General features: G+C 39.7%; 1 long non-coding RNA gene across 1 annotated transcript; it reads left to right on the top strand.

Annotated features, from left to right (window-relative positions):
- The first annotated feature begins 12,774 nt into the window (after window positions 1-12,774).
- Window positions 12,775-77,846, top strand: LOC129643551 (uncharacterized). The gene is made up of 3 exons (XR_008710365.1): window positions 12,775-12,884; window positions 75,198-75,369; window positions 77,618-77,846. It is a non-coding gene; the product is annotated as an uncharacterized LOC129643551 (long non-coding RNA).
- The last annotated feature ends 66,333 nt before the right edge of the window (window positions 77,847-144,179 follow it).

Raw genomic sequence — 144,179 nt, forward strand, 5'->3', positions numbered from 1 at the left:
AGTGCTATACTCAATTTTTTAAAATGACAAGATTTAAAAACATCTCTCCAAATTACTCTTAACATCATAAAAATTTATTCAGCAGTATCTTTTCTGCTCGTCATAGTGTCCAAAGACGGTCTCAAAGGAGGCCGAGAGCACAGGCTCAGGGCCCAGGAGACCTAAGGAGCAGCCCCCACGCGTGGCCCCAGTTCTGAACCCATATTCCCCAGACTAATCAGGTTAAAATATTTACAATTTTCCTACATCAGAGCACCTGACATTAGCATACCCTCTCACAAAGCCCTTCCTTAGTCTTCCTTATTTCATGCCCACAATGGCTCTGAAAGGAGGCATTTTCCCTACCTCACAGATGGTCAAACTAAAGAGATATGCATGATTTACATGGCCGAGGACCTGGCACCAGACCTTTTGACTCCCACCTTAACTCATTGTGCAGCACCTTCCTTCCACCAGATGCTGGGGAAACCGCGTCCATGCATATTTTTCTCCCTTACTTCCTTACCAAGTCCCCCTGGAAACACTTCCTGAATAAATTACTTATGCAGTAATCCTCCTCTGGGGTCAACTTCTGGAGGACCTGCCCTGAATAAGGTTTCAGCTCCTATCGGGTGCTCCAGCTCTTACTATTTTCTTCCTTCCACCCCTCATGCCTGGGGTTGGTAACCCTTCCCACTGTTGCTAGTCCCAGAGTACTTTAACAGTCTTGGGGGTTCCCTTAACCCTCCTCATACTCTTTTTAGTTCTTTAATTGAAGCCTCATGAAATAACCTTAGTTCGTTCTTGTTTAATGCAGATAACATAGTTGAAAAAGCCAACTCACTGATCTCCTCTCATCCTTCCCTCCCATCAATCCATTCTTCATAGAATGGACGAAGTGACATTTTTAAAATCTTAATTAGATCACATCACTCCCTACTTAAAACCATTGATGGATCCCCACCATGCACAGATTATGTCTAAGCTTCCTGCCAACATGCAGGAGGTCTTTCATGCTTCAGCTAGTGTCTTCAGCTTAAACTCTGACTACTTCCTTCCTAATAAGATGCAGCATAGCAAGCTATGTGTAATTCCGAACACAGACCAGGCTGGATCTCACCTCTGTGCTCTGGTTCAGTCATGCTGCTCCCAAACTGTGGCATGCTCTCTTCTCCAACATCACTAATTCATGCTTCCCATTCAAGCAAGTGTCATTTCTCCTTGGAGACTAAGAGTTCCTAGAAGATGTGGATTACTCATTTATTAATTTTATCCCCTCAGTTTCAGCCTGACATAGAATAGAAAGTGTGTTAAATGAATGGCCTTTCAAGGAGTGAAAAGAGTTACTACTATGTCTAGTCAAGGCAATGGTTTTTCCAGTGGTTTTTCATGTATGGATATGAGAATTGGACTGTGAAGAAGGCTGAGCACAGAAGAATTGATGCTTTTGAACTGTGGTGTTGGAGAAGACTCTTGAGAGTCCCTTGGACTGCAAGGAGATCCAACCAGTCCATTCTGAAGGAGATCAGCCCTGGGATTTCTTTGGAGGGAATGATGCTGAAGCTGAAACTCCAGTACTTTGGCCACCTCATGCGAAGAGTTGACTCTTTGGAAAAGACTCTGATGCTGGGAGGGATTGGGGGCGGGAGGAGAAGGGGATGACAGAGGATGAGACGGCTGGATGACATCACTGACTCGATGGATGTGAGTTTGAGTGAACTCCAGGAGTTGGTGATGGACAGGGAGGCCTGGCATGCTGCGATTCATGGGGTCACAAAGAGTCGGACATGACTGAGCGACTGAACTGAACTAATGCTAAACAACCTTGACAAACCCGCAATTATTACCGGAGATGTCTTTGAAAAGTGAACCAATAATGTTAATAATCACTATTTATTTTTAACAACTCTGCACCAGACACTTCATACTTACTTAATGTATGTTATTATTAACTTTCACAACAAATATATCCTGGTGGCTCAGCAGTAAGGAATCCACCTGCCAATGCAGGAGATGCAGATTCAGCCCGTGAGTTGGGAAGATCCCTTGGAGAAGGAAATGACAACCCACTCCAGTATTCTTGCCTGGAGAATCCCCATGGACAGAGGAGCCTGGCAGGTTACAGTCCATGGGGTTGCAAAGAGTTGGACATGACTTAGTGACTAAACAACAACAAAAACAACAGTATTAACTTTCACACAAATATAAGGTATTATTATTTTTTAAATATGAGAAAACTTAAGATCAGAAAGATGAGGAATGTCCCTTAGCTCACACAGTGAATAAGGGAAAGATTTGGCATTTGAGTCCTTCCATGTCAATCTTCATTACAAGGACTATGCTCTCTCCTTAAAGAAAAGGGTCAGTGTCATGATGTAGAGTAGGATAGCACCTATGACCTCCAGGGGCAAAACCTTCACCCACTTCCACCCCCAGTCTCCTGGTTAACATGAAGAGGAACGCTTGGTGGTTTCATCTACCCATGTTTATATTAAATTCACAACGCTTCAGCAGCATGAACACTACTTTATATGTGCATTTATTTCCAGACACTTTAGAAGCCATTTTCTTTGGAGGTGTTTCACCTGAAGAGACGGTAGAACTAGAGACAGTCAGATATTTACAGGGAATAGACAAATCCTTACCATATGCTCTATGCAATGAAATACTCATGGAGAATTACTTCCCTGCAAGAACCACCACCACAGCCCGCACTGCTGCTAATATGTTTTCCCAGTTCTCTTCAGGGCTCAGCAAGGCCCCGATCACATGCTGATCACACACACAGAGCCAGACTCAGACAATTAAAGTCATGATTTGTTTTTGTTTCCCTCAAAACTTGATAACTAAATGGTAGCAGTAGTTAATGTAGCATTTTATAAGCAACAGTGAATTACCCATGGTTAGTGACTAACAATAAATTAGTGTGGTTATACTCAACACACACACACAAAAATCCACAAATGGGAGATCATGTCACAAGCATGAAAAAGAGGAAGTTTGATCAGGTTACACAAAATCACAGAATAGGCAATTCAGGAGAACAGACCTGCCTCCTTTTGACTTTTGTCTGACTTCAGAGCTTGCTTTTAGAGTCTTTTTCACCGCAGCATGATGTGGCCACTCCCACAGCAATAAAGCTCTTCTCTGCCCTCTACCACCCAATTAAGGGACCGACTTGTCCTGGTTCTGCCTAGGACTTGACTGGTTTCAATACTGAAAATTCCCACATTCCAGACTTCCAGTCATGGTAACTGTGGTAGCGGAATATTGGCTCCCAAACAATATTCTAATCCAGGAATTCCAAGTCCTGGAACCTATAAATATGCTACCTTTCATGGCAAGAGGGACTGTACAAATGTGAGAAAATTAAGGATCTTAAGAAGGAAAGATTATCTTGGATTACCCTATCTAATCACATGGGTCCTTCCTCAAAATCAAAGAACCTTTCATAGCTATGGTCAGAAGAAGACATGACTACAGGATGCTAGTTACAGAAAAATAGCATTGCTGGCTTTGAAGTCAGAGCAAGGGGGCCTCTAGAAACTAAAAAAAAAAAAGTATTGTTTCTACACCTTCAGAAAGAAACACAGCCTCATTAACACTGGTTGTAGCCCATGTTGGAATTCTGATCTACAGAATTGTAAAAATAACAAATGTTTTTGTTTCAAGCTATAAGTTTTTAGTAATTTGTTATGATAGTAATAAAAACTAATATAATAACCAAGTCATTCTTCTTTGTCCAGGACTGTCCTGGTTTTAAAACACAAAACCCCACATCCTGGAAAACTCTTCAGTCCTGAACAAATGGGACAACTGGTCACTCTACCCCCATTTCTCCATTGATACCTAAGTATCCTTCAGTTGAAATTGTCTTCTGAAAAGATGCCCTAAAGCAGTGATTCTCAAACACTGCTATGAATCAGGATCATCTGGAGGACTTAAAACAAAGTTTTGCCCTCCCCCGCCATCCCCAGGTTTCTGATTCAGTAAGTCAAAAATACAGCCTGAGAATCTGCATTTTAATATGTCCTTAGGATAAGCCATCATGTTGGTCTGAGAATCATACTTTTAAACCACTGTCCTAAGACACAAAAACTGGGAAAACCATGAACAGAGTTTCATTTATTCATCCAGATGCCAGGCACAGATAAAAATGAGATGGATTTGTGGGCATATACCAGTTATTAAATCTCATCAAACACACAACTCTGAAATCTCCTCCTTGATCTGCTATAGCAGAGGTTCCAAACCTCCAGGCCAAGGACTGGTGGTTCCTTTCAGATCAGCAGCAGCATCAGATTACAGATAAAGTGAACAATAAATGTAATGCACTTGAATCATCCCCAAACCATCCTCTCCACTCCTGGTCCCTGGAAAAATGGTCTTCCATGAAATTCATTTCTGGTGCTAAAAAGGTTGGAGACTGCTGTGCTAGAATACTTGTGAAAACACTTACACTGTGATGGAGTGGAAGGGGTTCTTATCCCATTCCTGCCTTTAATAAACAGTGGGGCAAATTACCTACTGGGGCTTCCCTGGTGGCTCAGTGGTAGAGAATCTGCCTGCCAATGCAGAAGATGCAGGTTTGGTCTCTGGGTAGGGAAGATTCCCTGGAGAAGGAAATGGTAACCCACTCCAGCATTCTTGCCTGAAGAATCCCCATGGACAGAGGAGGGCTACAGTCTATGGGGGCAGCAAAGAGTCAGACACAACTTAGTGACTAAACAACAAATTACTTACAGTTTTGGTTCTCAGAGTTGGAGCTAATGCATGTAAAGTACCTGATATGATGTCTGGCATATGAGGTACGCTCAGTAAAGTGATAGCTGTACAAGAAGCCAGGCCTTTCCAAAATATCACTCTCACATAGCTCATATAATCTGATAAGAATGTAGAAACGAAAGGTGGATGTTTGCTGTTCAACCTTGGTGTGAGGATTTGAACTCTTGATTATATCATTCTAATTCAGCAATATTTCAAACATATTCCAATAATATAGGTTTTCTGGATTCTTCTGTTTTTAATTAATTCAAAAACACAGTTGAAGCACCTCTTATATATAAATCTTCATGTTAAATGCTTTAGTCCCTTCTAAGGCTAGGATTCATCCATTCTACTATTTATTTAACAAAAATGTGTTAAGGGCCTACACAGTATGCCAGACTACTGTAGGTGCGGGCATTATGAAGGGACAGAAGACAGAAAAGATCTCTGCTCCCGTAGAACTTTTTTTTTTTTTTTTTTTTTTTTTTAGGGAATTGAGACAGATAAAAGGAATGAGGACAGGAGAAAAGAGAATAAGAATATCAGTGATGTTAAGCTCTATGATGTGATAAAAAAGGCAAAGGATTGCTTTGTCATAAAAAGGTAGTCAGGGGACTTACCTGGTGGTCTGGTGGTTAAGACTCCACTCATCCACTGCAAAGGCTGCAGTTTTGATTCCTGGTTGGGGAACTAACATTCTGCATGCTGTGTGGTGCAGCCAAAAACTAATAAATAAAGGTAAATGTGCTTAAGGTAGTCAGGGGTGTCCTCTCTAAGGAGGTGATACTTGAGTTGAGATCTAAATAATTAGGGGAAAATCACATCAGAGAAACAGCTAGCATAATCTAAGAAAGAATGAGTTTGTGTATAACAAATAGCCAAAGGAATAACAATATGTATGAATCATGGAAAGGAATGCTTTGAGACGCAAGGATTCTCTGACCCTCTGATGTTGTAGATCTTAGATTGGTGTAGATTAGCATGTGGCAGCAGGAAGGCTTATAAGGTAGGAAAAAAAAAATCTTATTTTAAGGTGTATTTTCCATACATAATTAGCTTCTGATAGCTAATCTGGTTTCAACTTATAGTAAACATTTGTTATTAATTTGCTATTATTTTCAACATTTCTTTTTTAAAAAATTGAAGTATATAGTTGATTTACAATATTATTTCAGATGTATAGCAATGTGATTTAATATTTTTATAGTTTGTACTCCATAAAGATAATGGCTATAATTCTCTGTGCTCTACAACTTACCCTTGCTGCTTATGTATTTATACACACTAGGCTGTGAATCCCATAGCCCTAATTTGGTCCACTTCTTTTACCATCCCCTCACTTTCAGTTTGTGTGTGCCTCTAGCCCTGAAGTGAATTTCTTGTAGGTAGCATATCGAAGAGTCTTGTTTCTTTTATCCAATAAGCCATCCTATGTCATTTTTTCCCAAAGCATTTAGTCCACTGACATTTAAAGTAATTATTAAGAAGTATGTACTTATTTGCATTTTAAATCTGGTTTTCAGGTTGTTTTCTTAGTTCATCTCTGTTCATTTCTTCTTTTTGTTTCTTTCTTCATAATTTGATGTTTTTCTTTAGTAGCATGCTTGGGTTCATTTCTTTTTTGTCTTTGTTATCTATCCTAGTTTTTTGATTTGTGGTTACTATAGGGTTCATATACATTGCCCTATAATTGTATATACTTTTTAAAACTGGTATTCAAGCACATTTCATTTCTCTCTCCCACATTTTATTTTACATCTTCTTGCTTTTCCCTCAAATGTTTACTGTAATCATAGCTGCTTTTACATTTTTCTTTTTGTATTTTAGTCAAAGTACTGGCTTATTTACATTGTTGATCTTCAGTTCTTACTGTTTGCCTTTCCAAGTAAAAACTTTCCCTTTCCTATATATTCTTACTTCTATTCCATTTAGAGAAGATCCTTCAACATGTTTTGAAGGGTAGGGTTAGCCAGTGTGACTCACGAGTGGAGTCCAGGCTTTCATAGCCCTTCTATTTGTGCCAACTGTCTTCCAACCAGTCAATAGGCTTATCTCCTCTGAGTAGGACCCCAGGACTGGGACCTCCCAGGCTGTGCTTGACCCACTCACTCCCCAAGATGGGTGTCCACCTGTGTAATCTCCTTTTCCCTGAGTCCACTCCCAGGGGCACATGTCCTTGCTAGATGGCTTTTCTTCCCTTCCCACCTAATATGATAATGTATTTTTTTTTTAATTCAGGCTTCTTTCTGTCAGTTTCCAGTTAGTTTTCAGTGAGAATTGTTCCACATGTTGATGTATTTCTGATGGGCTCATGGCGGGAGGTGAGCTCCACATCCTCTTATTCTTGATCTCCTCGATCATCTTGACCTGCTCCCCCCATATTTTTTTTTCTTCTTTTTCTACAAGAGGAAACAGTTTTACTCCTTTCTTATTGTTGATGGGAATGTTCCAATCAATCAATCGTGTCCAGCTCTTTGTGATCCCATGGACTATAGCTCACCAGACTCCTCTGTCCATGGGATTCTCCAGGCAAGAATGCTGGAGTGGGTTGCCATACCCTCCTTGAGGGGAGCTTCTCGACCCAGAGATTGAACCCACATCTCTTATGTCTCCTGTATTGGCAGGCTGGTTCTTTACCACTACTGTCACCTGGGCAGTCCAATTACCGCCCCACTGACTGGTTTATCAGGTCCTAATATTTGAAAGAAAAAAGGGACTATGTGCCCATACAGACCTAAATAAACTGAGATGTGTGACCCTTAGTGCTGGTGCTGAGATTACTGATGCTAATTTGCAAGACACTGTGTCACTGCTCTGAATGACGTGAGAAAGTGAGATCAGCTGCACACGGTTTTACAAGGTGATAGGTTTTTGGAACTGAACTATGAAGCTGTTGTACCTTTGAAAGGGTTGACAAAATAATATATGCAAAACATTTGGTTTCCTTGGAAGACAAATATGAGCAAAATCCAAAGTAGGATTAATTATTGATTATCTGTGGGAAGGAGAAATGGGGAAGCAGAGAGACATGCTTCTCTTTTGACATCTTTTACATTCTGCCTTGTATTGCAATTATTTCTTCTATCAGGTTGCAAGCTCTGGGAGGTGAAGGGCTTTGTCTTATGAATTGTTCATCCTCTATCAGTCAGTTCATTTCAGTCACTCAGCTGTGTCCAACTTTGCAACCCCACGGACTGCAGCACGCCAGGCTTCCCTGTCTATCACCAATTCCTGGAGCTTGCTCAAACTCATGTCCATCAAGTCAGTGATGGCATCAAACCATCTCATCCTCTGTCGTCCCCTTCTCCTCCTGCCTTCAATCTTTCCCAGCGTCTGGGTCTTTTCCAATGAGTCAGTTCTTTGCATCAGGTGGCCAAAGTATTGGAGTTCCAGCTTTAGCATCTGTCCTTCCAATGAATATTCAGGATTGATTTCCTTTAGTATTAACTGGTTTGATCTCCTTGCAGTCCAAGGGACTCTCAAGAGTCTTCTGTAACACCACAGTTCAAAAGCATCAATTATTTAACACTCAGCTTTCTTTATGGTCCAATTCTTACATCCATACATGACTACTGGAAAAACTGTAGTTTTGACTATATGGACCTTTGTCAGTACAGTAATGTCTCTGCTTTTTAATATGCTGTCTAGGTTGGTCATAACTTTCCTTTCAAGGAGCAAGTGTCTTTTAATTTCATGGCTGCAGTCACCATCTGCAGTGATTTTGGAGTCCAAGAAAATAAAGTCTCTCATGGTTTCCATTGTTTCCCAATCTATTTGCCATGAAATGATGGGACTGGATGCCATGATCTTTGTTTTTTGAATGTTGAATTTTAAGCCAGCTTTTTCACTCTCCTCTTTCACTTTCATCAAGAGGCTCTTTAGTTCCTCTTCTCTTTCTGCCATAAGGGTGGTGTCATCTGTATATCTGAAGTTGCTGATATTTCTCCTGGCAATCTTGATTTAGCTTGTGCTTCATCCAGTCTGGCATTTCACATGATGTACTCTGTATATAAGTTAAATAAGCAGGGTGACAATATACAGCCTTGACATACTCCTCTATAGTCCCTGGCAAATAAGAGGTTTCCAACAAATACTGGTTAAATGAATATTGAATGAATTCCTGGAATATGTGTTTAATAGCAAAACAACATTTACCTTGTGTTGTTAAAGAATAAACTGGTGAATTTCTAAACTGTGTGCTAACTGCAGTAAATTATACAAACTGAGAAAAAAAAAAAGAATAAGTAATGAGGCAGTTTGATACAAGAGGGGAGAATGGGCTTTGGATTCAGGTCCAAGCTCTTTCTTTCTTCAGTTTTATAAACTTTGGTTGATACCTGATACACAATATTTGTGGAATTTCGATGCCCACCTAGTACTGTTGTGATGAAGGAGGCTTCTCAGAGCTAGAAGTTCTGTGGTCTGATCCACCGCAGTCCCCACCATCAGCATCATGTGTACAACTAGCACACTTTGATGATAGGCATCTGTTTCCAGTCTAGTCTGTGGGAGCCGCTCACTGTCCCCTACACCCTTCTCTCTTTGTCTTATACCTTGAAACCTCACTAATTCTTTCTAAGGTGAAAGCCAATCAAACCAATAAACTGGGTGCATTTTTTTTCCCAGTGATATATTCATATTTTAGCATGCGGTTTATGGAAGAATAGCCTATAAATATTTTAACATTTATATTAAATATTAGTTGATAAACATTTCAATATTTTAATAATAAATATGTTCCATTTATTGTGCATCTAAAACATATTTGTCATCAAGAGTCACTTTATACCCATTATTTCCATTCCATGCCACAATTACAAAGGGGATAGATTATATTTGCAGTTTTATATAATGAGATAACTAAAGTAATTTGCCCGAGGCCACAGATCCAACAATGATCAAAGCTAGAAAAGGATTTTGGATATACCTGGTTCGATCTGATTGTAATCTCTAATACAGGACTTTGGGTGTTAAAAATAATAAACAATAATCACTAAGCCCTATCAATACTATAATAGTAAAGTGATCTGGGATAAATAGGACTCTCAATGACATTTATATCATTGTAGCTTCCATTCTCTATCTCAGCATGTAGACAGCTCTTATGTATCAGTGGTAAAGAATCTGCCTCCCGTTGCTAGAGACACAGAAGATATGGGTTAGATCTCTGGGTCAGGAAGATCCCTTGGAGAAAGAAATGGCAACCCACTCCAGTATTCTTGCCTGGAGAATCTCTTGGACAGAGGAGCCTGGCGGTCTACAGTCTATGGGGTCACAAAGAGTCAAACACGACTGAAGCGACTTAGCACTCAACATTCTGGGACCAGGTACCCTCCTTACCATTTTACATGCATTCTTTACTCTAACCCTCACAGAGCTCCTCTAACAGATGTATTATTATTATTCCTCCTTCACATATAAGAAAATTAAGGCCTAGAAATGTTAATCAGTGGCAGGGCTGAACAATTCAGGGAAATCTGACTCCAAAGCTCATGCTAATATCTATTTTACTCTACTGCCTCCAACTTGCTTTATACCAAAATGTAATGAAAGCTGGTGTGTGAGATCATTTTAAAACCAGGGTGCATAACTGATACCCAGGGCTCCCCCTGAAATCACAGTGGGTAGGACAGGCTTGGCAACATCCCCTTATATCACTATGGGAAATTTTGATCTTTAAAAAAAAATAAACCTCATGAGAATAAAAACCAAGGATATGGCTCAGAATTACAAAGTGGGTGGGGATGATCTATTTTCTACAGGCAATAGTCAAATGGGTCCTAAGGCAGATAGGGCTGCCATGAGAAGGTGATACAGCGTATAGTGTGTGCGCGTGCTCAGTCGCGTCTGACTCTTTGCGACCCCTGGACTGTAAGCCATCAGGCTCCTCTGTTCATGGGGTTTCCCAGGCAAGAATACTAGAGCAGATTGCCATCTCCTCCTCCAAGGGATCTTCCTGACCCAGGGATGGAACCCATCTCCTAAGTCTCCTACCCTGTAGGCGGATTCTTTATTGCCAAGCCATGGAACAGCTCATTTCTGGACAGCTGTCATAATATAGTCATAATACAGAAGGCACATTTAATTGAGTCCCAGACCTGCCACTTACTAATTGCGTGACCTTGGACAAATCACAGCCTCTCAGATTCTCAGTCTCCTCATTCACATAGAAACAGCAATCACAGTGCCCACCTTGGTCCTCTTTCAGAACCCAGTAGAATAACAATACGCAAATCAATTATAAAACTGCAACCATTCTCTTAAAACAGACTTTTAAGTTTTCAGTTATTTTCAGTTCCATGGAAATTTCTTTTAAGCAAAATGACACATCCCTGTTCTATCTCCCTGCCTCTCTCTGTGCCATTTTTCCTCAGAAAGTCACAGCAGTTTTCAGTGTTCAGGGATAGAATGTGATTTCTTGGTGATAAATCATTCAAACAAGTGGGTAAAAAAGAGTTCTCTGAGAAAGAGACCAGGATGCTCAAACCAACAGTGAGTGGCGCTGGTGACAGATGCTCAGGGACGCGCCACCTCTCACCAGCGGCCTCAGGAACCCTGGGGGGGTGGTGGCAGGGAATCCTGCTGTTTGCTCCTGGTTTTCATCTCTGCAGGCTGGTGTTTAAGAAAAGCAAACTCCTTCCCCATTTGCCTGAGGGGGGAGATGCCTAATTACCATGCTTCTGATTTCCCTCTGGAAGGCTGGCGCCAGGGCCTGAACTCGGCTCCACCCCAAAGTCTCCAGAGACACCTGCTCCTGGAAAGCCTTGCTGTCACCCTTCCCCCACCACACACACACCCTTCCCTCCCCCCAACACCCCCCCACACACGCACCCTTCCCTCCCCCCAACACCCCCCACACACACGCCCTTCCCTCCCCCCAACACCCCCCCCCCCACACACACACCCTTGAAGACACAGACAGACAAAGCCTGTCGTGTCAGCACCAACCCTGGCCTGTTCAACACCCCGACCCTGAGACTGGGATGGAGAGTCTGGAAGACACTGCTCTGCACAGAACTGGAGCTTTGACCAAGCCTGTTTTAAATATTCCGTTCACATGTACCACCACGTTGACAGTTTTTGCCTGGTGAGCAGGCCCGATTTTCAAATTTCTTCTCCTTGCTTTTAGAGAGCTTGCCTCATAGAAAAAAATCTCCCCTCCCCCCAACTCTGCCGGGTAATACCCCAGAGAACATTCCTGACTAAGGCTGTTTCCAGCCTCTATTCCCTGCCCCCTCCTTCTATTGCTTGGAGAAACTATACAGCAAAAACTCAGAAAATATTTCATCCCCCTTAGGAAAATGCAATTTGAATGTTTTAGGGGAAAAAAAAAATCACTTCAAAAGCATTTGCTTCTACCCGCCCCCTCCTCCATCAGCCCTCCAGAAGCCCGGAAATGAAGCCCTGTTCTCCAGTACAGAAGCCATCAAGGAGCAAACCAACACCCCAGGGACTGCAGCGAAGGGCACTCTGCTACACAAACACCCAGCCACAGCCCATTAACTGGAGCTGGTTTAACAGGATCATGGGGCTTTCCACTGGGCTTCTAACCCCAAGGACTCCCCTTACTTACCAGAGGGAAAGATGCTGCAGACAAGCATCTTTCCTTCTGGCGTCTGCAGGTTTTATCCATATGGTTGCCTCTTCTCTTTCACAAAATGGATAATGTTGATCCTGATGAATAAGAAGAGGCTCCAGGGGCACCTGTTGCTAGCAACACAGAAATCTATTGCTCAGTTGGTTCTGACCACATGCTACGTTCCCAATTCAGTTTTCTTTTTTCTTTCCTTCTCTCTTATTTTCTTCCCTTTCTCCCTTCTCTGCTACCATCTTTTCCTCCTTTTTCCCTTAGAAAGCACAGGAGGTTAGGAAGAAGTGGTAAGAAATAAGAAACTACAACTACAATAAAAGTATGACTTGTTTCTTTAGGATTATTGGCTTCAATTAGCCTTTAAAGCTACTACCAGTCTTGGGCTTCTTTTGTGAAAAATCGCAGGTTTCTGTGATTGGAAGAGAAGGAAACCATGGCCCCTGAGCCAGCAGTATCAGCATCACCTGGGCATGTGCTTAAAATGAAGGCTCTCAGTTCCTACCCCAGATCTACTGAACCAGAATCTGCACTTTAACAAGATTTCCAGGTAACTCAAATGCAGGTTAAAGTCTGAGAAGCATTGTCTATGGGATGATGACACATTTTATCTTCCTGCCTGCACTTTTCCTCATCATAAATTCACACTAAGTCACAGGAAACAGTTTCTACTGTACAGGCTTAATGGGTCCACTGACAATATACACATAGGTTTCTGCACAGGCTCAGAGCTGCAGGAGGCTGAAATGTAGGGAACTGAAACACTACGAAGGGGCCGATGGGCTCCTGCCTACCTGCAAGTTAGTGCTGCCTAGTAACTCAGCTTCTGCTGAGAAAAGACTCCCCAGGGGGACAGGCTACCCCAGGCCTGGGTCTTATCAGCTGCTTCATAGCCTGTGAGGCTCTGCTGATTCCGGCATCACAGAAACAATCCTGGACCAGGAATCAGCAGGCCTGGATTCAACAGTTCAACATTTCATCCTAGTTTGGGACGAGTTACTAGACTTGTGCTCAGCTTCTTCATTTCTACAGTGAGACTATTAATACTAGCTTATCCTGGCACATTAGTTAGTTGTGAGGATCAAATAAAATAGTACCTTTCAAAAACTGCAAATCTTAGCAGTGGTCAATTTTTATTATTAATTAGCATAGAATCATAGAATACTGGAGTGGGTAACCTTTCTCTTCTCCAGTGGATCTTCCTGACCCAGGAATGGAACCAGATTCTTTACCAACTGAACTATGAGGGAAGCCCAAGTCAATAGTTATTATTAATTAGTATAGAATCATAGAATGAAGGTAGCTTCAAAATAGAAGTGAATCAATAGGGCTAATCTCCTTCCTTAAACAGAAATCCCTTCTTGCTAGTAAGAGAAATTACCAACTGATTCTCTCCTTTCAATCCTATAAACTCTGAAGAAGAAAAAAAAGTAACAAGAATGGATTGGTAGGTGGGTAGACTAGATGGGCAAATGAACATCTATTGAGTATGGACACTGTGTTATGTATTTTCAAATATATTCTATCAATGTGCACCAGAGTGAGAGCATGCAGACATTCTGAGGAAGATGCTGTGATGTACCATCCTCTTCAGGAATGAAGGGCTTTTTCTTCCAGCTACTGAGAGTGCTGCTGGCAGAAAGCCCTTGATTGTCAGTGCTCTTTGAGAATTATTTTGACTAAAGAGAGTTGTTTCATCCCAGGCTGTATCCAACGACTGTTCAACACAAGGTATCGAGGCATAGCCCTCTGTCCAACTCAGGATATCTCTGAAGTTTCACCCCATCTGTGTTTTCCTCTGAGACTGCATCAAAGCTCTACTTGTCCCTCTGCTCATTCCTGCTTCCTTCCTTTTCCTTCCATTGGAATCCATCCCAAAAGCCTTCCCAATAAACCATCTGCTTAATAATCTGAAGAGCCTGCTCCCCAGGGAACCCAAACTGGGACACATCCTCATACTAATTTCAGATGTTTTGAGCCTATTTTGTCAACACATTCATAGATACCCTTGAGATCAGAAACTATAAGGGAGTCACAGGGAAACAGAAACTATCCTATCAAAACTGGAAGGAAACCTGGGTATCATTTCATCCAACCATTTCATTTAATAGAAAAGATTGAGTTTAAGTAATTTAGCCAAGGTGCCTTTGCTAATTAGTGACAGAGCCGAAACCAAAACCCAGGTATCCTGATTTGTGATCCAGTATGTTTTCTATTGCTGTGACATTGTCTAAGAAAGAGAAAAGGCCTATGTCCGTACCTGAGGAAGCACACTCTACAACAACCTACAAAGTCAAAGAGTAGCGAAACATTCAATAACAAACCCTCCAGCCCTAATTTTTGGCATGTTTTGAGGAACAGATACATTAATATTTAAAAATATTGCTGGTTACCTATTTTTCCTTAGGATACATAACCAAATATATAAAGTTGTCTTGGCCAGCCTCTACTTTTGATGACATACTTGGGTTGGAAGACAACCAGACAAATTCAACAGGCTCTTTTCTGAGCTCTCATAGGGCCAACTGTAGCAGAGCTCTCTTTTGTATACTCATAATATCATCTATGGAGAAGGCAGTGGTACCCCACTCTAGTACTCTTGATTCTATACTGCCCACATTGGATTATGAATATGCTTTATGGTTCTGTCTCTCCAGTAAAATGAAAGTTCTTTGCAGTTAAGTGCTGTGGTTATTTACCTGAGTGCTTTCATGTGATCAGCACTGAATTAATGTTTGCCAAATACAGGAATTGAATAAACACCAACATTGAAGTCTCCTCATACTTTCCTCAAAATATCTTTTCCATAAAAGCATTATAGGGTCCATTGACAGATGAATGGATAAAGAAGTTGTGGTACTTATATACAATGGAACATTACTCAGCCATAAAAAGGATCAAATTTGAGTCAGTTCTAATGAGGTGGATGAACCTAGAGCCTGTTATACAGAGAAAAGTAAGTCAGAAAAACAAATATCATATACTAATGTAAATGGAATCTAAAAAAAAAAAAATGATACTGATGAACCTATTTGCAGGCCAGGAATAGAGATGCAGACATAGAAAATCGACTTGTGAACATAGCAGGGGAAGCCTAGGATGGGACAAATTGAGAGAGTAACATTGAAACGTATATATTACCATATGGAAAATAGATAGCCAGTGGGAAGTTGCTGAATGACACAGGGAGCTCAACCTGGTGCTCTGTGACAACCTAGAGGGGTGAGATGGGGTGGGTGGTGGGAGGGAGGTTCAAGAGGCAGGGGGCATATGCATACTTACGGCTGATTCACATTGTTCTTTGGGAGAAGCCAACACAACATTGTAAAACAATTGTGCTCTAATTAAAAATGTTTATAAAACAATTTATTCTGTTAAAAAAAAAAAAAAAAAAAAAACCTTGATAGGGCCTGAGGATCTCACGAGAGTTCAAAGCAGAAAGGGGCTTTAAGAATCACCTTGTGTTAATCGTTCAATACATTTTACATATTAGGAAAAGAAGCCAGAGGGCTTAAGAGTGAAAGGACTGTGACCTTATGCTATCAAAATAATTGTTTTGGGGATAAATGCTTAGAAGAAGTAAACAGGATCCAAAGTTTTATTAGTCCATACTTTTATTGCCTCCCCTTGGTAAGGTTTTTCAGCTCTTTTTTCTATGGTTTAAATCTCCCTGTTAAAACATGCAAATATGCCTTCTGCCCTGATCTTCATGATAAAACTGGAGTATCTGGGCCCAAAGTTATCTTCACAGGTTCCACTCGACAGAATCAGGGTCTTCAGCCATCGATTCTTCAATTCTTCTGCTTATGTGAAATGGGATGGAGCTCAGCTGGGGTGCCTACCTCAAAGTCTTATTAAACAGGGAGCTAATCTGATCAGAGTCTTGCCTTATCTGGGGCTGACTACATTTCCTCAGGGTTTTGGTGTCCCTGAGGAGGAGGGGAGTTAGGATGCAGGTCAGAAATAAAAGAGCTTTCACTGAGGCATGGTTGGATTTGCAATTCAATGCAACAAGGATTAAAAAAAAAAAAAAGATTAAAAAAAAAAAACAAAAACCAACAAGCTACTGGGCTGAGGCTGAATGCCTGGGGTCTCTGGGTTCTTTTGCAGTAGTGCCTATTCAAGCGGTAGGAGGTTGTGGATCTGAGCAGAGAAAGAAGCATTCAAATGTATTCTCTGTCATTCTGGAGAGAGAGTTGACTCTGAGAGGATTTCATCACCAATTTGATTAGCAGGAGGAGCATGGCTAGGAATTGCAGGTGTGATCCTATGCACTGTGTGATTTTCTCAAACACCTCTATCTTCTCTTACTGTTATCTCTGCTGCGCTTTATCAAACAGGCTATCAAACCCAAACCAGGTGGAACTGGATAATCATAGAAATGTCATCAGCCTTATTTTTGTTAGTTTGTTTTTGTAATGTTACCAGGTTCTAGAAATCTGCTTGCATAAAAGTTTCCTTATTGTTAGCATTAATAATACAGGCCTGAGAGGCACACAGAATTGGAAGTGGGTCCCTGACAGTAAAGCTGAGAACACAGGGGACTTGAAATAAAGCAGAGGTTAGATACCCAAAGGAGTGTGAGCCTCAGCAATAGAAAAGGAGAAACTCTAAAACTGAGAGAGGAGAGGGAAGTGGTACAGGAGCATCAAGAAACCTACTTTTGGATTAATTTAATGTGAGAAACAATTTAAGGATTTTTTTCAAATTGTCAACTGATAAAGAAGTAAATACATAACTTGATTGTCTGATTATTAAACCCAAGGGATGAAACATTTTCTACACCATACCAATATCTGATCATACGTATGCTGCTACTGCTAAGCCGCTTCAGTTGTGTCCGACTCTGTGCAACCCCATAGACGGCAGCCCACCAGGCTCCCCTGTCCCTGGGATTCTCCAGGCAAGAATACTGGAGTGGGTTACCATTTCCTTCTCCAATGCATGAAGGTGAAAAGTGAAAGTGAAGTAGCTCAGTCCTGTCTGACTCTGAGCAACCCCATGGACTGCAACCTACTGGGCTCCTCCATCCACGGGATTTTCCAGGCAAGAGTACTGGAGTGGGGTGCCATCGCCTTCTCGTATATCTGATCATAAAACTGGAGGGACTAGTATTAAAATCCCTCAGTGTGGAATATCCTCGAGCAGTAATAAACACCATAACTATACTCACACAATGAATGTGGCCAAAATAACATCAGTTCAGTTCAGTTCAGTTCAGTCGCTCAACCGTGTCCAATTCTTTGCAACCCCATGAACCGCAGCATGCCAGGCCTCCCTGAGGAGGCCAACTCCCGGAGTCCACCCAAACCCACGTCCACTGAGTCGCTGATGCCATCCAACCATCTCATCCTCTGTTGTCCCCTTCTCCTCCTGCCCTCAATCTTTCCCAGCATCAGGGTTTTTTCAAATGAGTCAGCTCTTCGCATCAGGTGGCCAAAGTACTGGAGTTTCAGCTTCAACATCAGTCCTTCCAATGAACATCCATTTAGGATGGACTTGTTGGATCTCCTTGCTGTCCAAGGGTCTCTCAAGAGTCTTCTCCAACACCACAGTTCAAAAGCATCAATTTGTCTGCGCTCAGGTTTCTTTATAGTCCAACTCTCACATCCATACATGACCATTGGAAAAACCATAGCCTTGACTAGATGGACCTTTGTTGGCAAAGTAATGTTTCTGCTTTATAATATGCTGTCTAGGTTGGTTACAACTTTCCTTTCAAGGAGTAAGCATCTTTTAATTTCATGGCTGCAATCACCATCTGCAGTGATTTTGGAGCCCAAGAAAATAACTCAGCCACTGTTTCCACTGTTTCCCCATTCTATTTGCCATGAGGTGATGGGACCAGATGCCATGATCTTCGTTTTCTGAATGTGGAGCTTTAAGCCAACTTTTTCACTCTCCTCTTTCACTTTTATCAAGACTCTTTAGTTCTTCTTCACTTTCTGCCATGAGGGTGGTGTCATCTGCATATCTGAGGTTAATGATATTTCTCCTGGCAATCTTGATTCCAGCTTGTGTTTCTTCCAGTCCAGCGTTTCTCATGATGTACTCTGCATATAAGTTAAATAAGCAGAGTGACAATATACATCCTTGATGTATTCCTTTTCCTATTTGGAACCAGTCTGTTGTTCCATGTCCAGTTCTAACTGTTGCTTCCTGACCTGCATACAGATTTCTCAGAAGGCAGGTCAGGTGGTCTGGTATTCCCATCTCTTTAAGAATTTTCCACAGTTTGTGGTGATCCACACAGTCAAAGGCTTTGGCATAGTCAATAAAGCAGAAATAGATGTTTTTGTGGAACTCTCTTTGTCTTTCAATGATCCAGTGGATGTTGGCAATTTGATCTCTGGTTCCTCTGACTTTTCTAAAACCAGCTTGAACATCTGGAAGTTCATGGTTCACATATTGCTGAAGCCTGGCTTGGAGAATTTTAAGCATTACTTTACTAGAGTGTTAGATGAGCGCAATTGTGTGGCAGTTTGAGTATTCTTTGGCTTTGCCTTTCTTTGGGATTGGAATGAAAACTGACCTTTTCCAGTCATGTGGCCACTGCTGAGTTTTCCAAATTTGCTGGCACATTGAGTGCAGCACTTTCACAGCATCATCTTCAGGATCTGAAATAGCTCAACTGGAATTCTATCACCTCCACTAGCTTTGTTCGTAGTGATGCTTCCTAAGGCCCACTTGACTTTATATTCCAGGATGTCTGGCTCTAGGTGAGTGAACACACCATCATGACATCAGCTATGATAATTTCACTTAGGCAGAATTTAATGACAGAAGTATCCAGAATACCTACCTAAATACTGCAAGAAACCATACTGCAATATAAACAATTATTTTAAGCTTGACATTTGAATAAAACTTTGTGTCCCTCCTGGGTTCTTGTAGCAACTGAGACAGGTATGATAGAATTTTTTATCTATTTTGCCATTTTATCTCTTTTCTCTTAATTTTACATTAGTTAGTGACAACAACTACATAGGCAGGTTAGGATTCATATTTGCTAATTAGTCCTATGGCATTGGCTTCATTATAACATAAAGTCCAGAAATTCATTCCAGACATGTGCTTTTGGTAGCCAAGCCACAGTCTATATACAATGGAGTGTCTGTCCACCATGACACTTCATCCTGGGAAATTCAGGGCATCTGCCTCCTGTCACCATGGATCAGTTCAGGTATATCACTGCAACTAAATACAGCCATAGGAGCCAAAGAGGCCCATTAGCGTTCCAGTCTAGGAGTCACAATAAAACCAGCAGGTATTTCAGACCATATTGAATCAGCCAAATAGGGTATGTTACCCCTTATTTGCAGACTTTTGTAGAATCAGATGACACATTCTAATGCAAAGACAGGGAGGCATAAAGAAGAGAAGAAAAAGCTGCCCTTACCCCACTTTTAGTTCACATACATTTGGAGAGAACTGATCTCTAGAAAAATCAGTTTAAAGAATGATAGGAATCACTCAGTATAACTAATTTTTCAGAAAGATCTTTAAAACTGTTCTGTAAGACATCTTTACTTCTAGCACAAGAAAAGAAAAAAAAAGAGAACCCTAAATATGTGTCAAATATATTTAACATAGACTCTATCCAGAGAACAGAGATGTGGGGCATTTTTTCTTTCTAATTATTACATGGTTTATAATGTTTCAATTTTTAAATGTGTGCTGGGTGTGTTTAGTCACTCAGTCATATCTGACTCTTTGTGACCCCATGGACTGTAGCCCACCAGGCTTCTCTGTCCACTGGGATTCTCCACGCAAGAATACTGGAGTGGGTTGCCATGCCCTCCTCCAGGGTACCTCCCCAATCCAGGGATCGAACCCAGGTCTCCTGCATTGCAAGCTGATGCTTTACCATCTGAGCCACCAGGGAAGCCCAGTTTTTAAATACTATATATTAATTTTGTAATCAGAAAATATCAATAAAGACTAAAGAGAGAAAGATAAATGATATAGCTTCTAGGCCAGTGGTAGCATTTTAGAACTAAAACTCAAGTCAGAGAAAAAAAATGGGTTCATCAAGTTATATGGCTAGTTTCCAGCAAAACTAAGTTATTTAGTGAAAGTCACTCAATCACGTCCGACTCTTTGTGACCCCATGGCCTGTATAGTCCATGGAATTCTCCAGTCCAGAATACTGGAGTGGATAGCCTTTCCTGTCTCCAGGGGATCTTCCTAACACAGGGATCAAACCCAGGTCTCCTGCATTGCAGGCGAATTCTTTACCAGCTGAGTCACAAGGGAAGTGCAATCTAGTTAACTAGAGTTATTGATGCTTTTCTCAGTGTCACCATAATTACAGAATGGCAGATGACCCTAAAAAACCCTTCTTGCTCTAATAATTCATGATTCTAAAAGTTGGAAGTTGCTTCCTTTTTGGCCAGCTGATACAGAAGAAAAAGGACACGCTTGGTTCTTTGACAGGTTGGCTCTGTACGTGAGTTTAGGTGGGATGAATTCACCATGTGATTCCAAGTGTAACAAGGGCTTACCTATGCTGTTACACCACCTAGATCCCTTTTCAGAATTATTGATAATATATACACCCCACAGCTGTGAGTGTGTGGGCTGCTGATAGTCTGTAGTTGATATGCTTTCTTGAAACTGTCCTTGGTTGAAGGCACCTGCCTTGTCCAAAGCCACATGCCTTACCCTGGAGCAGTCCAAACCAATCAACTGATGATACAGGAGTACAAAAGTTCAGCCTTTGTATTGCATGCAAATATCTTCCTATTTTGCCGACAGTTGGGCCTGAGGTAAATTCTCTTCCCGCTTTCAGGCTTTTGAATATGCTAATAACTGTTTGAAGCATTCTTGTCTATCCTCCTCAGCTTCACCTAAGCCAGTGACTTACATCTCTTCCTTCCCATTAGAATTATTTAACTCATTAAAAAAGTTAATGCTGAGGGTCTGCTCCCAGAACAATGAAAATCACAGTCTCTGGGTTGGAGTCCTAATATCTGTATTTTTCAATCCCACTCCCACTGCCTTGATGTCTCTGATATATAATGATAGTTAAAAACTACTGCTCGTACAAATGCCTGCTTACCAATGTTTCTTTGAGTATCTACTATCTATCATTTTTTTTTCAGAGAAGTTCTCCACAGTCTAGTTCCTTACAGTCCAGACACTCAGCCCTCTGTGCTTACCTCTGTTTGGAGATTAATGCCTTCTAGATGGCTCTCTCAAACATGACCAGAAATTGTTGACTTATTGCTAACTTTAAAAAATTTACTCTTGTCCCATGACGGCTCTGCTATTGCATAACCATATTATCAGTCATCTTATTTGTATGAATATGGCTGTATTTTCTTCCCAACCATATTTTTTATGCTTGTTTAAACTAGTAGAGTGGAGAAGGCAATGGCATCCCACTCCAGCACTCTTGCCTGGAAAATCCCATGGACGGAGGAGCCTGGTGGGCTGCAGTCCATGGGGTTGCTAAGAGTCGGACAAGACTCAGCGACTTCACTTTCACTTTTCACTTTCATGCATTGGAGAAGGAAATGGCAACCCACTCCAGTGTACTTGCCTGGAGAATCCCAGGGACGGTGGAGCCTGGTGGGCTGCCGTCTACAGGGTCGCACAGAGTTGGACACGACTGAAGTGACTTAACAGCAGCAGCAGCAGCAGCAGCAGCAGCAGCAGCAAACTAGTAGAGCAGACTGCAAGAGTTAGTGTTACCTCTGCTCTGCTGTTGCTGCTGCTAAGTCGCTTCAGTCGTGTCCGACTCTGTGCGACCCCGTAGATGGCAGCCCACCAGGCTTCCCCGTCCCTGGGATTCTCCAGGCAAGAACACTGGAGTGGGTTGCCATTTCCTTCTCCGATGCATCAAAGTAAATAGTGAAAGTGAAGTCGCTCAGTCATGTCCGACTCTTAGCGACCCCATGGACTGCAACCTACCAGGCTCCTCCGTCCATGGGATTTTCCAGGCAAGAGTACTGGAGTGGGGTGCCATACAGTTGGCTAATAATTTATTTCCCTTTGGAAATTTACACTGAAAGAATTTAACTCAGCACTATCAGTCAGGGTTCAACCAGAGAAGCAGACCAGTAGGAGATTACATTAAGAGAATTATTGTAAGAAATTGGTTTATGTGATTGTGGAGGCTAGCTAGGCAAGTCTGAAGCCTAAAAGGCAGGCCATGAAATCTTTGGCACAAGCTAAAACTAATGTCCACAGGCAGAATTTCTTCTTCATTCTTCATCAGGGAAGTATGGGCTCTGCTCTTGAGGCCTTTCAACTGGTAAGAATCAGGCCTACCCAGATTATCTAGGATAATTTCCTGCATAAAAAGCCAATGAATTATGGGCTTTAATCACATCTACAAGATATGTTTATAGCTAATTAATAACTGAGGACTGTAGTCTAGATCAGAGAAGGCAGTAGCACACCACTCCAGTACTCTTGCCTGGAAAATCCCATGGACGGAGAAGCCTGGTGGGCTGCAGTCCATGGGGTCGCAAAGAGTTGGACACAACTGAATGACTTCCCTTTCACTTTTCACTTTCCTGAATTGGAGAAGGAAATGACAACCCATTCCAGTGTTCTTGCCTGGAGAATCCCAGGGACCGTGGAGCCTGGTGGGCTGCTGTCTATGTGGTCGCACAGAGTCGGACACGACTGAAGTGACTTAGCAGTGGCAGCAGCAGTAGTCTAGATGAACTGACACTTCAAAAGAACATCATAAGTGCCATGGGAGAGGGCTAACTATTAAAACATGAAATGTTATCATTGTTAGGAAAAAAGTAGTAATTTTACTTCTTGAAACTTCAATTTTCTCTGGAAAAAAAAATCGAAGCAGATTGGATTTGACTGATTTTATTTGATTAATATTTATTTATTTGTTTATCTGCCAGAAGTGCACTGTTTTAGCCACTTTTATTCATTTCATCAGAAAATCCTATCAGTTCTGCCTTCAAAATATATTGAGAATTCGACTACTGCTCTGTTTACTTTTACTATCCTGCCCAAGGTCACTATTTTCTCATTTTTGGACTGTTGTAATAATGCCCTTAATCCATGCTTCTCACCTCATCCCCACTATAATCTCCATATTGTACCTAGTATAAGTCTTTTAAGACTCCAGACAGATCCTATTAATTACTCCTGTGGTTAAATGCCCCAATCAATTCCTTTAGCAAAGTCAAAACGCAGGTCTTTTCTATGGCCTGTGTGTACCTGCTTGATATGAGCCTGATCCCTCACTCCTGTCACCCACCTCTTTTACCATCCTGTACACTGTTGCAGCATCATTGTTCTCCTCCCTTTTGCTCCATCACCCACCAGTATTCCCATAGCAGGGCCTTCACACATACTGTTCTCCCTGGCAAGAATGGGAAACCTGCTTGGTTTCCTCACGTGCTTCAGGTATCACCTAAGTTGTTGCCTTTTCACAGTGATCTTTCTTGGCCACACCTTAATAAACAGCATCCTTTGCAATGTCATAATGCTTTATCCCCTTTCCAAGTGTTTTTCTTCTTTGGATGTATTACTTAGTCTGCTTTGTTTGCTCTAGTGTCTAGAATAGTACCTGGAATGTAGTAGACATTCCAAAAATATTTGTTGAGTGAATGACAGATAGAAAGGTGTCTACTTGTGAGAGTCAGGAAAAAAAAAAAACAACTAAATTCTCTTATCTGAGTACTTTACAGTGCTTTTGTGTTGAGAAAAACCTTTCTCCTTATCAAATTTGGCAGGGAATTTTCTCTGCTTTTTTTCTGTTTTTGAATGTTATTGTGATGTTGTGTCTCTCATGACCATTCATTGAAGATGTGTTTCTATGGTTACTGTGTTATTTCCAGTCAGAATCCTGTAGAGGAGAAACCTGAATTTTGTATCCCAATAAGTTAAGATTCCCTTGACATGCTATTAAGATATAAATGGACTCTCACAAATCAGCTTCCTGTGTCACTCACCATAATTAGTTGGGAAGACAGCGTGAAAGACATATTTAGGATTCAACTCCAAAGTTCTGAAAAATGGCATTGTAAGGAAACAGACAAAATGAGTTACTCTCATGTATGCTCATCGGGGAGGGTCCCTGTGAAATCAATCCAGTTTTATTTTGCTACTCACCACTGGGGCCCTGGCATGCTAGCTGTCATTATGCCCCTATCTTTATACCCAATTAAGCTGTGGATTCCTTAGGCTGCTTATTTTGTCTGTTCTATTCTGGGAATAGGAATAAGAGTATAAATGAGTATACCTCTAGAGCCTAAACTACAAGTTTACCCCAGAAAACAAATGAAGTATGGCTAATGTTGACATTTGATGAGTACATGGGGATCTGTGTCCATACTTTACAGAAGAGCTAACCATACAATTTAGACACATGCCTTAGTATCTTAGCTCAATTTTTACATGTTTAGCTAGCATAGAGAACCTCCGAGAAGACAGAAAATTTTATTTTTATCCTTGTCTCATTTTGCCTTTTGGTGTCCCCTCTCTGTCTTGGCTATACTTATTCCCATCCATCTTCAATCTGGCTCCTATTGCTCATAATATGCCTAAAGGGTGAACCATATACAGTCCTTTTTACTGAATTATGAAAATGTGAAAACATTTATGTATTAATAGCTATGCAGATATCTTCATATAACCTTTAAAATAAGGAACTTTGCAAATGCAAATTAATTTTCATATGCATGGCTCAGATAAGATGACTGTTTCATGTCCAACCTCAGTTTTATAAAGATCTCAAAGTTAGTGTCATTATAATCACTGAAAAGAAATTTAGATGTTTATTGAAATATCAGCAAAATATGGCAAAATAAATTACATTTTAAAACATAGAACAACATCCCTATATGCTTTGCCTTACTGGGACTCTGTTTGATAGCTTTTTGTCCATAGGCTAACACTGCTTGCTCAAGCCTGTCCTCTTAACACATTTAAAAACAAAAATGTTCAGGACTTATTATGTCCCCAGAGTACATGATATCCTTGAAAGACTAAACTTTATTTATTCATTCAACCAGCATTCACTGAGATATATACCATGTACTCTAATAAGAAGAACTGGCCTCTGAGTTGAAGAAAATCAACATATATTGTGTGTACTCTGGAACAGGGTAGGGAGATATGATGCAATCAGCGTGTTATTGAGCAAGATGTGACAAATTCTAGGAATGAAATAAGTGCATAACGTCATGAAAGAGTCTCCAATCTTTCTGGATAACTCAACTCCTCATTTTCTTGGTGAAGAGCCTCATTGACTCTCCATCATTAAAATTTCTTCTCCACTACCCCTTCCAAATTGAAAAAAATCCAAGGCACAACTTCAACCTGAGTTTTAAGATCCACCTTTTTGCAGATGTATTTTAAGATTAAATTGCTCTATCTGTCTGACATAGGTCATTAGTTTCTTGACTAAGATCTATGCCTTTTTCTAAGTCTATCCCTGCCTAAGTAGCTGCTATTTCACAAATAATAAATTTAAAATGGTGATGACTATCTGGGCCTTCAAGATCTACTCACTGGCTTCTAAAACACAGCTTTCATTTCTTTTGCTGGTGAATATGGCAGATGCCTCTTAGAGTAATTGAAAGTTAGTTTGGCTGTTCTAACCAACATTTTAAAAAGACTGAATGAGACTAAACAGACAAATGATTAGGTGAAGTGATTTCCTGGAACTGTAGAGATTGAGTACAAAGAGTTATGGCACTTTATCTGGGTCTAAGAAGGGTAGAGCTGTTTGGATTATTATTTAATCAATTACGGATGAAAGGGAAATTCTGCTTAATGAAATGGACTGAGTCACACACAGTTGGCTCTGGAGCATGTCCCTTTCAGAAAGCGATTTGGGAGCTACATTTGCAATTCTCTCAGCCAAAATGGCCTCAGACTCCTAAGGCCTCCTTAGGAGCTCACCTAATGTCATTTCCTGAGGTTGAAATATTAATACTGAAAACACTACAGGTCACATGTGGTTTGAAAGCTCTGGTGGGCAGAACTGCACAAAAAGTCACTTGAAGTAGGCAGAACAAGCCTTAAGCATACTCCCACCCAGCTTGTCAATCTCCTCTGACTTCATGTTCGCCTCAAAGTTATGGTTATTTTGAAATCATCACTCTTGTTTACTTCCATACAAGGCTGGCCATGTGTGTATGTAGTAGCCATAGCTATTATAATGTTAATATGTAGTCAGAAAGCCAAATGTTTGGGTTAATAGATGAAGAATTTAGACAAATACCCAGTTGCTTCTAAGTTGCTGTTGGGTATCAAATAACCAAGAATTTGACTTTCTCACTAAATTTATCAGTTTTAGTCAGTCAGTGAATTGCATTCCAATTAAATATTGTTCATATTGGGACTCATTCTTTATTTTCCCTCTTTTTATATTGCCAGATATTTGACTATACTTATTGCCTAAGCTCTGTAGACTTAAACATGGTTGTATCCATATATTTACTCATATCCTTTGACCAAATAGATATTTTAAAGAGTAGATGACTAAAATTATGTTTCTAAATTAAATCATCAAGTAACATTTAGATTTAATGTAATACAATATTGATTATGAAGGTCATAAAGGCATAACTCTATTATGTACACTTCTAATTTGTGTAATTCGTGTAAATAAAATTTATATGTGCAGACCTTCGGCAATGGTAACCCAGAACTTTGTGCATATGGATATGATGAGAAGGCGTTTAGACTGCTGCCAACTCCAGGTTTGTTATATAACATTTGAAACTGACACAGCTGCAGCATGCTACAGACCTACATATTCCTGAGGGTTCCTTTTCCACTGCGATGGCATCAGCTGTATGGAGCCTGCATGAGTCACAGGTTATGCTAGAAAAAACAAATGTCTGGAGGAGCAATTCTCCTTAAATGGAGAAGGTGCTTCATGCTTGTGATTGTTAATGCTTCAATACAGCGTTTCAGTGGCACTCTACTAGATTACTATGAACTAGTATATTTCAAGTCACAGTGGTTGTTTTCGGGGTGCCTTAATATTCTTCATATGTGGTTTATGGATGATTGAAGATTCTCGTTGGAATAGCACATCTGCTCTCAGGTGAAAATAAAAACATGACAACCTCTCAGGTAAGAATAGCCACCAGGTAACATTAAGAAGCATTCAGATAATAGCTGCCATTTTGATAGAAGCGGCCCATCAGCTAGATGACATGGCTAAGGGTTTTATGATAATGGTTATGTTAGAAAAATCAGTCCCAAACAACAGACAATTGTCTCTGTCCAGTTACATATCTCAGAGAAGGCAATGGCACCCCACTCCAGTACTCTTGCCTGGAAAATCCCATGGACTGAGGAGCCTGGTGGGCTGCAGTCCGTGGAGTTGCTGAAGGTCGGACACAACTGAGCGACTTCACTTTCACTTTTCACTTTCATGCATTGGAGAAGGAAATGGCAACCCACTCCAGTGTTCTTGCCTGGAGAATCCCAGGGACGGGGGGGCCTGGTGGGCTGCCGTCTATGGGGTCGCACAGAGTCGGACACAACTGAAGAGACTTAGCAGCAGGAGCAGCAGTTACATATCTGTACAGTCTGTTATTGTGACATTTGGTTGAATTAATTTTGGTTGAACTTGACCTAACCTGGTGTAATTTTAGTAAAAGTTGTATCTACTAATGATCAAAAAAATATCTTCACAGGGAAGTTTGGTCAAACAGTCAAAAAGATAATTCATTAAAACCATCTCTATTGTTTAGGTCTTCAAATACTTGCCAAATTAAGAACAAAAGAGAAGTGATTTTCATATGTGCCTTGCTTTTTCTTATTACCTACTAAATGTTACCCTTTTTGTTCTCTTGTGTGTGTTAGTCCTTTCCGACTCTTTGTGACCTCATGGACTGAAGCCCGCCAGGCTCCTCTGTCCATGGAATTCTCCGGGCAAGAATACTGGAGTGGGTAGCCATTCCCTTCTCCTGGAGATCTCCCCAACTCAGGGATCAAACCCAGGTCTCTCACATTGCAGGTAGATTCTTTACCTGTAGATTCATCTGAGCCATCACGGAAGCCCCTTTTGCTTTCCAGTCTAGCAATAAAAGAGTAAAAATATAATATGAACCAAAACTTAATAATGTATTAAATGTATGTATTCTAAGAAGCTGTACTATGTTGGCTGTATTCTTAATAATGCCTGCTTGTGACCCCATCAAATAGTGCTGTACTTGCCAACATTTCCTTCCCAAACCAGCCATCCTTGTGGCCTGCAGGCCCTCTCACAATTCCCAGGAAACCTGAGATATAATTAAATTTTCTTATTAACTCCCAGAAAGTTCATGGGGTTTATTCATTCATTCAACAAGTATTTATTGAGCACAAGATACTGGCCATACAGCATACTGAAAAAAATTCATACAATTCCCCTGCCCTCCTGGAAGATTTTTCTAATGGGAATTTGGATGAAACCAGACCTGCCAGCTTCCTAGGATTGATTGGAACCTGCAGAGCCCTGAACAGGATTCCCCACTAACTTCACAAATCTCCCCTCAAATAGCTGATCCAAATTCCAGCAGAGATCCTAATTTTTTGGAGCTTAGAGACTCTGGAATGGACCTGAGATTGAGAACTTTGTCTTAAAAGAACCAGAAGTGTGGAGGATATAATACAGTCTTCCACTCTCTTTCACTGTTACTCTGATGGTTTTGGTGAAGTGGACTCTCAGGGATGTGTGCAGTTGTCCATCCAAAATAAAATAAAAAACAACAAAAAAGAAGCAAAAACAAGATCAAAAAACTTCCTTAAATATATTTCTTCTTGGGATTCTCTGGTGGCTCAGTGGTAAAGAACCCCCCTGCTAATGCAGGAGACACAGGTTCAGTCCCTGGTCTGGGAAGATCCCACATGCCATGGAGCAACTAAGCCTGTGCACTGTATCCATTGAGCCCGTGCTTTAGAAACCAGGAGCTGCAACTACTGAGCCCATGCAGCCTAGATCCCTGTGCTCTGCAGTAAGAGGAGCCACTGCAATGAAAAGCCTGCACAGCACAACTAGAAAGGAGCCCCCGTGCATCACGACTGCCCCCGCGCAGCAACAAAGACCCAGCACAGCCAAATATGTGTGTGTGTGTGCTTTTTTTTTCTCCTCGTAGTTCTCAGGTGCAGTATCAGAGTAGTATGGAAACTTTGTTCTTGCTCTCTAGAATCTCAGGAGTTATTAGTTTGACTGACAGCACAGCCCAATTCTACTCCAGTATGTGAGACTTGAAATACAGTGTCTTATACAATTCCCAAGGGCAATATTTGTTTCTGCACAGATCAACTGACCTGAAGTTGGCCATTGGCTATGGGTTTCTGGTACATGATACCCTTTCCAGATGTTTCCATAACACCAAGTAAGGCTTCTGTCTAGACCTCCCTCTGAAATTGCCTCCAGATTGGGTTCATAGAACATATTCACTACTTATTCTAATAAAATTTCTATTTTTATGTTTAATTTTAATGCTCTGCAAAGCAGACTGTCAAAGAATTTGAGGTTTTAAAGTCCTGTTTTTGAATTGTTTTTAAAATTCCCAGTGGTAATATAAAATATTAAGGCAAAATTTTTTGTTTGTTTTGAATCTCCTAAACTTATTAGAACACTGATCATTATTAAAATATGAGCAATACATATATTTAAGAGAGATTTAGAAACAGTTTGAAATAAAATTGTGAGGAATGTTGCTATGTAGACAACAGCAAAACAGTGCCAATGGTATGAAAAGATGAAAACAGCTGACCAATGTGTACAAACTTCTATAAAGAATCAGGGGTAGACGCAGCCATTACCCATGTTGTTCAGCTGTTAAGCTGTGTCCAACTTTTTGTGATCGCATGGACTGCAGCACGCCAGGCTCCTCTGTCCTCACTATCTCCTGGAGTTTGGCTCCTCTGTCCTCACTATCTCCTGGAGTTTGCTCACATTCATGTCCGTTGAGCTGGTGATGCTATCTAACCATCTCATCTTCTGCTACCGTCTTCTCCTTTTGCCTTGGATCTTTCCCAGCATCAGGATCTTTTCCAATGAGTCAGTCTTTGCATCAGGGGGCCAAAGTATTGTCGTTTAAGCTTCAGCGTCAGTCCTTCCAATGAATATTCAGGGTTGATTTCCTTTAGGATTGATTGGTTTGATCTTCATACAGTTCAAGGGACTCTTAAGAGTCTTCTTACTATGCATATAGCCCCTGAAAAGTTTGGGGAATCCATGAAGACTACATAAATTCATAGTGCTTGACAAGAAGGTTTTGACACCCCAGAAATGACTAGGAGGCATTTTGTAAAGGTTATTTGAGAATGCCTAGGTCTTAAATATACAGCCCTTGATCCACAACTTGAAATTTGCTTTTATAAAGAGATTCAAGTCCCTAATGAACTGTCCTTATCACTTCTAAGTGTTCTAAAGTCTAAACCTAAGGTCCAGAGTGCACATCAACTGTTACCATTGACAAGTGGTTGAAGAGTCCTGCGAGAGAGTTGCTTTGCAAAGACCATGTATTGATCTGGCCACATGACACAAAGCCATCTCAAGTCTCCTTTCTGCTCAGTCTCTCCTCTATTAATGTCTCCTCACTGGAAGCCTCAAGAACAGCTGCTATTGTGTCGGTGCAAGGAGTCTATCTGTAATGACCTTCTGTAGAGCCAGGAAGCTGTGTGCCTGTGAACCACCCAATTATATCACAGGCTAGACAGCATCTTCTATTGGCTCTGGTAAATGGGCTGGGAAGCAAAAGGATAAATCTCTATGATTAATCTCGATTGTTGTACAGGAGCAAAAATGACCCCTAACCCCACCCTAATTTTCTTTTTCATTAGCCTCTTGGTACTATCTCCTGAATAACATTGAAAGTAAGCAGCCTATAAATATTGCACAAGTTTCCAATACTAAAAGCTAATAAAGTTTATTATACTTATAAAATAAATAGAAGAAATGTTTTCAGTTTCCTATTTACAGATCTCTGAGGAGATTCCAGGTATAATTTATTGCTTCAATTTTAAGAATGTAGTATTCCTTCACACACACGCTCTCTTCTTTTGCTCATTTTTCTCTTTGGTATTTTATGTCTCAAACACAACACATAAGTGACTGGGTACAGACAATGTCAAGCCTTCTGCTACATACTCTATTTTTGTTACATCTCCTTAATTACCTCTTTAAAGATAATCTTTTCATAAGTTTACCCTTTCTCTCTGTTTATGTTTCCATTTTCCTCCTCTTTAGTTAACAAATAGACTTTCTTTCAATATACCTGGGCTTCTTCCTACCCCATGTGTGTGTTCTGGAATCACCACCTGTGTAGCCATGTCCTCATAAATTTGTGAGATTAACATATGGCTGCTAGTCTGCAACTGAAAATTTAAAAAATGTCCGCTTATAGTAATGCCCAGACTTTGTAATTGCTTCATATGGAAGAAAAGCTTCTGGGTATTCAATGAATAGACACTGGATTTCAAATGCTTAAAAAAGGTGGGTGGGGAGGTGTTTAGATAAACCTCTGGTTCCATAGATGCTCTGCTTATTGATTATCCAATACTGTTCACAGGTTCTGGAAACCTGGTCTTTCCCTGATTATAAAAATGGCACTGACTGTGTAGAATATCTGGTGTATCCGATATTTCATTCACACCACTCACAATTTCATTATTTCTGAGGTGCTGCATTTTGAAAACAAGTTTGGACTTGAATTATCACCCTATATTTTTGGAATCAAAGTGCATTTAACATTTCCTTAATTAATTGCATTTTACTCCACACCATATCCTGCAAGGCAGCGGTAGCAGCAGCATCTTAGCTACAGGGCGAGATGGGAGAGAATAATGTTGTGTTCTTTTATTTATCATAAAGACCAAAGGAAAAGGAGGCCATCTGAGAATGATGGCTAAGGTCGTTAGAAGTTCAGGGTTCTGCTGAGTGAGGCTTATAAAATGTAGATGTGTCTTCACCCATGCCTTTTATAAGACAGTTCTTTATATTCACATATGGAAAGGCATGGTGCAAAATAAAGAATACTATTTTAGAGCATTTATGAGTTCAGTTCAGTTCAGTCATTCAGTCAGGTCCAACTCTTTGCGATCCCATGGACTGCAGCACGCCAGGCTTCCCTGTCCATCCTCAACTCCCAGAGCTTGCTCAAACTCATGTCCATTGAGTCAATGATGCCATCCAACCATCTCATCCTCTGTCGTCCCCTTCTCCTAAGTGCCTTGTTAATTATTATTTTAAAATACCTGACATTGGGTATTTTGTATTGGAGCTTACTACGTGGCAGAAGTTGAGATACATACATACTTTTTCATTTAAATTTTGTAAGAAAACTAAGGAAAAACGATTGTGCCATTTACAGAAGGGGAAAAATGGGATTCAAATAGGTGAAGTAGCTCACCGAAGGTCACGTAAGTTGTGGATGGTGAAGCCAGGTTTAAAACTCAGTTCTATTTGACTCCAAATCTGTGCTTTAACCAGAAGTAATTTTAAAAGACCTGTATTGAGTCACTATATAGTTTTCAAGGTAACTGTTTTTTAAGATACTATGTAAGCATTTGAAACTTATTTGATTTTTTTTTTTTTTAACTTGGGGGTTTTGTTTGAGTGAAAGAAACCTGGATGAAACCTTGATATTCTTGATCTTGTATTAAAATGACATTATACTTTAGTAGCACAGGTTATATAAACAAGAGAAATATTAATAATCAAACATACATTGGCTTTATATTAGCCTGTACAATTTTTTATTTCTGAAATTTAAGACATTTTTCCCTATAACTTTAGAGATAGAATTCTTTGAGATCTATTCCAAAATGCTTCATTCATCTTGTCTAACCAAGGTATTAACTCTGCTCAGTAATGTTCTTCTAGATGTCCTGAATTTGAGTAAAAATATAATATGCTTTATTTAAACTATTTGTCTTAAAGAGCATTGATAGGCAGTATAAATACTGTAATTCTTAAAAAGTTATCAACCTTTTAAATTAGACACTCAAAGTGTTCAGTTGAGTGTAAATACATTTCTGGTTTTGTGTTTTTTTGTTTTCTTTTTTTACCACACAGAACTATTCTTCAGCTAAACTGGTAGTTTTCTTCCATCTGGAATGTCTTTTCTTTTGTTAATGCCCTTCCCTTATTCACGTCTTTTTTGTTCTGCTTTGACTTTTCATAATTTGTTTTTGTTGTTCAGTCACTAAGTTGTATCCAACTCTTTATATATAGAACTATTTTGTTCTATAGTTATTTGTCCAAACCTCAAAATGAGGCTTGCTCCTTTTTCTCTCCCCCCAAATTTTTAATTAATTAAATTAATTAATTAATTAAATTTTTGGACTATATCACTTAGTTTTCAGACCAGACTTTACTTTAAAGAACAATTTTAGATTTACAGGCAATTTAAGGAGATAATACAGAGTTCTCATACACATCACACTCAATTCCCCTGGTTAACATCTTACCTTAATGTGGACATTTGCCACAATTAATGGGCCAGTATTGATATGTTAGTATTAATAAAGTCCTTTAGTTTATTCATATTTCCCTAGTTTTTACCAAATGTCTTTTTTTTTTTTCTTTCTGTTCTAGGATCCCACAATACCATACTACAATTTTCATATATCCTTCAGTTCAGTTCAGTCGCTCAGTCGTGTTCAACTCTTTGCGACCCCATGAATTGAAGCACGCCAGGCCTCCCTGTCCATCACCAACTCCTGGAGTTCACTCAAACTCATGCCCATTGAGTCAGTGATGCCATCCAGCCATCTCATCCTCTGTCATCCCCTTCTCCTCCTGCCCCCAATCCATCCCAGAATCAGAGTCTTTTCCAATGAGTCAACTCTTCACATGAGGTGGCCAAAGTATTGGAGTTTCAGCTTTAGCATCATTCCTTCCGAAGAAATCCCAGGGCTGATCTGCTTTAGAGTGGGCTAGTTGGATCTCCTTGCAGTCCAAGGCACTCTCAAGAGTCTTCTCCAACACCACAGTTCAAAAGCATCAATTCTTCAGCGCTCAGCTTTCTTCACAGTCCAACTCTCACATCCATAATGACCACTGGAAAAACTATAGCCTTGACTAGATGGACCTTTGTTGCCAAAGTAATGTCTCTGCTTTTGAATGTGCTATCTAGGTTGGTCATAACTTTCCTTCCAAGGAGTAAGCGTCTTTTAATTTCATGGCTGCAGTCACCATCTGCAGTGATTTTGGAGCCCCAAAAAACTAAAGTCTGACACTGTTTCCACTGTTTCCCCATCTATTTCCCATGAAGTGATGGGACCAGATGCCATGATCTTAGTTTTCTGAATGTTGAGCTTTAAGCCAACTTTTTCACTCTCCTCTTTCACTTTCATCAAGAGGCTTTTGAGTTCGTCTTCACTTTCTGCCATAAGGGTGGTGTCATCTGCATATCTGAGGTTATTGATATTTCTCCTAACAAGCTTGATTCCAGCTTGTGCTTAGGCTATGGTAAAGAATCAGACTGCAACATGGGAGACTCAGGTTCAATCCCTGGATCAGGAAGATCCTTAGGAGAAGCAAATGGCTACCCACTCCATTATTCTTGACTGGAGAATTCCATGGCGGAGGAGCCTGGCTGGTTATGGTCCATTGGGTGGCAAAGGGTCAGACACAACTGAGCAAATAGTGCTTTCAACACTTTAGGCTACTATTGGCTAAGCTAATTTCTCAGACTTTCCTTGGTTTTGATAACCTTGGCAGTTTTGAGGAGCACTAGTCAAGTGTTTTATTGAATTCCCCTGTAGTAAAATTTGTCTGTTTTTCTGATGGTTAGACTGGGGTTATGCATTTTGGAGGAAGGAAAACCTGAGATAGAGTGCCAGTTTCTTCACATCATATCAAAGTATTAGTCACTCAGTCGTGCCCAACTCTTTGTGATGCCATGGACTGTAGTTCACCAGGCTCCTCTGTCCATGGAATTCTCCAGCAAGAATACTGGAGTGGGTTGCCATTTCCTTCTCCAGGGGATCTTTCCAACCCAAGGACTGAACCTGAGTCTCCTGCATTACAGGTGGATTCTTTACAGTCTGACCTACTAGGGAAGCCACATCGTATCAAAGATACATACTATTAGCATGGTTCATCACTATTGGTATGATCTCGTTCATTTAGCTAAAGTATTGTTGTTTTTCAGGTTTTTCCACTGTAAAGGTACTGCCTTTCTTCCCCTTTCCAACTTGTGTTATTCAGAAGGAAGTCACCATGTGCTGCCCACACATAGGGAATAGGAATTTATGGACCCTCCTTGAGGGCAGATTATCTACATACACTTTTTGGAATTCTTTTGAAAGAGATATTTGTCTTTTCTCTTTATTAATTTACTCATTTATTTACATCAGTACAGACTTATGGATATTTCTTTTCTATTTTGTGTTATAGTCCAAAAGCACTTTTATTTCCTCAAATTGGGGCTTCTTTCAGTTGGCCTCTGTGTCTCTTCAATATGTTTCCATCAATGTAGGGGTGTTGTTTGTGTTTTGAGCACTCCTTTACTTCCTGGTACTATAAGAATCTCCAGGCATATCGTTATGTCCTGCCTCAGTACTAAAATCAGCCACTTTTCCAAGGATCCCTGGTTCTTCTTACTGGAAAATGGTGTAGGAGGACAAGATCTGGATGCTAAGTATGATCATGTCACTGGTATGTCACTGTTGCTAGACACTGTCATCTGACATAGCAAAGAAATATGTCTGTATCTTAACCCATGTATTGATATATACATGTATCTATAATTATTTCTATATGTAATCATCTATATCTGTATTAAGCTAAATGTAGGTTCATACTGATGTCTCCAACTTTAATACATTACCACATGGATTATTCTAGCCTCCTCCTCCTGTTTATCTAGATCTTCCCACTCCAATGTTGAGAAACCTGGTTCCCACCAACCACCATCCACTTACCTATTTGATTCCAGTCATTTCAGACTTGTTAACCCATACTGTTATGGGACATAACTTTATCAACCAAAGTACAGAGCTTATGTGAAGTTCTTTTTGCTTCTAGTCTTAAAGACTCCCTTCATTTACAAAGTTGCTTAAGTCAGCAGTTTTTCACCCACTCTTTTCAGGCTTCTTTCATACATTAATAAAACAGGCCTACTTGTCACAATCTGCAGTCCATTATGAGGTTTACTAAAAATGGCACCCCATTCCAGGAATCTTGCCTGGAAAATCCATGGACTGAGGAGCCTGGTAGGCTGCAGTCCATGGGGTCACTAAGGGTCAGACACGACTGAGTGACTTCACTTTCACTTTTCACTTTCATGCATTGGAGAAGGAAATGGCGACCCACTCCAGTGTTCTTGCCTGGAGAATCCCAGGGACAGGGGAGCCTGGTGGGCTGCCATCTCTGGAGTCGCACAGAGTTGGACACAACTGAAGTGACTTAGCAGCAGCGGCAGCAAACTCCTAAGCTGTTTTTTTTTTTTTAATTTGCATACATTAATGTTCATTCTTTGTGCTGTAAAGTTTTATACATTTTTTTAGAAAAGACATAATATCTAGTGTTATATACAGTAGTTTCACTGCCATAAAAATCTCCCACATTCCACCTTTCAACCCTTCCACCCTTCCCCCAATTGCCTGGCAACCACCGATGGCTCTATTGTCTCTATAGTTTTATCTTTTCTAGAATGTTGTATAATTGGGATCACATGTAATTTTTTCAGAGTGGCTGTCTTCACTTATCCATTTGCATTTAAGTTTCCCCCATGTCTTTTTTTTTTACTCAATAGGTTTTATTTTTATATCTAATATAACCAGATATTTTTGCATCTTTTTTTTTAAAATAATACCTCTAATTACATCTCATTAAATTTTGATCTGAGAGTACTTGAGATAAATTACAATATGAATATAATTAAAATCTTAAACTAAGAAATAATGACCTTACAAGAGGGCTAAAATCAATCCTCCATGTCTTTTTATGGTTTGGTGGCTCGTTTCTTTTTTCCTAAATAATGTTCTATTTTATGAATATACCACAGTTTGTTTTTCTACTCACCTATTGAATGACATCTTGGTTACTTCTTTTTTTGGCTATTATGAATAAAGTTGCTATAAACATTTGCATGCTGGTTTTTGTGTGAATGTAGATTTTCAAATGAGGGTAAATATCTTGGAGTGTGATTGCTGAATCCTATGGTAAGACTGTATTGAGATTCATAAAAAAACTGCCAACCTGTCTTCCAAAGTAGCTGTACCATTTTGCATTCCCAGCAGCAAGAAATGAGAGTTCCTGTTGCTCCAAATCCTCATGGACATTTGGCGTTGTCAGTGTTTTGGATTTTAGCCATTTTAGCAGCTGTGTAATGGTATTTCATTGTTGTTTTAATTTGCAGTTCCCTGATGCCTTATAATGTATCTTTTTATATGCTTATTTGCCATCTGTATACCTTATTTGGTAAGGTGCCTATTCAGATCTTTTGCTCATTTTTTAATTGGATTGTTTGTTTTCTTATTGCTGAATGTTAAGAATTCTTTTCATATTTTGGTTACAAGATCCTTACTAGATATGTTTTTTATGAACATTTTCTGCCAATCTGTTGCATGTCTTTTCATTCTCTTAACAGTGTCTTTTACAGAGCAGAGATTTTTAATTTCAATAAAATCCAGCTTATTATTTTTTTTCTTTAATGGATGATCTTACTTTTGTTGTTGTTTCTAAAAACTCATCACCAAACCAAGTGTCAACTAGATTTTCTCTTATGTGTCCTTCTACAAATTTTATAGTTCTGAATATTATACTTAAGTGTATGTTCCATTTTTAGTTAATTTTTTTTGAAAGTGTAAGAGCTGGGCTTCCCCAATGACTCACTGGAAAAGAATTTGCCTGCAATGCCAGAGATACAGGTTAGATCACTGAGATGGGAAGATCCCCTGGAAGAGGAAATGGCAACACACTCCAGTACTCTTGTGGATAAAATCCCACAGACAGAAGAGCCTGGCAGGCTACAGTCTATGAGGTAGCAAGAAGTCAGACATGACTGAACATGCAAGGTCTATGTCTAGGTTAATTTCTTCTGCAAATGAACATTCAATTGTTCAACATCATTTGTTGAATAGACTTCATCTCATCTCTATTAAATTGCCTTTCTGCCTTTTCAATGATCAATTGACAATATTTCTGGGCTCCCTATTCTGATCTATTTGTCAATGTACCTATTATTTCATAAAAGCAGTGTCTTGGTAACTATAATTTTATAATAAGTCTATAAAACAGAAAGTTGGATAGTGTCAGTCTTCCAGTTTTGTTCTTCTTTAACCAGAGATAAAATTGCCAACATCCCTTGGATCATCAAAAAAGCAAGAGAGTTCCAGAAAAACATATACTTTTGCTTTATTGGCTATGCCAAAACCTATGACTGTGTGGATCAAAACAAACTGTGCAAAATTCTTGAAGAGATGGGAATACCAGACCACCTTACCTGCTTCCTGAGAAATCGTATGCAGGTCAAGAAGTAGCAATTAGAACTGGACATAGAACAACAGAAAGTTTCCAAATTGGGAAAGGAGTACATCAAGGCTGGGTATTGTCACCCTGCTTATTTAACTTATATGCAGAGTACATCATGTGAAATGTTGAGCTGGAGGAAGCACAAGCTGGAATCAAGATTGCCAGGAGAAATATCAATAACCATAGATATGCAGATGACACCACCCTTATGGCAGAGAGCAAAGAAGAACTAAAGAGCCTCTTGATGAAAGTGAAACAGAAGAGTGAAAAAGTTGGCTTGAAACTCAATATTCAAAAAACTAAGACATCTGTTCCCATCACTTCATAGCAAATAGATGGGGAAACAATGGAAACAGTGACAGACTTCATTTTCTTGGGCTCCAAAATCACTGCAGATGGTGACTGCAACCACAAAATTAAAAGACGCTTGCTCCTTGGAAGAAAAGCTATGACCAACCTAGAGAGCATATTAAAAAGCAGACATTACTTTGCTGACAAAGATCCATCTAGTCAAAGCTATGGTTTTTCTAGTAGTCATGTATGGATGTGAGAGTTGGACCATAAGGAAAGCTGCTGCTGCTGCTGCTAAGTCACTTCAGTCATGTCCGACTCTGTGCGACCCCATAGACGGCAGCCCACTAGGCTCCCCCGTCCCTGGGATTCTCCAGGCAAGAATACTGAAATGGGTTGCCATTTCCTTCTCCAATGCATGAAAGTGAAAAGTGAAAGTGAAGTCGCTCAGTCGTGACCAACTCTTAGCAACCCCATGGACTGCAGCCTACAAGGAAAGCTGAGTACCAAAGAATTGATGCATTTGAACTGTGGTGTTGGAGAAGACTCTTGAGAGTCCCTTGGACTGCAAGGAGATCCAACCAGTCCATCCTAAAGGAAATCAGTCCTGAATATTAATTGGAAGGACTGATGCTAAAGCTGGAACTCTAGTACTTTAGCCACCTGATGTGAGGAACTGACTCATTGTAAAATAGCCTGATGCTGGGAAAGATTGAAGGCAGGAGAAGGGGTGACTGAGAATGAGATAGTTGGATGGCATCACCAACTCAATGGACATGAGTTTGAGCAAGCTCCTCGAGTTGGTGATAGACAGGGAAGCCTGGTGTGCTGCAGTCCATGGGGTCACAAAAAATCAGACATGACTGTGCTACTGAACTAAGTATGATATTGGCTATTTGGGGTCTTTTGCTTTTCCATATAAGTTTTAGAATCACTTTACAGATACTTACAAAGCCATTTATTGGGATTTTGATTAGAATTGTATTGGATGTATAGAGGAGTTGAAAATATATGACTTCCTAACAACATTTAGTTTTTTAATTCTTAAACATGGTATTTTTATTTAGATCTTTGATCAGAATTCTGTTGTTTCTCACATACAGATCCTATATATATTTCTTTAGATTTATTACTAAGAATTTCAATCTTTGTTTCTGTTTTATTTATAAAAATTTTAAATATTTATTTGTTTGCTGTTTCGGGTCTTAGTTGCACCACGCAGTATTCTCCTTGCGGCGTGCAGGATCTTTCATCCTTGTTGATATTTTAAATGGCATTGTGTTCTTAATTTCAAATTACAATTGTTCGTTGCCTGTAGAAAGGAAAACAATTGACTTCTGTATATTTGATGTTGGAGAAGGAAATGGCAACCCACTCCAGGGTTCTTGCCTAGAGAATCCCGTGGACAGAGGAGCCTGGTGGGCTGCTGTTCATTGGGTCACACAGAGTCAGACATGACTGAAGCAACTTAGCATGCCTGCATGCATTGGAGAAGGAAATGGCAACCAACTCCAGTATTCTTACCTGGAGAATCCCAGGGACAGAGGAGCCTGGTGGGCTGCCATCTATGGGGTTGCACAGAGTCAGACACGACTGAAGCAACTTAGCAGCAAATATTTGATGTATCCTGGCACCTTGCTATAATCACCTATTAGTTCCATTTTTTTTTTTCCATTTTTCAACTCTTAGGGATTTTCTGCATAGACAGTTGTGTTGTCTGGGAACAATGGCATTTTTATTTCTTTTTGATCTGTTTACATTTCCCCCTTTTTGTTGTTTAAATGGACTGGTTAGAACATCTAGTAAAATGCTGAGTAGGAGTAGTGAGAGGACACATCCTTGCCTTTTCTCAGTTAGAGGGAAGTTCCTCAGCTTCTCACAATCAAGTATGATGTAACTGCATGGTTTTTGTAGATATTCTTTATAGACTTGAAGAAGTTCCTCTCTATTCATAGTTTATACTGAGAATTTTTGTAATGAATAAGCTTTAGATTTTGTCAAAGACTTTTCCTTTACCAATTGATATAATCCTATGGTTTAAAATGCTGAACCAGTGTTGTATAAGTAGAGTAAATTCCTCTTGGCTGTGGTTTTAAATTCTTTTTATATATTGTTGGATTGTATTTGCTAATATTTTGTTGAGGATTTTTGCATCTATATTGGTCTATAGTTTTCCAATCTTATTATGTCTTTATCTGGTATGGGTATTAGGGTAATGCTGGCCTCACAGAACAAAATAGGAAGTGCTGTCTGCTTCTAATTTCTGGAAGAGATTGTTGAGAATTGCTATCATTTTTTTCTTCAACATTCGGTAGAATTTGTATCATTCCTTCCTTCAGTGATCTCGGCTGTCTGATACTCTGTTTTGGAAGGCTATTAATTGCTATTAATTATTGATTTAATATCTTTAATTCATAAATATAGGCTGGTGTGATTGTCTATTTTTTCTCTTATTTTATGTATAAAGTTTTATAAAAAATTATAAAATAAAACATTTATTTATAAAATAAAATTTTATTAAGTTTTCAGTTTGTATCTTTAAAGGAATTGGTCCATTTACTCTATCAAATGATTGGTTATAAAGCTGTTCACAGTACTCCTTTATTATTCTTTTCATGTCTGTGAGTCAGAAATAATGAAAACTTCTTTTATTTTTGATATCAATAATTTGTCTTCCATCTTTTCTTCCTGGTAAACTTGACTAGAAGTTTATCAATTTAATGATATTTTCAAAGAACCAGCATTTGTTTTATTGATTTTGAGGTGTCAGTCAGTTCAGTTGCTCAGTAGTGTCCAACTCTGTGACCCCATGGACTGCAGCATGCCAGGCCTCTCTGTCCATCACCAACTCCGGGAGCTTGCTCAAACTCATGTCCATTGAGTCAGGGTTGCCATCCTACCATCTCATTTTCTGTCATCCTCTTTCTCCTCCCACTTTCAATGTTTCCCAGCATCAGGCTATTTTACAATGAGTCAGTTCTTCACATCAGGTGGCTGAAGTACTGGAGATCCAGCTTCAGCATCAGTCCTTCCAATGAATATTTAGGACTGATTTCCTTTAGGTTGGACTGGTTGGACCTTCTTGCAGTCCAAAAGACTCTTAAGAGTCTTCTCTAACACCACAGTTCAAAAGCATCAATTCTTTGGTACTCAGTTTTCCTTATGGTCCAACTCTCACATCCATACATGACTACTAGAAAAACCATAGCTTTGACTAGATGGATCTTTGTCAGCAAAGTAATGTCTGCTTTTTAATATGCTCTCTAGGCTGGTCATAGCTTTTCTTCCAAGGAGCAAGCGTCTTTTAATTTCGTGGTTGCAGTCACCATCTGCAGTGATTTTGGAGACCGAGAAAATGAAGTCTGTCACTGTTTCCACTGTTTCCCCATCTATTTGCCATGAAATGATGGGACAGGATGCCATGATCTTAGTTTTTTGAATATTGAGTTTCAAGCCAACTTTTTCACTCTTCTGTTTCACTTTCATCAAGAGGCTCTTTAGTTTTTCTTTGCTCTCTGCCATAAGGGTGGTGTCATCTGCATATCTATGGTTATTGATATTTCTCCTGGCAATCTTGATTCCAGCTTGTGCTTCCTCCAGCTCAACATTTCACATGATGTACTCTGCATATAAGTTAAATAAGCAGGGTGACAATATACAGCCTTGATGTGTTCCTTTCCCAATTTGGAACCTCTCTGTTGTTCTATGTCCAGTTCTGATTGCTGTTTCTTGACCTGCATACAGATTGCTCAAGACGCAGGTAAGGTGATCTGGTATTCCCATCTCTTGAAGAATTTTCTAGTTTGTTGTGATCCACACAGTCAAAGGCTTTGGCATTGTCAATAAAGCAGAAATAGATGTTTTCTGAAAGTCTCTTGCTTTTTCTATGATCCAATGGATGTTGGCAATTTGATCTCTGGTTCCTCTGCCTTTTCCAAATCCAGCCTGAACATCTGGAAGTTCACGGTTCACCTACTGTTGAAGCCTGTCTTGGAGAATATTGAGCATTACTTTACAAGTGTGTAATATGAGTGCAATTGTGCGGTAGTTTGAACATTCTTTGGCATTGCCTTTCTTTGGGATTGGAATGAAAACTGACCTTTTCCATCCTGTAGTCACTCCTGAGTTTTCTAAATTTGCTGGCATATTGACTGCAGCACTTTCACAGTATCATCTTTTAAGATTTGAAATAGCTCAACTGGAATTCCATCACCTCCACTAGCTTTGTTCGTAGTGATGCCTCCTAAGACCCACTTGACTGCACACACCAGAATGTCTGGCTCTAGGTGAGTGATTCACACCATTGTGGTTATCTGGGTCATTAAAACCATTTTTGTATAGTTCTTCTGTGTATTCTTGCCACCTTTTCTTAATATCTTCTGCTTCTGTTAGGTCCATACCATTTCCATCCTTAATTTTCCCATCCTTGCATGAAATGTTCCCTTGGTATCTCTAATTTTCTTGAAAAGATCTCTAGTCTTTCCCATTCTATTGTTCTCCTTTAATTCTTTGCGTTGATCACTTAGGAAGGCTTTCTTATCTCTCCTTGCTATTCTTTGGAACTCTGCATTCAAATGGGTATATCTTTCCTTTTCTCCTTTGCCTTAAGCTTCTTTTCTTTCTCAGCTATTTGTAAGGCCTCCTCAGATAACCATTTTGTTTTTTTGCATCTTTTTGGGTGCAGTTCTTGGGCAGTCTGAAAAATGACAGAATGATCTTTGTTCATTTCCAAGGCAAACCATTTTCAGGTTCAAACCCACAAAATGTATCCTACTACTGCTAAGACTATAGCTCCAGGAGTTTCTCACTCATGATAGTCCACACTCAGCCTCCGGGAGTTCATCAGAATTACCCTTTGACTATTGTGAAAATTTACTGACTCCAGAGGCTCCTACTCCAGGTAAGAGATCTGTTATTCTCAGTGTTTGCTTGTCCCTCTAGACTTCAAGATGACCATTTGCCTCTTGACTTTGATAGACCCGCCCAAGACAAGTTGTTAATTTTAATGTTTTTCAGGTTTTTGTTTTTTTTTTTTTTTTTTTTTTTTTATGTTGTAAGGATAGAAATGACAGTTTCCAAGTTCTTTCCAAGCTTATATGTGAGCTCAATTCCATTTTTGTATCTCTGAAAGATTTCAGCAGTGTCTTATGTTAGTGTTTATTGAATGACTAAATTTATAGATAAAATAAACCAGGTTTAAGTACAGCTAAACAAGTTTTCTCATTTCTCAAAAATTGTTGATTAGTATAAAGTTAAAAAACATGGGAGAAAAGGTGGAATAACTATGGTTCTTTTAGGTCTATATAATAGAATATAATGCTATTATATTCAAAATTTATTTTGTGTGAGTTCGATTAGAAAATAGATATGCAAGGTAAAAACTGGATAATTTTTAGACTTAGTTTTCTAAATTGCTAAACAAATATTCGCTTACATTCCTGTTTCCAAAACTTTAAGCAATGCATTGACCTATAGATTAAAATGTGAAACTATCTATTTGACTACAGCTTTCTTCCCACCCACATATTAAGAAAAGTTTCATGTTGCTTTAATATGTTTCAAAACTTTCTGTGTAATTAAATACAAATCTCCCTCAACTACTCTTTCATTTGACAAATATTTATTGCACACCTATCATAATGCCAGTATCATTCTAGGTGCTAGAAACGTAGCAGTGAGCAAGACAAAGTTTCTACCTTTATAGGTCTTCTCAAATACTGAGAGATATGGATAATAAACATAAATGAATATATAATGTTTTGTCAGAAAGTGATAAATTTAGTGAAGAAATTAAAAGAGTTTTCAAGAAAGGCCTTATTGTTCTTTATATTTTTATGCCCTTTTAATTACTCAGATAATATATACCAGTATACCCTTATATGAGGCTTACCAGATGGCTCTAGTGGTAAAGAACCCACCTGCCAATGGAGTAGACATAAGAGACGCAAGTTAGATCCCTGAGTCAGGAAGATCCCCTAGAGGAGGGCATGGCAACCCACTCCAGCATTCTTGCCTGGAAAATCCCATGGACAGAGGAGACTGATGGGCTACAGTCCATAAGGTCGCAAAGGAGGTTGCTTCAGATAGGACTGAAGCAACTTAGCACACACACACACATATCCTTATATAATACAACAGTATACTTATTATCAACTATAGCTTAATAGAATTAGAATATCATTTCTATATTTTATTAAAATACCTGTATCTGGCTAATTTTTTTTCTCATTTATCTATTATTAACTTCACAAATATTCCTCAAAGGCCTATAATTTTCCAGGCACTGGTGTATATGTTGAGGAACTGAAGATAGAGATATACATCTGGGGATGGTAGCTAGATGTGAAAATTTGAGTTAGTTTGGTAAAGCACTCAACACTTCTTTATTTCAAGATATTTATATGTTAGCTTACATTATTCTTTTATTATAACCTACTGCCAATGTAATTCTTCATGGCTTTCAACTCCCTCAGATTGCCTTTTCCTTCCTTCCACAAAGCAAGAGCAGAAAGAAAATGGAGAAAGAAAGAAAGAAGGAAGAAGGAAGGGGAGGAAGGGAGAAAGAAAGAAAAGAAAGAAAGGGCAAGGTACAATGTCTGTATTCTCTAAAAGAATTCTCTATATGTCTTCTATTCTCTAATAGAAGGCTTGTTTCAGGACCAGACTGTCTCTAACCAAAGATTTTCACATGGTGGCAGATTAACTCATAGAAAGATGTTCAGCATCATTAGCCATTATGGAAATGCAAATTAAAACCATAGTGTGGTAACACCACATATCTATCAGAATGGCTAAAGTCAAGTATGGGGGCTAAATCAAATGGTAGTAAAGATGGGAAAAACCTGGGTCATTCATATATCAAATGGAGTTCAATATATTGGTGGGAGTATAAAATGCCATAGTCACTCAGTTTCAAAGTTTCTGTAAAAACAAAACATGCAAATACTATGTGACTCAGAAATCTCCCACTTGAGTGTTTATCTCAGAGAAGTAAAGACATATTCATATAAAAACCCATTTACCAGTGTCTACTGTGGCTTTATTAAATGTAATAGCCAAAACTGGAAACAACCCAAATGATGAATGGTTAAACAAACTGCTGTAAATCTATACCATGGAATACTCAGTTAGTTCAGTTCAGTTGCTCAGTCATGTCTGATTCTTTGCAACCCCGGACTGCAGCACACCAGGCCTCCCTGTACATCACCAACTTCTGGAGTTTACTCAAACTCATGTCCATTGAGTCAGTGGTGCCATCCAACCATCTCATCCTCTGTCATCCCCTTCTTCTCCTGCCTTCAATCTTTCCCAGCATCAGGGTCTTTTCTAATGAGTCAGTTCTTCCCATCAGGTGGCCAAAGTATTGGAGTTTCAGCTTCAGCATCAGTCCTTCCAATGAATATTCAGGGCTGATTTCCTTTAGGATGGACTGGTTGGATCTCCCTGCAGTCAAAGGGACTCTCAAGAGTCTTCTCCAACACCACAGTTCAAAAGCATCAATTCTTCTGCATTCAGCTTTCTTTACAGTCCAACTCTCACATCCATACATGACCACTGGAAAAACCATAGCCTTGACTAGATGGACTTTTGTTGGCAAAGTAATGTCTCTACTTTTGAATATGCTGTCTAGGTTGGCTACAACTTTCCTTCCAAGCAATAACCATCTTTTATTTGCGTGTCTGCAATTACCATCTGCAGTGATTTTGGAGCCCAAGAAAATAAATTCAGCCACTGCTTCCACTGTTTCCCTATCTATTTGCCATGAAGTGATGGGACCAGATGCCATGATCTTCATTTTCTGAATGTTGAGTTTCAAGCCAACTTTTTCACTCTCCTCTTTCACTTTCATCAAGAGACTCTTTAGTTCTTCTTTGCTTTCTGCCATAGGATGGTGTCATCTGCATATCTAAGGTTTTTGATATTTTTTCCAGCAATCTTGATTCCAGCTTGTGCTTCATCCAGCCCAGCGTTTCTCATAATGTACTCTGCATATAAGTTAAATAAGCAGGGTGACAATATCCAGCCTTGACGTACTCCTTTCCATATTTGGAACCAGTCTGCTGTTTTATGTCCAGTTCTAACTGTTGCTTCCTGACCTGCATACAGATTTCCAAGAGGCAGGTCAGGTAGTCTGGTATTCCCATCTCTCCAAGAATTTTCCACACTTTGTGGTGATCCACACAGTCAAAGGCTTTGGCATTGTCAATAAAGCAGATATTTTTCTGAAAGTCTCTTGCTTTTTCAATCATCCAACGGATGTTGGAAATTTGACCTGGTTCCTCTGCCTTTTCTAAATCCAGCCTGAACATCTGGAAGTTCTCAGTTCGCATACTGTTGAAGCCTGGCTTGGAGAATTTTGAGCATTACTTTACTAGCGTGTGAGATGAGTGCAATTGTGCAATAGTTTAAGCATTCTTTGGCATTGCTTTTCTTTGGGATTGGAATGAAAACTGACCTTTTCCAGTCCTGTGGTCACTGCTGAGTTTTCCAAATTTACTGGCATATTGAGTGCAGCACTTTCACAGCATCATCTTTTAGGATTTGAAATAGCTCAACTGGAATTCCTTCACCTCCACTAGCTTTGTTCATAGTGATGCTTCCTAAGGCCCACTTGACTTCACACTCTGTAATGTACGGCTTTAGGTGAGTGATCATACTATCATGATTATCTGGTTCATGATGATCATTTTTGTACAGTTCTTCTGTGTATTTTTGTCACCTCTTAATATCTTCTGCTTCTGTTAGGTCCATACCATTCCTGTCTTTTATTGAGCCCATTTTTGCATGAAATGTTCCCTTGGTATCTCTAATTTTCTTGAAGAGATCTCTAGTCTTTTCCATTCTATTGTTTTCCTCTATTTCTTTGCACTGATGTCTGAGGAAGGCTTTCTTATCTCTCCTTGCTATTCTTTTGAATTCTGCATTCAAATGGGTATATCTTTCCTCTTCTCCTTTGCTTTTCACTTCCCTTCTTTTCACAGCTATTTGTAAGGCCTCCTCAGACAGCCATTTTGGCTTTTTGCATTTCTTTTTCTTGGGGATGGTCTTGATCCCTGCCTCCTGTACAATGTCATGAACCTCGATCCGTAGTTCATCAGGCACTCTATATCAGATCTAATGCCTTGAATCTATTTCTCACTTCCACTATATAATCATAAGGGATTTGATTTAGGTTATACCTGAATGGTCTAGTGGTTTTCCCTACTTTCTTCAATATAAGTCTGAATCTGGCAATAAGGAGTTCATGATCTGAGCCACAGTCAGCTCCTGGTCTTGTTTTTGCTGACTGTATAGAGCTTCTCCATCTTTGGCTGCAAAGAATATAATCAATGTGATTTCTATATTGACCATCTGGTGATGTCCATGTGTAGACATCTCTTGCATTGTTGGAAGAGGGTGTTGGAAAATGGAATACTACTGAGCAATAAGAGGAATGGATATATTCTTTATCAATATCCAGGTTATGATACTGTAACATAGCTTTGCAAGGTGTTAGAATTTAAGGGTAGCAGAGCAAAGATCACATGGCATCTCTCTGTATTATTTCTTGCAACTTTTTTTTTAACCCTCCAAACACGTCAAAATAAAAAATTTCCTTAAAAACGATGGAACATGTTTGTATGCTAAGTTGTTTCAGTCATGCCCAACTCTTTGCGACCCAATAGACTATAGCCCATCAGGCTTCTCTGTCCATGGAATTCTCCAGGCAAGAACACTGGTGTGTGTAGCCATGCCCTCCAGGAGATCTTCCCAACCCAGGGATCGAAGCTACATCTCTTATGTCACCTGCATTGGCAGGCAGGTTCTTTACCACTTGTGCCACCTGTACACTGTACATACACACAAACACATACACATGCATGCACACACACACACACACACACTATACAGATAGTTCTCTCTCTAAGCCCTTAAAACGTTAAATAGACCTAACTTAATTTTACTGTATTCTTATCTGACATTATGTTTTATTCTTGCATTGCCAACTATAACGTAAGTTTCTTGTGGTGACTGAGTGAAGTGCTGAATACTTTTTGGGCAAATAATACACATACTATGGAATCATCTAGATATCTGCTCCAACAATTCCCCTTGGTTTGCCAGCATAGAGAACCCATAACTATAGACTTAGTTACATTCAATTCCTTTAACTTCTTTGTGGCTCTGTAGCATTCGACATTTTTGACCTCTTCTTCCTAAAATTCTATTTTTTCTTAACATCTATAACCAGTCTTCTTTTGATTCTCCTAGTTGTTTCTTCTATCTTATGACTCATTCTCTAATGCTTCATCTTTCCAAACTCTAAATATAAATGTTACTTTATTTTATTTAGTTTCTTTCTCTTTTTCCTCTGCAATTTTCACTGATAATTTCAACATTTATGACTTTTTTATTAAGACATTTTTATGGATGGCTTCCTATTTTTTGGCTTGAGGTCATACCTAAGCTCCTAAACTCTAATTCCGGACTGACTGATAAACATTGCCATCTGAACTGCCCTGTGGCACTTCTAACTCACCATTCCCCAGACAGAACATACTGTTTTCTTGTCTCATTATACACATGTCCTCCTTGTCTTCTGTTCCCTATTTCTTATAAAGAGCCCCCATGCATCAATGACATAAACTCTATATGTTCATTGTGACCAATAAAACTTCCAAATGTTGTACCACAAAACTGTCCATTTCTTTTCTATGCTGGAAAGGACCTCCCTTCAGGATACTTCCTGTTCTCCCTGCAGAGATTATGAACAGGAGCTGATTTTAAGACGACCCTGTATTTTCTCCCATTGGTTTTGGACCTCTAATGCCCCACATCGCATCATATCGCCTCACCCATTCACTTTAGGCATTGCTGTAGCAACCACCTGCACAAAGGTGTAATCTGACAGCATCTCAAGTCAGTTTCACCACATATTTCTGACTTTCTGATCTGTGGCTCCTAGGCCTCATGGGGCTATGTACAGAATCTTCTCAGCCATTCTCACACTCACACACACACACATACACACATACAATGGGGCAAACTTTGAACTAATAGGATATGGAAGATTGAGAGCTTATGAATTAATACGTAGTTCTTTTGCCTGTCAGGTGGGCATTTCTCAGACATCTTCTCCATGGACCCTCAGAGATTCCCCAAGACAACTGGATCAGCTTCAGTTGTCCACAGCCCTAACCTGGCACAGTAATACATCCTTGTAGTTAAGATGAGGTCATACTGGAGTAGGGTGGGCCCCTAAAGAGCTATGATTGATATTTCAGAAAAGGGGAACCTCAGACACAGCACACAGGGAGAATACCATGTGAAGATGAAGGCAGAGATGGGGGTGATGCTTCAGTGATCCAGGGAAAGCCAAAGATCATTAGCAACCCACCAGAAGCCAGGAGAGAGGCATGGGACAGATTTTCCCCTCAGGGCCCTCATAAGGACCTAATCCTGCCAACATGTTGATTTGGAGCTCCTAGAGTCTGGAACTGTGAGAGAATAAATTTCTGTTGTTTAAGCCATCCAGTGTTTGGGACTTAGTTTTCAGAAACTAATAGGCTAGCAACTCGATGTCCCAAGAGGTGGTACCCAATTGAGGTGGGTCTCTATGAGTAGAGACAGAGGACAGTGTTTCAATTTTGGGCATACGTGATATATTAAAGTGATTTGCTTGGTGGCTCAGAGGTTAAAGTGTCTGCCTCCAATGCAGGAAACCTGGGTTCAATCCCTGGGTTGGTAAGATCCCCTGGAGAAGGAAATGGTAACCCACTCCAGTATTCTTGCCTGGAGAATCCCATGGACGGAAACAAGAGACATGAATGTAAATTGGAAATTTTGTGTGATAGAGCAAGAAACATGGCCCCATTAATTTATCTGGGAAAGAAAGCATTATGTGAAAAGGGCAGAACTCAACCTCTGCGTGTAATTAATGAATCTGCCCTCAAAAAAGCATGCTCACTCCCTTAAGTCTAAGATGGATAGAGAAGAACCAATTAGGTAAATTGGGTGAAATTCAGATAAGGAATTTATGAGAATGGAAGATTGGCTTTAGCAAAGATGAAAGGAAAGAAATGTACTTAGCTAGACTAAGTGATGATTAAGTGGGATTTGATGATAAGGGGCATATATTTTAAAGGTGAAGCTTCAAAGTAGAAGTAAAGTGATACAAAGGAAAAGATGCATCTTACCAGTCTTAGTGTAAATACAGGGAAATATTTTTGTAATATGGAGGTGAGACCCTTTGTTAACATGACAACAAAGTGAGAAACCATGAGAGTAAAATGAACAAATTGAATGAGTGTCTGAAATAAAAAGTCATTGGCATTAAAAACAGTAAAGAAAAAGTGAAAAGAGGAAAAATATTAATACATATGAATGATAAAGGATTAATATTGAAAATTTATGATTGCTTTTATTAGAAAAAAGTTATTAGTCTATTTATGAAATAGGAAAATTATGTGACAAGTTAATGTATTAAGTTAGATGTGTAAATAACTGACAGTTAAAAAGATACATGAAGACAGATTATCAAAACATGTAAATTGAAAGTACAAGATATTTTTCCATTTCATATTGGAAAAGTTTTTGGAGGCCTAAAATACTTAACGTTGGTGAAGATTCAAGGAAATCAACGCTTTTGTACACTATTGAGGGGATTAAAATGGGTCTAGCCTTTTTTTGAGCCAATTTCAAAATTATTCTCAAAATTTAAATGTGCATATATTTTGTTGTTTTTGTTTAGTCACTAAGTCATGTCTCTTTTGCGACCCCATGGACTGCATCCCACCAAGTTCTTCTGTCCATGGCATTTCCTAGGCAAGAATATGGAAGTGGGTTGCCATTTCCTTCTCCAGGGATCTTCCCGACCCAGGGATCTAACCTGCATTGGCAGGTGGATTCTTTACCCAGAGCCACCTGGGAAGCCCCATATATTTTGTTACAGTCAATCAACTTGTAGGAATTTATCCTACAGTGATACTACTACTAATTCTTAAAGAAATATGTACCATGATATTTTATTGAACAATTGTTTGGGTAATAAAATATTGGAAGCAACCTAAATGCCACTATTAATATAGAAATAGTTAAATAAATGGTGATGGTCATAGAATGGAATATTTAAGGCCATTATAAAAAATGAGGTAGATTTCTGTGCAATTATTATGACCTAGGCAGATGCCTGTGACATTTTTTAAGTGCAAAAAAGGGCAAATTACAAAGTGTGTTAGTCATATGAACCTTTTTTCTTAGTAAGCAGACACATCTTTATTTATCAAGAAGCCTTAACAGTGCTTATCTCTGGTAGGTGAGATCATGAATGACTGGTCCTTACACTGCCCATGTCTATAATTTTTGAAATGTTTTTAATGTAAATGTATTTTATAATCAGACATTTAAACATAAGGATAAAAGAAACCCTAGTTGAGAAAAACATAAAAGGGGAGATGCTCCAGGAATATATTTCTGAAAGGAATACACCTGTTGAGTATTGAGAGGAAAACACCTGTTGAGAAAAAGTTTATGGATATGGGAATGCACCTGGCCACTGTGACATTCCATCTAGTTAGTGTTATTTTTTGCAAGATCAGTAAATTCAAGATGAGACTTGAGCTTAATAAATGAGGTACAATATATCTTTGGATTTTACAGATTTAGTCTTCAGAATTTCCACTGAAACTTTGTGATACAGGAACTTTTCATTTTTTCCAAGGTATAAACTTGAGTTAGGTGCTGAAAAGCTTGTTTGTCACTTAGCTAGGAGCTAAGTTTGCAAAAGAGCAAGCCCCAGCCCTTAGCTAGGGCTACAAGTCACTTAGCTAGGAGCAATGTTTGCAAAAGAGCAAGCACCTTAATTTCAAGAAGGCTTTAAGTTTTTTCTAATTGCATATCCTATAGCTATACTGTACCAATTATAAAGTAATAAAATCTCACTTTGTAAAAAACGATCAATAAATGAAAGGCATTTTTAGATGAGGATGTTCACTCAAGAGCTCCATGTTACGTTAGTGTACGAGTCTTTCAATCTAGGAAAAGGCCATGTTTTCTGTGGTTTAGTGTCTGTGCAGCACTTGCCCTCTCCTTCACCCACTTCTGGTGAACAGGCCCCTTTCTCCCTGGCAACATATGAGCACATGGTCAATATTTGGACAGTCAATCAGAACACCTTGTTTTCCTGATCACAGCCATTACTTAAGGGTTGAAATAGAACCTGTCTTAGATTGGGTTCCCCAAGAGTAGACCCTGAGAAGAGTACTGTGAAAATGATTTATTAGAAAGTATTTCAAGAAACATCTAGAGAAAATTTAGAGAGGAAGGATATGGTATTGGGAAAAAAGAATACCGAGCAAGGTCCCACAAAGGATGCTATGTCAGGAGTCCCCAAGGCCACTCCCAAGTTTTCTGACTCACTAAGAGGATTCACAGGACTCAGTATATAATCAGGCTCACAGCTATGATTTATTACAGTGAAATGATACAAAGCAAAATGAGCAAAGAAAAGGGATGTATAGGAAGAGGCTCAGAGGAAACCAGGCATAAACTTTCCTGAATCCTCCTCTAGTAGATTCACACAAGAAATACTGCTTCCCCAGTGAATGGATTGCAACAACACAAATAAAACATTGCCAAGTGGGGAAGTTCATTACAGGCTCAGTGCCCAAGCCTTTTCTTGGGGGCTGGCACCCTCAGCCTGGCACTTACCTAAGTTCCAAACTCCCAGAAGGAGAGCAGGTGTTCAGCATGAACCACATGGTTTGTACAATTTAGGTACAATAACACTTATCAGGTAATAGTGGAGACTCTTCCGAAATCCCAGTTCCCAAATACCAACCAAGGGCCAGCCTTGCAAGTGGACCTTTTTTAAGGCTAGCAGTTTCAGTCTTACTGTGTTAACTCTTTCCTACACAGATACCTTTGTTTCAATCCCTTAGGAAAGCTCTGAAAACTGTGTAGGCTACACCTGGCTTTTGGGTAAGGGGGACAAGACTATTCCCACACCTGTCAGTCATTGTGTAAAGACTATCTGACAGGGACATAAATCTCCAGACACTTCTGGAAATCTGTGTGGGTGGATCGAGCTAGTTCCAGCTGCCCGAGGGCAAGTCCTCCAAAAAAGATGCAGGTTTTGGCTGTTGAGAGTGACAGCTCACTGGGAGACATGTGCATAAAAAAAAAAAAGAAAAAGAAAGAAAAATAGACCTGACCCTGAGGAGATACGGGTGAAGTTCTGACAGCATCTGCTGCTGTGGTCCTCCCTGGGACTGTATTTACTGAGCCAACCACAGAAAAACCATCCCCTTGAGATAAACAAGCTGGCACCTGAGCCTAATGCTGATGCTGCTAAGTCGCTTCAGTCATGTCCGACTCTGTGCGACCCCATAGACGGCAGCCCACCAGGCTCCCCCGTCCCTGGGATTCTCCAGGCAAGAACACTGGAGTGGGTTGCCATTTCCTTCTCCAATGCATGAAGGTGAAAAGGCTGCCTGTAGGTATGTTCTCCACCTTGTGGAGAAGACCCTTCTGTAGTAGTTTAGAATGGAATCTGCACTCAGAGAGAAGCACATAGAAGACAGGGATAAAAAATCCTAATACTGTTTCAAGTTCTACTAACACCTCTGACAATCAGGCCTACCAGTGGTCCTCTCTTTTTCTTTTTCAGTTTTATTGACTGGAATAGTGTTTGAGTTTGAGGTGTATACCATAATGATTTGACTTACATACATCATGAAATTATTAACACAGTATATAGTGAACATTCACCATCTCATATAAATACAAAATTAAAAAAAAATAAAGACATCTATTTTCCTCATGATGAGAACTCTTGGGATTTATTCTCTCAACTTTGATAAAACAATAGCAGTTATAATTATATTATCAGGTTATACATTGCATCTTTAGTAGTCACTTACTTGTAACAATTCCCCCTCCCTGAGACCCCTCCCCCACCTCTGTAAATTTAATCTCTTTTTCTATGAGTATGCTTGATATTTTTGAAGTTTTGACTTATAACACTATGTTAATCCCTGATACACAAACATGGACTTCCTAGGTGTCTCTAGTGGTAAAGAACCTGCCTGCCAAAGCAGGAGATCTAACAGATGCAGATTCAATCCCTAGGTCGAGAAGATCCTCTACAGTAGAGAATGGAAATGCACTCCAGTAGTCTTGCCTAGAGAATCTCATGGACAGAGGAGCCTGGCAGACTACAGTCCATAGGGTCAAAAAGAGTTGGACAGGTCTTAGAAGCAACCACGCACACAAACATAATGATTGATATTTCTTTACATTGCAAAATGATCACCACATAAGTCTAGTTACCATCTGCCACCATACAAAGTTAGTAGTACAACTAACAATATTCCCTATACTGTACATTATGTCCTCATGACTTATTTATAACTGGAGGTTTATACCTCTTAATCTCCTTTACCTTTTTCTCTTATCCCTTCAACTCTCTACCACTGATCCTCTTATCTGAGCCTGTAACTCATTTCATTTTTTTTTTTTTTTTTTGCTTTTGCTGACTTAATTTAGCCTTTTATAGCTGCAATCATTCCATACAGTCTTGATAAAAATACTCTGTACATTATCTATTGCATCTCACAGATCATGGGTACCCAATTCAAAGATCAGATCAGATCAGTTGCTCAGTCGTGTCCGACTCTTTGTGACCCCATGAATCGCAGCACCCAGGCCTCCCTGTCCATCACCAACTCCAGGAGTTCACTCAGACTCACGTCCATTGAGTTGGTGATGTCATCCAGACATCTCATCCTCTGTCGTCCCCTTCTCCTCCTGCCCCCAATCCCTCCCAGCATCAGAGTCTTTTCCAATGAGTCAACTCTTCGCATTAGGTGGCCAAAGTACTGGAGTTTCAGCTTTAGCATCGTTCCTTCCAAAGAAATCCCAGGGCTGATCTCCTTCAGAATGGACTGGTTGGATCTCCTTGCAGTCCAAGGCACTCTCAAGAGTCTTCTCCAACACCACAGTTCAAAAGCATCAATTCTTTGGCGCTCAGCCTTTTTCACAGTCCAACTCTCACATCCATACATGACCACAGGAAAAACCATAGCCTTGACTAGATGGACCTTTGTTGGCAAAGTAATGTCTCTGCTTTTGAATATGCTATCTAGGTTGGTCATAACTTTCCTTCCAAGGAGTAAGTGTATTTTAATTTCATGGCTGCAGTCACCATCTGTAGTGATTTTGGAGACCAGAAAAATAAAGTCTGGCACTGTTTCCACTGTTTCCCCATCTATTTCCCATGAAATAATGGGACTGGATGCCATGATCTTCATTTTCTGAATGTTGAGCTTTAAGCCAACTTTTTCACTCTCCACTTTCACTTTCATCAAGAGGCTTTTGAGTTCCTCTTCACTTTCTGCCATAAGGGTGGTGTCATCTGCATATCTGAGGTTATTGAGATTTCTCTCGGCAATCTTAATTCCAGCTTGTGCTTCTTCCAGTCCAGCGTTTCTCATGATATACTCTGCATATAAGTTAAATAAGCAGGGTGACAATATACAGCCTTGACGAACTCCTTTTCCTATTTGGAACCAGTCTGTTGTTCCATGTCCAGTTCTAACTTGCTTCCTGACCTGCATACACATTTCTCAAGAGGCAGATCAGGTGGTCTGGTATTCCCATCTCTTTCAGAATTTTCCACAGTTGATTGTGATCCACACAGTCAAAGGCTTTCGCATTGTCAATAAAGCAGAAATAGATGTTTTTCTGGAACTCTCTTGCTTTTTCCATGATCCAGCAGATGTTGGCAGTTTGATCTCTGGTTCCTCTGCCTTTTCTAAAACCAGCCTGAACATCAGGAAGTTCACGGTTCACATATTGTTGAAGCCTGGCTTGGAGAATTTTGAGCATTACTTTACTAGCATGTGAGATGAGTGCAATTGTGCAATAGTTTAAGCATTCTTTGACATTGCCTTTCTTTGGGATTGGAATGAAAACTGACCTTTTCCAGTCCTGTGGCCACTGCTGAGTTTTCCAAATTTGCTGGCATATTGAGTGCAGCACCTTCACAGCATCATCTTTCAGGATTTGAAATAGCTCAACTGGAATTCCATCACCTCCACTAGCTTTGTTCGTAGTGATGCTTTCTAAGGCCCACTTGACTTCACATTCCAGGATGTCTGGCTTTAGGTCAGTGATCACACCATCGTGATTATCTGGGTCGTGAAGATCTTTTTTGTACAGTTCTTCTGTGTATTCTTGCCACCTCTTCTTAATATCTTCTGCTTCCATTAGGTCCATACCACTTCTGTCCTTTATCGAGCCCATCTTTGCATGAAATGTTCCTTTGGTATCTCTGATTTTCTTGAAGAGATCCCTAGTCTTTCCCATTCTGTTGTTTTCCTCTATTTCTTTGCATTGATCGCTGAAGAAGGCTTTCTGATCTCTTCTTGCTATTCTTTGGAACTCTGCATTCAGATGTTTATATCTTTCCTTTTCTCCTTTGCTTTTCGCTTCTCTTCAATTCAAAGATATTTGATATTAAATGTTATTTCCTTTTAAAGTTAGAAACTTAGATTAATAGATTCCATGTTAGATATTTCCTAAAACAGATTTTGACAAGCTATAGCCAAAGCTACCCCTCCTGCCCTCCCTCTCTAACCCACACCCTCAGTCTGTTTTTGTAGGACCACAAGCAAAGAATGGGTTTTATATTTTTAAATCGTTGAGGGAAAAAATTAAAAAAAAAATTTTGTGACACATAAAAATCATATTTAATTCAGTTTTCAGTGTTTATAAATAATGTTTTTAATTTCATGAGTAAAATATATGTGGAAATTTGTTTTCTTTCTTGTCATATGAGTACCTGCATAATAGTCTTGATTTTGCCTCTTGGTCAACAAAGCCTGAAATATTTATTATCTGGACCTTTTCAAACGTGTTTGCTAATCTCCATCTGAGAACAATGGAAATGGAAAATTGACTACCTTTTCTTTAGGGAAGGGACCATGTGTTATTATATATTTTTTATTAATCACTGACAATAGTACTTGAGAAAAATTCTCTGCAAGTGGAAACAGGAGATAGAACTGACAAAACTGTATGGCACCTAATATACTACCCTGGTAGAGGCAGATGGAGGAGTAACTTAACGTTGTGACCACCCATCACTAATTGATGACTACAGTAACTAAAGACAGCTAATGCTGTCATCTGCTTGTCTTTTCAGGAATATTAAGGGGAAGGAAAATAGAGGAACCTTTTCCCTGTGATTAAGTTTTGAGGTGCCAGTTGAGGACTTACATGAGGTATCCAAATCTAAGATTTTAACAACTCAAAAATCAGAGGTTCAGATGTGTTGTTGTTTAGTCACTAAGTCACGTCTGACTCTGTGACCACATGGACTGCAGCACGCCAGGCTCCCCTGTCCTTCCCTGTCTCCCAGTTTGCTCAAATTCATGTCCATTGAGTCAGTGATGCTGTCTAACCATCAGGTGTGTTAATTAGCTTATATTTTAAAAGTAGATGCATCTCTGAAAATACTGAGCTTTTCAGTCATTCATACCTATGCATAGTTTTTACCTTGATAATAGATTTCTTTTTGTTTAGCTGTTGTAGAAAATGAGAGAGATAAGCAAAGAGAATAGGTGGGACAAAAATAAAATGTAATCTTTGAACCTGAAAAACTTTAGAAGAAGGAGACCTTGTGTTTGGCTCTGTACTGGGTGAGTTTTCATTTCGGTCTGCTTGAGAATTATTCCCCAAGAGTAAGATAGAGGAAAAATAGTTAACTTGAAGATGTGGGAGAAAGTATGGGAGAAGCTATGGAGAATACCAAGGAAATTTATTTCATTTCACAATTTTATCTAGGGATCAGATCTCCTTGTATACCTATGTTATGCTGCCTGTATATAATTAGAAAATCAGTGGGGATATATTATTACCTTAATTTTGATGTTGAAGATACTTTAATAGACAAATTATATATGGAATCATTTAAGTTTTATCATATACAATTGTTTTCCTAATGCTGTTTCTGTGGCTGTGTCATGTTTTTTCCTAAGGGATTACTCAGAACTAATAGCCATTTATAAACCATTATTGCTGCACCATTTTCAAGGAGAATCTCTTATCAATATGAGTAAAGATGGAGGCCAAGATGGTGAACGAAGATAGCAAACCATAAGCCCAGACTCTTGTCCTTTCAGTCACCCACTGGGAAGAGTTCCTGGTGATCCCCAACAAGGAAGAGATCTTGTTGTCTCTCAAGGGGTTCTCCTCAACTTACTAACTGGAATTACTTGAGAAATTCATTAAATCTTAGATTCAAATTCTGAATTTGGAGATTCTATGTAGTACACTCAATGCATATGTATGAAGAACCAACTCTCTTCTCTTCAGTGTGCTCCACCTTAGATACAATGGTGAGCAAAATAGAGAGAGAGCTTGCCCTCATGGTGCCATCAGCTACCTGCCATCTAATGCATGTGTGACCCTCCCATTTCCGGTAACTCAGTAGTATCCTGCGTTCGTATGTGTTTAGTCTTTAATACATGCTTATTGTTATCTTCATTCCCAACTAGGATTGATCTAATAAATTAAAAAATTATGAAATCTGATTCAGCTGGTTGAAGACAGATACATTTTATAACAATAATAACTAATTTTAAAGAGCACTTATTAAGGGTCATTTAGATTCTGGAGGAGGAAATGGCAACCCACTCCAATATTCTTGCCTGGAAAATTCCATGGTCAGAAGAGCCTCTTGGGCTACAGTCCTTGGGGTCACAAAGAATTGGACACAACTGAGCACATTCACACATATATTAAGGGTCAGGCCCTGTGTTAAGTGCTCAGTTCACATGTATTATTTTGTATATTCCACCCAACAACACTATGTGGTAAGTAGTATATCTTTCCATTTTATAAATGAAGAAACAGGAGCTGAGAGAAGTTAAGTGATTTGCCCAAGGTCACATCATAAGTAGTTGTGTTTCAACACAACTTTGAGATCTTAACCACTGAGATATAATATCTTTCTATTGTACAGCACTAATTATTGTCAGACTTTATTTTTTGGGCTCCAAAATCACTGTAGATGGTGACTGCAGCCATGATATTAAAAGATGCTTACTCCTTGGAAGAAAAGTTATGACCAACCTAGATAACATATTGAAAAGCAGAGACATTACTTTGCCAACAAAGGTCCATCTAGTCAAGGCAATGGTTTTTCCAGTGGTCATGTATGGATGTGAGAGTTGGACTGTGAAGAAAGCTGAGCGCCAAAGAATTGATGCTTTTGAACTGTGGTGTTGGAGAAGACTCTTGAGAGTCCCTTGGACTGCAAAGAGATCCAACCAGTCCATTCTGGAGGAGATCGGCCCTGGGATTTTTTTGGAAGGAATAATGCTAAAGCTGAAACTCCAGTACTTTGGCCACCTCATGTGAAGAGTTGACTTATTGGAAAAGACCCTGATGCTGGGAGGGATTGGGGGCAGGAGGAGAAGGGGACGACAGAGGATGAGATGGCTGGATGACATCACTGACTCGATGGACGTGAGTCTGAGTGAACTCCTGGAGTTGGTGATGGACAGGGAGGCCTGGCGTGCTGCGATTCATGGGGTTGCAGAGTGGGACACGACTGAGTGACTGAAATGAACTGAACTGAATTATTGACAGACAATACTTGGTTATTGACAATGGTTAGAAAGTTAGAATCTGCAAATAGATACATTGATTAGGCAAAGTAATTCCACCTAGAGAGAGAGAGCTAGTATGGGAGGAGGTGGAGCAGAATGTCCACAAAAGTAGTGGCCAGCAGTGATGGCTCACACTGGAGTCATGGAAACCGAAATCAGGTCGATCAATGCCATATGTGAAAAATCCTGAAAGCTCTGCTCAGGAGTTTGAATTTAATGTAGCAGGCACTGTCGTGTTATGTGGGTGTGTTTGTTAGTCACTCAGTCGTGTCCCTCTGACTCTTTGCAACCCCATGGACTGTAGCCCGCCAGGCTTCTCTGTCTATGGATTTCTCGTATCATGAATACTGGAGTGGGCTACCATTTCCTTCTCCCTGTAGTGTTATAAAAGTTCTTGAACTAATACATTTCATCACCTAGAGCCAGACATCATGGAATGCAAAGTCAAGTGGGCCTTAGGAAGCATTACTATGAATAAAGCTAGTGGAGGTGATGGAATTCCAGTTGAGCTATTTCAAATCCTAAAAGATGATACTGCGAAAGTGCTGCACTCAATATGCCAGCAAATTTGGAAAACTCAGCAGTGACCACAGGATTGAAAAGTTCAGTTTTTATTCCAATCCCAAAGAAAGGCAATGCCAAAGAATGCTCAAACTACCACATAATTGCACTCATCTCACATGCTAGCAAAGTAATGCTCAAAATTCCCCAAGCCAGGCTTCAACAGTATGCGAACCATGAACTTCCAGATGTTCAAACTGGATATAAAAAAGGCGGAGGAACCAGAGATCAAATTGCTAACATCTGTTGGATCATAGAAAAAACAAGAGAGTTCCAGAAAAACATCTACTTCTGCTTTATTGACTATTACAAAGCCTTTGACTGTGTGGATCACAACAAACTGGAAAATTCTTCAAGAGATGGGAACCAGACCCCCTTACCTGCTTCTTGAGCAATCTGTATGCAGGTCAAGAAGCAACAATTAGAACTGGACATGGAACAAAAGACTGGTTCCAAATAGGGAAAGGAGTACATCAAGGGTGGATATTGTCACCCTGCTTATTTAACTTATATGCAGAGTATATCATGTGAAATGATAGGCTGGAGGAAGCACAAGTTGGAATCAAGTTTGCCGGGAGAAATATCAATAACCTCAGATAAGCAGAGGACACCACTCTTATGGCAGAAAGCAAAGAAGAACTAAAGAGTCTCTTGATGAAAGTGAAAGAGGAGAATGAAAAATTTGGCTTAAAGCTCAACATTCAGAAAACTAAGATCATGACATCCTGTCCCATCACTTCATGGCAAATAGATGGGGAAACAATGGAAATAGTGGCTGACTTTATTTTTTGCGGGCTCCAAAATCACTGCAGATGGTGTCTGCAGCCATGAAATTAAAAGGCACTTACTCCTTGGGAGAAAAGTTATGACCAACCTAGATAGCATATTCAAAAGCAGAGACATTACTTTGCCAACAAAGGTTCGTCTAGTCAAGGCTATGGTTTTTCCTGTGGTCACGTATGGATGTGAGAGTTGGACTGTGAAGAAGGCTGAGCGCCAAAGAATTGATGCTTTTGAACTGTGGTGTTGGAGAAGATTCTTGAGAGTCCCTTAGACTGCAAGGAGATCCAACCAGTCAATCCTAAAGGAAATCAGCCCTGAATATTCATTGGAAGGACTGATGCTGAAGTGGAGACTCCAATACTTTGGCCGCCTGATACGAAGAACTGACTCATTGGAAGTCTCTGATGCCTGGAAGGATTGAAGGTGGGAGGAGTAGGGGACAACAGATGATGAGATGGTTGGATGGCATCACTGACACAATGGACATGAGTTTGAGCAAGCTCCAGGAGTTGATGAACCAGGGAAGCCTGGCGTGCTGCAGTCCATGGGGTCACAAAGAGTTGGACACGACTAAGTGACCAAACTGAACTGAAAATTGTTCTTGTAATTTGGTTTTGAGGTGTGGTATTTGGTGGAGATAGAGCTTCCTAGTGGGAGGAGAGAAGAGAATATGAGGAGGTAAACTTTCATTGTACTGAAAAAAAGGTAAATTTAAGATGTCATTGACTGATTACCCAAGTAAACACACTCCTTTGACAGTTTGAATTAAGATATTGTCTTTTCGTTGAGAAGCATTGGGGTTGGCAATTGGAGTCTATATTTAAGAATATTCATTGAAAAGGGGAAGATGGAATAGTGTAAATGAAGAAGAGCAGAAGGCCAAGACAATAGCTTTGATGAAAACAGTTTGACCATGGCAGGAGGGAGGGGAGCCAGAAAGGAAACAAAGAAGAGCTATTCACTGAAGTTTGAAGAACAAAGGAGCACAATGTCATGGAAACCAAGAGAAGGCCAAGAATGAAGGAGCAGGTACTCAACAGTGTCTAAAGTCATAAAGAGGCTGAAAACATTCAGGAGCATGAAACCTGAGGAGAGACTGGAGATCATCGGTGACACTTGAGAGAGAGTTCAATAAGGTAGAAAATGTAGGAACAGATTTCAGGGAACACTTCGGCAGGAATGTTAGCGAAGGCAATTAACATGAGAACTCTGGCACTAAGAAGGGAGAAGTTGAAGTGTTCCAGCATAACACACCCATGGTTTCATAATAAAAGACAATAGAAAAGTAAAATTCATCTAAGATAACTGTATCTGCTGGAGCCTCTATAGCTTTTTTTTTTTTTTTTTTTTTTTGTGGCAGGGAAACCAGTAGTATAAATTTGTCTTTTTACTACTGAATACTGAACAGCACAATTCTCTATTTCTATGCTGCCTTTCCATCAGCATTAACTTTACATTTTCCTTAACTTGTCATCTTTTCATGCTGACAGTAGGAAAGAGAGGAAAAAAAAGAACTTGCTAATCGACTGAGATAAAAGTGGAATTTCCAAGACTGTCGATCAACTGACATCCCTGGTGGCTTTTCCATGGCAGCAGAGTGTCTAATGTTCAAGGATAAGAAGAATCAGACCACGGGTTGCCCACCAGCTCTCCGAGGGACAGAACCCCACTTTTGCAGGCATACAAATGAGCCCTGAATAGGTTGTGAGATAAGAAGTGGTGCGATGTGATAGCTCTGCATTGTGCAAAGGGCCCTGGACTCTCCTGATGGGAGAGAAAGGTAGATGCTGTGTGGCTGGAGTAGATAATGACCTTAGAAAAGAATCTCTCAGAGACGTGATGTATTTCCCTGGACTTCTGTGCCAAGATGGCTCGTTGTTTAATTGTGTAAAATATAACACTGAACAGCTCCTTTCCTTCTAAAAATGCTTACACTTGCAAAGGGAAAGTTTGGCATCAGTTTCCATCCATTTCAAAGGATTAAAAAATGTCTAACGTGGAGATGTATTGATCGTTTGAAAGGTCAGCAGCACATTCATAGGTTATGGTACTACTTCTGAATAGCCAAGAGGCTGAGTAACAGGAGGAACCACAGGAAGAAACAAGAAAAACAAAACAAACAAACAAAACACAGAGGAATGTGCCCTCATGTAAAATCAACTGTTTTATAGTCTTTGTTCCTAAAGGAAAATATACTGTATGTGTATATACACATGCATAGCATTATCATTTAAGATTAGAGTGTAATTAACTCAGTGACTGAAAGAAATAATTGTAAATATATTTCAGTTTTATGATGTAACCTTTAAGATAGGAAAAAAGAAAGACATACAGAGAAGGGCAAGGGAAACAGAAAAAAAAAAAAGATGAGAAAGTGCGAAAAATGAAGTGAAGGGGATATTAAGAAGAAACTTGGGTAAAAAAATAAGGAAAATGAGGGACAGAGAGAAAGATAGGTGTGTATTCAGTGAGCACCACCTGTGTTCCCAAGCATGCCTGCATGCTAAGACGCTTTAGTCGTGTCCAACTCTCTGGGACCCTATGGACTGTAGCCCACCAGGCTCCTCCGACCACAGAATTCTCCAGGCAAGAATGCTGGAGTGGGTTGTCGTGCCCTCTTCCAGGGGATCTTCCCAACACAGGGATCTTATGTCTCCTGCCTTGACAGGCAGATTCTTTACCACTAATGCCACCTGGGAAGCCCCCTATGTTCCCAGAACAGCATAAAGAGCTAAGAGAGAGGCAGAATGACAGAGCAATCAATGGAAAAGAAGTCCTGACAAAACCCTGTGTTCTGAGATGGTTGTGCGGGTTGGTGATCTGTTGCCCTTTTTACTCACTGTTCTTTGCCTGCTTAGGGCACCAAGGGCTTCCCTGGAGGCTCAGATAGTAAAGAATCCATCTGCAGTGCGGGAGACCTGGGTTTGATCCCTGGGTTGAGAAGATCCCCTGGAGGAGGACATGGCAACCCACTTCAGCATTCTTGCCTGGAGAATCCCCTTGGACAGAGGAACCTGGCGGGCTACAGTCCATGGGGTCGCAAATAGTTGGACTTGACTGAGCGACTAAGCATACAGGGACACCAAAATCGATGTGCCTGCTTGTCATCACCCTCTAAAATCAGGACTAGCTCTCTAGCACTTTAGATCAGTCCTTTCAGTGTTTCCAATAATACATCTTATTTTATTTTCAAAGTTCAAAGCACATTTTTGAAATAAAGTTTTAGTTTCCTTTGGGATCTTTGAGGTTTCTTCTTGAGTGTGAGGGAATGACTGCATTTTAGAAGCTGGCTTTGTAGTCTTAGTGATATCATGGCACAAGCTCCTGCAGGAAATCATTTGACATTCAAAAAGCAAGACATTGCATTTTCACACCTCTGATGATTTATTTTTGGAACCAGCTATTATTTTTATTGTGCTGAGCTCTCCTGGCTCCTTATACATTCAAGAACCCTTACTTTTTTTATGTTTTTGGTATGTCTCAGTGAGAAACACCTCACTGGGTCCATCCCTCCATCCATCCCTTTCTCCTTCCCTTGTACTTTTAATAATGCCCACTGTAGTCCATATCTCTTTAATTGCTCCTCTTGAACAGTGCCTTTGGGATTCCAGGGGAAGCATATTGATCTCTGACCTGCCTCACCTAAATAACCTCATCTGAAATTTGGATAAAATCCATTAGTGTGCTGCGTACCACCTGTCAACTCTAGCCCAGTTACTGAAAATCAATGTACATTTTACTTGGTTCTTTCTAAAACAGTTACATTCAGGCTGATCACAAACTTCTGAGGTATTAAATACATGCGATACAAATTTCATATATTATCTGCATGTTAAAGGTTGCTGTATTACAAGTTCCATGAGTATAAGGATTTTGTTTTCTACTAGACAAATTCCCCAAGGTATGATAAATGTGTCACTTTTATCTCTGCACAGTACTGAATTGATGTAATACTGAATATCTCTGAAATGACTTCCATAAAGATTGGATGCATACCAAGGGGGAAAGAGTAGGGTGGGAGAAATTAGGAGATGGGGTTGACATATGTATACAGTACTGATACTATGTATAAAACAGATAACTACTTAAAACCTACTGTATAGCCCAGAATAGCTGTGAAAAGAGAAGCAAAAGGCAAAGGAGAAAAGGAAAGATATAAGCATCTGAATGCAGAGTTCTAAAGAATAGCAAGAAGAGATAAGAAAGCCTTCCTCAGTGATCAATGCAAAGAAATAGAGGAAAACAACAGAATGGGAAAGACTAGAGATCTCTTCAAGAAAATCAGAGATACCAAGGGAACATGTCATGCAAAAATGGGCTCGATAAAGGACAGAAATGGTATGGACCTAACAGAAGCAGAAGATATTAAGAAGAGGTGGCAAGAATACACAGAAGAACTGTACAAAAAAGATCTTCATGACCCAGATAATCACGATGGTGTGATCACTGACCTAGAGCCAGACATCCTGGAATGTGAAGTCAAGTGGGCCTTAGAAAGCATCACTACGAACAAAGCTAGTGGAGGTGATGGAATTCCAGTTGAGCTATTCCAAATCCTGAAAGATGATGCTGTGAAGGTGCTGCACTCAATATGCCAGCAAATTTGGAAAACTCAGCAGTGGCCACAGGACTGGAAAAGGTCAGTTTTCATTCCAATCCCAAAGAAAGAAAATGCCAAAGAATGGTCAAACTATTGCACAATTGCACTCATCTCACATGCTAGTAAAGTAATGCTCAAAATTCTCCAAGCCAGGCTTCAACAATATGTGAACCGTGAACTTTCTGATGTTCAAGCTGGTTTTAGAAAAGGCAGAGGAACCAGAGATCAAACTGCCAACATCTGCTGGATCATGGAAAAAGCAAGAGAGTTCCAGAAAAACATCTATTTCTGCTTTATTGACAATGCGAAAGCCTTTGACTGTGTGGATCACAATCAACTGTGGAAAATTCTGAAAGAAATGGGAGTACCAGACCACCTGACCTGCCTCTTGAGAAATGTGTATGCAGGTCAGGAAGCAACAGTTAGAACTGGACATAGAACAACAGACTGGTTCTAAATAGGAGAAGGAGTACGTCAAGGCTGTATATTGTCACCCTGCTTATTTAACTTATATGCAGAGTACATCATGAGAAATGCTGGGCTGGAAGAAGCACAAGCTGGAATCAAGATTGCCGAGAGAAATCTCAATAACCTCAGATATGCAGATGACACCACCCTTATGGCAGAAAGTGAAGAGGAACTCAAAAGCCTCTTGATGAAAGTGAAAGTGGAGAGTGAAAAAGTTGGCTTAAAGCTCAACATTCAGAAAACGAAGATCATGGCATCTGGTCCCATCACTTCATGGGAAATAGATGGGGAAACAGTGGAAACAGTGTCAGACTTTATTTTTTGGGGCTCCAAAATCACTGCAGATGGTGACTGCAGCCATGAAATTAAAAGACGCTTACTCCTTGGAAGGAAAGTTATGACCAACCTAGATAGCATATTCAAAAGCAGAGACATTACTTTGCCAACAAAGGTTCGTCTAGTCAAGGCTATGGATTTTCCTGTGGTCATGTATGGATGTGAGAGTTGGACTGTGAAGAAGGCTGAGCACCAAAGAATTGATGCTTTTGAACTGTGGTGTTGGGGAAGACTCTTGAGAGTCCCTTGGACTGCAGGGAGATCCAACCAGTCTATTCTGAAGGAGATCAGCCCTGGGATTTCTTTGGAAGGAATGATGCTAAAGCTGAAACTCCAGTACTTTGGCCACCCCAACGAAGAGTTGACTCATTGGAAAAGACTCTGATGCTGGGAGGGATTGGGGGCAGGAGGAGAAGGGGACGACAGAGGATGAGATGGCTGGATGACATCACCGACTTGATGGACGTGAGTCTGAGTGAACTCTGGGAGTTGGTGATGGACAGGGAGGCCTGGCGTGCTGTGATTCATGGGGTCACAAAGAGTCGGACACGACTGAGCTACTGAACTGAACTGAACTGATAGCCCAGAAAACTCTACTTAATGCTCTGTGGTGACCTACATGGGATGGAAATCTAAAAGGGCGGGGGGGATAGATGTACAATGATTACGTGATGTATACCAATAGATGTGTAGCTGACTCACTTTGCTGTACAGTAAAAAATAACATAACATTGTAAAACAACTATATTCCAATAAAGTTTTTTTAAACTTGTATGCATATGTTAACAGTATGCTTAACATATTTATTTATATATATATGTAGGCTTTTATGGCTGACTTCTCTCATGCCCACTGAGAGCTAGCACAGGAGCCTTGAACTGTACACTTCTGGCTACTAAAGTAACACATTGTTTTGCAGATGTGTTCAATCAGTGAGGGCTCTCCTATATTATCCTAAAGTGATTTTTTTTTTTTTAATTTTCCCTGTGAAGCAACCTATGCTCCCTGCAATGGCAGTTGGAGTTGCCCTAACCACTGAACAACAGGGAATTCCCATAAGGTGAATTTTTTTTAGTGTGGCTGTTTCTTCAATTATGTCCTCTCCCTCTGCCATTATTTTTCTTTCTGCCTTATAGCTGACAAAACCTTTGTGTCAATGGTCTTCCTCTGTGACAACTCTAATTCTGTTAGCTGAATTGTGCGAGCGGGTGTTACAGAGGCTGTAGTCCTCACCATCAAAGAAATGATCAACAAGAAAGGATAAAGGGCAGGGGGCATTTATGAATTGTTAGGAGATCCTTGGCATTATGAAGGGCATCATAAACTTCTCTGTAGTCTTATAGACCTATAATTATATGTGAGATTGTTCAAAGAAACCTTGTGCAGGCCTGATGGGATTCAGGAGAAGCTTTCCCCAGAAGATGAAGAGACCATATCTCCACCGGGACCAAGTTATCACAAGGCACTCCAACTCTGCTTAGATTAGCACCGACCGCATTAGCACTAGTGTTTCCAAAAAAAATATCCTCCATCCTACATGGACTGTACCTTTAATGTAGAAATTGGCAAACCATGGCCTGCCAGGCAACCCCAGTCTGCCACCTGTATTTGCAATAAAATTTTACTGGAACACAGAAACACTAATTCTTTATGTCTTTTCTATGACTGCTTTCCTGCCACACCAGCAGGGTTAAGTAGCCCACAAAGCCTAAAATATTTACTATCTGGCCCTTTATTAAAAAAAAAAGCAAAGAAGTGTGCCAATCCCTGCTCAGTTCAGTTCAGTCACTCAGTCATGTCCAACTCTTTGTGACCCCATGAATCACAGCACGCCAGGCCTCCCTGTCCATCACCAACTCCCGGAGTCCATCGAGTCAGTGATGCCATCCAGCCGTCTCATCCTCTGTTGTCCCCTTCTCCTCCTGCTCCCAATCCCTCCCAGCATCAGAGTCTTTTCCAATGAGTCAACTCTTCGCAATCCCTGCTCAAAAGGGTACAAAGAAGTGCTAAAGATTTTTGAGTCATAGAAAATACAGAATGTTTTAATTCAGGTTCTTCGTAGAAACAAATCTACTTGTGCTGTGTTGCTCCATACCTAAAACGTCTCAGCATTAGGAGGAATCTCGTGTGTGTGTATCCACATTCAGTCATGCCCTACATTCTTTGTGACCACATGGACTGGAGCCCGCCAGGCTTCTCTGCCTGTGGGATTTCCAAGGCAAGCAAACTGGAGTGGATTGTCATGCCTTCCTTCAGGGGATCTTCTGGAACCAGGGAGCAAACCTGGGTCTCTTAACATCTTATACACTGGCAGGTGGATTCTTTAGCACAGTGCCACTATCTTGGCAAACACTAAGTCCCCCTCCCTACTAACAGGAATGCAGCTAGGCAAGCTTGCTTTGTTGTTCATGAGAAGTTGAACTGGTGGGTGAAGTGAAGAGAGTAAGCACCTAGCTGAGGGAATGATTTGCCTATTTATGAGAACTGAGGAAGCAGCCAACTTACAAACAAGTGCATTTGTGACATAAAGAGAAACTGCCACATTTGATATGTTAATAAATAAATCGTTTTTTAGTGCTAATTTACTTTAGTAGGACTAGTGCTTGGCAATATGTTCTCAAATTTGAGTTTTTCTAGACAATTAAAAGCAATAAAACTTAGTTTCTTCTATGTTATAATCCACAAATTTATGTTAATTAATGCTGTACTTCCTCCAGAGACTCTGAATCAATACAAGTTTACTGTTTCTTATTTTAACAAAAAATTAACTTCCCTTCTCCAACTTATATATCTGGAAGTCATTCTGTAATTCCATAGTTTGAGGGAATGGAACATCTCACTGGTGCAAAGGTAAAAAGAATCATGGTACAACTCAACCTCAGTTGCCAAAGACGGCAAGTTGAGATGAATGTGAAAAGCGTGCAGTCATGAAACATCTAGCATTGGGGAAATACTGAAAGTTTTATCGCAAGACTCCTCTTACAGATTTTTTTGCTATTATTTACTGATCTAAATTGTTTGGGAATGTAAGGTATATACACTCCCACACCCACATATATGTTGTTGTAGTTGTTCAGTCACTCAGTCGTGTCTGACTCTTTTCGACCCCAGGACTACAGCACACCAGCCTTCCCTGACCTTCACTATCTCCTGGGGTTTGCTCAACCATCTCATTCTCTGTTGTCCCCTTCTCCTCTTGCCCTCAGTCTTTCCCAGCATGAGGGTCTTTTCCAATGAATCAGTTCTTCCCATCAGGTGGCCTAAGTATCGGAGCTTCAGCTCCAGCATCAGTCCTTTCAATGAATATTCAGGGTTGATTTCCTTTAGAATTGATTGGCTTGATCTCCTTGCTGTCCAAGGGACTCCCAAGAGTTTTCTCTAGCACCACAATTCAAAAGCATTAATTCTTAAATGCTCAGCCTGCTTTATGGTCCACATCTCACAAAAACCATAGCTTTGACTAAAACACACACACACACACACACACACACACACATACCTTGGATAGCTCCTAAAATATTTTTACCATAATTTGTGTGTGTGTGTGTGCTCAGTCATGCATGACTTGTGACCCCATGGGCTATAGCCCACCAGGCTCCTCTGTCCATGGAATTTCCCAGGCAAGAATACCGGAGCACATGGCCATTTCCTCCTTCAGGGGTTCTTCCTGACCCAGGGATCAAACCTGCACCTCCTGCATTGGCAGGCAGATTCTTTACCTCTGGATCACCTGAGAAGCTGATTTTTACCATAATACTTTAAGACAAAAAATTATTTTTGGCAAGAATTGCAAATTAACTAGAGTTTATTTTTGTAGATTTTCAGTTTTTATTACAAATAGAATTAGAAAGTGAATTAAGTTAGTGAGCATCTCTTAGTAGGCTGGTAAGTCAGTCACAGAAAAAAAATGTGAATTTGTTGATTAAAACCCTTGAGGTATAGAAAAGTCAGTCTCTTTCTGAAGTCTCTTTAGCTACTTCTTCTGTCCATGGTTAATGATATCACCTCACTGAGTTCTAAAAAGTCAACATTTCTCAATTATCCAGTTATTTCAGGTATTACCATGAATTTGGTTAGTTCTTCAGAGTGCTAACTGAAATGGAAAACCTAAGGTAGATAAGCAGCAAGAGAAACAGAGAGCGATTCATGTGGAGAGGTGCTAAATTCTATGCCGCTCTTTTGGATCAGTACCTCTAAGATGCCCTGCATTGGTGTCCCAAATTCTAAACATGACATTTCTTTGGAAATCCAGGTAAATGTAGTCTGGTGCTATCATTATTTACATAAAAATTGTTTTCAAATAACCAAGCTGCCTTGATGTCAAAGAGGGAATCTACTGTGATAAGTCAGAAGATGGAACATGGCACTGGTTGTGACTGAGTAAATGAAAAAAATTTTGAGGAATTAGACCTTAGGCTGCCTTGTATGTTGACGAGCTCTTTAATCTAGCAAATGCTGAAGCTTGATGATTTTTGCCAGAGATGTACAGATGCCTATACTGAGCAACAAACTTGACCAGATGACTTAATGCCTTTCAGCTAACTCTAATATTCTACAGTTTTGTGTTCTTGATTTTTCAGTTCATGGGACAAATAAATGTTCATCCATATGTGTTTAAATACAGTATAATAGGACAAAAACACTTTATGAGGGCTTCCCCAATAGCTCTAAAGTAAAGAATCCAGCTGCAATGCAGGAGCCATATGAGATGCGGGTCGATCCCTGGGTCAGGAAGTCCCCTGGAGGAGGGCATGGCAACCCACTCCAGTATTCCTGCCTGGAGATCCCATGAACAGAGGAGCATTGTCGGCTGCAGTTCACAGGGTCACAAAGAGTCAGGCACGCCTGAAACAACTTGGCAGGCATATATGCATGCAAACGCCCTATGAAACACAAATAATTTGGTTGTCAACAAAGACAAAGATTTTCCAAATGAGTTCACTATACTTATTATTCATTATAAATGTTTTAGAAAAATACACTACCTGATTCAGATATTACAAAAACTTTGGTTATAATATTGAACTATAGGTAATTGATCTATATAGTCTGTAAAATATTGATCTGTAGGTAAACTTAGATAGTGTAGTTACCATCAGATATTCATTTAATAAGTACTTGTTGCATGTTTCTTATATGCCAGCATTTTGCTAGGCTCTAGTCAAGGCTATGGTTTTTCCTGTGGTCATTATGGATGTGAGAGTTGGACTGTGAAGAAGGCTGAGCGCCGAAGAATTGGTGCTTTTGAACTGTGGTGTTGGAGAAGACTCTTGAGAATCCCTTGGACTGCAAGGAGATCCAACCAGTCCATTCTGAAGGAGATCAGCCCTGGGATTTCTTTGGAAGGAATGATGCTAAAGCTGAAACTCCAGTACTTTGGCCACCTCATGTGAAGAGTTGACTCATTGGAAAAGACTCTGATGCTGGGAGGGATTGGGGGCAGGAGGAGAAGGGGACGACAGAGGATGAGATGGCTGGATGGCATCACTGACTCGATGGACATGAATCTGAGTGAACTCTGGGAGTTGGTGATAGACAGGGAGGCCTGGCGTGCTGCGATTCATGGGGTCACAAAGAGTCGGACACGACTGAGCGACTGAACTGAACTGAACTGAGGAATCCAATGATGAATGATAAAGATATAGTATTACAGATCATGTAGTCTAGTTGGATACTCTGCATGATAAAGAAATTAACCATAAAGTGAATAAGAATAATTGTAAGCTGGGATAAATGTCAAGAAGGAGAGCAACATTGTGCTAATATTAAAAATAATTAAGTGTTGGAGGGCCACTTTAGGGTATTTGGAAAGACCTCTCTGAGGAAGTTCTATCTACAAGATGTAGTCATAGGAAAGAGGGAACTGCAGACTGAAGGAATGGCATGTGTAAAGACCTGAGATGGGAGGTGTTGAGATATTGAAAAAAGGCCAGCAGAGTTGGAGTCTGGTGAGAAGGGTGGGCAAGGGCAAGACAGACAGAAGATGAGGTTGGAGTCACAGGCATGAGCCAGACGTTACAGAGCCTTGGAAGAGGTTTGAAGTACAAGACCATAGAGAAATTTCTAGAAGAGGATCTTTATGATCTGAATTACGTTTTGAGAAGAAACCTCTTGCATCTGTTGAAATGAAATGTGAGAGAACAGAAACAGCAGAAGGAAGGAGATGGTTAGGAAGCTATTGCTGTAATCCAAGTGAGTATTGGTCAACTCCTGGACTCAAGTGAAAAAGAAGAGGTAAAAAAGAAGTAGAAAGATGTAATATTTAGTTTAGAGACAGGCTCAGGATGACATGTATGGAGGGTGATGGAAAGGAAAGAATGTCTATTGTTTTCGAATACATTAATAGGTTCCTAAAGGGTTAGGTTTTTGTTTACTGTTGTTTATTTATTTCTATGTGGGCATGGGGTTGTTCTTAGTTATTTAGATGAGTTTTTGTTGTTGCTACTTTATCTGTTGTTACTTTATACTTATTTCTTTGTTTTGTTTTTGGTAAATAGCTTAATATTTTATTAGAGAGAAAGGCTCCTTGTTTTATCAAGTTTCTTCTGTGTCTTGTTGCAGATTTCCCAAGTGACTCAGTGGTAAAAACTCTGCCTGCCAATGCAGGAGATGTTGGAGACACAGGTTCAATCCCTGGGTTGGGAAGATCCCCTGGAGGAGGAAATGGCAACCCACTCCAGTATCCTTGCCTAGAAATCCTGTGGACAGACAGGCTACAGAACCTGACAGGCTACAGTCCACGGGTTCACAAAGAGTCAGACACAACTTAGAGACTGAGCACGCAGACGCACTTGGTACAGAGAGTACGACAGTATAAGTACATTGCTTTTGGAGTTCTATTATATTTGGATTTTCTGACACTAATTGCATGATGTCTTCAGAAAAGGATTGCACATTCTGCCTGAATAATGTAAAAGATTTTGTTCATAGTAGTATGCTTCCATCTGACTTGTTTACTCAGGAAACTACTCCAGTATTTTATCTCTTCATTATCTTTCATAATATTTCACATGTTTTAAAACTGAAATATATTCTTTCTTATTCCATATATCCAAGGATGTTCAGTGGCTGTCCCTTTGTGCTATTGTTAATTCTATAAAAAGCCTTCTTATTTTAAAAGATTGGAAGTGGAAAAATAAAATGTGATGTAGCTATACAATGGAATACTATTCTATAATAAAAGGAATAAAGTACCAGGGAACTCCTAAAAGTCAACAACAACAACAAAATTCAATTCAAAAATGGGCAAAGGGCTTGAATAGACATTTCTCCAAGCAATATATACAAATGGTCGAGAAGAACATGAAAAGATGCTTGACCTCACTAAATGCAGTTCAGAATATCTTCTTCTAATTCCAAACTTAAAATTAGAATACTTATCATACAAATCATGGTTTAATGACAATGATGTACTATTGTTTGATCCTAGTTTTAATGCATTATATTCATTTTGTTTACTGCATATTTTCTTGTCTCTTCAATTGAATTATAAGTACATTTTTAAAAATCTTTTTCCTACATCCTTCATGTTATCAACAGCTTCTTTTTTTCCAGGTTATATTTATAAGTGTACCGCTTTGTTTCTATGCTTTATTGTAATTTCTCTTAATTTAGAAATTCACTTTCTTCTTCTTCCATTTGAACATCTTTCCCAGTTTTCCCTGTCAAAGTTAGATCTACTTAAGAAATTACTTTCTCATAATGAAAAGTCCCATTACTTTGCTATTTTTTTTCCTGACTTCTCTCCCCAAGGTTGTTTGGAGAGATTGTTCCCCAGAAAAGAAGAACTGTGATTATTCTGTGTAGCTCCCGAAGACAGAATGAAGATTAATCGTGGGAAGTATGAAGAAGAAAGACTGTAACTCAGTTTGTGGAGGACCTTTCTAATAACTACAACTAAGTGATGGCCTCTGGATGTGCCCAGGTAGGAGCTGACTATTTATCAGCTCCTGGAGAAGGAATGCCAACATTGCAGTGTCATGTCTTAGAGGAATGATTCCTTCCAGATTATTCCTGACTCTAGGATTCCATCATTCAGAAAGGTTTTTTTTTTTTTCCCCAACTCCCCGCCTCCCACCCCATCTTCTTTAAAGTCTAAGCAACAATTTAAATAAAAGAAAATATAAGATAAAATAAAACCTCTCTGGCATGGCCACCAAAGTAACATCTTCAGGGTAATTACAATTCTGTCTGACCCCCTCTTTGACTGTGCACTTTGCAATGTTGGACTTTGTTCCCACCTTTCCAGTATGTGTCTCCTTTTCTGTTATTACTAGTGCTCTCAGCTCCCAGCACTGGGATTAGTCTTAGCTGCATCTCCAAATGATTTTTTTCTTTTATGTTTTTTACAGTTAGCATGAACTAACATGAAAAATTAACATTGGCCTTGAGAGATTAGCAGGAAGTCTTGCCTTATTCCTATAATTCCTCAAATTTATTTTCCCATCTATCATTTTATTAAGTTGAAATACAACTTTTTACATACATCTACTACTCAGTTGAAATACCACATTGCGTCATACATTTGTATTAGGAAAAGAATCCCAGTTTGTCAGGTTAAAAGCTTTTCCTTGATTTAAACCATCTGAATACACTTCCTGCATCCTGTTCTGCTGTAATCAGCTTTCACAAGAGTCAGCCATTTTCTGTCCCTCTGAGAATGCCCACTATGTTCAATGTGTTGACATAAATTCTGCTGTTCTAGCCAGAGTTTAAGCTCAAGAGTAATTAAATTCTAAATCTGATGTCTAATATCACATAACAAAAAGACAGTAGAAAAGTCCACCCAAATACTAGAAGATGGAGGAGTAAGACTGAAGTAGATTTAAGATTGGCTCCTTTTGAGAAAACCATTATTGATATGTTGAACTTAAATACATTTAAAGATTTCAAACATGGAAATTATGTGCTCTTGCAAAGATTTAATGTGTTGTATGAGAGACTATATATGACCTAGGATAGTCCCAGTGAGCTCAGAGAAGGTACTTGTTCACTCAATGTCAGAATGACCTCATTGTTAATTAGACACATAGGATTTGCACTGGATGTGAAACATCAGAATCATAAAGGTCCTCATGGCTAATGTCACATCTTGATTGTTATTGCTAATATGTAGGTTGTGTAATCATTCATGCTCTTTATCAGCCTAGTATTTCCAAGATGAAGGGTATCATGTGTGAAAAACGCCAGTGCAGTAACATGTACACTATAGACACTTATAACAAGCCAGGCTCTTCTCTCTCTTTCAACTCACTCCCTAGCTTTCTATTTTTGCTTAAGCTCTTCAGCAATAAATAATATACATAGGCACCCTGGTGGCTCCAACAGTAAAGAATCCACCTGCAATGCAGGAGACCCAGGTTTGATCCTTGGGTTGGGGCAATTCCCTGGAGAGGGGAATGGCAACCCACTCCAGTATTCTTGCCTGGAGAATCCCATGGACAGAGGAGCCTGGTGGGCCAGAGTCCATGGGGTCACAAATAGTCCGACATGACTGAGCAATTAAACAGGCACACACACACGCAGGCAATAAATAACAGACTTCCTGCCATTTCCATTTCTTTAAAGGTGGAAATCTGGAATTGGACCACTTTCTTTCAATAGGCTTATCCTGCATTATCTGTTTAAAGACAGGGCCTCTGAAGGGGCTCACAAAATAAAAATGCTGCATCAACCTTTTATATGGTCTTTGAAAATCATTAAACCTGGAAAAATCTCTTGGCCTATCATATTTATGTTTGTCCCACTCATATTTTGCCAGGTTACTTCCTTTCTCAGGAGTTAAATTTAATTTTCTCTGTTTCCTTAATGTTTCCACATTAAGTGAAAAAAAGCAGTGTGTACATAACATTACCCCCATCATCATCACCACACCCAGACACACATTTGCACGTCTATCTGTAGATTTACAAAGATTATTTCATACTTGACTTCTTTTATACCCCTGCTAAATCAGCATGTTAATTTATTTTCAAGGCTACTTATAGGACTGAACATATGAAAGCTTGAGAAAAGTTGTGATTTATGTGTATGTGTTGGCAGAGAGCAGTGAGACTATAATTAGTCTTGAAGGAAGCTAATGTCACAATACATACTAGCCCTCCACAAGCTCACATTTCTAGTCTCATGGTGACTGCAAATCTTGGTGAAGTCTAGTCTTTTTTTTCCCCTAGGAAGGAGAAGACTCAAAACTGCATTCTTGAGCTGAGTGGATAAATGGCTGCTGAATTATCTCAAGGAATGTAACAGCAGCATGTTCCTGTTGATTCATCATTTTGAATAAGTTGTTTTCCCCTCTCACTCTAGTCCAGTGGGGAAGACATGGAACATTTTGGAAAGGGGAAAACATACAGGAGTACTTTGGGGGAATTCTTTAAGCAAAATATAATGAAAAGTGAAGTCTGGGGATATAACAATGAGCCAAAATAACAAGCGAGAGCTGTTGCTGAGGAGGGTGTGAGGTAAAGAGGGGGTGGACAGCCAAACTCTGCCAGATATGTATGCATATCAGCACCTCTCCTTCTTTCTCCTTTTACTTTTACCTTGAGTGGAGAAAGATTAAACATTGAAATAACAGAAACTAGGCTGGGAGAAGGGATGTGAGAAGGAGCTATCGAAATCCCAATCTTCCACTCCAGTCTTGGTATTTAAGGGTCATTGAGAATCTTGAGTACATAAGTCAAGCAACTTTCTAAAGCTTCTTAAGGGTCTTTTTTTTCTAAAGAGAAAGTTTTGTGCATCTCTTCTACCTCATTTTTTTTTCTGTTATTCTCCCAAAACTCTTGTGTACTCTTCAGCTGTCATAGGGTCCCCCTTAGGATACCTCACTTAGGTCCTCTGCCATCCTCCATCAATGCCCATATCTCCAAATGACCCCTCCCTTTCTCAGTTCATTACAACAAATTCCCAGATTCAGAATGCAATTTGTTTCACTTATGTCGGATTCAATTGATTTAATTCACATGAAATTATTAAAAAGGGAATTTAACAATTCATAAATTTCTACTTTTATAATCTGAATGAAATACTAATTGAAGGTTTGAGTCTAGAATAGATATTTGGAGGGAAGGCTTTCCTAGAGTTCTGGCCTCTTCCAAAATCTACCCCTCTCCATTTAATGAACCATCTTTAGAATGTTTCAACTTTGCTTTGTCTGCTCACCTTTCTGAGCCCTTGTAAATATTTCTGTTTTCCATCAGACTTAGAGACAATTGTAGGAGTAGGCACATTTTCAAATGAGCAATTCCAAATCCAAAAATGGAGACTTTCCCTTTTTAAAAATCAATATCTGGCTATTAATTTACTCACACATTAAAGAGCTCAACTTTCAAAGATGTTAGGAAGTTTATCATACATATTTAACAAATATTCTTTATTTATGCTAATAGAAATACACAAAACAGCCTAGCAGGTTTTTCAATAATGGTTAAATAAAAATAACCCAGAGTCATTGACTTCTTGCCTCTTTGCCTTATGATACAAGTGTCTGATTTAATTTTATTCTTTAAATGTATTTTAACTCTCAAAACTGCAATTTTATGATACATAATATTATAGATACTCAAATATGTTACATACATTAATATATTGAAGACCACACCTCTAATTTATTGTTTTCAGGGACTTTATGCAATCCTCAGAATAATGCTTTTTCCATCACCCCTCTGCATCTATATAAGCTTAGTGTCACATGACATAGATTAGGAAAAGCTCTAATCCCATGTTAGTTTGTGTTTAATTCACACCTGCACATCTCTGCAGCACATGTCTACAGAGCTCATTTAAAAGCCAAGCAGTTCCAAGCACAGCTGCCTGGTGCATGTTCTGCTCGTGGTTCAGAAGTCACTCATGTGCATAAAAACACGAATGTGGGAAATGCTGCGTATTGCTGGTAGGCTTGGAAATCATTATACAAAAGACCTTTATAGAGAGCAAGATATTAAAATGAATTTCTTTGAAACTCATGATTTGGACTGATTTCCCAAAAGTTCAGGGACAAAAGAAAAGTGGCAGATTCTGAAATAACCATCCAAAATGAGGTGATAAACTATCTTCCCAGGATTTGCAAAGGAAGCTCAAAACTACTAACTTTATGACCCTTGGCTGATCATATACCTTTAACTTTTAAAGGGGGACACAGAGGCCTGGAGAAGGAAAGGTGAGAGTTTTGAGAAAGGATTTTCCCAGAGAGATGCTCAAATTAAGTCATGTGAATTCACCACCTTCACCCTCTTGAAGGTAGAGGGTATGGAGAGCAGGGCTTCATTCTCACTTTACTAATGTGAGGAACTTAGTGGGACCAATCTAAACATTTAAGTAACTTTCCTGTAGCTTGAGGAACAGTAAAGCGGTGTCTGATATCGTCTTGAGGATTGAGCAGAAGGCCACGTCTGAAGTTGCTTGTTTACATAAAAAAACAAAATGAGAAATAGCTATGGCAGGGACAGCCTGCATGCCCAGAGTTTGATGGGCTAAAGACCTGTGAATGTTTCCCATGGATCTAGTGTGGACTCTCTGGAGGACCTTGCTTGGAGTATTCTTAGATGCACTTTAAGAGATCTAAGATGAGCCAGGAGATCTCAGCTAACAGACAGACCTAAGGCTAATGGAACAATAAAGTTATCAGCTTCAGGAGATGCATTTTTACTATAGAGGGAGCTTCGAGAGGAGATCCCCAGAAACTGAGAAGAGGGGATGTCTGAGCAATCCACAAAGCCCCTGATGAAAGGAGCCAGCAATAAACTACCACAGCTAGGTGAAACCCAGGTCATATTACAAGGATGCCAGTAAAGTAACACCGTATCTATACAACCAGGCTACAGACAACTCACACATACACACACACCTCTTACTTCAAAGGACCCAGGAATCACAGCTAATGTCTATTTTTTAAGGGAATAAGAACTTTTTTGAATCTTTATTTTAGAGCAATTTTAGGTTCATGGCAGTATTGCTCACTGCCCCTACATGTAAAGCATTCCTCATTTTCAATATCCCCTAACAGACTGGTAAGGAAAATTATGACCAACCTAGACAGCATATTGAAAAGCAGAGACAGTACTTTGTTAACAAAAGTCCTTCTAGTCAAGGCTATGGTTTTTTCAGTGGTCATGTATGGATATGACTATATCCATAAGTTGGACTATAAAGAAACCTGAGCACAGAAGAATTGATGCTTTTGAACTGCAGTGTTGGAGAAGACTCTTGAGAGTCCCTTGGACTGCAAGGAGATCCAACAAGTCCATTCTAAAGGAGATCAGTCCTGGGTGTTCATTGGAAGGACCGATGTTGAAGCTGAAACTCCAGTACTTTCTTCACCTGATGCGAAGAGCTGAATCATTTGAAAAGACCCTGATGCTGGGAAAGGTTGAGGGCCAGAGGAGAAGGGGACAACAGAGGATGAGATGGTTGGATGGCATCACTGACTCAATGGACATGGGTTTGGATGGACTCCGGGAATTGGTGATGGACAGGGAGGCCTGACATGCTATGGTTCATGGGGTCGCAAAGAGTCGGACACGACTGAGAGACTGAACTGAACCGAACTGAACAGACTGGTACCTGCCTGCCTGCTAAGTCACTGCTGCAGTGTCTGACTCTTTGAAACCCTATGTACTATAGCTCATCAGGCCTCTCTGTTCATGGAATCCTCCAGGCAAGAGTACTGGAGTGAGTAGCCATGCCCTCCTCCAGGGGATCTTCCTGACCCAGGGATTGAACCCGTGTCGCTTACATTTTCTGCATTGGCAAGCAGATACTTTACCACTAGTGCCACCTGGGAAGCCCCTAGATTGGTACATTTGTTACAACTGATGAAGTTACACCAACATATCATTGCCCCAAGTCCATAGTTTATATTAGGTTCCAGTGTTGGTATTCTGAATTCTATGGGTTTGGATAAATTTATAACGATATGCATCTACCACCATAGTATTACTATACAGAATAGTTTCACTGTCCTAAAAGTCCTCTGTGCTCTTCCCAGTTATCCCTAATAATCCCTCAGTCATGTGCTCAGTCTTTGCCAACCCATGGGCTGTAGTCTGCCAGGCTCCTCTTTCATGAAATTTTCCAGGCAATAATATTGGAATAGGTTGCTATTTTCTCCTACAGGGGATCTTTCTGACCCAGGGATTGAACTCGTGTCTCCTGCACTGCAGACAGATTCTTCACTGCTTTAGCCATCAGGGAAGTCCATCCTTTCCCCCAATCCCTGACAAGCCCTGCTTTTTTGTGTTGTCTCCACAATCAGCCTTTTCTAGAATGTAATTTAGTTGAAATCAGACAGTATGTATGCTTTTAAGATTGCCATCCTTCACTTAATAATTACATTTAAGTCTTCTCCATGTCTTTTCATAGCTTGATACTTTTTTTCTTTTTGGCTTTGAATAATACTCTACTGTCTAGATGTACCATAGTTTATTTATCAGTTCACCTACTGAAGGACACCTTGGTTGCTTTCAAGTTCAGGCAATTATGAATAAAGTTTCCATAAACATTTTAATGCAGATTTCTGCTTGGACATAAGTTTTCAGCTACTTGGTTAAATATCAAGGACAGATGGTGGGATCAAATGGTAAAAGTATGTTTCATTTTATGAGAAACCACCAGTAAATGATGAGAATACAACAAATTCTGTTTATCAACTCTTAGAATTACTAATGTATGTTCATTTCCTAAATTCTTATAAAATGTATCATGCAGTATTTTAATGGAATTTCTATTTTTTAAGACATCCTTAGTCTGTATATTGGAGTGTACCAAAACCACTTACATCCATTGTACTTGGCAATTGTGTGGTGGCTTGAGCATTCTTTGGCATTGCCTTTCTTTGGGATGGGAATGAAAACTGACCTTTTCCAGTCCTGTGGCCACTGCTGAGTTTTCCAAATTTGCTGGCATATTGAGTGCAGCCCTTTCACAGAATCATCTTTTAAGATTTGAAATAGCTCACCTGGAATTCCATCACCTTCACTAGCTTTGTTCTTAGTGATGCTTCTTAAGACCCACTTGACTTCGCACTTCAGGATGTCTGGCTCTAGGTGAGTGCACACACATGATTATCAGGGTAATTAAGATCTTTTTTGTATAGTTCTTCTGTGTATTCTTGCTATTTCTTCTTAATATCTTCTGCTTCTGTTAGGTCCATACCATTTCTGTCCTTTATTGTGCCCATCTTTGCATGAAATATTCTCTTGGTATCTCTAATTTTCTTTAAGAGATCTCATCTTTCTCATTTTGTTTTCCTCTATTTCTTTGCATTGATCACTTAAGAGGCTATCTAATTTCTCCTTGTTATTCATTGGAACTATGCATTCAGATGGGTGTATCTTTCCTTTTCTCCTTTGCCTTTCATGTCTTGTCTCAGCTATTTGTAAGGCCTCCTCAGGCAACCATTTTGCTTTTTTGAATTTCTTTTTCCTGTGGTTGTTTCAATCATGGTATCCTGTACAATGTTTTGAACCTCTCTGCATAGTTCTTCAGGCTCTCTGTCTATCAGATTGAGTCCCTTCAATCTATTTGTCACTTCCACTGTATAATCCTAAAGGAAAGTGAAGTCACTCAGTCATGTCCGACTCTTTGCGACCGCATGGACTGTAGCCTACCAAGCTCCTCTGTCCATGGGATTTTCCAGGCAATAGTAACTAGAGTGGATTGCCATTTCCTTCTCTAGGGGATCTTCCTGACCCAGGGATCGAACCCAGGTCTCCCACATTGTAGACAGACGCTTTACTGTCTGAGCCACCATGGAAGTCTAGGTCATACCTGAATGGTCTAGTGGGTTTCCATACTTTCTTTAAGGCTGAATTTAGCAATAAGGAGTTCCAGATCTGAGCCACAGTCTGCTCCCAGTCTTGTTTTTGCTGACTGTATAGAGCTTCTCCATCTTCGGCTGCAAAAAATCTGATTTCAGTATTGACAACATGGTTATGTCCCTGTGTAGAGTCATCTCTTGTGTTGTTGGAAGAGGGTATTTGCTATGACCAGTGCATTCTTTTGACAAAATTCTGTTAGCCTTTGCCCTGCTTCATTCTGTACTCCAAGGCCAAACTTACCTGTTACTCCAGGTATCTCTTGACTTCCTACTTTTTGCATTCCAGTCCCCTAAGATGAAAAGGACATCTTTTTTTGGTATTAGTTCTAGAAGTTCTTGTAGGTCTTCTTAGAACCATTCAACTTCAGCTTCTATGGCATTAGTGGTTGAGACATAGACCTGGATTACTGTGATATTGAATGCTTTTCCTTCCAAATGAACAGAGATCATTCTGTTGTTTTTGAGACTGCACCCAAGTACTGCATTTTGGACTCTTTTGTTGACTATGAGGGCTACTTCATTTCTTCCAAGGGATTCTTGACCACAATAGTAGATGTAATGATTATCCAAATTAAATTTGCTCATTCCAGTCCATTTTAGTTCACTGATTCCTAGCGTGTTGATGTTCACTCTTGCCATCTATATAACCTCTTCCAGTTTACCTTGACTCATGGATTTAACATTCCTGGTTCCTATGCAATATTGTTCCTTACAGCATTGGACTTTACTTCCATCACTTGTCACATCCACAGCTGGGCGTTGTTTTGCTTTGGCTCAGCTTCTTCATTCTTTCCAGAGGTATTTCTCCAGTAGCACATTGGGCACCTACCGACATGGGAAGTTCATCTTTTAGTGTCATATTTTTTACCTTTTCAAACTGTTTATGGGTTTCTCAAGGCAAGAATATTAAAGTGGTTTGCTATTTCCTTCTCCAGTGGACCACATTTTCTCTGAACTCTCCACCATGGCCTGTCCATCTTGGGTGGTCCTACAAGGCATGGCTCATAGTTCCACTGAGTTGGACAAGGTTCTGACCCATGTTTGGTTAGTTTTCTGTGATTGTGGTTCAAACTACCACACAATTGCACTAATCTCACACACTAGCAAAGTAATGCTGAAAATTCTCCAAGCTAGGCTTCAACAGTTGGAGAAGGCAATAGCACCCCACTCCAGTACTCTTGCCTGGAAAATCCCATGGATGGAGGAGCCTGGTAGGCTCCAGTCCATGGGGTCGCTAAGAGTCAGGCATGACTGAGCGACTTCACTTTCACTTTTCACTTTCATGCATTGGAGAAGGAAATGGCAACCCACTCCAGTGTTCTTGCCTGGATAATCCCAGGGACAGAGGAGCCTAGTGGGCTGCTGTCTATGGGGTTGCACAGAGTTGGACATGACTGAAGCAACTTAGCAGCAGCAGCAGCAGCAGGCTTCAAAAGTACATGGACTGAGAATGTCCAGATGTTCAAGCTGGATTTAGAAAAGGCAGAGGAACCAGAGATCAAATTGCCAACATCTGTTGGATCATAGAAAAAGCAAGAGAATTCCAGAAAAATATCTATTTCTGCTTCATTGACTACACCAAAGCCTTTGACTGTATGGATCACAACAAACTGTGGAAAAGTCTTCAAGAGATGGGAGTACCAGACCACCTTACCTGCCTTCTGAGAAATCTGTATACAGGTCAAGAAGCAACAGTTAGAACTGGACATGGAACAACGGACTGGTTCCAAATAGGGAAAGGAGTACGTCAAGGCTGGCTATTGTCACCCTGCTTATTTAATTTATATGCAGAGTATATCATGTGAAATACGAGATTGGATGAACCACAAGCTGAAATCAAGATTGCTGGGAGAAATATCAATAACCTCAGATATGCAGATGACACCACCCTTATGGCAGAAAGCAAAGAAGAACTAAAGAGCCTCTTGATGAAAGTGGAAGAGGAAGGAGAGTGAAAGTGAAAGTGAAAGTGAAGTCGCTCAGTCTTGTCCGACTCTTTGTGATCCCATGGACTGTAGCCCACCGGGAGAGTGAAAAAGCTGGCTTAAAACTCAACATTCAAAAACTAAGACCATGGCATCCAGTCCCATAACTTCATGGCAAACAGATGGGGAAACAGTGAGAGGGTTTATTTTCTTGGGCTCCAAAATCACTGTGTATGATGACTGCAGCCATGAAATTAAGATAGTTGCTCCTTGGAAGAAAAGTTATGACCAATCTAGATAGCATATTAAAAAGCAGAGACATTGTTTTGCTGACAAAGGTCCATCTAGTCAAAGCTATGAGTTTTCCAGTGGTCATGTATAGATGTGAGAGTTGGACTATAAAGAAACCTGAGCACAGAAGAATTGATGCTTTTGAACTGTGGTGTTGGAGAAGACTCTTGGGAGTCCCTTGGACTGCAAGGAGATCCAACCAGTCAATCCTAAAGGAAATCAGTCCTGAATATTCATTGGAAGGACTGATGCTGAAGCTGGAACTCCAGTACTTTGGCCACCCGATGCAAAGAACTGACTCATTTGAAAAGACCCAGATTCTGAGAAAGATTGAAAGCAGGATAAGAAGGGGACGATATGGTTGGATGGCATCAACGACTCAATGGACATGAGTCTGAGCAAGCTCTGGGAGTTGGTGATGGACAGGGAAGCCTTGTGTACTGCAGTCCGTGGGGTGGCAAAGAGTCAGACATGACTGAGTGACTGAACTGACACTTGGCAAAAAACTAGAGGAGAGAATGGTGTAAAAGTCCTTTTGAAAAGATCAGACAGAGCATGTTGTATGCTTGTTCTTGCTCTAGTTTTTTAGTGTACCTACCTTTTAGTTGCACAGGAACTGTCTCCACCCCTGCAGTAAGTGAGCTTTGTCTCACGAAAAGCAAGTGATCTTCACTGCCTCTGAGAGAGTAATTTTTGATTCAGCTATAAGTGATTTGCATTATCTGAGTCAATTACGTTTGATTAGGCCTTGCTAACTGATGAGTCAATTGCAGAATCATACCACCAATGTATTCCAGACATTATAGCAAATGTTTTTTAAAAATTGTTACAATAGTATGATTATTAGGAGTAGATAATTAGTCAAATCATTTTAGGACAATTCTATTGTTTTGATAATTTTAGTGTATATACTTCTGTGTAAAAGATCTTCCGATTCATCTGCTTTTAAGTTTCTGGATGGACTTAAAAGAGAAATATCCTAATTTTTTTAGAAAAGCAATATCTAAAAAAAGTTCAACTATTATTCTTTTGTTACTTTTTAACCTTGTCAGATTTTTTTCCCACTACTCATACTAAAATAAATTCTGGAAATAAAATATACTGTTGAGACTAAGATTTTACAGTTACTGATTAAATTTTTCCTTTTCATATAAAGCCTTGTTCTCCTTAATTTATGAGTTGTTTCAATTAGGTTATAATGAAATGATTTCACTATCATAACAGATTATCAATTTTGCTTGAAGATATTTGTATAAATTTTATTTTTAAAAATTCCCACTGCTGTCAAAATTTTTTGAAAATTATTGATCTATATCAAAAGTTGGATAAACACTTTCAAAAATCATTTGTATTATAACACTTAGGAGTTGGGATTAAATAAATTATTTACATTTCAGTAAAAACTGTTATTGCATGTATAACCTATTAATTTGGACACATGGGTTTAGATTTTTATATTAGTAATGTCTACAAACCTATCTTTGCCAAACATTTTCATAAAGCAGACAGGATTACAGAAGATAAAGTATTTTCAAGGCCTTTGCTATTATCTGTTTACATACAAATAGAAAATGTTTATTAGAAATGATTCTCATCTATTCATTAAAACAGTTCCAGGAATCTGATATTCATACATAATAATAAAGGAACAAATGAAGTACAGGAATAACCAGAGTGATGAAATCAGAATTTCTATGTTGTTAGATAAATTATTGGTCAGTCAATCCAAGCACTCATTTGATGATTGAGAACCTGTTATACTAGGTACAGGACTTGTGCAACACAAATAATTAAAAGAAGTCGTCTTTGCTCTCACTGAACTTAGATGTGAGATTTAACTAAAAATATTTAGTTAAAATATTTAACTCAGTTGAAGAGATTACTAAAAGCAAAGGCTCAAGACAGTGTATTACCAACTGCCCAAATAATTAAACAATCTATTCCTTTCAGAGGAAGTTACTCAATCTATCCTATAGATTGTTATACGGAGGAGAGTCCCATATACATTCTTTAAAACCTGAAGAATATCTCTTTTGATAATTCAACCGAACTTTCTCCTAAGTTAGGTATTTTGATGACATTTCTTGTATACGGCACTCCTTGAGATAAAATGAACATTTCAGTATGTTAGAATCTGTGCATTGTTATGGATAATACTCGATTCTCAGATACAAGGTCTCTTCAGGTTCTTGTGATAGAAGAGCCTGGAAAATCTGACTAACAGAAGAAATGGGCAAAAAATTATTCCAGTTGAAATTTTATAATTTTTGTGGATTATGGGTTGAATCAAAGGTTTTTTTTAATATTCTTTTCCATTATGGTTTATTACAAGATCTTAAATATAGTTCCCTGCCTTTACAGTAGGACCTTTTTGTTTATCTATTTTATAAATAGTATTTGTATCTGCTAATTCTAAACTCCTGATTTATCCCTCCCCCATCTTCTTTCCCTTTTGGTAACTCTATGTTTGTTTTCTATATGTCTATTTTGTAAATAAGTTCATTTATATCATATTTTAGATTTCAGATATAAGTGATATCATATGATATTTGTCTTTGTCTGGCTTACTGCACTTAGTATGATAATTTCTAGGTATATCTATGTTGCTATATATGAAATTATTTCCTCCTTTTTTGTGACTGAGTAATATTTCATTGTATATATATATATGCATATACACACACACACACACACACACACATATATATATATATATATATATACACTACATCGTCTTTATCCATTCGTCTACCAATGGACATTTAGGTTGCTTCCATATCTTGGCTATTGTAAGTAGTGCTGCTATGAACACTGGGTTGCACATATCTTTTTGAATTAGTTTTCTATGGATATCTGCCCAGGAGTGAGATTGTTGGATCATATGACAACTCTATTTTTAGTTTTTTGAAGAACCTCCATAGTATTTTCTATAGTGGCTGTACCAACTTACAGATAATCCCTGGTGACTCAGCTGTAAAGATTTCACAGCAATGCAGTAGATGCAGGTTAGATCTCTGGGTTGGGAAGATCCCTTGGAGGAGGAAATGACAACTTGCTCCAGTTTTCTTGCCTAGAAAATTGCATGGGCAGAATAGACTAATGGGCAACAGTCCATGTGGCTGCAGAGTCAGACACGACTGAACATGCTAGAACTTATATTCCTACCAACAGTGTAAGAGGGTTCCTTTTCTCCACACTCTCTCCAACATGTTCTTGGTAAACTTTTTAATGATGGCCATTCTGAGCAATGTGAGTTGCTATCTCATTGTAGTTTTGATTTGCATTTCTCTAATAATTAGCGCAATATTGAAAATCTTTTTATATGTCTGTTGGCCATCTGTATGACTTCTTTGGCTAAATATTATTTAGGTCTTCTACCCATTTTTAAATTTGATTTATTGTTGTTATTGACTTGGATGAGCTGTTTGTATATTTTGTAATTAAGCCCTTGTCGGTCGTATCATTTGCAAGTATTTTCTCCCAGACCATAGATGGTGTTTTCATTTTGTTTATGGCTTGCTTTGCTATACAAAAGCTTATAAGTTTGATTAGGTTCCATTTGTTTACTTTTGTTTTTATTTCTGTTGCATTGGAACACTGAATTTAAGTCTTTAAGTATCACCTTGTGGCAAGTAATTGGCTATGAAGTTAAGAAATGAAAGTGATGGTGGTGGAATGAGGAGGATATTGATTCCTTTAGTCAAGGATTTTTGACCTCTGGTTCTTCTCATCTCCTTGCTATTTTTTTTAATTAATTAAGGTGAAATACCCTTTTACTTCCCTTTTCTCCTTCCTTTTGTCCATTAACCTCACCAAAAAAAAAGTTCCCTGATTCTTATAGTAAGTTCTTATTGCCTCTACTTTCTATACTGTATTAATTTCTCCTCCAAAGAATTTGACACTAAAACTCAAGGTCTTTCTCTCTCTTGTTTCTCTTCAGATCTTGTGTAGTCTTCTGCAGCCTGACACATTCTATTGTAATGAATATGACATGACTGCAAGAAAATCTGAGGGTTAAAACTATAATTGAATCAAATAAGTTATTGTTATGCGTTATTCAGTTACTAAGTCCATCTTCTGAGCTTTACCAGCTAAATATCTAGTCACAACCATGTTCTCCTCTCTATTTTCTTCAATAATTAACTCTATCATGAATCCACTTGTAATCCACACTTACATTTCAACTCTCTGTATTAAGAAATTATCCTCCAAAATACATATAGAACTATGTAAACTTAGATACTGTAAAGGAGAGACTGTCTGATATATCTCTTTAAATATAAAAAAAATCACTCATAGGTAATAATCACAAAACAGTGGCAGTACTAGATTCAGCAAAATGTCGCCTGGCTCCAAATATAATACTTAAACTTACTACTCTTTTTGTCACCAAGACACTAGAATTTACCTTTCCCTGCAGTGTTAAATTGTACACATTTCAATAACTGCTAGAGGAAAACCTTGCTATTCTAACCTGTACTAAGATTTTCAGGAGCCTGGTACATAATATGGTGTTTTGTTATTTTATCAGGTAATAGAAAATTAAACCAGATGTGACTAGCCATGTTGTAATCACTAAAAAGTAGATTTTCTTGATCTCATAGTAGGTTATTCTGAGATTAGACCTCAAAATTTCTGAATATTAATATCTAGAAACAGCAATAACACATTATTCTAACATTTCCATACACTTGCCTCCTCTGGTTCTGATTTGGAGGCAGGAACTTGGGAAGCACAAATACATGCTTGTCTGTGGAGCAGTCATCAAGAGCACATGTCGTGATTGCTCAGGCACAGGACTCACCTTTCCATTTCTTCCTTTTTCCATACTTCCATTTCCACCAGCTCTTATATCTGCCTGCCATTTCCTGAAAGCCAAGGTGACTAATGAGTGCCGGAGGCAGCAGATGGGAAGGTAAGCTTTTCTCGTCTGCCCTCTTATATTAACCGGTAGGATTTCTTGTTCTTTCGCATGACATTCCACTCAGTTGATCACTAAACAGTCATTTGGTACTTGTTTAATACAGGGATCAGCATCAGAGATTATGCAGGAGATAGATGAAAACATGGTTTGAATCTACGTGCGCCTCAGTCAGGAGAGTATGGTTGAGCCCCACCTGCGATGCAGTGTGTCCATAGCTCACCTCCTAACTCTTGCCCTGGACCTGGCTATTGAAACCTTATTACAGCTGATGCAGTTTTATAGTAGGTATACCTAAACTCTGACCTCAAAATCAGCTTCATTATGTGATAGGCCATGTTAAATTGCTAGCAGATTCATAAAGAAATACATCCTTCCAGATGTGTTATAAGGGCTCTGAATTCTGGTGGTCATGAACTCTGTGAAACAGTCAGCTCCAATTATTTGGGGATTTATTTTAAGTCAGAGGATCAGTAAGGTCTTTAGAATGTTCTTCTCTTCCTTCCTATAGTGGCTGTCCTTTTGGACATTTCGCTGCTCGTTAGAACTTGCAGTAGGGGACCATAGAAAAAGAAGTGAAACATCAATTCTGTCTGTTTTGTGGTAGTGGATACCAAAATAAGCTATTGTGACAATGCAGAAGATGTGGAAGCTACTGGTTGTAATCAGGTTTACAGATTATCTGCACATCAGTTATTGAGGTTTATTTTATAGATGTGGGAAACTGGGAATTGCTTACAGCCAACTACCTTTGCTATCATCTTTACTGTTCATTTTTTTTTATTATAAAAGCAGTGGTAATAAAAGCCTAAGCATCATATATAAGCCTGAAATAAAAACAAATTCTCTTTCTACCTCTCCTGCAGTCCCACTCGTAAGTAACCCATTTTGGACAATTTTATTTTTAGATCTATTGATGAGTTCTGTTACTGTAAATAATATAATTCTACTGTTTTATTTAACAAATCTAAACAGTTGTCTCTTACCTATCAACTCTGAAAGATAAAGATGAAGAATTTAGTCCATGTATATGATTTTGCTTCATGTTCATTTAAAATTTTTTTAGCATTTTCATCATTAACTTTATAACCTAAAAGAGTAGGTTTTAAAGTTTGATCAGCTGAAGCAAAGAGCTGACTCATTGGAAAAGACCCTGATGCTGGGAAAGATTGAAGACAAAAGGAGAAGGGGGTGACAGAGGATGAGATGGTTAGATAGCATCACCTACTCAATGGACGTGAATTTGAGCAAATTCTGGGAGATAGTGGAGAACAGAAAAGCCTAGTGTGCTGCAGCCCATGGGGTTGCAAAGAGTCAGATACGACTTAGCAACTGAACAAAAATGACATGTCAAATTGCACACACACACACACACACACACACACACACAAACACATGTACAAATGCCATACAGACAAGAAGTTTGCTCTAGTACTTCCACAAGAAATATTTTCCAGAAATGGTGGGTAAAAGATATGAAGTATATTCATGACTAAAATACTGTGACTTTACCCTACTGCTTTGCCAATATTTTAGCTGAGTATAGTACTTCAAGGTTATATGGCATTTGCGCGCATGTGTGTGTGTGTGTGTGTGTGTGTCTGTAAGTTTGAAGGCATTTGCTGCATTGCCTTTTGGAATTCTATGATATTGATTAGACTTTGGATGGTGACCTGTCTGTTATTCTGTTTATTAACACTCTTCCCTATTTTTTTCTTGAAAACTTTGGGGATTTTTTTTCCCCTCTGTCTTTGAAATTTTAATTTTCATTCATCCTGCTTGGCATTCTATCCACCCTGAATCTGAAAACTTGGGTAGTACTTTAGCTCTAAACCATATACTCCATCTTTTAAAATCTTACTGCTCTCTTTCATGTTCTCTGTTCTTTTTTTGTAGGACAGGCATTAGGTACGTGTTAGATATCATGCAATACTTTTCTAACCTTAGGCTTTTCTATTAAATTCTGTATCCTTTTCTGTGTTGATTTATACTGTGGGAAATTTCTTCGACTGTATTATGGTGTCTTTCCCAATTAAAAAAAATTTGGTTAATCCAATTCTAAATTTCTAAAACCTCTTTCTTACACTCAGATTTCTTTATTTTGATTTAGTATCCTATTTTTACTTTTTGGAGTCAATATTTTCTTAAACCTTTCTGAGCATATGTAATAAAATACTTTCAAGCTTTGATTTATTCTTTCTTTTGAGGTCAATGGTTTAGTTTATTTTCCTTCATTTTTGTGCCACTATTTTTCCTAAATTCTGAATGAAGTCAATTTAAGACACTTAATCTTTTCTTTAAGATTTTTTTGTTCTAAATACTTTATTATTTTTTTAATTTTATTTTATTTTTAAATGGAGGGTTATTACAATATTGTGATGGTTTCTACTATACATCAACATGAATCAACCATAGGTATACATATGTCCCCTCCTTCTTAAACCTCCCTTCCACCTCCCTTCTCATCGCACCCCTCTAGGTGGTCACAGAAAACTGGCTTTGGGTTCCCTGTTTCATACAATAAATTCCTGCTGACTATCTATTTTACAGATGGTAATGTGTATGTTGGGCTTCCATTGTAGCTCAGTCAGTAAAGAATCTGCCTGCAGCACAGGAGACCGGGATTCAATCCTGGGTTGGGAAGATCCCCTGGAGAAGGAAATGGCAACCCACTCCAGTATCCTTGCCTGGAAAATCTCATGGACACAGGAGCCTGGTAGGCTGCAGTCCATGGGGTCACAAAGAGTCGGGCACGACTGAGCAACTAACACTTACTAATGTGTATGTTTCAATGCTACTCTCTCAAATCATCCCACCTTTTTCCTCCCCCACTGTGTCTAAAAGTCTATTCTCCGTGTCTGCATTTCCATTGCTGCCCTGTAGATATGTTCATCAGTACCTCTTTCTAGATTCCATATATATGCGTTAATATATGATATTTGTTTTTCTCTGACTTACTTCACTTTGTGTAATAGGCTTTAGGTTCATCCACTTTATTAGAATCGACTCAAATGAAAATTGCTCTGAAATCAGGGTGCGTCTTAAAATCAGAGAAATGCCACAATTTAATTGGCAGTGCTTTTTCTGTGATACATAAAATAATATGTTCTACAATTAATATCATCCTAGTTGAAAGGAAACAAATGATCTGATCATCTGCAGTTGGTTGCTAACATTCATAAGAGTTAGATCAGCTGGCATGGTTTTCTTACACAGCTATTTAAGCTTGTTACCTCTAAGGGCTTCCCTGGTGGCTCAGCTGGTGAAGAATCTGCCTGTGGGAGACCTGGGTTTGATTTCTGGGTTGGGAAGATTCCCTGGAGAAGGGAAAGGCTACTCACTCCAGTATTCTTGCCTGGACAATTTCATGGACTGTATAGCCAATGGGGTTGCAAAGAGTCAGACGCAACTGAGAAATTTTCACTTCCACCTCTAAGGGCATTTGTGTTGTAGGTAGTTGTGTGAGTTTTTTGATAGGTGTGCTTCATTTTAGGTGCACTAGTGGAAGAAGCAGACAGGTATGTGTGCCCCTCCCCACATACTCTAGTACCAAACTGAAGAGAGCTTTACTCTGGGGTGTGGCACTCACATTAAAGCCTGGTTTCTCCCAGGAAGATCATTCAATTTTCTAATGTTGTTTTGAGTCTGAAGATAAATGCTACTATACTCAAGGATGTGAGTTGGAAATTAGACATTAAGGTTCATCACTATTCTCTAGAGAGATAATTATCTGAATTTTTGTCTTTCTTCTCATTCTTAATCTCTATACCATCTCATTGTCCATAGAGACTCTGAATTCTTCTATATCCTACCTGGGTGCAGCATTTTCTTGTTAGCATTTGACTCTGGTTTCCTCCACTTTGATTTGTCTATCAATATGATCATATTTGGACTTCCCTGGTGGCTCAGATGGTAAAGAATCCACCTGTAACGCAGGAGACCTGGGTTTGATCTCTGGGTTGGGAAGATCCCATGGAGGAGGGAATGGCAACCCACTCCTGTTTTCTTGTCTGCAGGATCCCATGGACAGAAGAGCCTGGCAGGCTGCAGTCCATGGGGTTGCAAAGAGTCGGATATGACTGAGCGACTAAGCACACGGCACAGCACAGCATGATCATATTAACTTCTGCTGCTTCTTCATTTAGGTCTAGATCAGTGGTTCTCACCCTAGTCTGCACATTGCAATCACCTGAGAAGCTTTATAAAAACACAAATCCCTTGATCCCACTTTCAGAGATTTTGATTTGGTCAGTGAATCTAAGGTGCAACCAAGATTGAAAGATATTGGCCCAGAGCAACTCTGAAATCTAAAATGTGAAAGGGGAGGCAACACAAAATATTGATTACCAGCACAGCTTCTGTGGACAAATTGCCTAGCTTTAAATTCCAGCTCTACTGCTTAGTATCTGTGTGATCACAGACAAGTAAATTTCTCTGTGACTCAGATTTCCTCATCTGTATATTGGGGGTCATAACCTCATAACCGTGATAATGGTTCTTAAGGTTATTGTATGAATTCATGAAAGTGTTAGTTGCTCAGTCATGTCTGAGTCTTTGCAACTCCATGGACTGTAGCCCACCAGGCTCCTCTATCCATGGAATTCTCTAGGCAAGATTGAAGGGGGTTGCAATGTCCTTCTCTAGGAATCTTCCCAACCCAGGGATTGAACCCAGGTCTTTTACATTGCAAGCAGATTCTTCACCATTTGAGCTACCCAGGAAGCCCATATGGATTCAATAAATTAATATTAAACAATATTTAGGTCACAGTGTTACATAAATGTAAATACACCAGCTACTGAGCATTTTATCTCCTATCTTTTTTAGTTTCTTACTCTCCAACATTCTGAACTCAGACTTTTCACACAGTCCATCATTCTGGAGGTAGCTTTGCTTACCTCCAGAAGTCTGTGTACTAGACTCCATGGTCCATCACCTAGTCCTTCTAAAAGGAAAATCTCCTTTGGCTCCTGAAATACTGTTTCATTCTTATTCTCCCTTGATAATCTTTTTCAGTGTTCTTTGCCACTGTCCTTGATTTTGTAGCCCTGTTGACATTGTGAAGAAGCAAACCACCCATCGAGTCATTTTTAATTCTCCTTTTCTGCTCCTCACTTGGACTATTGACTGCTACTGAGAAAAATGGTGTCATTACAAATTCATAGTCTGGAATGCTATTAAGTTCTCCATACCATCTGATTTTTCTCATGCATTGATTCTTCCATTTCTCACACTGTGAGAAATTTCTCCCTCCAAACTTCTCCCTCCACTAACTGTTTACTGGGTCTCTTTTCCATATCAGAAAACAACTTTTCCTCCTATTGCATGAAAGGTTATAGGCTGTCAATTGCAGGCTTTCTCACCTTCCTACAAATGGATCAACTGATGCACGTAGCCTTACCTCCTTTCCTTCGAGAGTAAAGGAAGAGTTATATATACCTCCTGCTCAAAGGGAATTCAAACATCAATGTTCTTAATCATTCTCATTCCTTCTCTCCATTTCTCTCACTCTCTGTGTCTCTCTCTGTCACTCTCATGTGTTTCAACTTTTTCATGTCCTTCATTTGGATTCTTAACATATAACATATTTAAACCTCTCATGAAAAAATCCTTCTCTCTAAAAACCACAATTTCTTTGTCTATCACTTCGTAGACAAATTACTCAAAAGAATGTTGTACACTTACCTTCTTTCCTGTCTCAGATTCTTTCAGTCTCATCCTCAGTTCAGTCCCTCAGTCATGTCCAACTCTTTGTGACCCCATGGACTGCAGCACGCCAGGCTGGAGTTTACTCACACTCATGTTCATTGATTCGGTGATGCCATCCAATGACCTCAACCTCTGTCGTCCCCTTCTCCTCCCAACTTCAATCTTTCCCAGCATCAGAGTCTTTTCCAATGAGTCAGTTCTTCCCATCAGGTGGCAAAAGTATTGGAGTTTCAGCTTCAGCATCAGTCCTTCCAATGAATATTCAGGACTGATTTCCTTTAGGATGGACTGGTTTAATCTACTTGCAGTCCAAGGGACTCTCAAGAGTCTTCTCCAACACCACAGTTCAAAAGCATCAATTCTTTGGTGCTCAGCTTTCTTTATAGTCCAACTCTCACAACCATACATGACTACCGGAAAAACCATAGGTTTGACTGGATGGACCTTTGTTGGCAAAGTAATGTCTCTACTTTTAAATATGCTGTCTAGATTGGTCATAACTTTTCTTCCAAGGAGCAAGCATCTTTTAATTTCATGGCTGCAGTCACCATATGCAGTGATTTTTGGAGCCACCCAAAATAAAGTCTGTCAATGTTTCCACTGTTTCCCCATCTATTTCCCATGAAGTGATGGGACCAGATGCCATGATCTTCATTTTCTGAATGTTGAGCTTTAAGCCAACTTTTTCACTCTCCTCTTTCACTCTCATCAAGAGGCTCTTCTGTTCCTCTTCTCTTTCTGCCATAAAGGTGGTATCATCTGCATATCTGAGGTTATTAATATTTCTCCTGGAAATCTTGATCCCAGCTTGTGCTTCATCCAGCCCAGCATTCTTATGATGTACTCTGCATCAAAGTTAAAGAAGCAGGGTGACGATATCCAGCCTTGTCGTACTCCTTTCCCTATTTGGAACCAGAAAGTAGGGAAAGCCACTAGACCATTCAGGTATGACCTAAATCAAATCCCTTATGATTATACAGTGGAAGTGAGAAATAAATTTAAGGGACTAGATCTGATAGACAGAGTGCCTGATGAACTATAGGTGGAGGTTCTTGACACTGTACAGGAGACGGGGAGGAAGACCATCCCCAAGAAAAAGAAATATAAAAAAGCAAAATGGCTGTTTGAGCAGGCCTTACAAATAGCTGTGAAAAGAAAAGAAGCAAAAAGCAAAGGAGAAAAGGAAAGTTATACCCATTTAAATGCAGAGTTCCAAAGAATAGTAAGGAAAAATAAGAAAGCCTTCCTCAGTGATCGGTGCAAAGAAATAGAGGAAAACAATAGAATGGGAAAGACTAGAGATCTCTTCAAGAAAATTAGAGATACCAAGGGAATATTTCATACAATGCTATGCTAAGTCACTTCAGTCATGTCCGACTCTGTGTGACCCCATAGACGGCAGCCCACCAGGCCCCCCCTTCCCTGGGATTCTCCAGGCAAGAATACTGGAGTGGGTTGCCATTTCTTTCTCCAATGCATGAAAGTGAAAAGTGAAAGTGAAGTCGCTCAGTCGTGTCCGACTCTTAGCGACCCCATGGACTGCAGCCTACCAGGCTCCTCCATCCAAGGGATTTTCCAGGCAAGAGTACTGGAGTGGGGTGCCATTGCCTTCTCTGATTTCATATAAAAATGGGCTCAATAAAGGACAGAAATGGTATGGTAACAGTAGCAGAAGATATTAAGAAGAGGTGACAAGAATACACAGAAGAATTATACAAAAAAGATCTTCACGACCTAGATAATCATGATGCTATGATCACTCACTTACAGCCAGACATCCTGGAATGTTGAAGTCAAGTTGGCCTTAAGAAGCATCACTATGAACAAAGCTAGTGGAGGTGATGAAATTCCAGTTGAGCTATTTCCAATCCTAAAAGATGATGCTGTGAAAGTGCTGCACTTAAGATGGCAGCAAATTTGGAAAACTCAGCAGTGGCCACAGGACTGGAAAGAGTCAGTTTTCATTCCAATCCCAAAGAAAGGCAATGCCAAAGAATGCTCAAACTATCACACAATTGCACTCATCTCACATGCTGGAGAAGGAAATGGCAACCCAGTCCAGTACTCTTGCCTGGAAAATTGCATGGACAGAGGAGCGTCGTAGGCTATAGTCCATGGGGTCGAAAGGAGTCGGACACGACTGAGCAACTTCACTTCACTTCACTTTGTTTCACTTCACATGCTATTAAAGTAATGCTCAAAATTCTCCAAGCCAGGCTTCAACAATATGTGAACCATGAACCTCCTGATGTTCAAGCTGGATTTAGAAAAGGCAGAGGAACAAGAGATCAAATTGTCAACATCTGCTGGATGATTGAAAAAGCAAGAGAGTTCCAGAAAAGCATCTATTTCTGCTTTATTGACTTTGCCAAAGCCTTTGACTGTGTGGATCACAATCAACTGTGGAAAATTCTGAAAGAGATGGGAATACCAGACCACCTGACCTGCCTCTTAAAAAATCTGTACGCAGATCAAGAAGCAACAGTTAGAACTGGACTTGGAACAACAGACTGGTTCCAAATAGGAAAAGGAGTATGTCAAGGCTGTATATTGTCACCCTGCTTATTTAATTTATACACAGAGTACATCATTAGAAATGCCAGGCTGTATGAAGCACAAGCTGGAATCAGGATTGATGGGAGAAATATCAATAACCTCAGATATGCAGATGATACCACCCTTATGGCAGAAAGTGAAGAAGACCTAAAGAGCCTCTTGATAGAAGTGAAAGAGGAGAGTGAAAAAGTTGGCTTAAAGCTCAACATTCAGAAAGCTAAGATCATGGCATCCGGTCTCATCACTTCATAGCAAATAGATAGGAAACAGTGGAAAGAGTGGTAGACTTTATTTTCTTGGGCTCCAAAATCACTGCAGATGGTGACTGCAGCCATGAAATTAAAAGACGCTTACTCCTTGGAAGAAAAGTTGTGACCCACCTAGTCAGCATATTAAAAAGCAGAGCCATTATTTTACCGGCATAGGTCCATCTAGTCAAAGCTATGGTTTTTCCACTAATCATGTATGGATATGAGAATTGGACTATAAAGAAAGCTGAGCACTGAAGAATTGATGCTTTTGAACTGTGGTGTTGGAGAAGACCCTTAAGAGTCTCTTGGACTGCAAGGAGATCTAATCAATCCATCCTAAAGGAAATCAGTCCTAAATATTCTTTGGAAGGACTGATGTTAAAGCTGAAACTCCAATATTTTGGCTACCTAATGGGAAGAACTAATTTCTTGGAAAAGACTCTGATGCTGGGAAAGATTGAAGGTGGGAGGAGAAGGGGATGACAGAGGATGAGGTGGGTGGATGGCATCATGGACTCAATGGACATGAGTCTGAGTAAACTCCAGGAGTTGGTGATGGACAGGGCTGCCTGGCGTGCTGCAGTCCATGGGGTCGCAAAGAGTCAGACAGGACTGAGCAAATGAACTGACTGTCAAACACACACCCCTGATCTCTACTTTATTAGACACAGCTGTCTAATAGAACTTTCTCATCTGAATGGCCTGCTGCTGCTGCTGCTAAGTTGCTTTAGTCATGTCCGACTCTGTGCGACCCCATAGATGGCAGCCCTCCAGGCTCCCCCGTCCCTGGGATTCTCCAGGCAAGAACACTGGAGTGGGTTGCCATTTCCTTCTCCAATGCATCAAAGTGAAAAAATAAAGTGAAGTCGCTCAGTAGTCTGACTCCTAGCGACCCCATGGACTGCAGCCCACCAGGCCCCTCTGTCCATGGGATTTTCCAGGCAAGAGTACTGGAGTGGGGTGCCATTGCCTTCTTCTCTGAATGGCCTAAGGAACCTCTAAAACTGATCTCATTGACTTTTTCTCAATCTTGTTTTCCTTCAAGTTTTACTGATTTTAGGAATTAGTGAATGATAATTTAGTAAATGAGTTCCAACACAGAAATCTAAGACCCACTCTTGATATCACTCTCATTTTCATTTCACACTCTAGATGAGTTTTTAAGCCCAGGTGCTGCTATTTCTATAACCTCTCTTGTCTTTCCTCCTTCCTATTGTTTACCTGCACTACTATTGTATTAACTCAGAATTGGATCTTTTATTGGCCAACTTTACTTTAATTGTCTTTTAACTTGCTTCTTCCATTATATTCTTTATAAGAGAATTTTCCCCAAAACTTATGTAGAAGGAAATGAATGTCTACATATTTAAAATAGAGATTAAACTTGTTTTGTCTTATTATCTATACCATTATAAAGAGTGATTTGACCCGTTCTGTGAGAGAGGGTAAGACTATTTCATCTCACAGGGAACAGAGATCAAGCAGTTATGTTTTCTGAAGACATAGTCCATCCTGTACTGTGGAAAGAGAAGCCAACTTTCTTCATACCAGCAGTTTGAACTATTCAATTGCAGCTTCAATGGGTCATTGTGGTTGCTCTTTTTACAGAAAATAGTATAATTTTCAGGATAATAGAGATCTTTTTGCCATATATTTTGCTTTTTTGTTGCTTTATGAGTGAGTAGAACAGAGGTTCTCAAGGTGTGGTTCCTGGACCAGAAGCATAATTATCACCTGGGAACTTGTCAGAAGCACAGATTCTTGGCTTCTACCCCAGACCTACTGAATTTTAAATTCTGGCCATGGGATGATGCTAATATGTGTTTTAGAAAGCTCTCCAGGCAATTCTGATGCAAGCTAAAGTTTGAGAAATACTGGCCTAGGATGGTGTCTGCCAAATAGTGAGTGTTGAGAAAGAGAATGAATGTTGGTACAAAGAGATAAAAGGGTCTTGAGGTTGCTGGGTTGCTATGAAAGGCACCATGGAAGCTTCCAGAAACTTTACTGAGTTAGAATTCTCTCTAGATAATATTTTTCTTTCTGTTAGAGGGACTCAGGTTGCCCACAACTAAGACCTGAACCCTTTGGTGTTCTGGCTGTCAAAGAGTGGAATATCTCTTCATGTGTACCAAGAACTTTTCTTTGGAGTCAAAACTCCCAGTCCCTGAACATCAGTCAGGGAAGTTGCAGGAAGCTTTATTTTGGGAGTGGCTGTCAGTCTGAACTGGGTCAGTAAGGGACAAACACATGCAGGTACCCTTTGTGATAGTGTTAACATATGTGTCTGGTCTCAGCTTAAATTATATCACAGGCATCAGAGCACACATGCATTGGCCCTAAGCATTTTTCTCACTTTGATTCTGATGCAATCTGTATAAGGTGCTCCAGTCTGTTGATTCTAATTCATTTCCCCAAGAGCATCATGAAATATGATTCACAAATTCATCTGTCTTTGATTCAGCTTTCTTAAAAAAAAGAGTATGACCCCATTTCTAAGGGGAGAGCTCTGGTCAGCATTGTAAATATAGTCAGAGATAAAAGTCCTATTTGCAATTACAAATAATCCCCTCCATTACTCTTAAGAGAAGTTTTCCCCTTGTTTCTGAAAAAAAATAGTTATTGATAATTGAGGTTTGGGGGAAGTGTTTTCTAGAGCTAGTGAGAAAATTATGTAAACTTTAGCAAGGGAATACCACTATGATGCTTCAAGAATACCAGGAACATGAGCCCCCCAAATGCTGAAGGCACATGGAATAATGTCACAGAGGCTCCCTCCCACTCCTCTGTGTTGACATTATTAGTATCTCCAAACTGATTAACCCTTCAATCTTTATTCGTAATGCCTAAGCAGTGATGAGCAGGATGAGAGCAGGAGAGCTGGGCGAGTTACTCTCCTGAATGCCTGTGAAGTCAACAAAATGGGTGCTGCAAGTACTGTGATGCTGGAGGTCTGGTTCAGCGAGCACTAGCTACGGGAGCCTTAGACACAGGAAGTGTTAATTAGGTCCACCTGAGACTGATGCGCACTCTGTGTAAAGTTCTGTCAGAGAACTGTGTAAAGTTCTCAGTGAACTTTACATTTCAAACTCAGCCTGCTAAAAACTGAACACTCTCCCCAAAGTTATAAATATTGGTTGGTGTGTGGCATGGTAGGTAGGGGCAAAGAAAGTGTGGCTGCTGCTGCTGCTAAGTCGCTTCAGTCGTGTCTGACCCTGTGTGACCCCATAGATGGCAGCCCACCAGGCTCCCCTGTCCCTGGGATTCTCCAGGCAAGAACACTGGAGTGGGTTGCCATTTCCTTCTCCAATGCATGAAAGCGAAAAGTGAAAGTGAAGTCACTCAGTCGTGTCTGACTCCTAGCGACCCCATGGACTGCAGCCTACCAGGCTCCTCCGTCCATGGGATTTTCCAGGCAAGAGTACTGGAGTGGGTTGCCATTGCCTTCTCCAGGAAGTGTGGCTACTTCCTGCAAAAAGAGTTGCCCCATTCACCCATCCTCAGGAGCTGATGTAGAGGAAAACAGCAGTAGCTGAACCCCTTGAACATAGCTGTCTGGACTTCCTGGGTGTCAGCGGCTAGTGTACTTGGCTACAGGCTATCAGACAGCTGCTGAGGCAAGTGGATCCCAGTATCCTGCTGAGAGGGAACTCGCTCAACTCTTTCTCACTGACATGGTCCAGAACACCCACAGGGGGATGGTAATAAGGAAGGTAGGTACTCTAAGCCCATTATCTCAGGGGATGAAGGGGGAATAGGGGCAGAGCTTGAGCCCTTCCTGGAAAATTTCAGAAGTCCAGGCTAGGCTGTCTTTTGAGCTTAAATTTCTCCCAAAACTGCTGGGGCCTCTGAGTGGAGAAGATTGGACAGAGAGAGCAACTGGGCTTTCTTAACGAGTCACAAGAGCTCATTGTAGTCAAACTGCTCCATGAAAAAAACAAATTTATCTTGAAGGATAATCATACTCAGGCCTGTTGGGCCAGAATTTCTTGAAATGAGTTGTGGATGGTCAGTGGTTGGAGTCAGTGAGTTGTAGCCAGAACTTGAAAGCCAGTAGGGAGCCTCACTATTAACTCAAACTAACCAGTTTAGAGTGCTAGGCCCACACTCTCAGAAGCATGACACTTCTTGTTCACACTCTGTGTTTAGATGCCTACAGAGAATCGAGGGCACTCTCTGTGATAATTTACTCTTTTCTAGGAGTTGTATCTCCTAGACTCCTCGAGCTAAGCTTTAAGAACTTTGATTTCAGCGACTTTCCAATATCCAAGGAGTGGAAAGAAATTGAGAAAGGAACTTTAAGCCAAGAGTAATGTTTTCTCTCACCGTGATTGAAATGTGGAATGTGTTCAGGGTGAGAAGGCAAACAGAACTGAATGACCCTGACCATTTGAAAAAGATCCAGAAATAGTTCATTGTATGAAGTTAAGGATTTGAGAGTGAATAAATAAAAGAGTTGCCAAATAGTGGCATAACCTTTGAATCTATGCAATCCTTTTGTTTCCCACAATGATGGTGAGTAAGAAAGCCATTCTGAGAAACTGATCCTATGACTCTCTACTCACAAAGTCTTCAGATGTGAAGTTCAAACCCATGCACAGTAAATAAGGTCTTCTAAAATCTAAATCCTACAAGTCTCTACACCCATAGGTCTCATCACATTTGCAGTCCCCCAAACAGTGCCCAGCCTATAGAAAACACTCAACACAAAGGTATGTAAGATAGAGTTCTGTCTGGATAATGCTTCATCTTTGAAGAACCACTCAGACTTATGAAGCCTTTCTCATGCTCCCCTTTCTCCAGATATAGCAGTTACTATTGCAAATGTAAGTGGCTTCACTGGCTCAAACAACATGAGTTTGAGCAAGCTTCAGGAGATGGTGAAGAACAGGGAAGCCCAGCATGCTGCAGTCCAAGGGGCTACAAAGAGTCAGACACGACTGTGTGACTGAACAACAACAGTTGCATATGTACATCTCCTTATGCAAGAATATTGTTCTACTCGTTCTACTTTGTGTTCATAGGACTAGCATAGTCCCAGGTGTTCAGGGCATACACAAAAATATTGAATGAATGAATAAATAATAAACAAGCAACTTAAGCACAAGGATATGTAGTGCCTTAACCAACAGCATTTTGTAGAACCACAACCTGGACTGGTAATTAAATATAAAAATCTTAGTCCCAGCTCTCTTCAAAATCCCGTCACAAATGCTGTCACATGAATCCTTCTTTGCTTTGTTTTGCATTGAATATCTATAGCTATATATAAAGTGAACGCCTGGTGAGTGGGTGGGTGGTGGTGTTCACTCTTATTTAGTGAAATGTGAATATGTCAGAATTATAGAAAATAGAAAGAAAATGGTGTATGCAAAGCTGTCAGTCCTCATGCCTGTTTTTTTTTTGTTTTTTTTTTTTTAAATCTGAGATGGTGCTGAGTTGGTTCAAACTTAATATTCACATCCATTTTATCACATCAAATATGATCATTAGCAAACAGTGTTTGATGGTAGCTATTTCCTGACTGACAATAGCCATCCGGTAGAACCCACTTTCCCATATGCCTGGGGCTGATACAATTCAGATAGTGTGGAAAATAGTAGGAGGAAGGAAGCAATTAAAAATGAAGGGGAAGCTGGGGCCAGGGGATAGGTACCAATTTTAATCTCACACAAGAATATCTCTACACCTATTCTCTGAAAGTTATGGGTGGGGACAGAAATGCTATTTTTAAATCTGTCTCATATCCTCAAGTTGGCATGCAGTCCTGCCCATAGGATGAGTGTCAGGAAACCCTGAGGGTGGGCACTAGTGTTTAAAATAAACTCAGTCTGTAGCCTAAGAAAACAGGAGGAAATTATCTCTAGATACTGTGGATGTAGAGGAAGCTGGAAAAGGGGATTGTGGTAAAATTATAAATTCAGTGCCCCGAGCAATATTTTATAAGTGTTTTATACCCCCCACCATGGTAAACAGAACTTTCTCTCTCACCAGCAGTATCTTCACCATACAGAGCAGAGGTTGCGGGTCGGGATAGCTGAGTGGGAGGGAGGCTGGCTGGCAGGGTTCCTAAGGGTTGCAGAGACTTCTGAAGCAACAGCATCACCCAGAAAGTCAGAGAGAAAGTGTTCAGCAATAATTTGTGAACACTGAGGATGCAAAGTGAGGAGGACTGCATTCTCAATTTCAGAAATAGCCTGTTGCAAAAACTGGTTATTCATTAAATTCCTGTGCTGTTCTTTCTGACTCAGCATTTAACTAGATTACATTATCCATCGTTTCCCCAGTCTCAGTCGTTCAGTCATGTCTGACTCTTTGCTACCTTCTGGACTGTAGCCCATTTCCCAAGCAAGAATACTGGAGTGTGTTGCCATTTCCTACTCCAACCCTTCCCCCGCCTCTAGTTAAATGGAGCCATGTGGTAAGTTCAGGCTAGTGAAATACGGGCAGAAGTGATTGATACCATCGGCCAGTCCGGGCTCATCATCCACTACTGTCTCTTTCCTCATTCACAGCCTGAGCAGAGAGTAACCTGAGTCTCTAGAGGAGGGAAGTGCCCCCAAACAGATAGGGCCTGTGTGTGTATATGATCTACTCACGAATTGGCCAACCAAAGAGATCGCACGCCCCCCCCCCACCCCCCACAGCCATATGTCATTTGATAAAGCCACTGAGACTGGGGAGTTTATCCTTTGTAGGAGAGATACAGCTACAGCTTCCAAGTCTTTCACAAAAACAACTCAAATAGTCTCACAAACCATGTCCTCTCATGTCCTCTGTCACTCTCAGGAGCACTTCCTTGCCATCTCCCCTCCTGTTTTGGGCATGCAAGCACACTGCTCATTCAGAATGTCAAAAATTCACTTGTGGCTAGAATAGTAATGAAATCTAAATAGCCAAGAAATCAACAGAGCAATTCCTTGGATCAAAGCTTTAAAGAATTGAGGGGACATGATAAGCAAATCTTTTAGTCATCCTGGCATTCTTCTTTTCACTGATGCACACGTGTAATTTCAACTAAAGTACCAGGTCCCCATGGTTCCTGAAAGCTGTGGGGTTTAACTAGAATTTAAACAGCATTGGTTTCTCAATTTAAAGCTGAGATGTTGAAGTGAGGTTATTAAGCAAATAGAAAAATAATCTCTATATCTGGAGTGTAATCATAGAAGATTGGGATTTGGATAGGGACTGGGAGACACATAAAACAGGGACCCTGGTGAGCAAAGTATTTCCTCAAGGTCCTGTTGCATATGTGAATTTTAATTTAGATATACAGCCGTCTTATGTACCTGAGGGATGAATCAGGATGCAGTACTCAGGCAAGGGCAAGAGCAACCTTGCCTTCTGTCTGTCACTCGGTCTCATTTGTCTGTTGCTTTTGCTGCTGCTGCTGCTGCTAAGTTGCTTCAGTTGTGTCCGACTCTGTGCGACCCCATAGACGGCAGCCCACCGGGCTCCCCTGTCCCTGGGATTCTCCAGGCAAAAACACTGGAGTGGGTTGCCATTTCCTTCTCCCCAAGGATAAAAAAGAAATTCTTTCTTTAATAAAGATGCTCTCCTGACTCACTGCATTTCCGTACTGTTCTACTTCCCCCTAGCCACTTGGGCCTTGTAGTAAATGTAAAGATAAGAGTTTATTTAAGAGCAGACCTATTTATGATTACGTGTCTTTTAATTTCATCTGCAGTGATTTTGGACCCCAAGAAAATAAACCAATCAATCCTAAAGGAAATCAACATTGAATGTTCATTGCAAGGACTGATGCTGAAGCTGAAGCTCCAATACTTTGGCCATCTGATGCAAAGAACTGACTCCTTAGAAAAGACCCTTATGCTGGAAAAGATTGAAGGCAGGAGGAAGAAGGGATGCCAGAGGACGAGATGGCTGGATGGCATCATTGACTCAATGGACATGAATTTGAGCAAGCTCTGGGAGTTGGTGAAGGACAGGAAGCCTGGCATGCTGCAGTCCATGGAGTCGCAAAGAGTCAGACATGACTGAGAGACTGAACAACAACAACTTATGATTTAAAAGTGAAGGAAACAGATATAGTTGCCCAAGGAAACCAGAATGCCCAGCTTCAGGAACATACCATCTATGTGTTCTCCACAAGGTGGCTGGGGCAAAAGGGAAGGGAATCAGTCTACTCATCTTTGCCTGGGACAGCCAGTGAACTTCTAGGGATAGAAAAGCAAACTGTTGGTGCCTCTAACCTGTCTGATTTTCAGGGAGACTGAGTGTCCTCAGGAGTCCTGAGACTCCTCTGAGTGACCCAAAGCACAGGACACCGTGATCACGGTCAGCAACTGCTAAGCCATGCCTTTGACCTGCACCACTTTGTTCCCTTGATGTCTTTTTTTGAACTTTCTCTTGGATTAGAAACCTTCATCCCCATATATACATCTTTTGACTGTTGCTTTCTAGCAGGTTTCCTGACAGTTACTTTTCTCTCCATTTCAGAGAGACCCTAGACAATAGAGCTAACCCAAAATGGAGGAAAGATCCCTGAGTGATAGTAAAGAAATATTCCCAAGAAAACGTCCCATTGTAAACTATAGTATGATTTACAAGTTCATTCACTTCCTGTAAAAACTGCTGCCTATTGATGTTAAGTTCAGCTGTCTGATATATTTGAGGTAAAGGAATATGAGCACACCTGGTGTGGGTTACCATCTTCCAGGAGCCCTAGAGGCATTGTGAGCTCCTGCCAGTTCTTTTGCTTATGTCTCCTGCCATGAAATGGCCCATCCCACTCAGCGATTTCTTCTTTAGCTTGGGTCCAGGAATAAAACAATACATGGAACAGAGCCAAATGGAATCAAGCAGGGACATAGAATTTACAGTCAAACTGCAGCCACCAATTATAGTGTGCTCTGTTATTGAAAGCAACTAAGATTTGGGGGTCATCTGTGAATGCTGCAAAGCTGATGAATATACCCCCGATCAGGAACACTAGGAACGGATTTTGTGAATGAGAGGGAAAATGTATTGAATTAAACCCCTATATGTTTTTTAGTTATTTATTTATAATTCTGTTATATACAAATCCTTCCCCTTTTCAATACCCTAGGATACTCATTAGCCTTTGAAACAGGAGGGCTATAACGATGTAGATAGGCAGGAAACTGGGTCCTCATATGGGGTAGAATTCAAAGTAACCAGCTTGAGACTTCTCCAAAAAGCTGGGATAGAGGTGAACATCCACCAACCCTATTTACTGTAAGCCATCACATTACAGTGAAAGAGGAGAGTGAAAAAGCTGGCTTAAAGCTCAACATTCAGAAAACTAAGATCATGACATCCGGTCCCATCACTTCCTGGCAAAAAGACAGAGAAACAGTGGAAACAGTGGCAGACTTTATTTTGGGGGGGCTCCAAAATCACTGCAGATGGTGACTGCAGCCATGAAATAAAAAGACGCTTGCTCCTTGGAAGGAAAGTTGTGACCAGCCTAGACAGCATATTAAAAAGCAGAGATATTACTTTGCCAACAAAGGTCTGTCTAGTCAAGGCTATGGTTTTTCCAGTCATCATATATGGATGTGAGAGTTGGACTATAAAGAAAGCTGAGTGCCGAAATGCTGATGCTTTTGAACTGTGGTGTTGGTGAAGACTCTTGAGAGTCCCTTGAGTTGCAGGGAGATCCAACCAGTCAGTCCAAAAGGAAATCAGTCCTGAATGTTTATTGGAAAGACTGATGTTGAAGCTGAAATTCCAGTACTTTGGCCACCTGATGCGAAGAGCTGACTCATTTGAAAAGACCCTGATGCTGGGAAAGATTGAAGGTGGGAGAAGAAGGGGATGACAGAGGATGAGATGGTTGGATAGCATTACCAACTCAATGGACATGAGTTTGAGTAAACTCCGGGAGCTGGTGATGGAGAGGGAAGCCTGGCATGCTGCAGTCTGTGGGGTCACAAAGAGTCGGACACGACTGAACGACTGAAATGACTGAACTGAGCACATTACATGTAGAGTGTGGCAGCTTTAGTATGTGTGCTCAGTTGCTTAGTCATGTCTGACTCTTTGCAACCCTATGGACTGTAGCCCACCCGGCTCCTCTGTCCATGGAATTCTACAGGCAAGCATACTGGAGTGAGTTGCCATGCCCTCCTCCAGGGGATCTTCTTGACCCAGGGATTGGACCCAGATCTTCTGTGTCTCCTGCACTGGCAGGCAGGTTCTTTACCACTGAGCCACCTATGAAGCAGCTTTATTATGTTTCTTTGTAATAGCTACTTAAAGTTGGCTTTTCTTTTATCTTTACCCTATTTTACTCCCATATCTTCTAGTTACTGTTTCTTAGCAACATCATTTTGGAAGGAAATGGGTTCTTTCAAGCTCGCACTGAAACCTGGAGATGCTTGCCATTGACCTCTAGATTCCCTGAGAAGCTGCTTAGATTCTCTAATTCTCACTCAAATCCTTTGAGTTATTCTCTCTCCATGATTCAAGCATATGTCCACCTTTCTATCTACTTTTCTCCAGCTCTGCTCTTAATTAGATCTAGGATATATTATTCTGTGTTAGCTTTATTTTTGGTATCTACTTTTGACAATTTACTCTTCCTTTTCCTCACCCTCTTCTCTATATACCCAAGTGAACACTAACCTGTGCCATTATATGACTGGGAGACAGTTCACCACGAATCCCTTATTTTTCTGCACAACTTGTGAGCAGAAGCACTGACAACTTTTGGTTCTAAACTGTGTCTTCAAGAGTATATATGGCAAACCACCTTGGAAAATACTGGCATTAATTTCTCCAGAGGAGAGAGCAAGCTTGTTTGCTGTCCAGTTTAATAAAGACAATGTCTTCCTCAAGGATAAAGACTGGGTGGATTTGCTTGCAGCCCACTATAAAAGATTGGGTCTTCCTAACCTCAGGATTCCTCAGCTGTGACAAGTACAACTGTATTTACTCCATAGCAGTATCTGTGCCTACCTGTGTCAACTTTGGGGGTCTTACAGGACACAAGGAAGTGGCACAAACATAAATCTAGTGCTGCCTGCTGAGCTGTGAGTAGTAAATTTCTTTGTCTCTGACCTATAAGACTTATGCCAGCATTCATAAAACTATGGGAGGCTAATTAATTACCTTGCAAGTTGGGCAGAATCTTGGATTCTTCTCTGTTTTTGACATATACTATCACTTAAATTGGCTTCTCTCATAGCTCAGTTGATAAAGAATCTGCCTGCAATGCAGAAGACTCCGGTTCGATTCCTGGGTTGGGAAGATCCCCTGGAGAAGGGAAAAGCTGCCCACACTTGTATTCTGACCTGGAGAATTTCATGGACTGTATAGTGCATGGGGTCGCAAAGAGCCAGACATGACTGAGCGAACTTCACTTTCACTTTCACCACTTAATTATAATTCAAAATCATGATATATAATTTATCTTAAATTAATATTTTAAATATCTGTATTTATATCATATATAAAACACCTCTTCCTTTAAAAAAAATGAGGTAGTAAAGCCACAATATACCCGCAACACACACAAACACAATTATCACTATATCCCTGAATGTTTAATGCAGTTCCTTGTTCAAATAGTTTTGTTCAGTGACTGAATTGAAAACTAGGAAGAAATTGCACATTATTTACTATCAAACCATCCACCCATTTATACCTCTGGTTACTACTGTGCTTCTGGATAGAATGGAAGAAAGTCAACGTCGATTTCACATCCAAAACAACAGTCTAGTCTAGTTGATATCTCCCAGAAATGGATGCACTGGTTTTATTAAGAAAGTATGAAGTCATGTCATTCCTCCCTGTCCAGGGTAGAGTCAGGGCTTTGTCCATTTCAGTGACTGTTTCTTATCCCCTGACCCTGACCACACTGTCATGTAGAGCACTGTAAATATTGGTTGAGTAGCTCATTCAAATTGTCTTTTGAGCATCTTTTCTTTGTAAGGAAGTACTAGGCCCTGGGATTTAAATATGTAAATGGGAAAATTATAATTTAAAAAGTAGTAAATAATACTACATAGTAACAGTAATGGTGAATAAAAATGCAATTAAAAGCTCTACAGAAGCACAGAGAGGGGTAACCAAACCTAAGGGTTGAGGTAAATAGTATGTACAACACCAATATTTATATATCCCAACCCAACCGGGGGCTTCACCCACTTTTATTTTACTTCTGGCTTCTTAGACCTTGTTTTTTTTTTTTTGTTTGTTTGTTTTTTACCATTTTGGTACAACCATGCATTCCTTTTTTTCCTGTCCTGATAGCTTGCTTTCAGCTTTACCTACCAACCTTTTGCACCTATAAAAAGTCCTTAGTTTGGCTCTTATCTCTTACAGAATTTTATTCTGGACATCTTATTTTCATGTTCTGCTCTTGTTTTCCTGGTGCAGACCATGCAAAGTCACCCTGCTTGACTCTAATGCAGTCTGGGCCAAAGCATCTATATTTCTTAAAGCTCCTAACATGTATTCTAATAGCAGGCATGTTTGAGAATCCTTGTCCTAGGATCTTCTACAACTCCACCAATTCTGAATTGAAATGGATTATGCATACTTGTTGGGCTTCCCAGGTGGCACAGTGGTAAAGAATCTGCCTGTCAATGCAGGAAATGCAACAGATACAGTTTGGATCCCTGGATCGGGAAGATTCCCTGGAGAAGGAAATGGCAGTCCACTCCAGTATTCTTGCCAGGTAAAATTCCAGAAGGCTGGTGGGTTATAATCTATGGGGTCAGACATGACTGAGCACACATGCACACACATACACTCTGCATGCCTATCAGCCTCTCCTGGTATCTGGCTTTTACTTACCTGCTTAGTTTCTCTCAACTGTAGCCTAGACTCCATTTCTTCCCACTCTGCATTTTGACTTCAAAAAGAATAGAGAAGCAATGCTAAGACTGTTTTCTGATTAAGGGTTAACAATGTCATTTCAGAGATAGAACTAGAATTCAGTGAACTTACATCAAGTCTCACAAGGTGTGGAAAATCACAAGCAGGACTTAGCGTTAGCCTCTGTCCATCCTAGACCCAGTAGAGAAGAAAAGGGAGAGGAGAAAGGAAAGGAGAAAAGATGACAGCTTTCCATCTCCCTGGTAGAGTAGCATACACAGAAATTAGAGAAAAGATTGGGCGTTGCCATGGTAGCCTGAAGCTCCCCTCAGAAACCAAGACCTTCCTTGTCCAGCCATGGGAGGAAGAACATCTTTCTCAGTAAGTCTCAGCAGAGGCTGTGGCAGCGTCATGGACTAGAAGTGCACGCCTGCTCTGGAGAAGCAGAGCCCTTTTTATTTATGCAGCAAGCGACACATTCCTAGTGTAACTAGGCATTTAGTGGCTGGGATGCCCAAACACAAGAAGCACACTAATTTCTTTAAAATATCCAATTATAAATCAATCACACTTTTACATTTCAAACATTTTTACATGTAAAATCAAGCAACTGAATTATAATCATATTGCAGTAGTCAGATTTATATTTATGTCTTTTAGTCTTCCAACTAATTTAGGTAGGAGATAATCCAAAAACCAGAGAAAGTATCATTACACTAAGGTATTTTGAGGTGATATCCAGCACCCTTAAAAGCACTGGCTTAAGGGTACCTGCCAATTTAAGTTGTGGAGTGTTAAGTGGGCTGAATATGCCCAGCGATCCCTATCTTTATGCCACTGTAATCTGAGACCTAGGGGATGCTATTTAATCAGTCAGTCAATTGACTATCTATTTGACCAATTAATTCATAAAACATTTGTGTGCTCAATCCCTCAGTTGTGTCAGATTCTTTGCAATCCTCTGGACTGTAGCCCACTTGGCCTCTCTGTCCATGGAATTCTCCAGGCAAGAATACTGGAGTGAGTTGTCATTTCCTTCTCCAGTGGGTCTTCCTGACCCAGGGATCTAACCCATGTCTCCTGCATTGGCAGGCAGAATTTTTACCACAAAGCCACCAGGGAAGCCCCAGAGATATATACGATGTATGTAAAAGAATATATATATAAAGGAGGTACTCTTCTCTAATGGGGCTAAAGTGACGTTAGAGTGAGGGGGAAAGGTAGGGTGTCAAGGATTTTATCAGTTGCAAAATGTTGAAGAAGGCAGAAATTATACAAACTAAAGAAAGATGGAACTATGAGATACCAATAGTCCAGAATATTTGTGCAGGGAGGGAGCAACAAAAAGAGCCAGGGGTCAAATCAAGGGGGGCCTTTGTATCCTGCTAAAGAGTTGGGACAGTAGTCGATTTATGATAGGGAATATTTAAAACTAGAGACTATCTTGATCAAGCTGTGTGTGTGTGTACGTATGTGTGTGTGTGTGTGTGTACAAGCCTGTGTGTTTGTATCTCAGAAATTTCTCAAACATTGGAATGGCAGTAGTTGAGGGACTCTAGTATGATCGCAGACAAGGAGATCAGTTAAGAAGTAACAGATGATACAATTATGACCTATGTCAGTGGAAGGAGTTGGAGATGTGAGAAGATACTGAGAATTGACATGGAAAAATGACTGAGTGAATGTCGGGGTGAGGAAAGGAAAAAGGTTTTATGACTTGGATACTTGGGTGAAGAAATTATCATTCACCAAAATAGGGAACCTGGTTGGGGAGGTGGGGGTGCAGCATGGTTGGTGATGATAAGTTAGAGATGGGATGAGTTGGAAATGTCTATGGAATGTGTATAGAAAGATGTCTGATAGATCTATATACAAAGAGTGATATAGACTGAATATATAAATTTGGGGCTTGTGTCTAGAGATGGAGTAGTAGATAAACTCTTCTATGGAACATGTTACAAGATTGAAAACAAAATTCTAGAAGGTGTTTATAAAGCATTAGTGTGTATACAAGTCACTTGTAGATTTACTAAAATACAAAATTTGATTCAGGTCTTTGGAGTAGACCTGCTATCATTTCTAACTGGCTACTAGCTCATGCTGATTCTGCAAGTATTAGACCACATTTTGAGGAGGAAGGTTTTAGAAAAAACTAGTGTTTAAAGACAGACCAATGTTAAGAAGTCCACAAAAAAGACTGAGTAGAAGTCAAAGAGGTAGGAAAAGAATGGAGGAAAAGGAATTATGATCTTGGTATCCAGTGGAAGATTGAACATCATGAAAAAGAAAATACTCAACAAAGCCAAAGGCTTCTGTCAAGTTCAGTTAGGAATAGACTGGTAAATGTCAACCAAAATGGGAAATTTGAAGGTAATTTTTTAATTTGGACAGAATAGTTTTTGTATCATGAACAGACCAGAGGCCAGTAGTAACAGAATTATATGAATGGTGGGTGAAGAAAAAGAGACAGCAAGTATGAACTAGTTTTTGTAAAGAAAAACAAAAAAAAAAGCTTGACTATTGTGGGAAAGAGATCAGTTGGGTGATAAGTGTGACAAAGGTTGAAAATAGATCATCGTTTTTAAGATAGAAAAGACATACAGTTATGGTAAACCAAATAATGCCCCCCCAAAGATACTTTTATCCTAATCCCTCAGAACTGTGAATATATTACATTAGATGGCAAAAGAAACTTTGTAGATGTAATTAAATTAAAGATCTTGAAATGAAGAGCTTATCCAGGATTATTCAGGTGGCTCAAGGTAATCACAGGGGTTGAAAGAAGAAGGCAGTAGAGTCAGGGCCAGAGGAAGAATATTGCAATAGATGTGGGAGTGATGCTCATGCTGGTTTTGAAGAGGAAATAGTCAAGGAATGTGAGCAGCCTCTAAAAGCTGGAAAGGAAAAGAATGGGTTCTTCCTTAGAGCCTCTGGAAGGCAGAGAACACAATCCATACCTTGGTTTTGTGCACTGAGACTTCTGAGGGCCAGAACTATAAGATAATAAAGTTATGTTGTTTTAAATCAACAAATTTGTGGTAATTTGTTACTGCAGCACTAGGGGAAACTAATACAAGGATCCTTAATATACCAAGAAAAGAATCAAAGGAGAATTGGGATGTGTTATCTCAAACAAGAGAAGGGGAAGTAGAGATCCAAAAAGATATGGCTGTTACCTAACCTGGGCTTGTTTCTTCTCACCCAACACACAGCAAGGCTAATCTACTGACACCAGCTGTGAAGGAAAGTATAGCCTTTATTATAGACTCTAAAGCAGAATACATCATGAGAAACGCTGGGCTGGAAGAAGCACAAGCTGGAATCAAGATTGCTGGGAGAAATATCAATAACCTCAGATATGCAGATGATACTACCCTCATGGCAGAAAGTGAAGAGGAACTAAAAAGCCTCTTGATGAAAGTGAAAGAGGAGAGTGAAAAAGTTGGCTTAAAGCTCAACATTCAGAAAACGAAGATCATGGCATCTGGTCCCATCACTTCATGGGAAGTAGATGGGGAAACAGTGGAAACAGTGTCAGACTTTATTTTTTGGGGCTCCAAAATCACTGCAGATGGTGACTGCAGCCATGCAATTAAAAGACACTCCTTGGAAGGACAGTTGTGACCAACCTAGATAGCACATTGAAAAGCAGAGACATTACTTTGCCAATAAAGGTCTGTCTAGTCAAGGCTATGGTTTTTCCTGTGGTCATTATGGATGTGAGAGTTGGACTGTGAAGAAGGCTGAGCACCGAAGAATTGATGCTTTTGAACTGTGGTGTTGGAGAAGACTCTTGAGAGTCCCTTGGACTGCAAGGAGATCCAACCAGTCCATTCTGAAGGAGATCAGCCCTGGGATTTCTTTGGAAGGAATGATGCTAAAGCTGAAACTCCAGTACTTTGGCCACCTCATGCGAAGAGTTGACTCATTGGAAAAGACTCTGATGCTGGGAGGGATTGGGGGCAGGAGAAGAAGGGGACAACAGAGGATGAGATGGCTGGATGGCATCACTGACTCGATGGACATGAGTTTGAGTGAACTCTGGGAGTTGGTGATGGACAGGGAGGCCTTGAGTGCTGCAATTCATGGGGTCGAAAAGAGTCGGACATGACTGAGTCACTGAACTGAACTGAAAGCAAGATGAATGAGCAGCTCATGCTCAAAAGATCCAAACTCCTCAATTGCTCTCAGGGAAGGGTATTATTTTGTTTTGTTTGTTTTAAAGAAGACAACATTAGGAATGTGGGTTGCAGGGTGCCTGATCAGCTTGTGTTCTTCTAATTGGTTGGTGGTGAGGTAACAGGATGATGTTTCAGGAGTCAACATCATCATCCTTCTGGTCTAGTCAGTCTCAAGTCTGAATACTTGTGGGCAGCAGTTTCCATCTGGTGTGAGTCTGATTTCTGTAAAAACAGCTATGACTGTGCATCAGATATTGTTATCTGTGTCCTTCAGCCATGTGAAAGTCGCTCAGTCATGTCCGACTCTTTGCGACCCCATGGACTGTATTTCATGGAATTCTCCAGCCCAGAATACTGGAGTGGGTAGCCTTTCCCTTCTCCAGGTGATCTACCTAACCCAGGGATCAAACCCAGGTCTTCTCTTTGCAAGTGGATTCTTTACCAGCTGAGCCACAAGGGAAGCCCAAGAATACTAGAGTGGGTAGCCTATCCTTCTCCAAGGGATCTTCCCAAACCAGGAATTGAAGCAGAGTCTCCTGCATTGCAGGTGGATTCTTTACCAACTGAACTACCAGTGAAGCACTTCAGGGTGGTTCTAAATGTCCTGCACTGTTCTATATGGCTGATCTCTTGTTTAAATGGCTACCAGATTCCTGGCACAACAGCTTGTCTTTGTTACTACTTGTTCTCATTTTCTTGATCATTAAGTCTTGAGCCAGCCTTTTGAGACTCAAGGAAGACCTGAAGGAAAATCTTTTACTTCAAGAGATGGAGGACATAGTGTGTGTGGAGGAAAGGGTGTCCCAAAGGGTCCCAAGGGGTTTCATAGCCACTCTGGAGGTCTAGTTTCCTTCAAGGCTTTACATCAAGTGTGAAACTATGGAACTATCCACCACTTTCTCATGTGCATGATCCCAAGAGCTTCTCAGAAAGCCTGCATCTTCAGACCCTCTCTTGCACTGTCATGAAAAGGTGAGACCATTGCAGTTGTCCCCAACTCAGTCACTTCTAGAGCTTCACAGACTCAACCCAGCATTGCTGAATGTCTACTCTAGTCTCTTTGTGAACAGTTGTCGTGATCTTTTCAATGAAGACGTGCGAAAGATTCACCTATAGCAAATTCCTTATGGAAAAAAGTGAGCTAGGAAGCTCAGACTGTAATTGGAAAAAAATCTGGACTTTCATGATCATAGATTTGAGTTCAAATTTCTGTCCTTTAGTAATTATCAACTTTGAAGAGTAACATCTCTGAGCCTGTTCCCCTTTCTATAATATAGGGGTGATCATGCCACCTCCTGAGGATAAAATGAGTGAATATATGTAGACTATCCAGGCACACTGGAGGAGTGCAGTGGTCTTGGCTCCCTTCCATTTTGAATAGGGCGTGGCAGCTGCTTCACTGCAACTAAACACAGAGACTGACTCCCCTAAATAATCTCCACATCAGGCTGAGCTCTACTGGGTACAGAAGAAATTGACCAATGCAAGGACCCTGGGATTTCTGCAGCTGTTTTCTCCTTTGAAGGTTTCTAGGTTGGAACCAAAAGTGAGAGAGAATCTCAGCTCTTTCTACCTCATTTTATACCTTCTTTCTGAATGCAATTTTGTTCTTTACCAGGTTCACCTTAACATAGGGAGGGTCTCCTTGCAGCTCCCCCAGACCCTGCCAAGCCTCTACCACATTCCTTACTGGGGCTGCAGTGTAAGCCTTCTGGTTTCCATGGAGACCCTACTTGAAGTCAGGGCAGCTAGCAGGAGGGAAACCTAGCGTTTGTATTTAAATGAGGCAAAACGGGGGAAGAGGACGTAAAAGAAGGGAGGATGGTAGAAGCGAGCATGTGAGTGTTCAAGGACTCAAATGGAAAAAAGAAAAATTCCATTACTGAGTCACCTCACGCTCACAGACGAACTCAAAGAGAGAGCAGCAGGGGCAGAGGGGTGCTTATTTCACATGTGAGGAGTATCTTCTAAAGGCTCATGTTTGATTTCCGGTTGTAAGGGACAGAGTTCCCCAGGAAACTGGGAACCCCTGTCCTTGTCTGGGATCCCAGCTGATAGTCCCTTTCATTTCCTTGGAGGAATGGAGACTTTTTGCTCTGCCCAGAGACCTTAGTCTTAAAGGTTCACTGCAGTTGAAGGAGGGGCTGCAAGGTTATCTTTCCCTCTCCACCCTCCCCCCTGCAATGGCACTAAGTAAAAAGCTTTAGGCTCCAGATTACCTGCTATTTATTGGCTGAATCCCTAGTGAAAGGTTGGGGGAGGAGGAAGAGTTGGTGGTTGGGCAGAATATATGCGAAGATTGAATTGCACAAGGGGTCAGATGATGTCATCTTGAATAAAGGTCTGACCTACTGAATGTTAAATGTGGCTGAGTGATGAATCCTCAGAGGGGATCGATGACAGAAACCTCTATGAAACGACTGTGCTGCTTCTTTAAAATATTAAGCAGGTGGCTCTGCTGATTTCTGGCTGAAATTCCCAAAGCGCTGGTGGAATCTCGGCTTTCTGCTATAATCACTTAAACATTACTTACTGCCCTAGATAACTGTGGGTCACGTGGAGTTTGCACCAAAAAAGGAAGTGTTTGAAAAAAGAAAAAGCCATTATAAGCCATCAGAGTGCCTGCCAGTCCTACACAGAGAAAGCAATTCAATTTAATATACACTTTCTGAGGTCTACTATGAGCCCAGTGGGTGCAAAGTGAGTGAAATGGTCTTTGCCTTCAAGGGGCATACACTCTGATTGGGGTGACAGATATGCTTACAAATGATCAATAGTGCCAGGCAGCAGGTAATCAGTACCACGGGAATTCTAGGGAAGGTAAAATTAATTATAGTACAGGGGAAATAAAGAGAACAGTTTATATTAAATGCTTCTGGAGTCTAGCCTTTTATAATTGACACAAAAGAGAGAAATACAGGGAAAACCTCTGTAGGGATAGAATAGGAAAAGAAGTTTTACAAATTGCCTGATATAAAATGCCAAGTCTGCAAAATTGTCTGTCAAGTGACATAGTGGGCTAATTTTCCACATCTTTTTTCTCTCTGATAACTTATTATTTCTATTGCCAGGATTTATAAGGGACTTTTCTTGGTCCTAGCTTAGCCTCTATTCTATTTTACCACTCACTAAATCACAATATTTTGATATTAGAGGTTCAAATGCTCTACTGGTTTAATTTTAAAATAGACCCAGAGGCTAGAATTGTGAGAAAGAATGCTGTAGAATACATAAGGGTTCAGGGTGAGTAAGAACTGTATGAGTATGAAGGGAATTAAGAAACTTGCCCAGTTGAGATAGGACTGAAATAAAGAAGAATGTGTGCCAGCTGGAGCTCCTTTTCAGAGTCATGGTATGTAGGAATGAAGAAATAAGTAATAACATCACTGGAGAACACGTTGGAGAGATTTCTGAAATACCTATCACGTATGGTCTGAGTTTGGTGCATGGTGTTCAGCCATGATATTCTAGTTTTCACTCTAAAATTAGGAAAAATTCAGAAATACATTAAAGGACAAGGAAGCCAAAGGCTGTAATTTTTGGCTGTAAGCCTTCGGATAGAAGATATCATGAGTTTATAGGATTAAAGGGGGGCAGTTATTTCTTAGAAAGGAGAGAAAAAAAGAAAGCCGCATGTGCTCAAATTACTCATCATTTCTGTGTCATTGAGATATCGATTACTAAGGGTTTGTTTTCTAGGCTCCTACTCTCAGTTGATTAAGGAATATATCTATAATAAAAACTTCTCCCCAGAGTCTTGGCAATGTAGCAGAAGATTAGCAATTTTTAGATGGGAAACAAACAACAAAAGCACAGAATGCCAAGAGTCTACTTGCTTTCATTCTTTTCACTTTTTTTTTTTTTTATTTTCAGTCACACAGTTTACCACAGAATCTTTAGACTCCTTGTTTACTTCAAGGCCACTCTGCCAAGCTTCTGGGTAATTGATAAAACCCTCTGCCTTCTTAACTTCAAATAAACACCACAGACACATGGATGCCTCATTCATCCAAAAAGTGAAATGCAGTTACACAGTACGTTTTGGTGTGTGTGTGCTCAGTCTTGTCCAACTCTTTGTGAGGCCAGGGAATGCAGGCTCCTCTGTCCATGGATTACCCAGGCAAGAATACTGGAGTGGGTTGCCATTTCCTTTTCCAGGGGATCTTCTCAACCCTGGGATTAAACCTGTATCTCCTGCATTGGCAGGCAGATTCTTACCACTGAGCCACCTGGGAAACCCTCCATTATGGTAGTGGTGGTCAATGTGGCATGATGTTGTGACTAGAGGAGTTTGGTAATTTAAGGAATGGCTGTGTGACACAACCAAAAGCTTAAAGCAGAGATAGTAGAGACAAAATAAAAGTCATGAAAGGAAGAACTGGGTTGTAAATAATAAAAAGATGGAGAGGGTAAAAGTTAGAGAAAAAAGAGATGAAAGGAAAAAACTACATAGGATGGCTTGTCTTAAGCATTTAATAAATAAGTTAGGATATGAATAATGACTGAGGGAATTTTCCAGTTTATTTGCATTTTGATTTAAAGATGGAAATTTCAGAGCTAGAAAGGATCTGGGGATCATCCAACCTACTTTTACATTTCATAGATGAGGAAGTAGGAGTCAAGAGGAGATAAATGACTTACCTAATATCGGAGTTGATTTCATGTGAAGCCGACATTAACACCCAGTTCCCTGACTCCGGTCCACTGTTACTTCTGCTAAATCATTTCCCATTCTTCTACAGGCTAACTGAATCCAAAGTTCTTTTGAAATTTAAGTACTTTCTCATTTTTTCTTTAACTTCTAACAAAATTTTTCCATTTATTGTGTTATTTTATAGCTTACAAAGTGCTTGATCTTATTTAATTTTTATACCAATTCTCAGAGAAGGCAATGGCACCCCACTCCAGTACTCTTGCCTGGAAAATCTCATGGACAGAGGAGCCTGGTAGGCTGCAGTCCATGGGGTCGCTAAGAGTCGGACACGACTGAGCGACTTCACTTTCAATTTTCACTTTCATGCATTGGAGAAGGAAATGGCAACCCACTCCAGTGTTCTTGCCTGGGGAATCCCAGGGACGGCGGAGCCTGGTGGGCTGCCGTCTATGGGGTTGCACAGAGTTGGACACGATTGAAGCGACTTAGCAGTAGCAGTATACCAATTCTGAGAAGAGTAAATATCAACAAAAAATGACTCACATGGACTTATCTAATTTCCATTTATGATGTGTTTTCCCCCAAACAAATACCCATATATTGAATGTAAATTGATGTAGCCACTACAAAAAGCAGTGTGGCAGTTCCCTAAAAAACTAAAAATAGAGTTATAATATGATCTCACTGCTGGGCATATATCCAGAGAAAACTCTAATTCAAAAAGATACTTGCACCTCCAATATTCATAACAATTTACAATAGCCAAGATATAGAGACAACCTAAATTTCCATAGGGAGATAAATGGATAAAGAAGATGTGGTACATACATACAATGATATAATATTTGGCCATAAAAAAAAGGAATAAGACAATACCATTTGTGGCAACATGAATGAACCTAGAGATTATCATATTAAGTGAAGTAAGTTAGAAAAAGAGAACTATCATATGATATCACTTATATGTGGAATCCAAAGGAAGTTATACAAATGAACTTATATATAAAATAGAAATAGACTCACAGACATAAAATACTAATTTATGGTTACCAAAGGGGAAGACTGGGAGGGATAAATTAGGAATTTGGGATTAACAGATGCATTTTGTTGTTGTTCAGTGACAAGTCGTGTCTGACTCTTTTCTACCCTGTGGACTGCAACACACCAGGCCTCCCAGTCCCTCACCATCTCCCAGAGTTTGTTTGCTCAAGTTCATGTTCATTGAATGCCATCCAACCATCTCATCCTCTGTCGCCCTCTTCTCCTTTTGCCTTCAATTTTCCCAGCTTCAGGGTCTTTTCCAATGAGTCAGCTCTTTGTATCAGATGGCATAAATACTAGAGCTTCAACTTCAGCATCAGTCTTTTCAGTGAGTATTCAGGGTTAATTTCCTTTAGGATTGACTGGTTTGATCTCCTGCACATCCAAGGGACCCTGTAGAGTCTTCTCCTGCACCACAGTTCAAAAGCATCAATTCTTTGGTGCTCTGCCTTCTTTATGGTCTAATTCTCATATCTGTACATGATTACTGGAAAGACCATAGTCTTGACTGTACAGACCTTTGTCGGCACAGTTCTGTCTTTGTTTTTTAATAACTGTCTAGTTTTGTCACAGCTTTCCTGCCAAGAAGCAATCATCTTCTAATTTCATGGCTGTAGTTACCATCTGCAGTGATTTTAGAGTCCCCAAAGAGGAAATCTGTCACTGCTCTACCTTTTCCCCTTCTATTTGCCATGAAGTGATGGGGCCGGATGACATGATCTTAGTTTTTTGTTTTTTTATTGAGTTTTAATCCATCTTTTCCACTCTGCTCTTTCACTTTCATCAAGAGGCTCTTTAGTTCCTCTTCACTTTCTGCCATTAAAGTGTTATCATCTGCATATCTGAGGTTGTTGATATTCTTCCCGGCAATCTTGATTCATCTTGTAACTCATCCAGCTCGACATCTTGCATGATGTCCTCTGCATATCAGTTAAATAAACTGGATAACAATAAACAGCCTTGTTGTACTGAACCAGTAAAACATTTGGTTTTGAACCAGTAAGTTGTTCCATATAAGGTTCTAACTGTTGCTTCTTGATCTGCATACAGGTTTCTCAGGAGACAGGTAAGATGGTCTGGTATTCCCATCTCTTTAAGAGTTTTCCATGGTTTGTTATGATCCACATAGCCAAAGACTAGTGCAGTCAATGAAACAGAGTAGATGTTTTTCTGGAATTCCCTTGCTTTCTCTATGATCCAGCAGATGTTGGCAATTTGATCTCATAGCTTGTACTAAAGAAGAAGACAGATAGAGATTCATTTAGCCACATGCAACTCTTTGTGATCCCACAGACTGTAGCCTGCCAGGCTCCTCTGTCCATGGAATTCTCCAGGCAAGAATACTGGAGTGTGTTGCCATTCCCTTCTTCAGGGGATCTTCTTGACTCAGGGACTGAACCTGGGTCTTCTGCTTTGCAGGCAGTCTGAACCACGAGGGAAGCCCATAGTTTATATTACTATGTATATGTATGTGTGTGTGTGTGTGTGTGTATATATATATATATATATATATATATATATATATCATTTTGCCCTATCCCTGAAACTAGCACAACATTGTAAATCAACTATACTTCATTTTAAAAGAAGAAAAATAGCAAGTACTTACCCAACTCTTATGTGTGGAGTACTTGGGTAAATTAAAAATAGACCATATTGTTTCTACTCTTCCCCACCATATCACTAACTAAGAACTCTGTGTGCTTTGAAAAGATGAAATATGTAAGTAGGAGGACAACCTGACAATAAATAAAAGCAAGAAAGAAATAATGATGTGGATTGCAAAACAACACGTGCAAATTGGTGCTATGGGTTGTTGTTGTTTAGTCACCAAGTCAAATCTCACTCTTTGTGGATTGCAGCATGCCAAGTTTCCTTGTCCTTCAGTATCTCTACTAGCTCAAACTCTTGTCCATTGAGTTGGTGATGCCACTCAACCATCTCATCCTCTGTCTCCCACTTCTCCTCCTGTCCTCAATTTTTCCCAGCATCAGGGTCTTTTCCAGTGAGTTGGCTCTTTGCATCAGGTGACCAAAGTTTTGGAGCAATGGGTCACAGTGGTTAAAGCTGATGCTGATTCTAGATATTTATGATAAGGGAATCACTACTTTAGTTGCTTCTGTAATGGTGAGCCTTGGTATTTCAGGAAAATTCTCTTTGAAGCTGATGAATTCAGTTCTCAGAAAAAGACATGGGACTAATGTTGGGGAAAAAGAGCACCTCCTCCCCACCAGGAGCTGCATTCTCCAAGGCCCAGCCATCCAAGGCAGGATGGTTTCAATCACTCCTGCCATCCAGTCACTGCTGACACTACTTGGCAGCCAGCCTGCCTCTAATGGAACGTGTCCTGCAGCTGGGAATTAGGTCATCTGTAATTCACTTAATAGCATTTTATGAGCTGGGCTCTGACACAAGAGAGTGATCTGGCCTTACCAGCAGGAGCTTTCCTTGATGTGAGAGGAAGAAGAGAGGAAAATATACCATCCTGAATAATCAAATGCTCCATGCATTTCCAGAAAGTAGGGGGTGAGCGTAAGAAAACTTGGTGTTTCTTCAGACTCCCTGCGTGATCAGACCAGCTTTATGAAAATCCTGGGCAAGTCAGTTTTCATTTCTGGACCTCAAAGATCTCATCCAACTCTAATACTGTATACTTCTGACTCTAGGGTAACTCTATGGAAGTTAGAAAATGATTTGTCTGATCATGCCTGTCCTTCCTTGATGGTACTCTCTGGAAAGGAAGATGAATGATCCTATTCTTCAGTCTTTAGTGTGTTCAGAAGAGAAAAGCCCTGATTTGTAGTTTGCTAATATCCATGGTGTGTTTACAAAATGGCTGATTCCCAGTCATCAGTGATTTAACAACTGGCAAGCAAAAGTTCTGAAAATTGAGCAATTGACTCAAGCTGGTATGAGCTGCTCCATCATACCTCTGGCTCTCCTCTAGCTAGAAAGAGTGGCCCCAATGAATAGACACTCATACATACACACCTAGCTGGATTGTCCACATACAAAATATATAGCATATATATCCTTATTTCAGTTTTGGATGAAAAATTATTTACAACTTCTTTTTTAAAAAAATTCTACTCCAACTATTACTGAGAATTTATTTGAAATCCTCTCAGAGCTATGTAGAGAGCTCTCATTAGCAAAATGTTCGTACTCAATCTGTACTCTTACAGCTCTTCACATGAATTTTCACTTCTGCCACATATTCTGGGAGACATTTGACTTTTATTTCCTTCTGACATTTGAACCCCCACATCCCTCTTGTTGAAAAACCCAATGTACCTCATTGTTTAGCAGGTTCACTGCTCTCTGGGGCTCATAAATTGGAAAAAAAATCACTAGAGACATTTCTCCTTTTCACTTGAAGCAAGAGAAACCCTTCTTATGGGTCATGGAAATTTTTCATGCAGAATCTACCAGATACAAGGAAGCTGGAATGGTTGAGGCTGAAATCAGCATCTGCAATGGTGGTGGATAAAATTCTGAGTCAGTTCCCCTTTATCTTTTCAGCTGAATAGTGTGTATGAAAAATATTCCATTAGCAATTATCTACTGAGAATTTACTACATGTACTCATCAGTGCAAAGTATTATGAAATATAAGAGAAAGTATAAGCTATGAAACCAGCTTTCAAATTTATAATCTGGATGAGGAGATAAGATTAACATGCACAAATTAATGAAAATCAATTAAAATCATTTTATAATCAAGTGTTCAATGATGTGGCACAAATTTTAAATGTAGCAAGAGCATAGAGAAAAATAAAACTACTGGAAGCAAGCATTATCCAAGAAAACTTAATGACTAGCAATGGGACTTAAGGTGTGGACTTCCCTGGTGGCTCAGCAGTAAAGAATCTACCTGCCAATGAAGAAGACACGGGTTCAATCCCCGGGTTGAGAAGATCCCCTGGAGAAGGAAATGACAACCCACTCCAGTATTCTTGGAAAATCCCATGGACAGAGGAGCCTGATGGACTACAGTTCATGGGGTCACAAAAGAGTTGGAAACTCCTTAATGACTAAAGAACAACAAGGTATGGGACTAGCCAAGCTGGAGGAATTGCACTTAAAAGGCTAGTGGTATAAGATGGGGAGTGGATAGAAATAGGAAGTGGAGGAAAGAGGAGAAAAAAGTGAAATCCCTGGCTTAAAACTGGGTTCTAGTGTGGATGTGTGTCAGGAAGAGGGGCAAGAGATAACATACAAATGAAAAATGACAAGATCGCAGGTGATGTTACAGTTCTGATCTACACAGTCTGTAGAAATCAGTACAGGGCACTAAACTGCAGTCTTTGTAGCAACCAGTCCAGAAAGTTTGGGACTTTTCAATAACTGTCAACCGCCTAATCCCACCCCACCCCCCGCCCCACCTCCTGCTTCCAGTTTAGGACCAATGAGAGAGAAAGTCAGATGCTCCCCAAACTAATCACATAGGATGCTCCACTTCTAGTTGGTCCACCTCTAGTTTCCCTGTGCCAACAGCCTTCAATCAGAGCATACTTCAAGCCTTCCATTTTTTTTCACTACAAAACTTTCCCACTGCCCTGCCTGCCTCTGAGTCTCCACCAAACTTAAGTGATGGTGACTGAATCTCTTACATGGAGCACACACTAAATAAAAGCCTGTTTATTCTCATTCGGGTGGTCTTTTTTTATTTCTGCAGTGGAAGAACAGCACGCCTATAACGATTCTTTCTCTTACTGTTACATAAGAATACGCGTATGTTCCCCTTCTCGCTCTCTGTCGCCCTCCGTCTTTACCTCTTGATATCTACACTGAAACAGGCTTTCTTACAAAAATCTTAGAATGCCTAAAATAAGATAAGACAGATGTCAAGAGAGCTATTGCCTCCAACTCAGAGATGAATAAAATGAGGTGATCTGGGTAGCCTCTGCTGAGGACATTCATTTATTTCCTTTGGATCTAGAGGGCAGGGTGAATGCCTCAACCATATCTTCTTGACTCTGGTTTACCTTTGTCCCAACAAAAGGTCCTTTTATGATTATTCTTTTATAACTCCATATAAAAGATTTAGTCTAACAATAATGTTTTTACTAGTATATTTTAATTTAAAACATCTAAAATATTTAATCTAGGGTTTCTGATCAACATGAGATAACAAGCATTGATATGATACATTTCCCATCAAATCAACAAACAGAGAAGTGTTTTAAAAAGTCAGTGCAACTTAGCCTTTGATAAATATATAGATTATATTAAGGCTTTCTAAAATTCAGAAAATAGCTAATTATCCCCTGTCTCCGTTCATGTTTTGGAGAAATTGTTGTCATTCTGGGAATCCCAAGTTGGGAATGGTCCCTTTGATGCAATAATAATTTTGTTATTCTAATTTTACTAATTCCTGGAAGCCCAGTCCTTTATACCACATTCCACAAATCTAAGGCAAATTACCTTCCAGGTTTTGCAGATAGAGTGTGATCATTTTGGATATTTAAAGGAATTTGATATCCCTACCTAATATACATGGAAGGCTTGGAAGTTGACATGCAGCTAACATTGATTTTTCTGATGTAATGTCCTCTTTCTCTCTACCATGTAACCAAGGAGCTAGAAGCAGTGAGTGGGGCTGGAAGGTATAACTCGGCTATGCTAAAGCTCCCCATAATTTGCTATCCATTTAAACCCTTGGGCCTGAATCTTGGGTTTGTAGGCTGAGACAGTTTTCAGCTCTTTCTTGGGCAATCATGCTCTGGCACATTTCTTTACACATCCTGTTACATGTTCTTACACTACCCTGAGTGTTTCCTTCTTTGCAGTTACTCCCAGCAACTAATGACACCAGCAAGAGCTCTTTATGCCACTCCTAGGAAGAGGGAGTTTACTTCAGATGATATCTCATGGTTTTTGTTTTTTCAGCTTGGAAACTTTTCCAGTATTTATTATGAATAAATTGGCCTCCTGGGATTTTTCTCCAGAATCATGATTAAATAAGTAACCCAGATGCTGTCACCCCATCTTTGTGAGAAGCAGTTTGATTTCAAATCAAAATCTGCTGTTAAAAGAGATTTCCCCTTGTTATTCTAACTTTTTTTCCCTCTCTTTCAACTTGAAGAATAGTTGATATACAATATTACATTAGTTTCAGGTGTCCAACATAGTAATTTGACATTTATATATGTTATGAATTGATCACTATAATAAGACTATAACCATCTGTTTACCATGCAAAGTTATTGCACCATTATTGGCTATATTCCCTATGGTGTACATTACATCCCCATGACTTACTTATTTTACACCTGGAAGTTTGTACCTCTTGATCCTTTCTCTATTTTGCTCAAAACCCCATTCCAGAAGAGGGTTCCTCTGGCAACTAGGACTTTATATCTATGAGTCTGTTTCTGCTTTGTTTGGTTTTTTAGATTCATATAGGTAAAATCATACAACACTGTCTCTTATTGATGATGATTCCCTTCCATAGTATATACAAACCTATTCAATGCAGTCATAGAGGCTGGGCCTTCCTCACCAAGGAATTTGTCTTCTTCCTTAACTTTGCTTATTCATCTCTAGTTGTAAGTCTGGGAGATGTATTTTGAGGCAGGTGTTAGTTGAGATAAATTGGGCTGTTGTAATGGGCTTCCCTGGTGGCTCAGATGATAAATAATCCCCCTGCAATGCAACAGACCCAGGTTCAATCCCTGGGTCAGGAAGATTCCCTGGAAAAAGGGATGGCTACCTACTCCAGGATTCTTACCTAGAGAATTCCATGGACAGAGGAGCCTGGCAGGCTACAGTTCATGGGGTTGCAAAGAGGCATACACAACTGAGTGACTAACACTTTCAATTTTTCAGGCTGCTGTAACAGACCCAAAATGAATAATGGCTCCACAGAGCAAACATTTTATTTTTTGTTTGTTAGCAGCCCAAGATGAGTATTCCTTGTTTGCGCCTGACTTTTTCCATATAGTAATTTAGGAACTGAGGCTTCTTCGGTCATGGCTCTGCCCTCATCTAGGACTTTATAAGCTTCCATTGGTTGAATGCAGATGGGAGAGTAAGGAGAAGCACATCTACTTCTTATTCTGCCTCGACCCTGAGCTGGCACATATCCCTTCCATTCATATTCTACTTATAAGAACTAATGTAAGAGAGGCTAAGACATGCAGCCTACCTATGGGCTAAAGATAAGAAAAACATGAAAATTTGGGGAACACTTAGCAATCTCTAACTTAGGTATTTGTACCTAAGAAGGTAGCTTCTGTTTACTTCTTGCCACCTACTGAAGATATTAGAAGATGAGTACAGTTTCTAATAAACCATTATACAAATGATTTGCCTTTTCCTGGCCTCACTAACTGACTCAGCAGGTAATTGTCATTGTCTTTACGGAGGAGAATTGCAGTTGATCAACCATCAATAATTTTCTCTAGTTCGTGGGGAACTCCCAGTGGCTGCTTTTGGCAGAAGTTCCTTTTAGCTCTGCTCCACTTTCCTTGAGGTCCTTCAGCAATGGAACAGAGTTATGCTTCAGCTCTCCCTCTTGAGGGCTGACTCACAGCCTTTAGGTCTTTAGACTCCCCCAAGAGCAGCCACAGCTTGGGGCTCTACTTTAATTAATAACAAAAGAAAAGTGTTGGCAGAGTATTTGTCTCTGATTCTTCTTGGAATCATAGAATCACAAGCCTATCTTCCCTCTTTCCTTTTCAACTGTAACCACAGTCATGCCTCGGCTAATGGTCTGGGCAAAAAGGGATTTGATAACAAGATTCTCTCTAATGTCTGAATAATTGCCAACAGTCTAATATGCCTTTGCTAGTGGAGAGATATTTAGCGTTTAGAAACAGGCACTCTAGTGATAGGATACAGGAAATGTGAAAAATGGATAGAATGCCATTGGGGGCAAAAATCACTTTCCTTTATTATTTTCAGAATTGTAGCTTAGGATGTATGAATGCATGCTAAGTCGCTTCAGTTGTGCCCACTCTTTGTGATCCTATGGACTATAGCCTGTCAGGCTTCTCTGTCCATGGGATTCTCCAGGCAAGAATACTGGAATGGGTTGCCATGCCTTCCTCCAGGGGATCTTCCCAACCCAGGTATCAACCCATGTCTCTTATAGGTTCTTTACCACTGGCACCACCTGGGAAGCCCAGCTTAGGATACCACTCATGTTTTCTGCATATCAAATGATCTTGTGTGCCATCTTTCATTCAATGATTCAGTTATTTTTCCATTCAACCTGCTTTTGAATACTACTATATTTCAGGCACTAGGGATGTGATGGTAAACAAAGTAGATACAGTCCTAATTATTTTGCACAATGTCATTAACACCGAGTGCTGGATCCCCATAAAATGAAACATTTCAGGGATGTGTGGATTATCCAGGGGCTTTTGAGCAGCTCCATCTCTGAGCCGGAGAGGTGACCTCTATTCTTTTTCCTTTACATCCCTCTGTGCTTCATTGCACAGACTTTACAGTAACCTAGAGAATCATTTTCCTGAGGAAACTGGCTTTGGTCTTAAATAAATCAATATATTTAAAGCACCTAGCAAGCTCCCAAAATAGAAGATAAGACAATTAAATGGTAGCTATTGATAATGGGAGCATTATGCTCTTTAGGAAACCATGGGGGTGGGGAATTGATCCAGCTGATAATTTTAACTTGCTTTCATTCCTATAAAAACATGCTCAGGCCTCAATACCTCTCTTGTGTATCAGATGATCACTGAAAATCACTTGTCCAATTCCTTACCTCAGGTAGTAGTCATCAGTTGCTTCTGAACAGAAGCATGAAGTCAGCAGACTTGAGCTGATAACTCGAATGTCACAGTGTAGCTCAGTCATGGCTGGAATATTTAATGAATACATTTTATAGAAAAGAATGGTAGAAACCTGTGGTGAGAATGCTGACAACATAGCCTAAGGATGCTGCCAGCCTCCAGCGAGCATGGCCAAGCACTGTCCTCAGCATTCAGATGATGCCTCTGTAGAACACTGAAAAGGACAATGGTCCAGAAGCTGGGAGCTGGCAAGGCTGGGGATTGAATCTGATGATTTTGCTGCTCTTTCTACATGTTCCACTCCTTATGTTATACCTGCCACTGTACCCAAGGAGAGGGAGGCTCCCAAATGAATGATTTATGAGGATTACAACCTCACCATGAGGATGCTATGCAATTATCACCAGGGATTAGAATCATGGATCAATCTAAGTACTCGGTGAGGTTTCTTCTATGTCGAGAACTGCCTGAGGTGCGGTGAAAGGAAGCAAGAGAAATTTATGATGCCGTCTCTACCCTTAAAGAATTTTTTTTTTTTTAATTTTATTTTATTTTTAAACTTTACATAACTGTATTAGATTTGCCAAATATCAAAATGAATCCGCCACAGGTTTACATGTGTTCCCCATCCTGAACCCTCCTCCCTCCTCCCTCCCCATGCCATCATTGAAACATGTAAAATATCATGTATGAAATGAGTTGCCAGTCCAGGTTCGATGCACGATACTGGATGCTTGGGGCTGGTGCACTGGGACTACCCTTAAAGAATTTATGTGAAGACCAGACAAACACAAAACACATTTACAGAACAATTCAATTCTGAACTGTTTGGCACTGACTCAAATTGTAATTTTAAGCGTTAGCCTGGCTTTTCTAGCCACCTGCTGGGAGGCACAGCGGGGCGGTAGAGGAAGACTAGTTTGTAGTCCAGCTCACCTAGATTTAAAGTTGCCCTCTGCTATTAAATGACCTGCATCACCTTGAGCAGTTCTCATAGTGTCAAAGCTGCCCGTGTAAAATTAAGGAAATGCTTCATCCTAGAGTTTGAGTAATCAGTGAGTTAAAAACAGCTACTGGGAAAATAATAGATACTGGAAAAATATATAGGTGTCCACCCCATGTCCACACAGCGGTCCCACAGGAATCCCAGAGACAAAATGTTTAAAAGCAGACACATCGTCTTCTCCACATTTCCTCACATACTAAGACTTACTTATCTATTTGACTTCCAATTTCTTCCCCACTTCTGTTTATGGCAACAGACCTTTTCTAGTCATCAAGCCTTGAAACTGTCACGTCATTTTTGACTCAAATGCCCTCACCTCCACATCCAGTCTCTTTTAAAGTTCTAGCAAGGAGCTCCAACCAGTCCATCCTAAAGGAAATCAGTCCTGAATATTCATTGGAAGGAGTGATGCTAAAGCTGAAACCCCAATATTTTGGCCACCTGATGCAAAGAACTGACTTATTTGAAAAGACCCTGATGCTGGGAAAGATTGAGGGCAGAAGGAGAAGGTTATGATAGAGGATGAGATGGTTGGATGGCATCACTGATTCAATGGACATGAGTTTGAGTAAACAGCAGGAACTGGTGATGAACAGGGAGGCCTGGCTTGCTGCAGTCCATGGGGTCTCAAAGAGTCAGACACAACTGAACAACTAAACTGAACTGAACTGAATATTAATTATATGGAGAAAAGGCTATCATTTTAATAAATTCTTAAATGTATCAACTCAAATACATTTTTTTAAATTTTATTTTATTTAACTTTACAGTATTGTATTGGTTTTGCCATATATCAAAATGAATCTGCCACAGGTATACATGTGTTCCCCATCCTGAACCCTCCTCCCTCCTCCCTCCCCACACCATCCCTCTGGGTCATCCCAGTGCACCAGCCCCAAGCATCCAGTATCGTGCATCGAACCTGGACTGGCGACTCGTTCCATATATGATATTATATATATTTCAATGCCATTCTCCCAAATCATCCCACCCTCTCCCTCTCCCACAGAGTTCAAAAGACTGTTCTATACATCAGTGTATCTTTTGCTGTCTCGTATACAGGGTTATTGTTACCATCTTTCTAAATTCCATATATATGTGTTAGTATACTGTATTGGTGTTTTTCTTTCTGGCTTACTTCACTCTGTATAATAGGCTCCAGTTTCATCCACCTCATTCGAACTGATTCAAATGTGTTCTTTTTAATGGCTGAGTAATACTCCATTGTGTATATGTACCACTGCTTTCTTATCCATTCATCTGCTGATGGACATCTAGGTTGCTTCCATGTCCTGGCTATTATAAACAGTGCTGTGATGAACATTGGGGTACACGTGTCTCTTTCCCTTCTGGTTTCCTCAGTGTGTATGCCCAGCAGTGGGATTGCTGGATCATAAGGCAGTTCTATTTCCAGTTTTTTAAGGAATCTCCACACTGTTCTCCATAGTGGCTGTACTAGTTTGCATTCCCACCAACAGTGTAAGAGGGTTCCCTTTTCTCCACACCCTCTTCCAGCATTTATTGCTTATAGACTTTTGGATCGCAGCCATTCTGACTGGCGTGAAATGGTACCTCATAGTGGTTTTGATTTGCATTTCTCTGATAATGAGTGATGTTGAGCATCTTTTCATGTGTTTGTTAGCCATCTGTATGTCTTCTTTGGAGAAATGTCTATTTAGTTCTTTGGCCCATTTTTTGATTGGGTCATTTATTTTTCTGGAATTGAGCTGTAGGAGTTGCTTGTATATTTTTGAGATTAGTTGTTTGTCTGTTGCTTCATTTGCTATTATTTTCTCCCATTCTGAAGGCTGTCTTTTCACCTTGCTTATAGTTTCCTTTGTTGTGCAGAAGCTTTTAAGTTTAATTAGATCCCATTTGTTTATTTTTGCTTTTATTTCCAGTATTCTGGGAGGTGGGTCATAGAGGATCCTGCTGTGATGTATGTTGGAGAGTGTTTTGCCTATGTTCTCCTCTAGGAGTTTTATAGTTTCTGGTCTTATGTTTAGATCTTTAATCCATTTTGAGTTTATTTTTGTGTATGGTGTTAGAAAGTGCTCTAGTTTCATTATTTTACAAGTGGTTGACCAGTTTTCCCAGCACGACTTGTTAAAGAGATTGTCTTTAATCCATTGTATATTCTTGCCTCCTTTGTCAAAGATAAGGTGTCCATATGTGCGTGGATTTATCTCTGGGCTTTCTGTTTTGTTCCATTGGTCTATATTTCTGTCTTTGTGCCAGTACCATATGTAATATACCACATTAACAAATTGAAAAATAAAAACCATATGATTATCTCAATAGATGCAGAGAAAGCCTTTGACAAAATTCAACATCCATTTATGATAAAAACTCTCCAGAAAGCAGGGATAGAAGGAACATACCTCAACATAATAAAAGATATATATGACAAACCCACAGCAAGCATTATCCTCAATGGTGAAAAATTGAAAGCATTTCCTCTAAATTCAGGAACAAGACAAGGGTGCGCACTTTCACCATTACTATTCAACATAGTTTTGGAAGTTTTGGGCACAGCAATCAGAGCAGAAAAAGAAATAAAAGGAATCCAAATTGGAAAAGAAGAAGTAAAACTCTCACTGTTTGCAGATGACATGATCCTCTACATAGAAAACCCTAAAGACTCCACCAGAAAATTACTAGAACTAATCAATGAATATAGTAAAGTTGCAGGATATAAAATCAACACACAGAAATCCCTTGCATTCCTATACACTAATAATGAGAAAATAGAAAGAGAAATTAAGGAAACAATTCCATTCACCATTGCAATGAAAAGAATAAAATACTTAGGAATATATCTACCTAAAGAAACTAAAGACCTATATATAGAAAACTATAAAACACTGGTGAAAGAAATCAAAGAGGACACTAATAGATGGAGAAATATACCATGTTCATGGATTGGAAGAATCAATGTAGTGAAAATGAGTATACTACCCAAAGCAGTTTATAGATTCAATGCAATCCCTATCAAGCTACCAACGGTATTCTTCACAGAGCTAGAACAAATAATTTCACAATTTGTATGGAAGTCCAAAAAACCTCAAATAGCCAAAGCTATCTTGAGAAAGAAGATGGAACTGGAGGAATCAACCTGCCTGACTTCAGGCTCTACTACAAAGCCACAGTCATCAAATACATTTTATATCACAGTCTTCCCTTTACTCTTAACTATTCTGCCACAATGTAGTTGCAGGTTGTTAACATTTCCATCCAAATGCAACAACCTCCTAATTTATAATCTTCCAATTTGTGTCATTCTTTGTACCACTGTAATAGTTATCTTATGGCTTCCCAGGTGGCTCAGTGGAAAAGAATCAGCCTACCAAAGCAGGAGACACAGGAGAGGCGGATTTGATCCCTGGGTCAGGAAGATCCCCTGGAGGAGGAAATGGTAACACACTCCAGTATTCCTGCCTGGAAAATTCCATGGACAGAGGAGGAGCCTGATGGGTTACAGTCCATAGGATCACTGAGTCGGACACGATTTAGTGACTGAGCATACACACACAATAGCTATCTTAAAACATAGTTGTAATCATGCCATTTCTCCAACCAACAATTTTCAGCATGTCCAAATTTCTTTCTAATAAACCAAAGAATCTTAACTTAGCTCTTGAAACTAACTTTGGAACTTTTTTGATTCTCTCTCCACATACTCTATGCTCCAGTAAAACAAATTACACTCTCTTTTTTGAAATACTATCCAAAAAATATTTGTTGGATTTTTTGTAATGTAAAATATTAGGGGAAAATGCAATTGAGAGAAAATTCAGATTTTCAAGAGATTAATCACCAAGTTCCACCCTAGGATGCTCCTCCCACTTGCACACACCTTTGTATTCTACACTTCTTCACGCATAATTCATAGTGACCTGAGTCAGAGAGTGAGCAGATGCTTAGGATCAGCCTGCTCTATACCAACTTTGGTTAAAAAAAAAAAAAAAAAGTCAGGTTTTGTTGCTATTTCAACCTAAAACCATCAAAGAATTCCTTTTTCTAAAATCCAAGATTGCTAACCAAAAGTCCCCAACTTGCAGCAGTCCACTGCCTTCTTTGGCAGATTTGATAGTCGATGGCGGACAGTGTTGGGACATCCACTCAGTTTTAGAGAGCCATGTCCCCTTCTCTGGGAATGCCCTTACCTACCTCAAAATACAGGGTTAGGCCACCTATCAGCAGCCAGGTTTGTACCATGTTACCTCCTCCTTCTGATCTTGATTGATTGGACAATAAGTGTTGCCTGATGCAACCTGGGTCAATCACATTCCTCCACACACATTTGGAATTGAAATAGAGTGACTGTGAGCCAGGCATGACATGCAGCTGGAGATCTAAGCTGTAAATATCAGCAGCTGTGAAGAGAATGCAAAAGCTATCCTGCAGCCAGAAAGAAGAAAAAAATCAAATGACTTGAAACAAGTAGACATAAAAGAGAGTAAAAGTGTTCTGTTGCCTTTCAATTCCTGGTGTCAAACCTTCCAGGGCTCTGAGTCCCTCCCTTTCCTGGATTCACTGAAAGGCATTCTTCTTCCTCCCCTTCTCATGTTCTTACAGTTGGACTAACTTGATATCTCATGTTGTTGTCTAGTCACTAAGTCATCTCTGACTCTTTGCAACCCCATGGACTGTAGCCCACCAGGCTCCTCTGTCCATGGGATATCCCAGGCAAGAATACTAGAGTGGATTGCTATTTCCTTCTCCAGGGGATATTCCTGACCAAGGGATCAAACCCACGTCTCCTGCTTTGGCAGCAGATTCTTTACCACCGAGCCACTAGGGAAGCCCTCAGTATCCCATACTGTCAACTAAGAGTCCTAACTAATACAGTAATATCATTATTATTGAAAAATAATATTTTTCCATATTATCTGAAAAATCTGTATTTGAATTTCATCCTTCATTCATTCAACATGCATTGACTGAGCATCTACTAGATGTCAAAGACTGCGTTAGCCTCCCTGCAGGAATGTATAAAGAGAGAGAAATAGATAATTATCATTGAATAAGAGAAATTGTCTGTCAGATCAATGTGGAGAATAGATAAATATGGCAAATAAATAGAGATTGAGTGGAGGGAACATAGATATTTTGAAAGCAAATGGTGCTTTAAAATTTTTTTAAATTTATTTTATGTATCTATTTTTGGGTGTGCTAGGTCTTCATTGCTGTGTGGGCTTTTCTCTAGTTGCAGAAAGTGAGGGCTGCTCTCTAGCTGCTGTGCGGAGGCTTCTCCCTGTAGTGGCTTCTCTTGGGGAGCACAGGCTTTAGGGCACATGGGCTTCAGTAGCTGCAGCACATGGGCTCAGTGGTTGTGGCTCCTGGGCTCTACAGCACAAGCTCAGTAGTTGCGGTGCACAGGCTTAGTTGCTCCCTGGCATGTGGAATTCTCCCAGATCAGGAATCAAACCTGTATCTCCTGCACTGGCAGGCAGATTCTTTACCACTAGATCACTAAGGAAGCCCTTGAAAGTAAATGGTGTTGTAACTAAACCCTAAGCCAAGTCTTTATCAAGAAAGAAGGAAGGGTGCCCAGAGAGAGACAACAACACATGCAAAGGTGTGGAGACAAGCAGAGCTTGATCTGTCCTGGGAGACACTTACATTTGGAATCTAGTGTAGGTACATTTGATTTCTCCATGCAGAAAAGGGTGGCAAAATGTTAAGATCTGGGCCAAATGTAGGGTATGTTCTGTCATACCTTGGATTCTCTCTTTTGGTGATGGAGGGATATTGATAATTTTAGGTAGCAGATTTAATACCTTACTTACAATAGCTCAAGGTCATCAACTTTGAAGGGCACGTTCCAGTATTTTAGCAGGTGGATTTATGTAAAATATCTCTTGTTATTTAACATTAAGTGCCTTGAGATTCAGGTAAAATTATGCTTGTCCCTCTATCTGGAGTAATTTCTTTTGATGTATGTGTGTGCTCAGTCACTTCAGTCGTGTCTGACTCTTTGTGATTCCATGAATTTTAGCCTGCCAGGCTCCTCTGTCCATGGGATTTTCTTAGTCAAGAATACTGGAGTGGGTTGCCATGCCCTCCTCCAGGGGATCTTCCCAACCCAGGGATTGAACCTGTGCGTCTTGAGTCTCCTGAATTAGCAGGCAGATTCTTTAGCACTGAGCCACCTGATATGTGGTAAAATTCCTCTTCTCCTTATGATTTTCTCTTCAACATGTTCTCTCTCTTTCTCTCTCTATACACACTCATATCTTTTCAATCATTTTTAAAATTCTGCATGTTAATTTCTTTAATGATTTATCTCAATATAAATCATTTTCTAATTTTACTTTATAGTAATTATAATTAAATTTTAATAATAGCCACATAGCAATTAATCTCATTACAATTAAAAATATCAGAAAGCTGGGAGGGATATAAAACATTTTGGATGTCAAGCCAAGACCCAAAGGGATCCCCACAAACTAGAGTGATTATTGGACTCTAAGAAAATCCACATAATACTAATAAAACATAAGGACCACACTTGGGTCCTAAAAACCTAAGTAGGTTACAATAATATGGGGAATAGTGCAAGCAGGAAAGCTTTTAGCTATCCTTTCACTGAGTGTGCCACATGGAGTATGGCAGTGTGCCATGACTTTTCTCAAAGCAACTATGTCTCATGATCCATTTGTGGACATATACTTCTCATAAAGCAGGAGCCTTTGGTCCCACCATTCTCAATACTGGGTCTATGAAATGAAGAATATTGGACTTATGAGGCTCATCACACTTTAGGAAAGATATAGATAGTTTCTTTATCTTTCTATAAAGGTTTACCTGTTCCAAGAACTATGATATCATGAGAATTCAAAAAAGCGGGAATTTATGATATTCAGTTTGGCAAAAAGAAGAGTAAGTTGTTTTAAAATATGCAGAGAATTGTCATGCAGATGAGGAAAGGACATTGGACTTGTTCTCTTCAGCATCAAAGGGAAGAAATAGGACCAGTGGGGTTAGGATAGGAGATATATGTAAACAGACTTTGGTTTGGAATAAGAAAGAATTTTCTATGGATGAAGTCTGTCTAATGACAAAATGAGCTGCCTCAGATAGACTAATGATTTCTCTTTCCCTGACAGTATTCAAACTCAGTATGCACAGCTACTTGTGAGGTAGTTATAGAAGGGATTTGAACTTTACAGCTATTTTTGGGTTACGTTTCTGAAGTTTCTTTGCTGCTGCTAAGTCACTTCAGTCGTATCCGACTCTGTACGACCCCATAGACAGCAGCCCACCAGGCTCCCATATCCCTGGGATTCTCCAGGCAAGAACACTGGAGTGGGTTGCCATTTCTTTCTCCTTCTCCAGTGAAGTTTCTTTAGGGACACTATTTTTACTGATAGGAATAACCTCTTATACCATCTTCACTTTTAAAAATCTTTCTTATCCTTTGAGACAAAGATAAAGGTCCTCCAAATAATATGTGATTTCTATGTAATATAATAAAATTACTGTTTAGATAATATAAATGCACTTTGTACATATCATACTTTCAATTTTTTTCACATTATTTTATGTAGTGGCTATGAATATGTCTTATTGCCTCTCATAGACCATACATTCCCTAAGGAGAGAGAAAAGCTTATTCACTTGGGTATCCCTTAAAGTGCTTTGTACAAACTAGATACTTAATAAGCACTTGCTGAATGAAGGAAGGAATAAATGAATGAACTAATGAATGAATACTGTTTATTAATGATACTCAAAGGCAAACATCCAAAAGATTTGTGTTAATTTTAATTCTCCTTTTAACCATTTTGTAATTATTTCAAATCTGAAGTACAATTCTAAGAGCACCATTTTCCACTTACACAAATTTCTCATTGTTAACATTTCATTGTATTTGTTCCATCTCTTTCTTTCAGGACCTCTCTCCCTCTCTCTGTATGTACATATACATTTATATCATCTACACATATATTGGCATATACAAGCATATATGCATTATATTTATATTATCTATACATGTATATGGTCTTCCCTGGTGGCTCAGATGGTAAAGAATCCACCTGCAATGCTGGAGACCTGGGTTTGATCCCTGGGTTGGGACGATACCCTGGAGAAGGAAACAGCTACCTACGCCAGTATTCTGGCCTGGAGAATTCCATGAACAGAGGAGCCTGGCAGGCTACAGTCCATTGCATTGTAAAGAGTTGGACACAATTGAACAATGTTCACACATGTATATATATACTTTTATATAATCTACACGTATATTTGCATAGATATATATACACATATATATTTTAATTATTGTTAGTCTTTAACATTTTGAAGGCAAACTGCAAACAGTATTCCTCATCACCCCTAAATATTCCAACTTGTCAAAAACAGGGACACTCTCCTAAAAAACCCTTGGACAGGTCTTTAAATCAGGAAATCAGTAACAATACCACACTCCGTCCAAAATAGTTACCCTATTTCGTTTCGCAAACTATACCAACAATGCTTCTTTTATCTTTTGGTCCAGAATGGCATCCAGGAACTCAGTGTATTTAGTTCTCATGTCTCTTTAGTCTCTTCCAAATCTGTGTATAGTTCTTCATTCTTTCTCTGTCTTTAATGGTCTTAATAGGAACGGTCAATACTGGTCAGTTTAACATAGTAGCCACTAGCCATATATAGTTATTTTAACTAAAATTCATTAAAATTACATAAAATTAATAATTTCACTTCTCAGTCACAATAGCCACAGTTCAAGTGTTCAGTGGCCACATGTGGCTCATGACTACCCCATTGACAACATAGCTCTAAGATATTGTCATCACCATAGTAAGTTCTACTGGACACTGCTAGTCTTCAGAATGACCTCAGGTTGGCTAGTCCTAATGTTTCTTCATGACCAGTATCAGGTCATGCTTTTTTGCAAGAATACCACAGAAATTATACCATACTTTTCTCAGTGCATCACATAAGGGAATATTTTTCTTAATAACTCTGTTTAGTTTGACTGTATATTCCATACTAGCATGAGCAACATTTACTATATGACTTTACAACAAAGCACATAAACCAGTCTTTAATATCAAGAAACTTGTCATTCAGAAACTGGCTATAGTGTAGTTGCTAAAAGTCCAAGCTTCACCCACACAGAGCTCTATATTTGAGCTCCAGCACTGCTGTTTTACAGAATAATCTACCTGTTCAACCAATGGATGTTTGCTGAGTGCATACTTGAATGCAAGCCATTGCGGGAAGTAAGTTTGTGGAAGACAGAGACAGAGACCTTCTTGGTATTATTACTGCATCTAAGTTAGGTAGGTTTGCCAACAGCAGTGGATTGATGGAATGGAAGGCTACATCAAAGACTACATAAAATATAGTCACAGATAAAGTTTAGGAAAGCTGTGTTGTGTCAAACACTCTTGGTAATTTTAAATGAAAGTTCTGTATTAATGGAAAGGGTTATATTTAACTCATCCATACTGGCTCCAGACCGACTTAGTGCTAACTAAGCCAACTCAGAGTCACCCATATCTCTGCATGCAGTAAGGCTGGTAAAAAAGAACAAGAGGATTAAATATTTATGCCCTTCCAAAGTCCAAGAAAAAGAGAAAGATATTGTGTAGTCACACAAATTAGATTTTCTTGTAAGAAATAGATCATATTATTAATCTATCACAAGCACTTACAAGCTATGGGCTAAAGTTTCCATTTTCAGTTTGCTGTTAAACACAGTCATCTTTTTGGGCATGTGATTACATATAATCCAATAAAAGATTCTTGCTCCTTGGATGAAAAGCTATGACAAACCTAGACAGCATATTAAAAAGCAGAGACATCATTTTGTCAACAAAGTCCTTACAGTCAAAGCCATGGTTTTCCCAGTAGTCATGTAGAGATGTGAGAGTTGGACCATAAAGAAAACTGAGTGCCAAAGAATTAGTACTTTTGAACTGTGGTTCTAGAGAAGACTCTTGAAAGTCCCTTGGACTGCAAGGAGATCAAACCAGTCAATTCTAAAGGAAATTAGTCCTGAATATTCATTGGAAGGACTGATGTTGAAGCTGAAGCTCCAGTACTTCTTTGGAAACCAAGTGTGAAGAGCTGACTCATTGGAAAAGACCCTGATGCTGGGAAAGATTGAAGGCAAGAAGAGAAGGGAGTGACAGAGGATGAGATGGTTGGATGGCATTACCGACTCAATGGCCATGAGTTTGAACAAACTCCAGAAGATAATGAAAGACAGGGAAGCCTGGTGTGCTGCAGTCTATGAGGTTGCAAATAATCAGACATGACTGAGCAACTGAACAACAAAAAACCAGGCTTGTGACTAAAAAGCACTAAGTCCATAGTCAGGTTAACTCTGTGAACTTGTCTAGTTACTTACCTCTCTGCACTTCCGTTTCTCCATTTGTGAAATGTGGACAGAAGTAGATCACAGGATTCCTAGATCATAGGATTGTTTTGAGAATTCGAAGAGAAAATGAATGTAAAGACCTTTCTTAGCACAGATCCTGATGCATGATAAGGGTTTAAAACATGCTTACTGCTGTATTTTATATTTTATTTCTTCTTTGTTTGTCATAACCCTACCAACTTCTTTTTGCTGCAAGACATAAAATCATACAGCTTTTAGAACTGAAAATGTTATTGCAAGTCAGCTTGTGATCCATTTGATTTTTTTAGAAGAATAAACTGAAATTTGGTTTATTAGTACAGGTGTTGGTTGAATCTGTAACTGAATGGCTGAGACCACGATAGAACCGCTTTCTACTACATCATACTGACTGTGAACCAGAACTGTTTTCTCTGGTCTGCATATTTATGAAGTACTACTATCAGCCTAGCATTAGGCTAAGCCCTGGGGATTAAAAACAAAAAATGATGACATCACCCCTTCTTGGGAAGCACTCACAAGGGACAGGGGTGGGGGATGCAGGCAGGGAATGAAGGCATAAATTCACTGAAATGCAGTAAGATACCATAGCTAAGACAGGAGTGCAAAGAGAGCTGTGAGACAATTTGACTCCCTTAAGGAGTCTGGGCTTTGACAAATCTTTTTCATAGATCCCAGAAATTCATGAAAAACCAACTGCAATCATCTTTTAAAGCAAAATACCACTGACAGGCAGGTAGTCAGTTCCCAGCTAGGATTTGACTCATTTCTGCTAATATCATATCCCCTCCTACCAGAGCTGTTGGATCAGTTTACCATTGTGTATCTATAACCTCTTCACCTTCAGCCTAAATATGGTTTTTAATTTGAGAGACGAGATAGATGAAACAATGACCTAAGAGCATAGATTTGTTCCAGTGAAATCTAATTATGCTACTGACTTGTCATATGACTTGGTAGAAATCATTTCTTCATGCTGCCTTTATCTACTTATCTCTAACAAAATCTTCTACTCCCCAGGGCTATTGTGGGAAAATTTTTGCCCAAGTGATGCATGATGCTTTGTAATTATCAAACATTTTGCGCTAAAAATACATTCTTATATTTGTCTATTCTGTTTGATACAATTATGATATTTGCAAACATGCAAATATACCAGAAGAAAAGTAGTAAAATAGTACTTGAAGGACTATAGAATCTCATTTGTTCCTGAATGAATATGTTTAATCATTCTACAAATGGATTAAGAGCTTTCATATAAGATTTGGAACATATATGCAACATGATTGCAGTTTAACTTTTGAGGCAAGAAAAGGTGGAAGTCCTTAGAATAAAGGACAATAAAGAAGCTATCATCCTGAATCCTGTGATGAATTGCTGAATTCACCTTATTCATTTATTCATGCTTTCATTCAAAAGCAGTACATTGAATTCTTATATGTCAGTTGCCAGGCCAGGCATAAAAGATACAAGGTTGAATAAACACCTTTTCTAGTGGTTAGTTAATGAGTGAATGAATAAATGAATTTATAAATATCTATCTCTCCCTGCCCCATAGAGGTCCTCATATTCTAGTAGACAAGACAGAAATATACAAAGCTAACTATAATGCAATGTGATAAATGCTATAACAGAATGATGTCCAAAATGCCAGAGAAGGAGATACACTAGTTCTGCCTGACAGCTATGTCAGAAGATGCTTCATACTGGCAATATTTCACTCAAATATTAAAGGATTAGCCAACTCAGACTGTCCCAAAGCCTATTATGGAAAGTTCAGCTTATACTGATTTATTTTAATCTTAAAAATCTTTAAATTTATAGAATTATGGCTACATGACTGAAAATTTGAAAGCCACAAGATATAAGTTAAATATATATACATATGTATGTATGCACATATTGTGTACATATATATGGTATGTATGTTGGTGTATGCACATATTCAAGTATATGCATATGCACATAAATGCTCACAATTGTCCCCATTTTTCTACAAGTGGAAGTATAGTATATATACTATTTTCTACTTCCTTTGTTGCACTTAAACCTGTTTCTTGGAAATCATTTCCCATCATATGTGTATCACTTTCAATCTTTTGCTGTAATAAAAAATAAAAAATCTTGCAACAAATATTTCTATAAAATATTATTTTTAGTGGCAACAATATAAAAAATAAGATTACAAAGTCAAGTTGCAGTTACATCAAATTTTTGTAGGTATTGCCAGGTTGCCTCACCATGCGCTCCAACCAGCATGTAAAACAATGTCTGTTTCTCCACATTAGCATTAGCTATTTATTCATCATTAGCAGTTTGTTGCAAAAATTCTTTTGGTTTTTTCTAATTTATTACATACCTACTGCTTTTAAACACCTTAATTATCAGACATTTAATTCCTGTCTCTGACCCGGATCTGTTCTTGACTAATGCCAAAATCACTGAAAC

Source organism: Bubalus kerabau, chromosome 2 (assembly GCF_029407905.1).
Source record: "Bubalus kerabau isolate K-KA32 ecotype Philippines breed swamp buffalo chromosome 2, PCC_UOA_SB_1v2, whole genome shotgun sequence".
Taxonomy (NCBI): domain Eukaryota; kingdom Metazoa; phylum Chordata; class Mammalia; order Artiodactyla; family Bovidae; genus Bubalus; species Bubalus kerabau.